The 104,672-nt window shown below is 43.7% G+C and overlaps 1 protein-coding gene across 2 annotated transcripts; it reads left to right on the top strand.

Moving 5' to 3' along the window:
• Positions 1–7,804: 7,804 nt before the first annotated feature.
• NET1 (neuroepithelial cell transforming 1) lies at positions 7,805–62,682 on the top strand. 2 transcript variants are annotated; one of them, XM_073619405.1, is made up of 11 exons: positions 7,805–7,977; positions 31,465–31,531; positions 36,019–36,078; positions 55,907–56,014; positions 56,296–56,463; positions 56,963–57,122; positions 57,214–57,290; positions 57,450–57,707; positions 58,089–58,259; positions 58,861–59,047; positions 60,771–62,682. In XM_073619405.1, exons 1-11 carry the CDS (start codon positions 7,829–7,831, stop codon positions 61,166–61,168), a joined length of 1,803 nt encoding a protein of 600 aa, XP_073475506.1. In that variant the 5' UTR covers positions 7,805–7,828; the 3' UTR covers positions 61,169–62,682. The 2 variants fall into 2 exon arrangements, with proteins under 2 accessions (XP_073475506.1, XP_073475507.1); XM_073619406.1 differs by lacking the exons at positions 7,805–7,977; positions 31,465–31,531; positions 36,019–36,078 and adding an exon at positions 53,286–53,567.
• Positions 62,683–104,672: the final 41,990 nt, after the last annotated feature.

Raw genomic sequence — 104,672 nt, 5'->3', positions numbered from 1 at the left:
AGCACGCCCCATGAGAATGAGTGGGTGTACATGGACACCATCCTGGCATTTGAGGTCTGTGCTGTAGCTGTCTTTCGACAACAAATCAGGGCAAAGGGCCACTCACAGCGGTCCTTAACCATTTGACCAGCTGTGTCCGTACAGTGTGAACAGGCTTTGCTTTGCAATTGACTCCACATGCTGACGGTGTGTGAGGAGAGTCGGTAAGTGGAAATCCACGTGGGCCATAGGCACCGATCATCAGTGTAGATCAGTGCCTCCTTGGCTGTGAGGAAGAAAAAGTTCTTATTTATAAATTTTATTTATTTTTTTTTATTTTTTTAGTTTTTGGTCCTTTTTTCGTTTAGCAAAAAATGCAAACCTCAGTTTTGATTACATACAACCAAAATGAGCATTATCTGTCTTAAAAAAGCGAAAAAATTTGTCGGGGTACAGCATTCCATGAGTGAGCAGTTGTCGTTCAAAGTGAAAGCAAAAAATTGGCCTGGGCAGGAAGGGGGTATAAGTGCTTGGTAAAGTGGAATACAACATTTATTTATGTAACTTAAAGTGGAGCTTGACCCAAAAGGGAAGTGCTGCTTGTTTGCCTCTTCTGCTGCCACATTTGGTACCTTTTTGTGGGGAGCAGGTACCCGTTTCCACTTCCGGGTGAATTTTGCTGAGGCTAAGTCAGTTGGAAGTTCAATCCCTCCTTCCCCCGCTGCTGGGCCATTCACAAAGTGATTCGCGCATGCGCATTAGGTAATTGGCTGTGAAGCTGCAAGGCTTCACTGCTGGTTTCCCTTACAAGAAAAGGCAAAATATTGGCTGGGGTGAAGATACCACTGGATTTGTGGACAGGTAAGTGTCCTAATATTAAAAGTCAGCAGTTATAGTATTTGTAGCTGCTGACTTTTAATTTTTTTCTGAAGGAGCCTGGAGCTCCTCTTTAAAGTGGTTTTTAAGCCACTACACTATAAACATACAATCCTCTCTGTAAAATAACATTATGTGCTCCAATGTCTGTTATATAAAAAGCTGATATGTACTTTATAATCAGAGCTTTCCCGGTGCTCACGTGATTCCTTGGCTCTCTCCTCTCCCCGGCTGCCAGCTATAGCAGGAGGGGCCGAGAACTCCCGCTGATGTCAGCCGGGGAGAAGAGAGCTGAGGAGTCACATGAGCGCTGGGAGAAGCTCTGATATAAGGTACACACACACACACACACACACACACACACACACACACACACACACACACACACACACACACACACACACACACACACCCCCACACACCCCCACACACCCAGGTAGGTGTTAGAATGTTTGTGGTACAGGCAAATTTAGGTAGGCGAAGTTAGAAAGGGGGTGGGTGACTTTGGGCCTGGGACTCAGAGGCAGGAGGGAGGCCTTCAAGAAAGCATAAAGGATTCAGCTAGGAGTCAGAGAGGACCGCAGGAGCTAGTGCTGCTGGGCAAGTCTTCATGAGGGAACCAGCGTTTGCAGCCAGCAGGGCTGGTGAGTGACATGTGAAGTCGGGGACTGGAGAGGCATGGCAGCGAGGGCTGTGAGGAAACTGTCAGATCTGGGTGTGAAGCCAGTAGTGAGGATTGCAATGTCATGGGCAGTGAAGTCGAGCAGCTGCAGCCAGGAGGGCTGGCAGGATCTGAAGAGGACTGACTGGGAGCAGTAGTCCACGAGGAGGACAGCTAGCACTAACAGGACCTTACATATTTTCTGCTACACTAAAGGAACCCACGGTCCCTGCCTGCAAAGGGCAATTCCTAAGGCCTGGCTGAGCCAATGTCAGGCCTAACCAGGTGTTAGAAAGAGAGAGAGAGACAGACACACTGCAATCATATGTTGTGCAGGAGGAGTTTGAAGCAGTGTACATACCCTTATTTTCGGGGAAACAGGGTAGTTGTCCCTAGCAAGTTTGCTATAATTCTACTGGGCATCCCATGTTTCCCATACCCCATCCAAGTTCAATTCCCTCAAACTAAAAAAAAACAAAAAACAAAAGAAAAAAAAACCCAACAAAGTTCATTGTCTTGGAGTGTCTGTTACAGAGGGGATTGTATGTTGATAGTGTCGTTATGATAGCAGCTGGGGAGTGGACGGAGCTGACAGGCAGGCAGGGAGGGGAGGGGAGGAGAGAGCAGAGAGGAGAGCTGCTTATGATGGAGGCACGTGAATTGTCCACGATGTCAGGGCTCAGCAGCCATGATAAACTGTGGTCAGTTTACAGAGGACAGGGCAGAACCAGGCAGGATCAGCCGAGTTTTTTTTAGGTGATAGAAGGGGTCAAATTACATAGCACAAGCACTGTGCTGTTGTTCGTGCTTTAAGGGAACAACATTTGTTTTTTTTTAGGGTAACAAAAGCTTTAAGGGCGAATAAGCATTGTCACCCTAGGACTGACAGAATCACTAAGTGAAAAAAAAATACCTTTGTGAAAAGAAAACTAATGCAGCCACCACATCTAAGGACTGGTAAACTGCAATATGTTACAATTTTGTGATTGAGTTTAGATACAATTTGGAAAAGGAGTCAACATCAGCACCTAGAGTAGCCATATGGCCAGTAGAAATGTAGTTTCTTGCCAACTCATAAAGCAGGTAATTTTTTTTTCAAGAAAAGGTGTCAGCCTGAGAACGTTCTAGGCTGTACTGCTGGCCTCCTTCAGTAAATGCCAGGTGTCTGGCTTCAAACTTTTTAGTCACTGCCCAGGAACAAAGAGCAATTTAGAGAAAACTGCCCTTGTATGCCTAAGGCCTTGTTTGCACGGGTGCCCAAGGTGGCTGTAAAAACAGGCAGTTGTGCTTTTACTGCTTCCTGACTGTCCACCTACGGAAGAACATGCAGCCGCTCGGGCTGTACACATGTCACAACCATGACGCTTTGTGGCCGCCACAAGAATGAAACTCTGTCACATTCCACAGGCAGTACTGACACTGAATGGGACCCATTCAAATGATTGGCTCTGCACGGCAATTGACTTGCAGATGCATGCGGTTGCAGCTTCTTGGTTTGGCATGCCCCATCTCTACAGCTGCCACTGTCAATGCTGCAGGGAACGCTGTAAGTGGTGCCCTTTCCTGCTGTAGGATTCCTCATAGGTTGGAATCCCTTTATGAGTGTCACAAGATGTCATAGAGCTGGGGATTCATGATGAGGAAGGGGGTGTGTAGTGCTTTGAGGGCTCCCTGCCCAAGCAGCTACCATAATGCCACAGATCCCTGCCCCTCCACTCATGCAGCCTGCTTGTATAGGAAAGAAAGGTGATCTACAGCCCGTGGAGGGAGGGGTGCTGTAGCACTGCAGTGGTTGTACAGTAAGGGAGAAGGTACGGCTACATTTCTCTGATAATGGCATCAGAAGGGAGGAGGGTCTGTGCTACAGTGGTGGCTGAGGAGAGGAGGGGGATTATAGCACAATAGCTGGGGAAGCGGGATCTACTGCACCCATGTATGTGAGGTAACACCCCTACAGAGCTTGCTCATCAATGCCCAGGACCAGGCGGAGATTGTGGTCATGTGCAGAATCAAACATTAAGGCAGTTCCCCGACTTAGAGGTGAGCTTTCACTGTGTGCAGTAATAATGCAGAATTCCTCTGAAAAGCGCCTTATTCCATGTCACTACACACTGTACTTGTATGTTTGCATTAGGAGGGATGTGCTGAGCCTGCACCCACTCCACCAGTCCAGGGTACCTCTATTACCTCACTCACAGTAACAGAATGGGGTCCCGCTGAGCACCTAGGGTGGACCTCGTGTGTGCTCACTTAACTCCTTCTTTCCCGAACCATGTGACCAGGCCATAGACCTCCAAACCAATTATCTGCTCCTAGCTGATGTGGGAGACAGACTGCTGGGGAGGGAGTCAGAACATCGACCCCCTCACTACCGGAGGACCTGTCACCTTACCAGGTACCACACCTAACAACTGGTTGCTTGTAGTTGTTCATTCTCTTGGTTACCCATAGCAACTGCTTTTCTTTTCCTTGTCTTGCTGAGGTAACCTTTTGTAATAGTGTTACCCATATCCCACAGTGCAATTACAGACCCAGGTTCTTTGGGATACACCAGAACCAGCATGCACCCCTTCAGACCAGGCTCATAATGGTTAAGATAACTTTTACTGTAGAAAAGCTTTATGGCAATACAACATGAACAACGTTCTGCTCCTAACTCTGAGGCTGGGTTCACATATGTCTGGCTGCAGTTGCCAGCATGGGGTCCGATGTGTCCCTGTTCAGGTGCGAAAAAATCGCACCTGAACCGGCCCCAAAGACGCACAGGACTCTTCTGCAAAGCGGACCGCGGCCGTCCGAGACCTGTGTGAACTGGCTACTTTGAGAGCCGGTCACACTTACCCGTCATCGGATGCGGGAAAACCTGCATTCCAATTCACATATATGTGAACCCAGCCATAATTTATGTAGTGACCCAGGCATATCTCCATAAGGTGAGAGTCCATGTAGGCATTGTCCATGACTTGGATACTGTCTGTGACTCTTGATATCTTCAGCGCTGTCCTTGCGCTCACAGGTGGGCCAATGCACTACGTTCTCCACTCTGCCTCCTTCTCACCTGGTCCCCCTACTTTATATCACCGAAGGGCCCACCACAACCAAAAGTCCTGGAAAACAGAACCAATAATGTTTCACCCCGTCCCCAGCTTGGGCTGGCTGCAGGAACTAACTACATGTTTCAACCTGCCTACATGTAGCACAGCAGTGGGGTTGTGTCTGTAGCACAGCAACTACCAAAGGGGGAGGGGTCTGTGCCATAGCAGTAGCTGAACGGGTAGGGGGCACGGTGGTGGCTTAGAGTGGGTGGGGTCTGTGGCACTAGCAGTGGCTTCTGTTTAGGGTCTAAAGTACAACAATAGCTGAGGGGAGTGGGGTTTGTGGTACAGTGGTGGGTGGAGTCTGTGCACAGTGGTGGATGAGGGGGTGGGGTCTGTAGCGCAACAGTGGCTGCAAGAATGGGGTCTGTGCACAGTGGTGGATGAGGGGGTGGGGTCTGTGCACAGTGGTGGATGAGGGGGTGGGGTCTGTGCACAGTGGTGGATGAGGGGGTGGGGTCTGTGCACAGTGGTGGATGAGGGGGTGGGGTCTGTGCACAGTGGTGGATGAGGGGGTGGGGTCTGTGCACAGTGGTGGATGAGGGGGTGAGGTCTGTGCACAGTGGTGGATGAGGGGGTGGGGTCTGTGCACAGTGGTGGATGAGGGGGTGGGGTCTGTGCACAGTGGTGGATGAGGGGGTGAGGTCTGTGCACAGTGGTGGATAAGGGGGTGGGGTCTGTGCACAGTGGTGGATGAGGGGGTGAGGTCTGTGCACAGTGGTGGATGAGGGGGTGGGGTCTGTGCACAGTGGTGGATGAGGGGGTGGGGTCTGTGCACAGTGGTGGATGAGGGGGTGGGGTCTGTGCACAGTGGTGGATGATGGGGTGAGGTCTGTGCACAGTGGTGGATGAGGGGGTGAGGTCTGTGCACAGTGGTGGATGAGGGGGTGGGGTCTGTGCACAGTGGTGGATGAGGGGGTGGGGTCTGTGCACAGTGGTGGATGAGGGGGTGGGGTCTGTACACAGTGGTGGATGAGGTCTGTGCACAGTGGTGGATGAGGGGGTGGAGTCTGTGCACAGTGGTGGATGAGGGGGTGAGGTCTGTGCACAGTGGTGGATGAGGGGGTGAGGTCTGTGCACAGTGGTGGATGAGGGGGTGAGGTCTGTGCACAGTGGTGGATGAGGGGGTGGAGTCTGTGCACAGTGGTGGATGAGGGGGTGAGGTCTGTGCACAGTGGTGGATGAGGGGGTGGAGTCTGTGCACAGTGGTGGATGAGGGGGTGAGGTCTGTGCACAGTGGTGGATGAGGGGGTGAGGTCTGTGCACAGTGGTGGATGAGGGGGTGGGGTCTGTGCACAGTGGTGGATGAGGGGGTGAGGTCTGTGCACAGTGGTGGATGAGGGGGTGGGGTCTGTGCACAGTGGTGGATGAGGGGGTGGGGTCTGTGCACAGTGGTGGATGAGGGGGTGGGGTCTGTGCACAGTGGTGGATGAGGGGGTGGGGTCTGTGCACAGTGGTGGATGTGGGGGTGGGTCTGCACAGTGGTGGATGAGGGGGTGAGGTCTGTGCACAGTGGTGGATGAGGGGGTGGGGTCTGTGCACAGTGGTGGATGAGGGGGTGGGGTCTGTGCACAGTGGTGGATGAGGGGGTGGGGTCTGTGCACAGTGGTGGATGAGGGGGTGGGGTCTGTGCACAGTGGTGGATGAGGGGGTGGGGTCTGTGCACAGTGGTGGATGAGGGGGTGGGGTCTGTGCACAGTGGTGGATGAGGGGGTGGGGTCTGTGCACAGTGGTGGATGAGGGGGTGGGGTCTGTGCACAGTGGTGGATGAGGGGGTGGGGTCTGTGCACAGTGGTGGATGAGGGGGTGAGGTCTGTGCACAGTGGTGGATGAGGGGGTGGGGTCTGTGCACAGTGGTGGATGAGGGGGTGGGGTCTGTGCACAGTGGTGGATGAGGGGGTGAGGTCTGTGCACAGTGGTGGATGAGGGGGTGGGGTCTGTGCACAGTGGTGGATGAGGGGGTGGGGTCTGTGCACAGTGGTGGATGAGGGGGTGGGGTCTGTGCACAGTGGTGGATGAGGGGGTGGGGTCTGTGCACAATGGTGGATGAGGGGGTGGGGTCTGTGCACAGTGGTGGATGAGGGGGTGAGGTCTGTGCACAGTGGTGGATGAGGGGGTGGGTCTGCACAGTGGTGGATGAGGGGGTGGGGTCTGTGCACAGTGGTGGATGAGGGGGTGGGGTCTGTGCACAGTGGTGGATGAGGGGGTGGGGTCTGTGCACAGTGGTGGATGAGGGGGTGAGGTCTGTGCACAGTGGTGGATGAGGGGGTGAGGTCTGTGCACAGTGGTGGATGAGGGGGTGAGGTCTGTGCACAGTGGTGGATGAGGGGGTGAGGTCTGTGCACAGTGGTGGATGAGGGGGTGGGGTCTGTGCACAGTGGTGGATGAGGGGGTGAGGTCTGTGCACAGTGGTGGATGAGGGGGTGGGGTCTGTGCACAGTGGTGGATGAGGGGGTGGGGTCTGTGCACAGTGGTGGATGAGGGGGTGAGGTCTGTGCACAGTGGTGGATGAGGGGGTGGGGTCTGTGCACAGTGGTGGATGAGGGGGTGGGGTCTGTGCACAGTGGTGGATGAGGGGGTGGGGTCTGTGCACAGTGGTGGATGAGGGGGTGAGGTCTGTGCACAGTGGTGGATGAGGGGGTGGGGTCTGTGCACAGTGGTGGATGAGGGGGTGAGGTCTGTGCACAGTGGTGGATGAGGGGGTGGGGTCTGTGCACAGTGGTGGATGAGGGGGTGGGGTCTGTGCACAGTGGTGGATGAGGGGGTGAGGTCTGTGCACAGACAGTGGTGGATGAGGGGGTGGGTCTGCACAGTGGTGGATGAGGGGGTGGGGTATTTGGCACAGCAGTTGTACAAACTATACTTTTCTTCTCAGTTGAATAAAGAAATGTCCTATACAGCGAGCTACATGTGTACCTCATGACTTGTCTTTGAAGTCTATCCATTTGATTTCCACAAATACGTAGAAAAAAAACTTCGTCACAGGTCAGTACAGAAGTGCCCTCAAGTAAAATGTCCGCCTAGCCAGCAGACGAGAAAGCGCATGCGTCGAGTTCACTTTCTCAGGGCTGCGCCTTACCCTTTTTTCATCTCCTAGCAACCCTTGTCCTTGCCACCCAATTGGCTGTTGCCCAGTTTCCGCTCTTTTCAAACTAGCGGCAGGGCGGGTGGCTGTAAGAAGAACGTTCCTGTCCGCCGTTTGATTACTGAGCTCACCATGGAGGGGGAGGAGGTCATGGCGCCCCCGGCGGACCCTTCTCCGCCCTCCGACAAAGTGAAGTCTAAAAAAAGAAATGTCCCGAAACGGAAATCCTCCGTCACCAGTCTGGCTGGGCAGACCTCCCCGGACAGAGGCAGCGGCAGGAGGTAGGCGCGATGGAGGCCTTCATAGGGGATTATTATGGGGGGGAGGAGGAGGAGGAGGAGGGCTCCCGTACACCGGGTGTGATTGTGTCATTCCACACTACTACCCTCATCATCTACACACCGATCAGACACAACATTATCACCACTGACAGTGAACACCATTGATTATCCCATTACAATGACATGTGACAGTGGGTGGGATATATCAGGCAGTAAGTGAACATGTTGTCCCTGAAGTTGATGTGTTGAAAGCAGAAAAAAATGGGCAAGTTTTAGGATTTGAGGGACTTTGACAAGAAACAGATTATAATGTTTGGAAGATTGGGTCAGAACAACTCTAAAACGGCATGTCTTGTGGGATGTTCCCGGTGTGCAGGGATCAGGACTGACCAAAAGTGGTCCAAGGGAGGAGGAGCGGAGGTAGGACCAGGGCTCACTGATGCTTGTGGGGAATGAAGGTTGGTCCATGTAGACCGATCCAATAGAAGAGCTACCATGAGGCCCCTTCCACAAGGTGCGGGGAATCTGTCTGCTAAGGATGAGCTCCGGCGTGTTCGCATGCTGCATGTGTCGAGCCCGCCAGGAAGTCGGCAATGCGCTGCGCTAATCACAGGCAGTGAGGCATTTCCCGATCTCTGCAGCCGCACATCAGGAAATGTCTCACTGCTTGTGATTGTGACTTCCTGACGGACTCTGGACGTGTAGTATGCAAACACGCCGGAGCTCATCCTTACTGTCTGCTAATCCCCGCTGAGCAGACAGATGGACGGTCCAAGTCTGCTCTGCTTATGCAGAACTGTACCTCAAAGCAATGGAAGAAGGTGGCCTGGGCTGATGAATTCAGAAATGGTTTGCAGAACACAATGAGTTTGAGGTGTTGATTTGGCCTCCAAATTTTCCAGGTCTCAATCCAATCAAGTATCTGCGGGAAGTGTTGGACAAACAATTCTGATCCATGGAGGCCCCAGCTCACAACTTACAGGACTTAAAGTGGTTGTAAACCCACTTTGAAAAAAAAAAAAAATCAAACACCTGCAAGACAAAGGCATAATGAGCTAGTATGCATTCTAGCTCATTATGTAATACTCACTTGAGATCGAAGCCCTCGCTGCAGTGCCTGTGAACAGCACCGGCCAGCGACATTGCTCCCCAGGGGGTTACTTTCGGGTTTTGCTTGTCTGGCGCTGTGATTGGCTGGACATCACGCGTGGGAGCTGACGGTAACGACACACTCACATACGTGCCGTTTGCGTCAGTTTGTGTCAGTGCGCATGTGCTGTTGACGTTGGCACATACAAATACAGGGTATATCTCCTAAACCCTTCATGTTTAGGAGATATCTGGGGTAGCTACAGGTAAGCCTTATTATAAGCTTACCTGTAGCAAAAAGCGGTCTGTAAGGGTTTACAACTACTTTAAAAGAGAAGTATCATTTTTTTTTTTTTTTTTTGTTTAACTTAATAATCATACTTAAGCTTCATCTGTCCCCCGGCGGCTCTAACACCCCACACGATCCAACACATCGATTGGTTCCCACAGCTCCCCGAGCAGAGAGCTGGTGACTGCCAGTCATTGGCTCTCAGCTCTGGACCCCCCCCCCCCCCCCGGCACGCGCTGGGCTGTGGAGGGGTGGGAGTGGCCGACTCAGGCTCTCAGCGGCTTGCTGAGAGGCTGAACTGGGTGCTGTACAGGCAGATCCCGACTCCTTTGGCGCAATCTTACCTGAGCCTGGACCGGCTCTGTGACCAGAACGGACTTCAGTCCGCTGTCTGCTGAAAAGGGGTCACAGAAGTGCAGAACAAACTGCACCCCCGTGATTTACAGAAGTACAGCCAAACGAGCTTTGGCTGTACTTCTCCTTTGAATAATCTGCTACTGGCCGATACCACAGCATACCTTCAGAGGTGTAGTGGAGTTATTGCCCTGATGGGTTATGGTGGGTGGTCATAATGTTATGGCTGATCAGTGTAGATACACCTCAGTGTGATATGGACTGGTGAGGGGTGAGGGTGGACGGGTGCACATAGAAGACATCTGTAATGCTCTCTACTCATACTGGGAGCAATGGACTATCCGCTAAATGATGCCACCATGATAAGCTTCTCCCCACTAAGATCTGCTAACCAGGGGGCCCTGTTATGTGTGCTGGAGGAATGTGTTTTGGGCACTAAATGAATAGTATAAGAAAGCCCCCTGGGGGTGGGTCCAAGTTCACGTGACTTGTCATAGACCTGTCTCCCAATCAATGCAAGTAGCACTCCATTTAACACTGTTGGCATACCATGGTTACATCTTAAGCTGGGTATGCACAGATTGGCTAATTTCCAATCTATGGGTGGTCCTCCCTGTTCAACAGAAGCTGATTGAGAGAGGTTTTCCAGCACCAATCAGTGGGCTGCAGCTGCTGATCAGTGTGTTCTGACAGCAAGGATACAGATACGTTGTCAGAATACAATGACACAGCGGAGAGAATTCCTCTATCCACTTCACTTGTGTGGATGCAGGAAACCTTCCCTTTTTTTTTGTTTTGTTCAGCCTGCTGGTTTAACAAAAAAAAACCGGAGTGGAACACAAATTGCAGGCACAGCATAGAGTAAACACTTTGACCAGTGAATAATTATATATGTAGGGCTGTAACTAACAGTTATTTTCATAATCGATTAGTTGGCCGATTATTGTTTCAATTAATCAAATAACATCAACAAAAAATTTGGTGTATAATTTAGTTAATGTGTAAAGTTTAAAAAAAGGCAATTTTTTTTCTTGAATATCTTATGCAGTGGTAAAAATAAATAACCAGCTATATGGTTAGGAACAAAATATTCTAATAACAGACAGAAGAGATGGGGGGGGGGGGTACCTTGTTTTGACACGTCACAGGTCCCAGAAGATTGCCTGGCCACTAAGAGTGCAGCGCGACTCGCGCATGTGCAGTGCGTGCCCGGCTGTGAAGCCACAACCTGTCACAGCCAGGCGGCCACACTTGCAATGACAGCACCGCAGAGAGGAGGGGGAGAGGAGCGAGTCTTCGGACGCCTGCATCGCTGGACTGGGAAATTTAGCCCTAAAACACTGTTTGGTGGATTTTCAAATAGGACTGCACTATAATGTTATGCATGACAGACTCCCTTGTCATAGGCAGGTCACTTGACACAGGCTACCTGGGCCTGCTGTTGGCCATACACAAACAAATTTTTCTCCAAGTGTCTTCCAGGACAGCCCATGAGACCTAGGGCTCCTCCTACCAGGACAGGAAATGCGTTACCCCCACCAGATAAAAGGGCGGTCCTCCAGGCCCCATGTCAGTTATTTGTGTTTCCTCCGGACGGGGGGGGGGGGGTGGGGGACATGTTCCTGGAACCTGGTCCCCTAGGTCTCATGAACAGGGGCTCTATAGGGCTGTTTTTGGGGCATATCACTAACCTTTTCCTCTGCCAGAAGCAGCATCTCCGCTGGGGAAGTTGGCTGTGCTGCTGTCCCCTGTCCTCAGTGCCTGGAGAGGGCCAGGACCGGTGTGGTGTCGGGCCCCAAGCGCGGTGTATTGCACTAGAGCGGCGGTGTCCTTTCCCTGCCGACAGCGCGGCTGATCTGTGCAGGGGAAAGAGGAAGCCGCGGTGCTCGAGGGGGCAGAGCTACTGCGCTCCAAGCTGGCTCACAGGAAGTGCCTGGAGAGGGTCACTTCCAGGGCATATGACGTCATCATCGGACGCCGGTTCCAGTCTCCATAAACGGCGCCAACAGGGGACGCTGGTTGCTGGTGTTGGTGTATAGCAGCCAGGCTGTGGACAACCAAGAGGGGCAGGATGGATCCTTCAGCAGTACCTGCACAGGCAACGGATGCGGTTCCCAACACCAGCACCTCACAGGTAAGCCTGGGGTGTTTTGTCACCATCTTGCTATCCCTGTGAGTGTTCCCTCCCCCCTCTAGTAGTGGGTGTAAGGGGACACATTTCCTCCCTCCTGCACGTGGTGTTATGGAGTGATTGGGTGGCTTATAATTGCATGGTGGGTCTTTTTATTTTTGTCTTGCAGACCAGGACTCAGGACAAGACCCAAGCGCAGCCACCAAAGAGGAAATGTGCGGTTTGCGCAAACAAATTGAGCTTCTCATGGAACAAAGCAGTTTGTCGCACCTGTATAGAAGGCCTAGTAAAAGATGACCCGGTAGCCTCCTGTCAGAAAATGTTAACTTCTGTCAGAGATGAGCTTGCGTCCACCTTTAGCTCTTTTAAAACGCTAATTGACAAGCTTCAAACGCCAGCTGAGGGTCCGTCCTCAATTAGAGCTTCAGTCAGTAGCACTCCACAGCAGGCGGAGAGTGAAGACTCTGAAGCTGAAGTTAGATCTACCCGTTCTTCTCTGGAAGAATCAGGGTCAGATAGGGAGCCCAGGGATAGAGAATCCACAAGGGGTTTAAGTTACCTTTAGAGGATGTTAAAAAACAAAGAATGTCCAGCGCTCTGGATATCACAAAGTCAGACTGCAACAGCCCAAAATGAAAAACTGGATGGTTTAATAAAAACAGTTTGTGAAAACAGTTTATAAAAATAGTCCCATAGTAACACAGCACTGCAATGCACTTACAATAGGAGCATAATAAAAGACAGATGGTCCATTGAGCAACAAGAAACTAAAACGGGAGATCCATCCAACTGCATGGTCCCAAACTGTGAACAATAAAGAAGGGGGAAGGGAGAGAGGGAGCCCCGGTCGGGGATACACTGGAGACTCGCAGGCTTCCCGCTGGATGTGGGGTCTGGTCTCTGAGGAGATGACTCACCGGCTCTGGATGGCTGTGTGGTTAGTGTGGCGTGAAGGGAAACCACTGCGGCCGGAGTGTCAGCTGGTAGACGCTGAGCCGCTGACTCGCCGGTCTGTGTCCCCTCAGGGATGAAGTGCCTCATTGTTAGATGGTGTCACTCAGGGGATCCAATGGTGTAAGGTGGAGAAAAAACCAGCAGGGAAATAATGTAGCCAGCAATAATGATGAAAGTCACCGCTGATGGGCAATGTAAAGCTCCCAAGGTGTTTTTTTTCTCCACCTTACACCATTGGAGGCACTTCATCCCTGAGGGGACACAGACCGGCGAGTCAGCGGCTCAGCGTCTACCAGCTGACACTCCGGCGGCTTTTCCTGTGAGAAGCTGCGCCCTCTCCTCTCCGGAACTGCCTCCCAGCTGGGCTGATAACATCGCCCATCGTCACGGAGCCTCAGCGAGGCTTCTCTTCTCACGGCGGAGCAGTGGTTTCCCTTCACGCCACACTAACCACATAGCCATCAGGAGCCAGTGAGTCATCTCCTCAGAGACCAGACCCCACATCCAGCGGGAAGCCTGCGAGTCTCCAGTGTATCCCGACCGGGGCTCCCTCTCTCCCTTCCCCCTTCTTTATTGATCACAGTTTGGGACCATGCAGTTGGATGGATCTCCCGTTTTGGTTTCTTGTTGCTCAATGGACTATCTGTCTTTTATTATGCTCCCATTGTAGGTGCATTGCAGTGCTGCGTTACTATGGGACTATTTTTATAAACTGTTTTCACAAACTGTTTTTATTAAACCATCCAGTTTTTCATTTTGGGCTGTTGCAGTTTGACTTTGTGATATCCAGAGCGCTGGACATTCTTTGTTTTTTGCTTCTGATCTGTATCTATCAGTTACGGTTGTTCTAGCTGCACTGGTCCCCCCCCCCCCCCCCCCCCCGAGGTCTAATATATGCTATCTGTACATTACATGTTATACATCACATGTGCTAACTATACATCATATGTTACACACCACATGTTTTGGTTTAGCTCCCTAGGTGTCCATTCACTGGCGCTGGGTTATTGTTGTTGTTTTTTAGAGGATGTTGATGACTTATTAAAGGCTATCTATACTACTCTTGAATTAAAAGAGGAAGAGGTTCAATTATCTAAACATGATCTTATGTATAAGGGTTTGCGTAAGAAGAAGTCTGGAGTTTTTCCAGTACATAGTTCCCTGATTGTTGCTATCAAACTGGAGTGGGAAAATCATGAGAGAAAACCTTTATTCATTGGTAACCTAAAAAGGTTTCTTTTTGATGAGGACTCAGCGCAGCCATGGAACAAAAATCCTAAGTTGGAAGCACCTCTTTCAAAGAACTCGGACCTAGCGTTTGATGATATGTGCGCGCTTAGGGATCCGATGGACAAAAGAGACGATATCCTTCTCCACAGAGCCTAGGATTCTGCTATTGGGAATCTCAAACCCGCTCTGGCCTCCACATGTGTAGCTAGAAATCTGGAGGTATGGTTGACTTGATTCAAACACATTTGTCGGCTGGTGCTTCTAGAGAGCAGATTTTGAAGTCCTTCCCTCTCCTTTTTAAGGCAGTAGGATTTTTGGCTGGTTCTTCCACTGAGTCGGTAAGAATGACAGCCAGGAGTTCAGCCTTAGTGAATTCGGCCAGAAGAAGCCACTGGCTTAAAACCTGGGCAGGTGATTCAGCCTCCAACTTACGCCTTTGTGGTCTTTCCCTTACGGGTGATCATCTTTTTGGCCCAGGACTGCAGGAGGCACTGGAACGCACAGCTGACAGGAAAAAGGCGTTTCCAGAGAAAAAGAAAACCCAACAGCCAGAAAGTTTTTTCGTGGCCAAGGTAGGCAGCAAGGTCCCAGAGAAAAGGACAACAAGCCCAAAAAGCATTGGACGGGGCACAAAGGCAGAGGTAAAGGGGGGGTCTTGTTTAATCCTCCTCAACCCGCCAAGCCACAGTGACTCGTGTCCCCCAGTGGGAGGAAGATTGAGGGCATTTCTCCCACAATGGGTGGCAGTCACCTCAATTCCCTTCATCCTGGACCTAGTGACCAATGGGTACAGGCTGGGATTTTCTTGCCAACTACCGGAGCGGTTTTTGGTCACCTTTCCTCCCCGAGATCGAGAGAAAGTGAAGGCTCTGGTTCTCCAAATTGGAGACTTATTGGCTCAAAAGGTCCTGATCCCCGTTCCCCGGCCAGACCAGGGCAAGGGATTTTATACCCATCAAAAAGCCATCAGGGAAGTATCGGCTTATCCTGAACCTCCGGTCTTTAAACCATTCAATCAGATACAAGCATTTCCGGATGGAGACGGTATTCACAATCAAAAACCTGCTTTACCCAAACTGCTTCATGGCCACTTTGGACTTGAGGAATGATTACCTTCACATCACTTTCCATCCATCCTTTCAGAGATTCTTGAGACTAGCAGTCAGGATGGGAACAGAGACTCGGCACTTTCAGTTTCAAGCCCTCCCCTTCGGTCTGTCCTCAGCCCCACTCATTTTTCCATAGGTGTTGGGGGAGGCACTGGCCCTGCTAAGGTTGAAGGCGATAACTATTATCCCCTACCTGGACAACCTCCTTGTAGTGGCAGAATTATACCAGAGGTTGTTAGCGGATCTTCAGACGGTGCAAGACTTCCTACAGTCCCTAGGCTGGTTAATAAACGTACAGAAGCCGTCCTTAATGCCGGCCCAGAAAGTGACATATCTGGGATACGACTTTTGCTCGGTAGACCAGAAAGTTTTTCTTCCACAGGAGAAGATTACAAAAATGATCCAAACTATATCAGCATTACAGACCAACCAGTCAGTCTCGCTGAGACAGGTTTCGAGAGCAGTGGGTCTGATGACCTCATGCTTTCCCGCAGTACCATGGGCAAGATTTCATCAACGTCCATTACAACTGTTTCTATTAAGGGACTGGGATGGAGAAGCAGGGTCCCTGGAGTCAAGGGTCTGGCTACCCGCCAGGGTAAAGAGAAGCTTGTGGTGGTGGACAAACCTGCACCTAACAAAGGGTCTCCCATGGTCCATTCCTATATCCCAGAGGATCACTATGGATGCGAGTTCCTGGGGATGGGGAGCTCACCTCAGCAACACAGTGGCACAAGGAGAGTGGTCCTCGAGGGAAGCAAGTGTTTCATCCAATCAGAGAGAGATGCTAGCAGTTCTGAGAGCCTTGCAGTCATTTCACACGGAAATCAAGGGGCACAATCTCCAAATTCTTTCTGACAATATCACGACAGTCGTGTACCTCAACAAACAGAGAGGCACGAGGAGCTGAATACTTCAATCTATTGCCCAGGAGATTTTATCTTGGGCAGAAGGGAATCTAGCTTCAATTTCAGCCGTGCACCTGAAGGGGACACAAAATTGTCTGAAAGATTATCTCAGCCGCTTCCGGGTAGATCGGGAAAACTGGTCCCTTCATCCCGAAGTTTTTGCGGCTCTCGCCAACAGATGGGGATGTCCCAAAGTGGACCTGTTTGCAAATCAGAAAAAACGCAAGACGGAGAGGTTCTTTTCCTTGAACCCAGCATATCAATCATTGGGGATTGATTCTCTGGCGAATACGTGGCCATTCGGCCTCTGTTACGCCTTCCCGCCGATCAGACTTATTCCGGAAGTCCTCCGGAAGTTTCTTCTAGAAGAAACGGATCTCATCCTAATCACCCCTTTCTGGCCCAAGAGGCCATGGTTTTCCCTGCTACAGACTCTGGTCTCGGAGCCTCTTCCAAAGAGAGTAGACTTACTATCACAGGGTCCAGTGTCACACTCACAGGTGGTTTCCTTAAACTTGACAGATTGGTATCTGAAGAAAAGATACTGAGCGCCCAGGGGTTCTCTGACAAGGTAGTCAAGACTCCCTGCAATTTATCAAAGTCCAGTCACTAGAGCCATATATTCCAAGGTTTGGAAAAGATTTAACTCATGGTTATCTGAAAATCAAAGACTAACTTAGGATATCCCTTCAATTTTGGAATTTTTTCAAGAGGGTGTCGACAAAGGTCTTTCTGTTAGTACCTTAAAGGTACAGGCGGCAGCTATCAGTGTATTCCTCCAGTTTTCTTTCCTGGAAAAACCCACTATAGCCAGATTTTTCAAATCCATCTCTAGGGCCAGACCAGTAGTGGTAAGAAGTTGTCCAACTTGGGACCTGTCCCTAGTACTTCAAACTCTGGTTGAATTTCCATTTGAGTCTCTAAATAATATTTCAGTTAAGTTACTTACATTAAAAACTGATTTTCTTGTAGCTTATACCTCAGATCGTAGGGTAAGTGAGTTGCAGGCCCTATCAGTGCGGGAGCCTTTCCTCACGATTTTTGAGGATCGAGTTGTTTTAAGAACCGATCCAGGTTGCCCAAGGTGGCCAGTACATTCCACAGATCCCAGGACATTGTACTGCCAACCTTTTGCAGTTCGCCACAGGGCGACCAGGAAAGAAAGTTTCGTTTTTTAGACGTGAGAAGGATTCTCCTTGTCTATCTTGAGGTCACCAAGACCTTTAGAAAAACTGATGCCTTGTTTGTTCTTTTTTTCAGGAGTTCATAGGGGAAATAGTGCATCTAAAGCCACATTGGCTAGATGGATAAAGTAAGCTATCTCTGAAGCTTACAAAATTAGGGAAGTTCTTCCACCTTTTGTTACTGCGCACTCAGCTAGAGCCTGAGAGGGCTGGTGCCTCACCAGAAAAAATTTGCAGGGCTTCCACATGGTCCAGTTACTCGACCTTCATTAAACATTATCGCCTGAATCTCCTATCAGCTCAGGAGCAGGCGTTTGGTAGTAAGGTCCTTCAGGCAGTTGTCCCTCCCTTTACTGGTAAGTTCTGGCTCATCGTCTCATGGGCTGTCCTGGAAGACGCTTGGAGAAAAGCTGAGTTAGACTTACCGGTAACTCCTTTTCTGAGAGTCTTCCAGGACAGCCGGATTCCCACCCGGTTTTGTCTGAAGTTATGTGTATTATGTATATGTTTTGCAGGGACGTCCTACGGTTCTTGAGAAGACGAACATGGGGCCTGGAGGACCGCCCTTTTATCTGGTGGGGGTAATGTGTTTCCTGTCCTGGTAGGAGGAGCCCAAGGTCTCATGGGCTGTCCTGGAAGACTCTCACAAAAGGAGTTACCGGTAAGTCTAGCTCAGCTTTTCCTTCTAAAATCTTAGTTTGAAGAACGTTTATTCAATTTACTAATTGTTTAAGGTCAAATCGATGTTCGTTTTCAACCACAGTGACGGGAAATTTTTTATTTTTTTTTTGTAATTCCTTTATTTTATTTTCAAAGGAAGTGCGTTTTAACAGTTAAAACAAATAGCAGAGATATATAATAAAAATCAGACAGAAGGAACAAAAAGGGTCATACGATGTAAATAACATATCAATTGCCCCAGCAATACACAGTATGGAAGGATGTAGAAATGTATGAATGTATGTAGAAATGGCACAGTATAGAAATATTGTCTGTGTGCTGAGCCGGGGAGTCTTCCAGAAGACATATATTATTGTAAATGGAGCTATACGATAAGATGAACACTCACAACTGTTTGGGAGGCAGAGCTTCCCGATGGCTAGCTGAAACCAGATATGGGACACAATGATATGTATAATGCAAACCAAGATATTCACAGTATCCGACTAAAACAGCCCATGATTGGGTAGGGAATTAGGTGGACGTGGGAGGATAGGGGGTAAGATATCTCTTTAGGCGAGATAAGAGCAAAATCAAGGAAAGCGAGAAGTAGAGTAGGAGGAAAAGTAGAAAAAATAGAAAGGAAGTAAGGTAGAAAAGTAAAGTAGTGCCCCCCCCACTAGGGAGAAGAGCGAGTTCAATTGGTCAACCAGGCTGCGCAACCTCCCGGAGGTATGCATCCGTATACACAATGTGTTGCCATGGTCCCCAGGTCTCACGAAAGGTCTCCTCCATATCTTAGTTCATTTACTTTAGAAAACCACAGGGATTTCGCCGGTGGATTCTCCGATCTCCAACAGAGGGGGATTCATGCCTTGGTAGTATTCAGTAGCTGGATGGTGAGGGAGGCTTTGTATTTCTTTAATAGGCCACTTTGAGAGATGAAGCAGGCAGGCCCCGGGGTTCCCCTCCAGGGAAACGTTGGTCAAGTGTTTGATCGTGTGAGTCACCTCTAGCCAAAGGGGTCTAAGTTTGGGACAGTCCCTAAAGATGTGTAGTAGAGCTGCACAATTCTGGCCAAATTGAGAATCACAATTTTTTTTGCTTAAAGATAAAAAGATCACAATTCTCGCGACATAAAATCTTTCACATTATACAAAAAAAAGGGCTAACTTTACTGGTTAGTTTTTTTTTTTTTTTTTTTTTTTCTTTTTAAATTATTTAAAGTAATTTTTTCAAAGAAAATTGCATTTGAAAGACCGTGCGCAAATACAGTGTGACATAAAATATTGCAACAACCACCATTTTATTCTCTAGGGTGTCTACTAAAACAATATATATAATTTGGGGGTTCTAAGTAATTTTCTAGCAAAAAAATTATTTTAACTTGAAACCAACAAATGTCAGAAAAAGGTTTAGTGTTTAAGTGGTTGGACTTTTTTCACTTACACACGGTCTTTTCCATTGACAAATTGTTACAATGTTTATAGTTAAGTTCAACTGATAAAGAATGTTTTGATTCTTGGCAGACTGCCCGATTTTTTTTTTTCTCCCCTTCCTTTCTTTTGAAGGCTGTGGCTTCAGAAGAGCAGAGAGAATTCTTTGCATAGAAAGGATCGGGAAACACTTTAGTCAAGATCGCGATAACGATTCTTGACGTAATCGTGCAGCTCTATTGTGGAGCATCGTTCCCTCTGCAGTGCCACATCGCCAACACAGACTAGAGACTTGCGGGAAGAAACGGTGCAGAGTAGTGGGTACCCTATACCATCGGGTCATAATCTTGTAACAAGTCTCTTGGACTCTGGTAGCTATGGAGGACTTCTGGGCAAAATGGAAAATCTTCTCCCTCTGAGAGTCAGTGAATTGGAAGCACTCTGTCAGTGTCCTGTCATTGCATTGCATTACATTCAGTAGAGCACAGGGGAGTCATCCAGGGTCTTTTAGACCCCTTAAAGAGAACCGGTCGCCAAAAAAATCATCATAGGGAACTTTGTCCCCTATGTAATGGGAAAAAAAAAAAGTTGAAGGATAAGTTCACCTTTCATAACATGTTACATGAATAGTCAGGGTGTAATTTATTATGAAAGGACCTACCTCAGCCAAATGAGCTTTGGCTGTACTTCTTACATATATTAGAGCTGCACAATTCTGGCTGGAATGAGAATCACAATTTTTTTGCTTAGAAGATAGATCACGATTCTCGCTGCGTTTTTGTTTTATTCATTGAAGTGTATTTTTTCCCAGTAAATTGCGTTTGAAAGACAGCTGGGCAAATACAGTGTGGAATAAAATATTGCAGCAATTGCCATTTTATTCCCTAGGGCCTTTGCTAAAATATATATATATAATGTTCAGGGGTTCCAAGTAATTTTCTAGCAAAAAATATTGATATCCCTTTGATCTAAGAAGGAAGGTTAGTTACAATGTTTCATATTCTAAACTTGGCAGACTGCCCATATGTTTTTCTTTTGACAGCTGAGTGAGCAGATAGTCTCTCCACTTGTTATATGACAGAATCGGCAAACTCAGCAATATAGATTTTTTTTTTTTTTTTTTAACGATTAATTGTGCAGCTCTAATAAATATATATATTCTTTTTTCATTTTTTTTTTTTTTGGTCTACTGTGACAAGATGAACACAGTGTTACCATAGTAACAGTGTACTATGAGAAGGTGATCAGGATTTGTGGTTTTGTTTTTTTACACTCTATGCTCATACCTCCCAAATTTTTGAGATGGGAATGAGGGACACCTATTGGCAAAGGTATGTAGCATAGGACACACCCCTGTCACTCCCCCTAAAGGAGAATTAAACAAAAAAGAATTAGTTCAACCCACAAGTGTGCTTTTTTTTTTTTTTTTTTTTTTTTTTTTTTTCCACAACTTTTCCTTTTATATTGGCTTTTGAAATGTACAAATGCAGCAATTTAGAAATTCCTTGAAAGGTTTAGCAGTGGGAAACGGTTTTTAAAAGAGAAGTAGTGCATTTTAGATACAACAATAAAGATCAGACCAAAATGAGGAGGAAAGAGGGACTTTGTTCTGAATCAGGGACAGTTGGGAGCTATGACTATGCTTGCTTCCAATCGTAAATTTCACTTTTATAAGCAACCATTTTTTCTGAATGAAATCTATTCAGTGTTTATTATTGTGATAGGCCACAGCTAATCACATGGTACAGATGGGCTGTGATTGGCCCTGTCTGTACCATGTTATCACTGTGAACAATCAGATCAACACAATAGTAAACAATGAATGGAAGCCATCCATTGTGTACAATTCCCAAACAAATAAAAGTAAAAAGTTTGCATCCACTTTCCCTCAGCGCTTATGAACCTATTAAAAAGGGGCACAAACCCCTCAGCTGCTTCTATTAAATAAACAGATAATAATAAACATTAGCAGCACTAAAACATTAATTTCAGTCAGGAAATAAAAAGAACTAATGTCTTGGATATAGATAGAATTAACAAGTCTGTTTAAAATGTTCAGCTGTGTCAAAATGACCCACAGTGCCTGGGGGATGTTGAAAAAACTTTTAATCACTGAATCTCTTCATCCCTTTCACACACCACGTGGAACACTGCTCCCTTAGGATGTTAAACGCACCAGATGACAGGTGAAAATCAGCCTTAAACTTCGCAGATTAGCAGACCTCCTCCTCTAGTTGTCAGATCATTGTACAGACTACCTCTTTGGTTCCTGTTTCAAGTACACCAATGGATCTATGTGGACCTCCAACATAAACTCTCTTGGTTTCCAAGAAATTCCTACTTCCGGCAGAACTCTCACTGCGTTTTGGAGTTTGGTACGTGAGCTGTGGATCTGTTATTACTTGTTCGGGCAATAGCCGTCTTTGTTTGCTGTCAGTAAAGTCAGGGACAGTTGGGAGCATGTCTGATCTTTGGCAAGGATACAATGACTGAATCTTATGGGTTTTTTTTTTTTTTGAGTTCTCCACCAAAGAAAACAGGTTTGGAGGAAAAGTGACAGAAGTCCTGTTCAAGTATTCACAGGTGTGGATCGATTACTAATTGATAATCAATTGGAAGACCGTTTATTGTGAGATTTAATGTCCCTGAATTGGAGCTTGGAACCCAAGAGAGTTTATGTTGGAGTTCCACATAGATCCATTGGTGTACTTGAAACAGGAACCAAAGAGGTAGTCTGTACCATGATCTGACAACCAGAGGAAGAGGTCTGCTAATAGATCTCCCTCCCCTGAACCTGGGCCAAGTGGTGAGTCACTAGAGCACCAGGACTCTTATAGCCAGATGGGTCCAGGTGATCTAGAACCAGAATGGGCAGAGGATTTGGAAGAGGTGGTCATGAAGGACCGAGAGGAAAGAGAGGCTGAAGGATCCTCGGCTGAGGACTCTGGCTCTGAAGAGCCAATTTCGGCCTCCCATTCCCAAAAATTGTTTATCCAATCTCTAATTGAGATGGTACGAATTGGGTTTAAGTTACCCCCAGTTCAGGAGTCTGCACTCTCCTGTTCTACTTTGGGATCTTTGCGACCTCAGCAAATTTCCCAAGCTTTCCCTTTGCATCTGTTACTAGAGCAGGTGGTTTACGCGGACTGGGAGCACCCTGACAGGTTATACCTACCTCCAAAAAGGTTTTCTATCCTATATCCTATGGAGGAGAAGTTCAGGAAGAAATGGAGCACACCGTTGGTGGACGCTGCCATATCTTCTGTAAACAAAAGTTTAACCTGTCCAGTGGATAATGCCCAGGTATTCAAGGATCCGGCTGATAAAAAACTAGAGTCCTTATTAAAAGCCTCCTTTTTTGGTGGCTTGTGCAGCAGTTCAGCCAGCAGTTGTAGCTATTGGAATTTGCCAATCCCTAAAGGATCGCTTTAAAAGATTGGTAAAGAACATACCTTGCCAGGAGGAATCTGCCGAGGAGTTATCGGAGATTCCTCATGCCTTATGTTTTGCAGTAGATGTGTTGAAAGACTCAATCCAACAGATGTCTCGTTTTGCGTTACTGTCAATTCATATGCGCAGGGTCTTGTGGCTAAAGAACTGGTCTGCTGAGACGCCATGTAAAAGGCTACTCGCAGCTTTTCCATTCCATGGAGAGCGCTTGTTTGGCGAGGATCTGGATAAATATATCCAAAAGATCTCTGGAGGAAAGAGTGCCCTGCTCCCTATTAAAAAAAAAAAAAAAAAAAAAAGGGAAGCAACCCTCTTATAAAATTCCTAATGCTCCAGGACCTGGTGCTTCTTCCCCTAAGCGGTATCGACGGCCTCAGCCGTCTGGGTTTAAAAGACCCCAGGGTCAGAAAAAACCTTGGACCCAAAAGGCACCCAAGCCCAACTCCAAGTCTACCTTGTGAAGGGGCGCCCCCGCTCTCACAGGTGGGGGGCAGGCTTCAGCTGTTTGGGAAGGCCTGGGAAGAACTGGTTCAGGACAGATGGGTCATTTCCACTGTAAAATACGGTTACAGAATAGAGTTCCGGGAGATCCCCCCCCCCCCGAATCAGTTTCTGTATTCAAGGGTTCTGTCGGATCCAGAGAAAAGAAGATGCCTATTCCTAGCTTTACACCATCTGCTGATGCAGAGGGTAATTGTAAAGGTTCCGCACAAGGAAAGATTCAAGGGGTTTTACTCAAACCTATTTACCATGCCGAAACCAAATGGGGAAGTAAGGCCCATTTTGGACCTCAAGGCTCTCAACTTCTTTGTAAACGTCCGATCCTTCCGCATGGAGTCGGTTCGTTCAATAATAAAATCCCTGAGAAAGGGAGACTATTTAGCGTCCATAGATATCAAGGACGCATACCTTCATGTGCCTATCTTCGGTCCACAGTCATTTCCAATTTGTGGCACTACCTTTCGGTCTGGCCACAGCCCCCAGGGTCTTCACAAAGATTCTGGCCCCAGTGTTAGCTTCCTTAAGGTCTCAGAAAGTCTCCATAGTAGGATATCTGGACGATCTTCTTCTAAAGGAATGCTCTCGCACCATACTAGTTCAAAACGTGTCAAGAACAGTACGGGTTTTACAACGCCTAGGTTGGATGCTAAATATGGACAAGTCAGCTCTTTGTCCGACCCACGCCTTGGTGTATCTGGGTCTGGTCTTGGACACCGCCCAAGAAAAGGTGTTTCTTCCTCCCTTAAAGGTCGCCTCCATAGTGGAACTTGTACAGAAGGTGAAAAAAGAACTAATGCCTTCTATTCGGCTGTGCATGAGGTTACTAGGCAAGATGGTGTCATCTTTGAGCGCAGTGCCATATGCACAGTTCCACTCCAGAGTGTTCCAGAACAGTATTCTAAAGGCCTGGGACAAGTCAGCTTGAACCTTGGATCAGCCTATGGTTCTATCTCCACAGGTTCTATGGGACCTCTCTTGGCGGTTAAGAACCAGCAACTTGAAAAGAGGGAAATTTTTCCCACCGGTAGCCTAGAAAGTCGTAACCATGGACGCCAGTCTTCTCGGCTGGGGAGCAGTCCTAGAGGAAGTGTCTGTCCAGGGAATATGGTCCCAGACAGAAAGGACCCTGCCCATCAATCTATTGGAGATTCAGGCAGCTCGTCTAGCTCTGGACATCCAGATTGCGGGGTCTTCCTGTCAGAGTCCAGTCAACCACGAGGGAGGTACCAGGAGTCGGGCAGCCCAAAGAGAGGTAGATCATATTTTGACTTGGGCAGAAAAACGTGCCGTTTCTGTCGGCAGTGTATATTGGGGGGTGGACACTTGGCAGGCGTAAGTCGCCAGAAATTGTTGCCAGAGGAATGGTCCCTGCACCCCGAGGTTTTTCTACAGATCTGCCAATACTGGGGGACCCCAGATGTGGATCTGCTGGCATCCAGATTCAATGCCAAGCTGGACAGGTTTGTATCTAGGACCAAGGATCCGCTTGCTGTCGGGATAGACGCATTAGTAGTTCCTTGGGATCAGTATTCTCTGATATATGCCTTCCCTCCCATCCAAATTCTGCCGCACTTACTATGCAGAATACAGGAGGAATGAAAGCCGCTGATCTTAGTGGCCCAGGAGATCATGGTACTCGGAGATTGTGAAGTTGGCAGTAGGGGACCCATTGGTCCTTCCTGGCCGTCCAGACCTGTTGTCTCAAGGGCCCATATTCCATCCTTCTTTACAGTTGCTGAATTTGATAGCCTGGCTATTGAGACCAGAATATTGAAAGACCGTGGTATTATGGGTTCAGTCTTGTCTACTTTGATAAATGCTAGAAAGTCAGTTTCTAGAGCTATCTACAGTATTATAGAGTCTGGAAGTCGTACATTTCTTGGTGTGAGGAAAGAAAATGGAACGCTTGTAGGTATACGATTGGAAGGGTTCTCGCCTTTCTGCAAACAGGAGTAGACTTGCAGCTCTCTTTAGGGACAATTAAAGGACAGATTTCAGCCTTATCAGTTTTCTTCCAAAGACCAATTGCATCCCATTCTTTGGTGCGAACCTTTGTCAAGGGTGTAACACACTTGAGGCCGCCGGTTAAACCACCTTTATGTCCCTGGAACCTAAATTTGGTACTGTCAGCCTTACAGGGTCAACCATTTGAACCTATTAGGCATATTCCTTTTGTCCTATTGACCAGAAAATTTGTTTTTTTTGGTGGCTATAACATCGGCTAGAAGGGTGCCAGAATTGGCTGCCCTTTCTTGCAAAGAACCTTTTATGATTCATCATCAGGATAGAGTGGTCATGCGCCCTCGTCCGGAATTTCTACCGAAGGTGGTTTCCAAATTTTCATTTGAATCAGGATATCATTTTACCTTCCTTTTTTCCAAACCCTAAGACGAGGGAGGAAAGGTCGCTTCACTCACTGGATGTGATGAGGGCGATAAAAGTTTGCTTGGAAATATTAGCTCCTTTTCGGAAGACTGACTGTTTTTTTGTCTTGCCTGAAGGTCCTAGAAAAGGACAGCCAGCAACAAGTTCAACTATATCCAGGTGGATTTGTCAGACTATTATCCAGGCGTATGGATTAACCACTTAAGGACCAGCCTCGTTTTGGATTTTAGGTGTTTACATGTTTAAAACAGGTTTTTCTGCTAGAAAATTACTTAGAACCCCCAAACATTATATATGGTTTTTCTTCTAACACCCTAGAGAATACAATGGCGGTCATTGCAATACTTTTTTTTGCACCGTATTTGCGCAGCGGTCTTATAAGCGCACTTTTTTTGGAAAAAATTCACTTTTTTGAATAAAAAAAAAAAAAATAAAACAACAGTAAAGTTATCCCAATTTTTTTTTATATTGTGAAATATAATGCTACGCCAAGTAAATTGATACCCAACATGTCATGCTTGAAAATTGCGCCCGCTCGTGGAATGGCGTCAAACTTTTACCCTCAAAAATCTCCATAGGCGACGTTTAAAAAATTCTACAGGTTGCATATTTTGCGCTACAGAGGAGGTCTAGGGCTAGAATTATTGCTCTCGCTCTACCGGTCGCTGTGATACCTCACATGTGTGGTTTGACCACCGTTTTCATATGCGGGCGCTACTCGCGTATGCGTTCGCTTCTGCGCGCGAGCTCGTCGGGACAGGGGGGTTTTAAAAATTTTTTTTTATTATTTTTATTATTTATTTTAAAATATTTTATTTATTTTTACACTGTTTAAAAAAAAAAAAATTGTGTCACTTTTATTCCTATTACAAGGAATGTAAACATCCCTTGTAATAGAAAAAAGCATGGCAGGACCTCTTAAATATGAGATCTGGGGTCAAAAAGACCTCAGATCTCATATTTACACTAAAATGCAATAAAAAAAAAAAGTCATTTAGAAAAATGACATTTGAAAAAATATGCCTTTAAGAGGCGTGGACGGAAGTGACGTTTTGACGTCACTTCCGCCCAGCAGTATCATGGAGACGAGTGAGCGCCATCTTGGCCTCACTCGTCTCCAGACACACCACGCAGAAGGACGCGATCGCCTCCGCCGCTACAGACGGCTCCGGTAAGCGGCGGAGGGCACCGGATCGCGGCGGGAGGGGGGGGGGGGCCCTCTCCCGCCACCGATAAAAGTGATCTCGCGGCGAATCCGCCGCAGGGACCACTTTTATCTGAAAGCCGGCCGTCGCACGAAAACGGGGATACCGGGGTTATGGCAGCTAGCTGCTGCCATAACAACGATATCCCCGTTCAAACTTAGGACGTATATAGTCGTGCGGCGGTCGGGAAGTGGTTATAGCGCAGGGTTCCACCCCGGGATTTAAAAGCACATTCCACTAGAGGGATTAGTGCATCATGGGCAGTACGCCAACAGGTGTCTATGGCTCAGGCTTGCAAAGCGGCCGCTTGGTCTTCAGTTCATATGTTTACCAGGTGGATGTGAGATCTCAAAAAGAGGCTGTTTTTGGCCACAGCGTGTTACAGGCAGCTTTATAGTCTCAGGCCCGTTGGGCTTAGGGATATTGTCCCCCCCCCTCAGGTGCATTTCTTTAAGACATCCCACATAGTCATTATTATGGTGCTCTGTCCCGTGAGGTACGATAAGGAAAAACAGATTTTTAAAACAGCTTACCTGTAAAATCCTTTTCTTGGAGTACATCACGGGACACAGAGGTCCCTCCCCTCTTTCTGGGATCGTTTTTGCTTGCTACAAAACTGAGGTACTTCCGGTATAGGAGGGGTTATATGGGAGGAACCGTCTTACTATTGGTTGCCAGTGTCCAATCACCTAAAGGTAAGCGTATAACCCACATAGTCATTATTATGGTGCTCTGTGTCCCATGATGTACTCCAAGAAAAGGATTTTACAGGTAAGCTGTTTTAAAAATCCGTTTTTTCCATTGGAATTTCCGACACACAAAACCGTTGTAAATTCCGATCGTGTGTACACAATTCTGATGCACAAAGTTCCACGCATGCTCAGAATCAAGCAGAAGAGCCGCACTGGCTATTGAACTTCATTTTTCTCGGCTCGTCGTATGTGTTGTACATCACCGTGTTCTTGACATTCGGAATTTCAAGCCAACATCCGTCGGGGGGGAAAAAAAACATGGATTTTGATGTTGAAAAATCCTATCGTGTGTACAGGGCATTAGTGTTACGAGGTCTCAGGTGTGTTAAATTTCTCTCTCTAAATTTTTGCCTGAATTCGGACCTGAAACAGAGCCAAAGTCACACAGGACCCTTTTCCTGTGCAGACCACCGCCGCCCTGGAGCTGTGTAAACCGGCTCCATTGAGAGCCGGCTCCTGTTGTACGAATTGGATGCACGGAAACCCGCATCCAATTCCCATAAGTGTGAACCCAGCCTGAAAGCTTAACTGAACTAGCTGAAGATATAAGCTGACTGGTTACTATGCACTAGTGATGGGCTCAGGCGTGTTCAGATTGAACCCGCCAGGAAGCTGTCACTGCACACTGCCAGTCATAGGCAGTGAGGTATTTCCCGACCGGCAGCTGCACATACACACGTTGCCTATGATTGGCGGTGTGCAGTCACGGCTTCCTGGCGGGTTCAATCCGAACATGCACGCGCCCATTCTTACTATGCACATCTACTTCAGTTTTAGTAAATTTCCCCCCCCCATGTGTTTTTTTTTTTTTTTTTTTTTTTTTTTTGTAGTACGATGTCTGTAACAGTATTTTGCCACTAGATGGTGTAAGAGGACAACATTTCCTTTTTGAGACACGTAAATGGGATACAGTCAAAAGCGTGATATGAAGTTCCCCATGAGATTTGAAAGGTAGCAGAAAGCATGCGCAACCAAGGTCTATTTATATATGTATATATATTAGCGCTTTGTATTTTTGTACTTTTCATCCCCCCACCCCCTCCCTACATTTTTGCAATTGCGCCCTGCAGCGCTTTAATTGTCCCTTTCTGTTGTAAAGTGCACTTAAATTCTAGGTTCTGTGATGCCGCTGTGTTAACCTTTTTTTTTTGTGTATTGTATTTGTAATTGTATGGCAAGAAGTGTACTTGTGTTGGTTGCGCTCCACCATGTGTTGGCAGTACGATGCTAAGAACTGTACAGTTTTGTATATTTTATATGGTTTGTATTGAAAACTAATAAAAATAAATGATTAAAAAGTATAACTAAAGACTTTTTTTTTGAGATTTGGGCAGGGTGGTGAGGGATTAGAACACTTGTCACGTCTTTTATTGCTGAGATTTGTGCTCCCTAATGTAGCAGTATGAGGAGGAAGTTGATAGGAGAAATATGACAACAATAAGAGTATGTACATTAAGTCCTGATGTTGGCAGCTCATTTAGCACTTCCATGTCTAATGCTGAGCTACTGCCTTCAGTACTTGAGCTGCTGACCTGTGCTAAATACGTACATGTATATTTCTGACTGTATTCCAGTTTTTTACATGTGCACACTTGTTCCAGAACACTGACTTGTTTTTGAAGCCAGGAGATAAGTTAGTATATAAAAGAAAATCTGTAAAAGCAACCTCTACATTTCCTCATATCTCAAAGATTGAGGTTGAATTCACACCTGTTCAAACTAGTGCATTGCGTTAACGTGTTAACTACTTCAGCCCCAGAATATTTGGCTGCTCAATGACCAGCCATTTTTTGCGATACAGCAGTCCGTCGTTTTACAACTTACAATTGCGCAGTTGTGCAAGGTTGTACCCAAACAAAATTGACTTTTTTTTTTTCCCCCGCAAATAGAGCTTTCTTTTGGTGGTATTTGATCACTTCTGCAGTTTTTATTTTTTGCGCTATAAACAAAAGAGCGACAATTTTGAAAAAAAAACACAATCTCTTTTACTGTTTGCTATAGCAAATATCCCAGTTTTTTTTAAACTAATTTGTTTCTCAGTTTAGGCCGATATGTATTCTACATATGTTTGGTAAAAAAAAAAAAAAAATCGCAATAAGCGTATATTGATTGGTTTTCACAAATGTTATAGCGTCTACAAACTATGGGAAAGATTATGCCATTTATATGGCGTTTTTATTATTATTATTTTTTTTTTACTAGTAATGGCAGTGATCTGCGATTTTTAGCGGTATTGTGACATTGCGGCGGACAGGTCGGACACTTTTTACACATTTTTGGGACCATTGACATTTACAGAGCGATCAGTGCTATAAATATGCACTGATTACTATGTAAATGTCACTGGCAGGGAAGGGGTTAACACTAGGGAGCGATCAAGGGGTTAACTGTGTTCCCTATGTGCTTCGTTCAAACTGGGGGGGTCGGGACTAACTAGGAGATATGACAGATTGCAGTTTCTACTTTGTAGAAACACACAATCTGTCTTCTCTCCTCTGACAGCACAGGGATTTGTGTGTTTACACACACAAACCCCCATGCTGCCGCTCGCTCACGTGATCACGCCTGCCGGCCACGCGCATCAGGTCCCCTGCTGTGCAGCGGGCGTGCCTCCAGTGGTTCTCACGCGCCGTCTGGTGGCTCACCTGGGCAAAGATGTATATGTATGGGATTTCACCCAGGAGAGCCATTCTGCCGCAGTATATCTGCGTGAGCCAGTCCGGAACTGGTTAATGTGCATTGTGTAACTGACATGCATAATTATTTTCAGCACATCACAAGGCATGGAAGCATTACTGTGCTTTGTGTGCCGTCTTTATTAGGGCTGTAGGGGTGCAATTCAAAATGCACATTGGCTCACGTTAATGCAAAGCCCTTTGAAAAAAATGCAGAGTGTGCATTGCTTTCACTCAGACAAGACCGCCTGGCTTAAATTTGAGAGTTCACAGTAGAGCACAATCATTGTGTAGAACTACAAAAATGGAAGCATCGTTTTTTCTTTTTAAAGAGGCAATAGGTTTGGTCCTAAAAAAGAACCCATATCATTACACACTATTCATATAAATATCCGAAAACATCAAAGCAAAGCTGTAATTGGGTGTACTCTTTGAAAACCAATGCTAACGCTGCAATGCACTGCGGTGGACCTCAAGAACATTATGAATTATCAGGTGTAAAGAGGAATGAGCCATCGTCCTTACTCCATCCCACTGTGCAGCTTTTGCTGCCTGAGAGACCTATTGGCAACCCTAAAAGCAGCTAAATGGGTGGAGGAAAGTAGGGTTACCCTTATGCAAATGCCTTCTTTCACAAGTTTAGTATTTGCATAGGATAGTCTTGGGAATACTGTACTGTGTTGGCTTGGAGTAGTGTAAGTCTCAAGGTACACCTATCCAAAGGTTATGATGTTATAAGGTTATATGTAACACTTGTTTGCTGAAAAGGGATTTCTTTAACACATAGGTGTACTTTAACCTAACGCATATTGATAAGATTGTTTACAGTAAATTGGTCACGTTCATACTGTAAGTCAAACACGAAATATACTATAGAGTACTTTACAAGGAAGAGAATATGCTATGTAATGGGCTGTGTGCAGCTCTGCAGTCATAGTGCAGTACGGGATAAGAGACAGAAGAAGGGTTCCACTGGTGTGCATGGGGTATAAGGTATGGACATTTTTGTGAGCAGGGCTTTACTGGCATAATAGATATAAGAAATAAAAAAAAAAACAAACTGTAAAATATCGTCCCAATTGTTAAATTACATCACTCACTTTTAACCTGAACTTGCCTGCTTTAATTTGTTTTATTTTGTCTGATCTAATTTTAAGCTGATGCTTTTTTTTCAGACATTCCCTAAGAAGAGGAAGCTCTTTTACATTCCTGACTCCTGGGCCACAATGGGATTTTACTTTGGTTAGTACTGTCTAAATGTATTTACTTGTGTGTGTAACAGGCACCCTCCAATTACGTTTCTGTTCAGTCTCTGTTAAGCCTTTCAATTTTACATGTAAAAAGATTGAAGCAAATCTGTTTAAATTTTAAAGCAGAACTTCACCCTAAAAGTTCAGTGTTTTCTAACCCCCCCACCTCCTTTAATATTTTTGGCACATCTTTTTTTGGGGGGGAGGGGGGCGCATGCATTACCCATTTCTGGCAGGTACCTGCTACCACTTCCTTTGTGACTTCTGCAGAATATATGTAGCTTTTTTTCCAAAGAACCTCTTTAACCACTTCAGCCCCGGAAGAATTTACCCCCTTCCCGACCAGAGTACTTTTTTGCGATTCGGCACTGCGTTGCTTTAACTGACAGTTGCGCATTCGTGCGATGTTGTACCCAAACAAAATTGACGTCCTTTTTTTCCCACAAATAGAGCTTTATTTTGGTGGTATTTGATGGCCTCTGCGGTTTTTATTTTTTGCCCTATAAACAAAAAAGCGACAATTTTGAAAAAAACACATTATTTTTAACTTTTTGCTATAATAAATATCCCCCAAAAATATATATATAAAAAAATTTTTTTTCCTTAGTTTAGGCCGATATATATTTTACATATTTTTGGTAAAAAAAATCGCAATAAACGTATATTGATTGGTTTGTGCAAAAGTTATAGCGTCTACAAAATAGGGGATAGATTTATAGCATTATTATTTTATTTTATTTTTTTTTTACTAGTAATGGCGGTGATCTGTGATTTTTATCGTGACTGCGACATTATGGTGGACAAATCAGACAATTTTGACACATTTTTGGAACCATTGGCATTAATACAGCGATCAGTGTGATTAAAAATGCATTGATTACTGTAAAAATGTCACTGGCAGTGAAAGGGTTAACTGTGTTCCCTAGGAGGTGATTCTAACTGTAGGGGGAGGGGACTAACTAGAGGAAGTGGCGGATCGTGGTTCCTAGGTAATAGGAACACACGATCTGTTACTCCTGTCAGAACAGACCAGGGAAGTGTGTGTTTACACACACACACACGTCCCTGTTCTGTCTCTCCTGGTCACGATCGCTCGTGGCTGGCGGTCATCGCGACCGTCGGCCACGAGCATTGGCACCCCTGCTGTGCAGTGGGCGTGCGCCTGCTTTCCGGACCCCGCGAGCCAACGTATAGTTACGTGGTTTCGCACAGGGGAGCCAACCTGCCGTAGTAAAACTGCGGCGGCTGGTCCGGAAGCGGTTAAGTTCCTATCCATAGATAACTTTGCAAAGAAGATAGAAATACTTACCTCTCATGCTGATGCCATTGCTGTAACGCAGAGAAATCGTACTTTAAAATCTGTTAGATCTGTTGGATTTCTAGTTTCTGCTTAATGGTTCCTTCCGCTGATTTCTATCCCACTATTGGACACGATGGTGATGTAGGGTCGGGGGAAGCCGAGTGAGGGACCAGGAATCTCACACTTCTGAAAGTATCAGTTTTGGAAGAGTCTTCAGGGGATAATTTCTAAGCATTAGAGAGGCTTGGGCAGCATTCAGAGGTATTTACTGTCTTATTTTGCGGGGATATCTTTTTTTAGCCACATTGATTTTTGTTCATGCCTGCTTTTTTTAACACTAAGCTACATTGACAGTTTCAGAGGTTGTTGTATTTGTTTTGCATTTAAAGTGGTTGTACAGGCTTAAGATTTTTACCTTCATGCACCTTCTGTGCGCTGCTCCCCCCATAGCCCCCCCTAATATGCACCTGAGCCCCCTCTCAGTCCAGCAATATGCACAAGAGCCTCAGCTGTTTCAGGACTCTCCTCATTGGCTGCAACTGCTGTCAATCACAGCCAGAGAGGAGGGAGCGAGGTGTGGGCCAAGCTGTGTGACTCATGGATGCATAGAGCAGGGCTCGGGATGTAGCACCAGTGCCCCCATAGCAAGCAGTCAAGTTGAAGGAGCCAGGAGCGCCAGCGGGGGACCCAAGAAGAAATTGATCGGGGCTCCTCTGTGCAAAATGATTTCACAGAGCAGGTAAGTAATAACAACATGTTCTTTTTTTTTTTTTTTTTTTTTTTTTTTTTAACCACTTGACATCCCGCCCGTACTAATATGATGTCCGCAAGAGGGATCTCCCATCCAGGATGGGACATCATATGATGTCCTAGGCTTCCCGGCCGTCTAGGAGGCACGTGCGCCCGCCTCGTCGCTCTGGAGCTGGTGTGTGTGCCCGGCGGCCGCGATGTCCGCTGATCACCAACGATTTCCCGATAACAGAGCAGGACCGTGGATCTGTGTGTGTAAACACACAGATCCACAACCTGTCAGGTGAGAGGAGAGCGATCGTGTGTTCCCAGTACAGAGGAACACCGATCGGTCTCCTCCCCTTGTGAGGCCCCTCCCCCTACAGTTAGAATTACTCCCTAGGTAACACATTTAACACCTTGATTGCCCCCATACTGTTAACCCCTTTCCTGCCAGTGACATTTATACAGTAATTGGTGCATTTTTATAGCACTGATCGCTGTATAAATGCGAATGGTCCCAAAATAGTGTCAAATGTGTCCACCGCAATGTCGCAGTCACGATAAAAATTGCAGATCGGCGGCATTACTAGTAAAACAAAGAAAACGAAAATGCTATAAAACTATCCCTTATTTTGTAGACGCTATAACTTTTGCGCAAACCAATCAATATACGCTTATTGCGTTTTTTTTTTTTTTTTTTCTTTAAATTGGGATATTTATTATAGAAAAAAGTAATAGTGTGTTTTTTTTTTCAAACTTGTCGCTCTTCTTTTGTTTATAGCGCAAAAAATAAAAACCGCCGAGGTGATCAAATGCCACCAAAAGAAAGCTCTATTTGTGGGGGGAAAAAAAAGATTAAAATTTCATTTGGGTGCAGTGTTGAATGACCGCGCAATTGTCATTTAAAATGCGACAGCGCTGAAAATTGGCCTGAACAGAAAGGGGGTGAAAATGCCCTGTAGTGAAGTGGTTAAACCAGTATGAAACCCAAAAGCAAAATGTATTACCAATTCTTAGATGTGATGGCTGCATTAGCTTCCTTTTTAGGTTTTCTTTCTTCTATTTTCATCTGTTGATCCAGTCAGTAAGTCTGTTTTTCACAGCACAAACTCTCCAGCAGAATGTATCTGTTTACATGGGTGAGACAAACCGATAAACACTAATGAGGGTGATTAAATTGATCAGCTTTTATTTATTCATATAAAAAAACCTTTGTCCCAAATAGAACGTAGTGTGAACTGGGATTTGTCTTTAGTGGTTCTCAATCTTCTAATACATTTAACACTCTTCTCCCCCCCCGACTAAAAATACTGCTGTGCCCCCTGATCTCATTCCTCCAGAGTTGTGTCTCCCTAATACAGGAAGCATGTTACTGGCCAGATCACAAGGTAAAAATAGGGGAAAAGCCTAAAAAAAAAAACAGTAATTCACCAACCACCATCTAATGATTGGTAAGCTGCAACATAACACAAATTTGTTTTTGGGTTTATTACCACTGTAAACGGCAAACATTTAACTCTAAATAGTGGTCCTTTCACATGGGTGGTGTGCAATCCAATCACAGGGGATCCTCTCGCAGATCCCCTGCTGATCAGAGCAGAATGGGCAGATGACCATTCTGTGTCTAAGGATGAGCTCTGGCGTGTTCGCATGCTGCACGTGCCGAGCCCGTCAGAGCTCATCCTTATCTGTGTCTGCTCAGTTTATGCAGGGCAGACATGGACAGACCCTGCACTGCTCTATGGACAGCTGGGAGTAAACTGTCTCTGCTGTCTGTTTACACCGAGCTGCCTCCGATCCGTTCCGCCCTAATGGGCCATATTCATTTCAGCTGTCCTGATGGCAAAAATGATCCATTTGGTTGCTTTCCTGTTTTGTCAATTGTGAGGGATGTGTTGTTTGTTTTTTGTTTGTTTGTTTTTTTTTTTTTTTTTTTTCCCTGTAAGAAACATTTGTATGACCTTTTTATTAGACCGATTGTTATGCAAAACCATTATAGTAACATGGTTTTATCATTTATTATGTTGCATTCTATGTACAGTCTATTTAACTGGGTTATTTCAAACAAATGGCGAGCAGCATTAGGCCATTGTAAAAATAAACTGTAGTGATGTGTAGAAAAGAACACTTGCTTCTTTAAAAGTCCTAAACAAAGCCAGATGTGATCTTGCAAGTGATTTAACAGACATGTTTAGTCTTGCATATTGTGTTTTGCTATGTGGAGAAGTCTGCTACAGCATTCATCCTTCTTCTTCTTTTTTTTTTTTTTTTTTTTTTCCGGAAAACCCCAATTCCTATGGGATTGTAGAACTTCTGTGTACCTGTATGATAAATCAAACTAATTTTCTAATAGGGTATATTTTCTTTAAGGTGCCCTGCTTACCTAAGCTGCTTTTTGCTCTTCATGGGTGACATGTAATATGTACTTTTTGTTCATTTGTTTTCAGAAAAGGAAGCGCAGAGAAAAGGATGATGACTCTATCAGCCTGTGCAGCTTTGATCTTAAGGTAACAAGATCTTCTGTACATTATAGTGAAGATCTGACGTATGTTGGCTCAGATTGCCAAAACACACAATTACATTAGCTGACATACAGCTTTCTCTCTGCTCAAAGTTGCGTCTGAGATTTTTTTTTTTTTCCAGAGTATTTTGTTTGATGCTACAATGCTCTTGGCATACATATGTTTGTGGATTCTTTAAGAACTTTGTTCACACCAAAAGTACATATTAAGATGTGGATTTCTGTCTGCGTGGTGTTAATAACACAGAGGGGTCCTCTCTTGTAAAGAGCAGTGGAGCCCCTGTCTGCTTCTTGAAGAACTGAAGGTTTCTTGATTTTGAGTGGAGTGAAGCGGGTTTAGTTTTTCCCTACCTCCCTTCACTTTTGAGCAAATTGCAGACATCTCTTGCTTAAACAGAAAAGTCAGTGCTACTACCCATACACCACATAGATAGCAGAGCTCCCAGGTGCTCGATCCACAGTCGCTGGCTGAGTAGAATAATGTAGAAAAAATCATCCGCACTCCGGTTGTTGCTCTTAAAATTTCTTTTTTTTTTTTTTTTGAATAGCCACAGTGAACAAACAAACTCAGATTAAGTCAGTTGACGCGTTTCAGCCTATAAGGCCTTAGTCATAACCACATAACCTGTACTTTTTGTACCCTTTTATTATGATAAAGCACTGGGTGCCTGAGCGACTTAATGCCAGACTAAAACACTGTAACATGGTGTAGAGGATCTTTAGACTGTTATAAGCTCTGTCCCTGGGAGTGCAAAGGGCTTTTCTTGGGGCTCCAGTGGATGATTGGATAGGGGAACGCTGGTAATGTAACTAACTAGTAGCCATGGAGTGGGAGGGCAACAGATTGCAAGATTGAAGGGCTATAAAAGGTTGGCTCTAGGATCCTGTATATACATCAGCTATCATGCTTATTTACCATGGTTTTATATGAGAGAAAAGGAAAGGTGCCTCTACAGCTTTGTAATTAGAGTCTATAGAAATCTGGGACATAAGTTCACATCCCCTTAAAGTAGAAATTAACTGAATCTGAGCACCACAAACTGAAATGCTATTTAATTAATTCTTAATATTTAAAGCAAACTCACTTATAACTCTCTTTGGAAAACACCAGCATAGCATTTCTAGCAGAAGCCATCTTGAGTAAGGTCAGATGAATAAAGTGGTTCTAAAGGCTGAAGTTTTTTACTTTCCTGCATTCTATGTATGAAGGTAAAAGACCTTCTGTGTGCAGCAGCCCCCCAATACTCACTTGAGCTCCATCACGATCCAGAGATGTGCACAAGTGTCTTGGCTCTCCGGGGACACTCCCTCATTGGCTGAAGTGGGAGCCTTTCGGCTCCCTCTGCTGTCAGTCCTTACCAGTAAAAAGGGGCGGGCCACGCCATGGCTTCGTGTCTGAATGGACATGCAGAGCAGCAGCTCAGGAGTGTGCCCATCGCATTTATTTCCTGGAATCTATCTACCCTTAGTTTAGGCGGGCAAGAGGAGGGTGTGCTTAGCTGAGAGAGACCCTTCTCCCCTCCTTCACATGAAAAAAAAATTGCCCATGGAGACTCATGTGATGTATAACATCATTTTAGCCTAGGCCAGAAACAAAGAAGCAACTGAAGAAATGTAAAAAAAACATTGAAAACAGGTAAATATAATCAATATTCTATTTACTAATGCTGGCATCATAAGGATTAAAATAGGTCAAGTTGATTGAGAGAGTTTAAATCCACTTTAAGGAGATATTTAAGGATTTTTATTTATGAATGAATGAATGATTTTTTCTAAAGCGCTGCAAATGTGAACTGAATCGCTTCAAGGCGCTAAATGCGTTTTGTGTTGAACAGCTTCTTAGAAGAGGAAGGTTTTGAGTTTTTTCCTGAAGGCCAGATGGTTTTCTTCCATGCGGATGTGAGTCGGAAGAGTGTTCCATAGCCGAGGTCCCTGGACTGCGAATCTGCGTTCTCCCCTTGCTTTGTAGTGGTATTTGGGAACGAGGAGGAGGTTTTGGTGTGTGTGTTAAAACAAAAAAGGTGGTTATACTTCCCTGCTCTGTGAACAATGCACAATATAGTTCCTTATCTCCTCTTTGGCAGTCCCCCACTGGTGCTTCCTACTCCTCCCTCCTTCGGGTGCCTCCTGAGCAAGCCAGGTGATAAAGGAGCATCTTTGTGCACGCACTCTTGAGCTGGCCTGTGTGCTTCCATAGACACACATGGTGCTGGCAAGCTGTGCCCATTCTCCCTCCCTCCTCACAGGAGTTTGACTGACAGCCTATGGATCCCACTGCTCCTGGTGTCTCCTGTGAGACCAGGAAGTGGGAAAAGTGGTGCTGGAGCGGTGGGAGGAGTCAGGTATGTGGTTGCAGCTTACCAATATTTAGATGTGGTGCATTATTTTTCTTTATCTCTTATTTTCACCTGAATACCTGGCTAGTAAGTTTGTTGTTTTTCAAAACCACAAGGTCTCCTGACAATGTAGCAGTTACCCATTTACCACTGACAGGGGTGCTTACAATAATCAGATTTTATTTATGTAAAAACCTTTATACCAAGATAAAAACTGTTGCTTTAACTGCTTAACGGTTAGCTGAAGTTTGTCTGCAATTTGTTAATGCGTCTAAATCTCCTAGTGCATCCAACACTCCCCTCCCCCCAAACTGACTGCTGTCCTATGCTCCTTCATCCAGAGTGGGGGCACTCTAATACAGAAGGTGTATTACTGACCAGAACACCAGGTGAAAACAGAGGACAAAAAGCTAAAAAAAAAAAATGAATGCAGCAACCACATCTGATTGGTAAACTGCAATCTGTTACATTTTTGTTTTTGGGTGTTAGCGCTTTAATGCAGGGAATGCATTAGGGTAAAAGTTTTGACTTAAGGACCATTATAAATATAGTAATTCCAGGAACTGAATGGGAATAAGGGTAACCCTGGGATATATAACTAGAAACCACAAAAACACGTAATTTCTGCAGAAACTGGAAAAAAAGTGTTCACAGTGCGTGTTTTCAAAAATAGAGAGGGTAACCTTTCATGATACTCGGGAAGTCTAAATAAAGAACTGAATTTGAGTTATTTAGGCTGTTGAACTTGAATTGTACATTCTGGGTGTTGTATCTCTGTAGCCCAATCTCTTAGGAATTAGATCTTTGGGATTTTGACTGCAATATTCTATACAAAGAGCAGTTTAGGTTTATTATTTGTAGCAGCTCTCGTACATTAGGTGTCTCCCTTGACTTATTTCTGGGTGATAATCACTCTAGCTGCTATAAATGACATAAAACGTTGGTAGTCTTAGCTGTCTATGTTTTATTTTTTTGTTGTTTTTTGTTTTATTTTTCTAGTTCTTGCAATAATCCACTACATATTTTCAGGATCTAGTGTTCTTACAGGTTACCTCTGGTTATACATGGGCATATGATAACAATTATCCAAGTGGTGATGTGTAATATGTGGAGGGAATTATGGAATCTAGACCGTCCCACGTTTTATTGCTGAGGATTTCTTTCTCCTGAGTAAAGTATTATCAGTTAAAGTACTATGCCTCTTTAAAAATGACTAAGTTCTATGTGTACCTTTTTGTAAGGTACTACCCTTGTTTCTTGGCAACAATATCCAACACATAATACAGATAAATCACAGTCAAATACTCCCACTCCCTTTTTTTTCGTATGCAGAAAATAAAAGTGTAGATAATATTTAATTGCCCTATTTTAATACAACCATCTACAGTAGCCTTTGTCAACCTTCACAACACAGAGGAACCTTTGAAAAAAATGTCTAGTCTTAGGGAACCTCTGCTAAAAAGTACTATATTTACAGCTCACAGTACATTAGCCTGGTGGTCACTGGGAACAAGGCTGCTTACATTTGTGGTCAGTGGGAAGAATCCCCCCTCACACATAGCTAGAAATCTCAGTGGTTTATTTGAGAAGTAGGAATTGCTCACTGCTTTAGGAACCCCTAGCAACCTTTTGAAGGAATCCTGGGGATCCACAGAAGCCTGGTTGGAAAAAGCTGCCGGACTACAGAGTTAAAGTGGTTGTAAACCTCCGACATAAAATATGAACAAAACATATCCCTCTATAGTGTCTCAATTAAGAGCGCCAAGTGTCATTTCTATCTGTAGCTTCTTTCCTCTGCTATCTACATGAGTCACTTCTGGCAAGCTTTCCTGACACCAAGAGAAAAATGGTGACAGGGGAGGGACCTCCAGCTGATTGACAGCCTCAGCTCTTTTCCTCTGTGCTGTGTGAAGGTGATGTGTCCCTTCCCTCCAATCAGCTGTCAGAGCTCTCCTCACTGAGCACTGCATAGTGTAACTTCAGCTCTCCGCCCCGTTTTTTTCTGAACTCTCAGACAAGCTTTAAAAATTTAGCATTGAATGGATGTAGCGAGGAGAAGACTGCAGATACAGGTACAACCTGTGTATGAAAGATGTGTTTCATCCCTGTATCACCTGAGGCTTGTCACTTCACTGGGTATATAGAAGGGTTTACAGCCACTTTAAGCTGGCCATAGACTAATTGAAGTTCAGCCAGTTTAGCAGAGACCAGACAGATTTTGATAAGTGTCTGGCCTTTCCTGCTTGACAGAAGTCGGTCAAACGATCGACTTCTGTCAAAGGGATGTGTTGGAAACTATTGTCTATGACCAGCTTCAGAAAGTGACATATAAAGGTGCATCTCAAAAAATAAGACTATCATCAAAAAGTTAATTTTATTTTGGTAATTTAATTCAAAAAGTGAAACTCATATATTCTACAGAGTCATTTCACACAGAGTGATATATGTCAAGCATTTCTTTCTTTTAATTTTGATGATTATGGCTTACAGCTAGTGAAAACACATCATTCAGTATCTCAGAAAATTTGAATATTGTGAAAAAGTTCAATATGGTAGACTTTTGGTGTCACACTGTAATCAACTAATTAACTCAAAACATCTGTAAAGGTTTCCTGAGCCTATAAATGGTCTCTCAGTCTGGTTCAGTAGGTTACACAATCATGGGGAAAACTGCTGACTTGGCAGTTGTCCATAAGACAGTCAATGACACCCTCTACAAGGAGGGCAAGTCGCAAAAGGTCATTGCTAAAGAAGCTGGCTGTTCACAGGGTTCTGTATCCAAGCAAATTTAATGGGAGGTTGAGTGGAAGGAAAAAGTGTTATAGAAAGAGGTGCACATGCAACAGGGATAACTGCAGCCTTGAGAGGATTGTGACGCAAAGGCCATTCAAGAATTTTGGGGAGATTCACAAGCAGCAGCAATCTTTTCAGTAGGCACACCTTGTTCAACCAAGCAGCTTTGAATGGATCATCTTTGGAGCCCTGAGGTACATGAGGTCCAATGGTTCCTTTACTTTTTCATTCAGTGTAATCACTGATTTGTTCACAGGCCCTGATTATCTCTGCTTAAAAGAGAAGTATGGGTTTGCATCTGGGAGGGTACGCACTGACGTCACCATGCCATCAGAGTAGGAGAACGGGCTCCGTTTATCTTGTATATACCGGCCGACTTTCGTATGCGCAATATCGCTGTTTTAACTGTAAGTGACTACTTGTTTTATAATAAAATGTTTGGAAGATATCACACTATGGCCAGTCTTCTTCTCTTCTGGGCTACCTGGGCTTTCTATTGAGTACGTGGAAACCGGAAGTGGGCCTTAGTGAGTGATCCCCTGCCATCCGAACACTGTGATCATCAGCAAGCTTGGAGGCCTTGGCTGGGCTATAGCCATCTGCCTTTTTAAGCTTGCCGTCTGGTAAGCTCAATCAACAGCTACGGTGGTTGGGCACACTGTTTGTATATGCACACTGTAGTGTTATTATTATTTTTCATGTTCCCAACGGACATTTCTTTTCCCTGATGTTAACCGTCATGGACTTCATTTTTTAGCGCAGCCTCCCCCATTCCTTAGACTTTCTGGTGTTATCACACTGTATGCTGCTGCTTTTTGCCACTGTTCTGTTAGCGCGGTATTTTTACATTCCTATACTGTACATGGACATACTTTTCAGTAAGCCAACATTTCTGTATTAAAAATCTTTTTTTTTTTTTTTTTTTTTTTTTTTTTTTGTATTGGTCGTATGTAATATTTTAAATTTTTACTAGCTGTAAGCCATAATGATCAAAAATGTAAAGAAAGAAATGCTTGAAATATATCACTGTGTGTAATGAATCTATATAATATGAGTTTCACTTTTTTGAATTAAATGATTGAACTTGACTTTTTGGTTATATTCTAGTTTTTTGAGATGCACCAATGCACTGCATGTTGCATAAAATGTTCCCCAAGACCAGATCATATTGTATGGAATAGTGCCCAGAGTAATTAATTGGTCTTACAGCTTAACCCTTGTATTTCCAGTGTAATTAATTGGTCTTAATTACGGTATATGACCCCTGTATTTCAATTGGATGAACACCTAGGGTGCACTTTCTCTAGTAGTTTATGGGTGCTTTAGTGGAAGCTGGGAACAGAAAAACATAATGTGGCACACTAGTAAATGTTACAATCTTTTCAGTAGGCACACCTTGTTCAACCAAGCAGCTTTGAATGGATCATCTTTGGAGCCATGAGGTCCAATGGTTCCTTTACTTTTTCATTCAGTGTAATTACTGATTTGTTCACAGGTCCTGATTATCTCTGCTTAAAAGAGAAGTATGGGTTTGCATGTGTCCCCTGTCGGCTCTAAGACTGAGAACTGAGCGATCAAACACCTCTGATTGCTCTGTGGCTCTGGCTCTTCTCCTATAAAGCGAACTTCAACTTTTTACACTTTTCTTGTTCTAAATCAGCGCTGCAAAATCATATTTGCAGATGGCATTCATTTCCTGCTATGGTTCATGCTTGTACTGGACCTTAAAATTAATCTGTCATAGTTTTAAAATTGTTTTACGGTTATAATGCAGATAATGTGCTCAGCGATGTTGGGACTAGGGCTGGGGAAAAAATCGATTTAAATCTTGAATCGAGTTGAGAGGTCAAATCGATTCAAAATTTAAGCAAATCGATTTTTTTTTTTTTTTTCTCACCACGCCGGTCCTAAGGCGCTGCGGGCATGAGTTTTTAGGCGAGGCCACGGCTTTGGCCTAGTCCGCGGCTTCGGGCGGACGCCGCGGCCTCCCCTAAAAACTCCTGCCTGAAGCTCCCCAGGACCGGCGCGGTGTACAAAAAAAAAAACTCGATTCGAATCGTGAATCGAGTTTTTTTTTCAAGAAAATCTCCCAGCCCTAGTTGGGACTTACTCGGACAGATATCAAGGCACAATGCATGTCCTGGTGTCCAAGGCTTCCTGTATATATTTTTTTTAACCGCTTGCCGACCGCCTCACACTGGGGCAGAAGGGCACGTACAGGCAGAATCGCGTACCTGTATGTTCCCCTTTAAGATGCATCTCCCCGTTCTGCCTAGTGACAGTGTCACTGTTCTCTGCTCCCTGTCATCGGAGCAGAGATCAATGACGTGTCTCACACAGGCCATCCCCCCTACAGTTAGAAACACGCCCCTAGGACACACTTAACCCCTACACTGCCACCTAGTGGTTAACCCCTTCACTGCCAGTGTCATTTACACAGGAATCGGTGCATTTGTATAGCACTGATTGCTGTATAAATGACAATGGTCCCAAAAATGTGTCAAAAATGTCTGATGTGTCCGCCATAATGTCGCAGTCACAATAAAAATCGCTGATCGCCGCCATTTAAAAAAAAAATTATTAATAAAAATGCCAAAAACTATCTCCTATTTTGTAAACTCTATAACTTTTGCGCAAACTGATCAATAATCGCTTATTGCGATTTTTTTTTTTTTTTTTTTACCAAAAATATGTAGAAGAATAGGTATCGGCCTAAACTGAGGTAAAAAATTGTTATTTTATATATTTTTGGGGGATATTTATTATAGCAAAAAGTAAAAAATAATGTGTTTTTTTTTTTTTTTTTCAAAATTGTTGCTCTTTTTTTGTTTATTGCGCAAAAAATAAAAAGCGCAGGGGTGATCAAATACCACCAAAAGAAAGCTCTATTTGTGGGAAAAAAAAGGACGTCAATTTTGTTTGGGAGCCACGTCGCACAACCGCGCAATTGTCAGTTAAAGCGACGCAGTGCTGAATCGCAAAAAGTGCTCTGGTCAGGAAGGGGGTAAATTCTTCTGGGGCTGAAAAAATTTTTTTTTTTTCGTTCAGCCAATTCGCCCCCATTCAAAGATTGTTACATTGGAGTAAACAGTTAAAGTGGTTGTAAACCCCATTTGTGAAATTTTAACTAAGCAAATATATCTGTAGTAGTTTACTTGTCTCTCTCCAAAGCTTGGTTCCTCTGTTATCAGCATGAGTCACTTCTGACAAGTTCTCCAACACATGAGATAACATGAGCTCAAAATTTGTGTTGGGGAGGGAGATGAGCAGGGAGCTTGTCTATTCAGAATACAGGTTTGCATGTTCTTTCGTTCCTCTGCCTATGTGGAGGGGGTGGGGTGTCCCGTCCCTTTCCTTCAATCAGCTCTTACACAGTGTAAGTGCAGATTCCCCACCCTCCCCAATGTCCCTATTGCAGTATAGCCCAAGGAAGAGGACCAGACACCCTGCAGTGAAGATCTCTACAGGATCCAGCAGCCTACACGACGTGGGACACACTTCATTACAGGTAAGAAAAGTCACTAAAGATGTAGAGAAAAAAAAGCTAATCTTTTAGCTTAAAGTTTATCAGAAGGCAAAATCTTTTCTGTGGGAAGTGCAAAAAATATCTAAACGTCCTTCGCTTTCACCCAGTGTTACAACAGGAAGTAAAGGGAGATCCCTTTTGTTAGGAAGCTGTCACCAGAGCAGATGTCTTTATTGGGAGATTTTCTCTTGCCTCCTACTTTGGGGCAAACCTGACATTTTGGGTTTTCTGTTTATTCCTACTCCAGTGACGGTGTTACAGTAGATTTAACCCTTCCAGACACCAAAACGTAAAAAAATATATATTTAAAGATGCACTTTAAAGCCATAGTTGTCATCTTAGGAGATATAAGGGGGGCTCAATTGTAGCTCCTGACTGTACAAAAAGGGCACAAAATAACATTCAGTATATGTGATACTGCTGACAGTCTGTCAGACTGCAGACATACTAGATGAAAGGATAGTCAAATATTGTGGACATGTTACAAGTGTGTTCAGAGACTGCAGAAGAATGTGAGAAACTGAGGACATCTTGCAGGAGGCTGTTAGTGACCACAATTATTATCCCCTTTTCAAATCAATGTCCTCACTACTGACTGCTGAGGGCCAAACAACAGGTACCAAAGTGCTGCAGGTCACCCTTAGGCCACAGGTTGGGCACCAGGGCTTTAAAGTGTAACTGCACCCTGGGCTTCCTCCAGAGGATACTAGGGGGTTCCCTGTGAAGAGAGCAGTGTCAAATTATTCTCCTGCTTACACTGACCATGTGAGAGGTCACTTCTGCACTGACCACCAGGGGGAAGGTTTCATATCTGTTTGCAAACTCTGCAAAATACATTCACATGGGCAATAAGTTTAAAAGGCTAAAAATAAAACCTTTGGGGCTTGCACCTAGAGAAGCTACAAATGAGAAAAGGGCATGTAAAAACCTATAAAAATTAAGGAAACCTGTAATTTAAATGTTACAAAGAGTATATAAAAAGGAAATCGAGGCCACAAAAAATGTAAAGTGAACAACAGGTTGCAAAAGGGAGCAGGGCAAACCTCCCAATATTCTTCATATGGAGTATCTACTGAGATACTAATGTTGTGCTGCACCATTCTCCTCCAGGGGGCAGGGAGAGAGCTAAAGCCAAGCAAGCCCATAGACTTCTATGCAGCGCGCTGAAAATCCTGGGAGTTATAGTTTGAGTCGGCAGGTAGAGGGTTAGAGAGAGAGAGCACCTCTGTCTGGATATTCGCCTGACAGCGGGAGACCATACTAGTGAAGATCCCAGCCTGAGGCTAGGAATGAGAATACCTGGGGGCAGGGCAGCACCACCCACATCACAGCACCTGCACTGTTGCTGCAGGGAGACTGGAGCGTCCACTCACTCTCTGCTTCCCTCCGCTGATCACTGGAAGCTTTCAGAAGTAGACCGAGGCCCCCCTACCTTCTGCAGTGAGGGGTGACCGCATCACCCCAGGAAGTGGTGAGAGGGCTATTTGCCCACTGCTAGCAGGGACTGTGCCACATAGGTCAGGACACCAAGTGTACTCAATCTATAAAGCACCCATTCTGCACTCTACGCCAAGACTCTATATCTAAACTGCACCTATACCGCATTATACCAAACCTTTACCACATTTGCCTTGCACTGTGTCGAGACTATACTGTACCTATGCTGCATGCAGGTTAAATTGGATTGTCGTTGACTGAACCAGCGTTAGCAGGCAGGACATCTCAAAGGACTGGTCATCCTGTAATAATTATTCTGCAAGCCCCCTTTGTTCCCCTGCCTCCTTCACTACCATCCTCCTTTTCTTTTGGACAGTGAATACCCAGTCGGTCTAGGACTAGCATCGCCGCCATAAATGCACTCTGGCAGTATAGTTCCAGCACTCGGTAGATTACTCTTATGCCTAGTCCTTACTGTTAATCCCTTTTGTATGCTAAATTGTGTTTATTACCATTTTTAATCCATTTTTTGCTTGCCTAGTTATTGACCATATTGACTGACCTACGGGGTTTACGCTACATGTATTAAATACCTTCTTCATCTCTGTGTATACAAAGTAACATAGGGAAGCTCAAGCAATAATATGGGGACATTATTGACACAGCACAATGGCAAAAAATTGATGTGGTCTAGAAATATGTAGACAAATTACACGCATGTCCTCAAGAGTTGAGCTCTGTTATTTTGAATCCATTGTTTCTAATTTTAAGAGACCCTTTTTTTACTGTAGTGACTTCACTGGATTAGCACAAGACCATTATGGTGCCTATATTTAAATAGGGATCAAAGTCTTTACCTAGTAACTGGAGATGAACTTCTCTAGTCGGGAAGATATCTGAATATATCAGAGTAGTTATTAAAGTGGAACTTCAGTCATTTTTTTTCAACTTTCCATCTGTTAAATCTTCTGCCCTTTTTTTTAACTTTGGATAGTAAACCATTTTTTTTCTGCAAGTGAATGCCTTATACAACCCACTTTCTGTTTCTTGTCTGGTAAAAAGCCTAGGCTTATGATATCATGCACAGTTCTCTCTCTCATGAGTTTGCCAGGAAGGGGGGGGGGGGATGAGTCATAAGAGAGCCAATGATAGCTGCACAGCTGGAGGTGTGTCTGTGTAAAACCAGGAAGTGAACAGGCAGCAGCTTCAGCTGCCCTCAGTTAAAATGTATTCAGCCAGACTCAGTAGAGAGCGATTTCTGCAGCATATTTGGCAAGTACAGAATCACAGTATATATGAAATAATATGCAAAGTGGTTGGAGGGAAGCTTCAGAATGGCAAAGATGTTTTTATTACAAATTATGTGAGCAGACTGCAGTTCCTTTTTAGGGATTCATACTATCAATGTGGCAAATGAGGTTTAATGTTAATGTAAAGTAATGCGCTTGGGGGCTAAAAACACGCATGTATCATACATACAAGGAGGACAACAGCTGGGGGAGTCAATGGTTGAGAAAGATCTGGCTGTTCTGATAGATCAGGGGTAGGCAACCCCCGGCACTGGTGCCATAAGCAGCACAAAGCCTCTTTTGCCGGCACTCAACTCCCTCCCCATCAGCAGAGCAGTGCAGGGAAGTGACAGTGAGACACTAATGCATTCCAATTTCAGAGTCCCCCACGCCGCACTGAGGGGACGGCACTGTGCCCCCACACCTTGTAAAAGATGGGAAACATTGTTTGGTTCACTAACTTTGCTGTAGCTGCGATCGTCAGCTTTTGTGATTGGAAATTGGGATTGGGTGCAGTTCTGCTAGGGGGGAGGGGGGTCGGTCCCTGTTTCCAGGAGGAGGAGTACTGTGATTGGCTACTGCTGAAGCCAGTCGTAGTCCTACTAGCCCTGCCCAGATGGCTCACTTGGTTGCCACTACCGATCTCGGAAAGAAGGGATTTCACTGTGATTGAGAAAACCACAACCAGGTGACAGTTTGTGGAATTACTGTTGAGCTTCTGTGAACTTTGTTGAAATTGTTCCTCAACCTTTGTGTAACTTACTACTGAACCCCTGCACTCTGTGTCCTGTTAAGCCATAGCCAGTATTCATTGCAATGAAAATCACACCCAACTTTTCTTGTGGCGCAGAGTGCCCCACTTTTTCTCAGCTGCAAGGGCCCAACTTATGATCCTGCACACAGGCCCACTGCTTTCAGAAAATGCCCCTGACCTGAGCTCATCATTGGGCATCCATTCCAGATGCTTGTATGTGACCTCACATACAAGCACGTGGACTGGATGCAAGAGTTGAATCAGCAGGATAAGTGTGCCAGGACAGGTAGATGTGTCTCATCTCTGCTTCCTTTCACCACTCTGCATATCCTAGATGAGAAGAGGGTACAGCGCTGGGGCAGGAGGGTAAAGCGGTGGGGAAAATGAGCAGGAGGGGTTCAGAGATGGGGGCAGGGAGGTACAGAGTTAGGGCAGATGTTCAGAGGAGAAAGGCGGTACATTGGTGGAACACAAGAGCAGGGGGTTACAGTGATGGGGCAGATGAGAAAGGGGGTTACAGTGGTGGGGCAGATGAGCAGGGGGTTACAGTGATGGGGCAGATGAGCAGGGGGTTACAGTGATGGGGCAAATGAACAGGGGGTTACAGTGATGGGGCAGATGAGCAGGGGGTTACAGTGGTTGGACAGAAGAGCAAGGTGGTACAGTGGTGATACAGATGAGCAGGGTGGTACAGTGTTGGGACAGATGAGCAAGGGGTTACAATGGTGGGGCAGATGAGAAAGGGGGTTACAATGGTGGGGCAGATGAGCAGGGGGTTACAGTGGTGGGGCAGATGCGCAGGGGGTACAGTGATCTGAGGTGTGACGGTGCATGAATTGGGGCTGATCTGAGGCTTGAGAGTGCAGGATGCTAATTTCTAACTACTAAAGTAGTTACACTAGCATTTACTTTATAAAAAATTATTTTCGTGATTGAGAGTGTGAAGTTCGGCACACTGTGCTCAAAAGGTTGCCTACCCCTGTTGTAGATCATAGACATAACATGCAATATCAAGCTACAGTTCCTATAGCAAAACATCTTTTGTATTAAAAATCATTAGTCAGACCTCATCTAGAATATGCAGTCTATTGTTTGGCATCAGTTCACAAAAAATATATCCGAGAACTGGAGAGAGTGCAGAGAAGGGCAACTAAACTGATAAGAGGCATTGAGGAGCTCAGCTATGAGGAAAGATTCGCTGAACTGAATTTATTCTCTTGAGAAGAGGCAATTAAAAGCTAAGTTCACCTTTTAGAACATGCTACACCAATATTTAGGGATTAAGGCAGTCTGGTTCCCCCTTGTCACCCTCAGCCCCCCTCAGTGTGACTATTGGCGGGGGTTCTTCTCCCCGCACCCACTGTCATATTTTGAAAATGGCGCTCCTGTCGGGGGCTCTGCTCGTACAGCCACATCATTCACTGAAATCTGTAAATAAAGAAACTGCAAGTCCTGTCTGCTTGTAGCTTAAATTAACTGCTGGCATGCTGATCGGCGCACTCGTAGTTCATTCACACTGTCCACAGCTCTGAAACTGGCAGCCTGTACAGAGGTACTGGCATAGAGCTGTAAGACGGTGTGTGCAGGCTCCCATTTAAAAAATAAATAAATGCACAATTTTTACCTGCAAAAATATGTGCCTTTATTATTATTTTTAATCAAAGGTGTACTTTGCTTTTAAGGGGGCATATGATCACCATATATAAATATGGTGAGTGTTGCATATTTTTAGATGATTTTATGTGCACATGTAGATTTTTTGGAAGAAAATACACTTTAACCACTTGCCGACCACCCGCCGTCGTTATTCGTCGGCTGTCTGAAGTGGAATATCGTTATTATGGCAGCAGCCAGCTGCCATAACCCCAGTATCCACTTCTTCAGCGGGTGGTTGGCTTTCAGATAAAAGTGGTCTCTGTGGTGGATTTGCCGCGAGATCACTTTTATCTGTGGCGGGAGAGGGGACCTCTGCCGCTTACCAGAGCCACCAGCAGCGGCAGAAGATCATTCTCTCTGTGTGGTATGGAGTTGAGTGAGGGGAAGATGGCCCCCACCCGGCTCCATACCATAGCAAAACGTCGCTTCCGCCCAAAGCTCTTAAAGGGACTCCCCCCCCCCCAAACGACCTTTTTTAAAAAATTTTATTGCATTTTAGTGTAAATATGAGATCTGAGGTCTTGTAAGATCTCATATTTAAGAGGTCCTGTGATGCTTTGTTTACATTCCTTGTAATAGGAATAAAAGTGACGCCATTTTTTTATTTTAAAAGATCAGTGTAAGAAAAAAAGTAAAATTAAAAGTTTTTTAAATTTTTTTTTAGAATGCCCTGTCCCACTGAGCTCGCGTGCAGAAGTGAACGCATACGTGAGTAGCGCCCGCATATGAAAACAGTGTTCAGACCACACAAGAGGTATCACTGCGATCGTTAGAGCGAGAGCAATAATTTTAACCCTAGAACTCCTCTGTAACTCAAAACAAGAAATTATTTATTTTTTTTACATATTTTTTATTGGATATGTTTTATAGCAGAAAGTAAAAAATTATTATTTTTTTTTTTATAGCGCAAAAAATAAAAACCGCAGAGGTGATCAAATACCACCACAAAAAACCTCTATTTGTGGGGAAAAAGGGACATCAATTTTGTTTCGGTACAGCGTCGCACAACCACACAATTGTCAGTTAAAGTAACGCAGTGCTGTATCGCAAAAAATGGCTTGGCCATTAAGGGGGTAGATCCTTCCGGGGCTGAAGTACAGCCCTCCAGGCTGCTAGAAAAGAGGCAGAATACACTTGGTATCACTCAGCCTGGGCCAGGAGTCAATGCTACAGGGGAAGTATAAGCTTATGCGGCTCTCTCCGTGGCATCCTGTTTTCTTCTCTGCCAGCTTACTGCACTCCGATGCTCTGGGATGGTGGGTCAGCAAGCCCACATTACGATCAATAGGTTACCAACCCCAGGCATGCGCTTCCCTGATTTGAGGTCACGGGCCATATCTGAAGGCTCTGGGTAACGGATTGAGCACCCATGTTCTAAAGCCTTAATGCTTTTTTTCTTAATCCATTCTCTGCATTAAGGCAACAAAAAAAAACTTTTCTAATGAGGATCCCCCTCTAGCCCCCCATTATACTTGCCTGTGCAGATCTCGATCTAGCGCTGTGCACAAGAGCAGTGGTTCTCTCCGCTCTCTCCCCTCCTCACAAAGGGGTAGAGCGCCCACATAACATCCATGTAGTATATTTATAAAATTTGGATGCAGCAGTTTAAATAGTGTTTATTAGGAAAGAATATTTTTATAAGTTTGTGCATTAGGATAGGTTAGGCTCACATTTGTGCGATGCAGCAGCACACGTGCGTTACCCTAAGCTGTGGTAGGGCAACTCCTACTTATATGCATTTCTTTATTGCACTGCACCAAAACGCATGGTACTTTGCCATGTATAATATTCCGCAAGGTGCATTGGGGTGCCATTACCCGTTAAAGGCACCGCCGCATCTGCAAAAGGGATGCACATTTTTTGTGTGGTGCAGGAAAGCATGTGATTTTGTGTGTTTCTGCATCACACAAATGTGAACCTAGCCTTGTTCTTTAGGCCGCTTTCAGTCAGCAGCGGAACAGCTCACAGCTCACCTGCTGATCAGAGCAAAGCGGGTGGATGACACATCCGCTCAGATTCTGCAGGGTGGACATGGAGAGAGCCTGCTCTGTTGTCTGGCCGGCCAGGAGTAAACCAGCTCTGCTGTCTGTCTACACCCAACTATCTCCGATCCGCTCCATCTAAACGGAAGAGGACAGAATCCTCTTCTTTTTTTTTTTTTTTTTAACCACTTGCTGCCCACAAAGTACTGTGGGCGATCAGCCGGTGTAGGCAAAGCGACATACCTGTCTGTCGCTGCCTACTTCCAAGTTTAGGGTGTGCACCCCCGCCCAGCACCTGCTGTGATTGTACACAGTGGGGGCCTGTCAGCAAGTCACAGTTGGGACCTGCTAATCAGCTGTGTACAATTGCAGCCCAGAGCTCTGTGTTGATAAACAACACAGAGCTCTGTACAGAGGGAGTTATCTGTCAGTTTATCATCCCTGCAAATCTGGGAAGAGAAATTGAGAGGTCTAGTAGTAAAAGCAGCTGATCACTGTATTAATGTCACTAGTGATGTCAGTGGCAGTCAGTTCCCTCCAGTGTCAGATTGTTCACCGCACTATCACAGTCCCATTTTAAGTCGCTGATCGCCGCCATTAGCAGTGTATATAAAAAAGAAAAAAAATTACAGTATATATACAATAGTTTGTGTTTTTTTTTTTTTTTTTTTTTACCAAAGACTTAGCAGAAAACATTTTGGCCAAAATGTAATAAGAAACTTTATTTTTTGGATGTTTTATAGCAGAAAGTAAAAAATATTATTTGTGTTTTCTCAAACTTTTCAGTTTTTTTTTTTTTTTTTGTTTATATTGCAAAAAAATAAAAACCCAGTGGTAATCAAATACCACCAAAAGAAAGCTCTATTCGTGTGAAAAAAATTCTATAAATTTTGTTTGGGTACAGCATTGCATGACCGCGCAATTACCATTTAAAGTAGCGCTGTGCAGTATGGCAAAAAAATGGTCTGGTCATGAAGGGGTAAAATCTTCCAGCGCTAAAGTGGTTAGGCTGACACGGAGATAGGCAGGTATTAACGGACACAAATCTGTTTACACCTGCCTGTCCATAAGAGGGAATGGACCTTCTGATCAAGGCCACCTGAAAGACAGACAGACCTGATCAGAATGCCTTTGTGAAAGGGGCCTTAGATGTGTGGACACCTGTACTCTATTACATGCCATGTACATATTAAACCGGATGTATCTTTTTCTGTAACTGCTCAAATAAAGTTTTGTTCCTCTTTTATGTGGTTGCTTGTAGAGAAGAGAAACTAGCTGCTTTGTGAGATCCCCAGCCTTAGCTGAACACTGTGTGTAACTTGATCCATAGAGTGTAGGTGTAGCAGCTGTCAGGCAAATGACATGCTAGTCCATGGGAACATGCCCAGAAGGCAGCTGGATCTGCTCCGCCCCCCTTTAAGTACAAAACTGTCATCCGACTTTTCAGTGCTCACTTTAGTAGCAGCCAGGGAAGTATGCAGTATGGGAAGGAGCTGTGAGTGTTTCTTAGCACATCGGAGACTAGTTTATGAGCAAGTAGCTGCTCCGCGCAGAGCAGAACCTCTAAAGTGGATTAGCTGTGACTACTGTGCGGGAAATATTATAAAGTATGGTGGCTCATGATGAAATCGGTGGTCTGTTACCTATCAAAAGGACTATTCAGGTCCTAGCAGTTCAGAATCCAGCTTCAAAGGAGTTAGAGGTATGCATATATTTTCAATAACATTTTCTGCATTAAGCTATTTTTATATAGGCTTCTTTACAGTATCTGTGATCTATTGTGTATACGTTTCTGAAGACCTCTCTCGTATCGCTGCCATTTGGTACACTTAAAGTTTTTTTATAAGCCAAACTCTAACATTTAGATTTGAGCTGCAGCCTTAAACCTGAATGTTTCCGTCTTGTAGACTGCTTGTCAAGTGATTGAATGTGTTGTCAGTGGTATCGTGTATTGAAATAGAAGGGATTAAATTCTGATCTCAAGGAACTGACTGCCTTCTTTATGTAGAGTTTAAGGAAACATGCTTTCAGCTGTTACGTTGTTTAACTTGTGTGTAAAATTGGGAATCCATTTTTTTTTTTTTTTTTTTTTTCTTTTTCTTTTTTTTTTCCATACCAATAAAGCTTTTCTTTTTTATCCTGTTAAAACAGAGTGTCTTATCTAAAGGGTCAGTTTGTGTTTTCTGGTCATTTCTTGTCTATATAATCGTTTGAAGTGGTGTTTTCCCTCAATGCCTCCTTTCAAGAAAGGAACAGTTGTGAGCTTGTGTTTGAAGAATGTGTAGGACTACAAACTCTTTGAGGGTTTTCTTGGATTTGTACATTTTTTGTCGTTTTCTTCATCGTCTCAGGGTGTGGGTTATAGTTCGATTTGCTCTGGTTTTTAGTAAGTTCATGCTGGGCCCTGGATACCGAAGGGCCGTGTGATTTTGTACTTGAAGTTCATATAATACAATGATCATGTAATACAATAATTGTACATGATTCAAGATGGTTATGTCTGTCCCTTTTTTTTTTTTTTTTTTGGACCACCTATAGAAAATGGGTTGTTCCCTGTCCCTTTTGCATAGTCTGAAAAATGTAACTGCAGTTTGGTAGATCTTTTACTAAGCTTTTAGTTTTTCTTTCTTTTTTTTTTTTTTTTATGGCTGCAATATTTCAAAACTGCAGAATGAAATGCTTTTTTGACCTGAACCCCTAAAAGAACAGATAAGAGGTGGTTGTGAAAGGAGTTCTGTATATGGGTGATTGTGGCAATACATTAGGTCCTAGTGTATTTTCCTGCTGTTTTTGCTTAATTCTGGTGCCTGCGAAGATCCTTGAAGTACGTTGAGATTCCAGCAAAACCAGTTTTCTAGGTTGCTGCTGTTTTATTACCCTCCCAACATATAGAGCAAGTGGTTTAGGTCTTGACTGCATACTTTTCTGTATTTAAAACAAGAGAGCCCTTGTCTTCTGTGAGCCAAATGTTAAAAATGTGCCCTTACGACTTGTGTTGCTTCTCATGTAATGTGACGCCGACATATGTCATAAAGACATTAACACCTGTCTTTCACTGGACATAGAAAACCATTGTTCATTGTTTGACTTCTTTTTAGGAGTTAGGTCAAGAGGGAAGTCCTCCATTACCTTTGCTCTACATACAATTAATATGAACAAGTCAACTAAAATCTAAACCTTTGCCACATGCCTTTTGTACAGTGATGGATGATCAAATAATGAGATTAGTACTTTTCTTCATTGGTGGCATTTAAAAAAAAATGTTGACTTGTGGCTTTGCATTTTTATTGCTGCATATACCTAAAATTTGGCCATTTGATAGAGGAGCTTGTGATAAATGTTACTTGATTTGTTGTGTTGATTCGTAGACTGGAGCTCAAGGGATTGTTTTTGGTATAAATAAATACATTGGAGTAGATCTCTTGGTAACTCAACAATAGAACACCTTGTATGAGACGGGGCTATATCAGGAAGTTTTCATGTCTATCCCATTATGTTGAAGAGTTTTAACTAGAGTTAACAGTGTTAAGATTGTGCTATCACAATAATGATCCATATTGCAGAACCTGCTCTTGTCTGTAACTTGAGCAGAGCTTGCGGACTAATTTTAGCACTACTTCAGAGGGCTTAGAAGAACAGCAACTCTTGTGGTTGATCAGTGATTTTAAAAGGTAGTTTTTCTATAATCTAATCTTTTAGCTTTTTATGTTTTCATAAAATGTTAGCATTAGTTCAGTTCCAGCTAATTATTTCTGCAAATGCTTCACTTAGGAATTTTAGAGATGTTTCTGCATGAAGAGACTGCCCTTTGAACAGTTACTTGGATTACGTTTGTTGTTCTGGTTAATACAGCTTGCGTGCAGACAGACTAAACTACATTAGTCTGTATTGTCTACGTTCCAGTGTGTGCTGGTTAGCATTGCATATTCATTTTATGTTTGGAGAATGTGTGATTTGAGAGCATTCTTCTAGCTTCAGGGCCTAAAATAAAATGTTTCTGCTTCACCTTGATTAAAGTATTGTTTTATTTTGCATTTGTAGGAGCCCAGCAATAAGAGAGTACGGCCTCTTGCACGTGTAACATCGTTAGCCAATTTAATATCTCCTGTGAGAAATGGCGCAGTTCGGCGCTTTGGCCAAACCATCCAGGTAAATAGAAAACCAATGACATGGATATCTTAACTGTGGTGCTCTTGATCATATTGTACATGGTTTTGTGTATGTATATGTATATATTATATATTATTTTTTTACTACCTCACTGCATATAAGTCTTAGCAGTAGATAGGTCCATATTTGTACAGACATTTTGTTCAAGAGCTTACTTCAGTGGTTGCAACATGATTTCCTATATGTGAAATGTTACTATGTTTTAATGTTTTGAACAATGGCTTGCCTCACAATCACGTATTTCTATTTCTCCTGATCAGTCATTCACCATGCGTGCTGACAACAAGTCTCCGAACAGTACAAGCAAGGCCTGTAGCAAGATGGCTGCTCCTACACCTCCAAAAAGAAGGAATAGCATCCTGTGGTCTGAGATGTTAGATGTCAATATGAAAGAAACTCTGAGCACCAAAGAAATTAAACGACAAGAGGTGTGTTTTAAGCTAAGCCTTACATTTAATGTTAATGAGACGGTTAATCACAAAATGTAACACCATATTATCATAAAGGAAGCAGGTGGAATTAGCTTGGCTTGTATTGCTAAGTTAATAATGGATAAACGCCTACTGGTGTGAAATGTGACAAAAGGGCAGAGAAGCACATGGGAAGCAGGATTTAAATAGGTTGTTGACTTAGTGGGGTTGATTTACTAAAATTGGAGAGTGCAAAATTTGGTGCAGCTGTGCATGGTAGCCAATCGGCATCTAACTTCAGCTTGTTCAATTGAGCTTTGGGGAAAAAAAAAAAGCTGATTTTACACTCTCCAGTTTTAGTAAATCCAACCCCACTGCTTTGCTTTGAGAAACTATCTGCTCAGGGTGGACTATTAAATAAAAACTAGTCTTTATGGCAGCAATCCATTTTTGACTTGGTTCTTACTTCCCGAAATCATAAATTATATTCTCACTCGTGCTTTTAATTGGTTTAAAGGCCATATATGAAATGACCAGAGGAGAGCAAGACCTGATTGAAGACCTCAAGTTGGCAAGAAAGGCCTACCATGATCCAATGTTGAAACTATCTATAATGTCAGAGGATGAGCTTGCACAGATATTTGGAGACCTTGATGCTTACATACCTCTACATGAAGGTATGTGAAATCTATATCCGATCTTTTTTTATCCATTTATCTCTTCTTGCATGTGTCAAATGTCTTCATTTTTTTTCTTCCTCTATTTCAGAATTTCTTGCAAAGCTTAGAGAAGCAACAAGGGCAGATGGGACTGTTGGGCAAATTGGCCAAATTCTTGTTAATTGGGTAAGTTTTACAGGCATTTCAGTTGCTAATCTGTACTTTATCTTGCATACGTGTATGTGTGTGTGTGTATATATGTGTATATATATATATATATATATATATATATATATATATATATATATAAATCTCTAACAAGGACAATGTATTTTCTATCACCAGCTACCTCGTTTAAATGCATACAAGAGGTATTGCAGTAACCAGCTTGCTGCCAAAGCTCTTCTAGACCAAAAGAAGCTGGACAGGCGGGTCCAGGACTTTCTGCAACGGTGTCTGGAATCGCCATTCAGTCGCAAGCTAGACCTTTGGAGCTTTCTTGATATTCCCAGAAGCCGTTTGGTGAAATATCCCCTGCTGCTGAAAGAGATTCTTCGACACACGCCTAACGAGCATCCTGACGGCAAGAGTTTGGAGGAAGCTGTAAGTTCACACAGAGCATGCTTCATTTAAACAAATAGATTTAGATATTACTGATTCTTGTTAATTCTAAGGCCCATGTCACACTAGTGAATCTGATGCCAGCGACACCTTATGGGTGGTAAAATAAGATGTGCAGCTGCTACTCTATGTATTGGAAATTGCATTCTCACCCCACTGTAATACTGCAGAACTTTGATCTCTAGCAAGGACGAGAGGCCATAGGAGAAGGTTTGTGAACAAAATCACTAGTGTGACATGGGATATAGGTTTGTAGCCTTATGCGTTAACAGCACATCTACATTGGCACTAGAATTTTTTTAATGATGTAACCTATTTGTATTCTGATTATATGTCACTGAAACAGTCTGTATTATTTTTCAGCTATGCTTAATCCAAGGAGTACTTGCAGACATTAACTTGAAAAAGGGAGAGTCTGACTGCCAGTATTACATTGACAAGCTGGAGTATCTTGATGACAAACAAAGAGACCCTCTGATAGAATCAAGCAAATCGCTTCTGTGTCATGGCGAGCTGAAGAATAAAAATGGCCATGTAAGTGATCTTGGTATAATATGAAATGAGATAGTACAGATGGTATATCTTCTATATATTGTATGGTGACTGGATAAGCAACTGATCACTTTAGCAGTGTGCATTTCCTCCTTTTGTGAAACTTTACATCTACTATAGTGATAGGGGATGTCTTCTTATCTAATAAATCTATAGATATAGTTCAAAAGAAAGCAGGATATCACTCAATGAGGCTTTTAGAATACAATACTTAATTGCAAAACAGCACAATTCCCAATTATCTTTGTCACAGCAAAGCACATCTTTTAAAGCATTTTCAATGTGTATGAAAGCAATTTATATGTGATGAAATGGTGTATCAAAGTGCACTTATTGCATTCAAGACTTTCTTTTGCAAAATAAATGTTGTATTTAGATATATTCAGTTTTGCCTCCAAAGTCTAGAAGTTGCGTTCTAAATTGTTTAAGTCTTAGGAAAAAGTTAGAAAACTTCTAGTTTCTAGTTCTTGGAGGAATCTTTTATATTATACCTATAGACTGAAAGTAGAGCGATTTTGTATTTTTGTTTCTAGTAGGTTTACTTTGTTGGGTTTTACAAAGGCTTTTTTTTTCTTCTCCACAGAAGCTGTATCTCTTCATGTTTCAAGATATTCTGGTTCTAACACGTCCAATTACACGTAATGAGCGTCAGTGCTATCAGGTGTATAGACAACCAATTCCTGTCCGTGAGCTGGTGCTGGAGGATCTTCAAGATGGTGACGTGAGGATGGGTGGTTCCTTCAGAGGGGCATTTAGCAACTCAGACAAAGGTATGCTTAACATTTGGATGTTACCTGTTTCTAAAATATATTGCAAATAATGTATTCTTGCACACAACTAACTCTATATTGATATCAGCTTCCTATAACCCTCTGCAGAGCAGCACTCTGACAGGGAGAGGGAGGGGCAGCACTAAGAGCCAATCAGGTTCTTTTACATAAACATGCTGACAGGATGAAAAAGCAAAGTTGATGACTTGTCAGTGTTATTACTCCATTGTAAAATAGGATTTGAGTAGGGAGATGACACCACTGTATTCTTTAACTCTTAACAGAAAGAAATATCACCCTACTGGGTGCTTCCCCTGGCAAGATTGTTGCGATCACAAAAATGACTGGATAGAATTCTAAATAATTTGGCAGACAACACAGTTCATATTTTTATAACTATGAATTTAGCCATTTGCTAGGAGTTTAACTTTAAAAAATAATTCCTGCCCCAGGATATTGTGAAAGTATTAACAATGACTACAGCTTCTGCCATATACTGAGAGCCTTGGATCAGGTTCGAACTGATGATAGACATCAGATTGGGTGTATTAAAATGGTCTGATGGCTATAGAGAGCTTCACACATGTGGCCTTTTGTGGCACAAGTATTCAAAAATGGCACAAGCATGAGCCCCTGGTGTCAATGTCCTCTTGAGAAAAAGGTTATCTTATGGAAAAATCAAGCCTGGCTTGTAGATCTATCCCAAGTTCTCTTTTGGCTAGGGGTATATTTAGAAATCTGAAGGTGATCATAGATACAATTTTTCAGGATTTTGTTGATTTTCAGAGATGCCTGTGGGGTATCTTTTTGACCCCTTTCACACTGAAGCGCAGCTAAAACCGCCACTAACGCGCCGGTCATTTTTTGCGACGCTTTTCGGGCGCTAGCGGGTCGCTTTTTTTAAGGTCACGTGACAATGTGACCTTAAAAAACCCCCCCAAAAAAGATCCCTTTTGCGGCGCTTTCAAAATGCTTTTAATGCGCTGGCCATTCGTTTCAATGGGCAGGGGTGTTTTTGGAGATTTTTTTTTTTTTTTTTTCTACAGCGCTGCAAACACGCCCCAAAGATGCTGCTTGCAGGACTTTTTTACTGCCCTACAAGCGCACCACCCCAGTGTGAAAGCACCCATTCAAAAGAATGAGAGGCAGTTTTCAGGCACTATTTTAAGTGCTAAAACGCCTGAAAACTGCGTCAGTGTGAAAGGGGTCTTAATGTTCAGGCACAATAGTGTTGTGTTTTTTTTAATTTTTTTTATTGTGTGCAAGGTTCTGTTATGCCAAAAGTTATTATTTAATTTGTAGAATATGACTGAAATGTTTACAGCATAAAAAATTGAAAGTGATTTATTTTTTTTTTTTACCAATTAGTGGGGATAAGTATGCTTAATGCACTCTGACAAGCATGCAACTCCAGAACCATTCATACACGAAACACTGTGGGGTTTACTAAAACTGGAGCATGCAAAATCTGGTGCAGCTCTACATAGAAACCAATCGGCTTCCATTTTTTTTTTGTCAGTTTAATTGAACAAGCTGAAGTTAGAAGCTGATTGGCTACCATGCACAGCTGCACTGGATTTTGCACACTTTCGTTTTAGTAAATCAACCCATGTGCATTAAACCTCTGCCTCTAGTTGAAATAGTTGTTGAAGTAAAACAGGTTTTAAAGGCAAAATATTTGTATTATCTTTTGTCTAAGTCATGCATTTCTTTTACATTTTAGCTAAAAACATCTTTCGAGTTCGGTTTCAAGAAGCCTGCATAGGCCAGAGTCACACTCTCCAAGCCAATGACATCTTTCACAAGCAGCAATGGTTGAACTGTATCAGAACGGCCATTGCCCCATATCAGAACGCTTCACCAACTGAACTAAAAGAACTTCCTGACCTCAGTGAGGAATGTGAAGAAAATCATCCCCCAGCTCAGAACACAAATGCCCAGCGAAGGTCATCTACAATATCTGGCATTGTAGAAATGGACCTTGAAGAAAATGCAGACAGCTCCGTTGTGGGCTCACCAGAGGATCCAAAGCCAGGGAAACTCCAAAGAGCTCTGACAGGAAGCCGGAAATCTCGAGACAAAACACAACAGAGCATGAAAAGAAAAGAAACTTTAGTATAATTGGAAAAGTGCCTTTCGGCTGGACTTGTTATTTATACATATGTATATTTTTATCTTTTAATGTGAGCATACTGGGATTTTTTTCACTGATCCTACTGTATTTGTTACTTTCCCAGTTCTCTTTTCAGTGGCAGCTACTGGTATGCAGTTAACACTGTTAAAATCGGAGTCTGTTTTTTTTTTTTTTTGGGGAGGGGGGGATACTTAAATAATGAAGAATTCTACATCGGTATCCATTTTTTTTTTTTTTTCCTGTTTCTATTTGAAAAAATGTCTTCTGTTTGAAGTACAAATATATAAATATATATATATATATATATATATATATATATATATATATATATATAACCTCACATTTGTTGGAGACTGCAAGCAATGTGGGAGATTCCAAGAGGAAAGTGATATCGAGTAACTATGGCTATATTTGGTGTTTTTGTTTAGACTTCCCTGGCAGCAAACCCTTGAAAAGTGCTGCCTGTAACCTGAGCCAGTTCATTTTGTGGCGGTGCCCATTCTACAGCAATCTTACATGTTCGTGGAAAAAAACAGACTCTGAGGTTAACAGGTTATTCATGTTACCTACTGGAATTTTTTTTCTTGTTTACTGTACATTCCTTTTGTGTTTTGCCAAGTATTTAATTTTTTAATGTAGTTTAGAGGGGTTTTTAATCAGTTTTATTGTATTTTTGAAGATTTTAAAGACTGCATTTTGATTTCCCTAAATGCATTTTATTTTTATTTTTTCAGCAAAACATTTTCAGGGCAGCTGAACACAGAAGCATTGTCAGGCTTTTTCCATTCTTCCTTCAGTTTTAGAAGGTTTAAACTTTAATTTTTTGTATGTTATAAGGTTTTAGAGCGAGAGAGATGTAGCTAATAATGAAGGAGTTATGTGCTGTAGACTCAGGGCTATGAGTAATGAATTATTGTTTTTTGGCAAGCAGACTTTTAGGCCAGAGGTCCCCAACAGGTAGCTTATAAGAGCCAAATCACTCCTGGCTACCAGCGTTTTTTAATTATGCTTAGGCGCTTTTTTTTTTTTTTTTTTTTTTTATTGTAGCTCAGACTACCACAGGTTGGGACCACTGTTTAGGAATTATGGGCCATGTATATGGCACACGTGAGATGTAGATGGTTCTTGTATGTCGTAGAAGGTCAGACGGTATGTTTTGAACAGACTAACAAAAGGTGTTTAATATAGTTCAATGTGAAAGGTACATGTTACCTGATGTTAACATGATGGTTGCAAGAAACTAATTATGCTGTAATAAAGTTTTTCTTTTTTTTTTTTTAAGTTACAATTGGTCAGTCGATGTTTCTCTGAATTTCTCTGCCCATCTTATTTACTGTGCTGTTATCTGCATATACTGTAAATACTTTGAGTATCTTGAATATAATAATGCATTGTTGGGAACTTGGTGACTGTACATAAATTAAATGCATGTTTTTTTTTTTTTTATCTGCCTGTACAGGTATAAGTCTTCAAATACAATAAAAAGATATCCCTCATCTGATTTTTAGGTGTGGAATATGTGCTTTAGGTTAAATTTATGCTCATAAACTTCACTCTAGTTACAGAAAAGATGCTTGAAGTGCAATTCCAGTTGAGAGCTAGGAGGGGTTAGAATGGCTGTGTTCTTGCAGAGGAGATTTTTACCCAATTCTAACCCTGGTGGCAGCAGGGCAGAAAATCAGAGCAGGTCTTCTCACTGTTCCCACACCATTATACGGCTAATGGACTTAACCCTTCCCCACTCTTATCAAAATAGGATTAAAGGTTTTGGCTGAGGTTCTAGGTTTAAGTAACAAGGAGCATTTATCAAAACTGGAGCAGCCAGAATCTGGAGCAGCTGTGCTTGGCAACCAACCAGCTTCTAGCTTTCATTTTCAAAGCCTAAATGTATAAGCTAAAGATGGAAGCTGATTGGTTGCTATGCACAGCTGCTGCAAATTGTCTGCTCCCATTTTTATAAAAATTCCCACAATGTTTTTTTAAACAGATATACCAACACAAGTTGTTATACAAATATGATGCATTCTTTCACTAGAATTCACACAGTAAGTCTATTGTTTTTCCACTTCCTGTAACAGGCCATGCTGTTCAGCAATAGTTTTGTTTTCCCTTTTTGTGATGAAGGTTTTACATAAATGAATAAAAGCTGACAATCCTGACTTATCAGTGTTAAAGCGGAAGTGAACCCATAGATTTAAAGTGGTGTTCAGGCAGAAATTCTACTTTTTAAGTAAAAATACCCCTATAATACACAAGCCTAATGTATTCTAGTAAAGTTAGTCTGTAAACTAAGGTCTGTTTTGTTAGTTTATAGCAGTAGTTTGTTATTTTATAAACTTACAGCAGGCCGTGGGCATCTGAAGCCAGACTGTATTTCTTCCTGGATCTCAACCTTGCAGATCTCGCACATGCTCAGTGCAGCACAAGCAGTGTAATAGGTTTCAGGTCAGGTTTCCATATCAACGGCAGTATCAGAGGAAGTTGCCGCCCCTTCCCAGAAGGCATTGCAAACAGGAAATGATGCGATGGGCCGTGGCCAGGGAGGAGGAAGTGAAAAATGAATACAGCAAATATACAGTAGGTGCTGAGAAAAAATGTTTTTTAAATATCCAATTCGTTTACAGTGCACAGTTTAGTGAGGGATGCTGAAGAGTTGTAAAAGTGGGTGGAACTCCACTTTAAGTTTCAAAAAAGTTACATTTCCAGCACATGCCGGAAATGTAACTGTCACATTGGTTGTGATCTCAACCAAATTGTCAAACCATCCAATGGCTGGTGTCATAACTGATCACATGTGCAGCATCATGGCAGTTGAAGATTAAACAGAGGCCAAGATGGCAGCTTCCTTGACTGAAAACGATAGGAGGGTTTACTTCCACTTTAAATGATTTGTCTCAACCCTTTTACTGACACTTTTTGCTGCACAGCTTGGTCTGTTAAAGCTGAAAAAGACTTACTGGCTGGATCACCTGGAAATAAACTGTTACAGTAGGACTCAAAGAGACCGCTATGGTAATGCTAGTTAGACTATCCTATGTCATTTTTGATTTTAGCTTTAATTACACTTTAACTTTCTTCACATTGTTCTGGTGCTTTTTATGAATTTCCATCACATTGCACCATAACTTGAGTTTAAGCAGCCCATTCAAATTACCAGGATGAACCAAAAACAAGTGTATTGTGGTGCCCTGCAACGTAGGGCTGCAACTAATGATTATTTTCTTACATAGTTGGCCAATTTGTTTCATTGGTTAACATGTAAAGTTTAAAAAAAAATCTATATAATTACAGTTGTGCTCATAAGTTTACATACCCTGGCAGAATTTATGATTTCTTGGCCATTTTTCTAAGAATATGAACTATAACACAAAAACGTTTCTTTCACTCATGGTTAGTGTTTGGGTGAAGCCATTTATTATCAATCAACTGTGCTTACTCTTTTTGAAACATAATCACAACATAAACTACCCAAGTGACCCTGATCAAAAGTTTACATACCTTGGTGATTTTGGCCTGATAACATGCACACAAGTTGACACAAAGGGGTTTGAATGGCTATTAAAGGTAACCATCCTCACTTGTGATCTGTTTGCTTGTAATTAGTGGGTTTCTGGACTCCTGACAGACCTTTTGCATCTTTCATCCAGTACTGCACTGATGTTTCTGGATTCTGAGTCATGGGGAAAGCAAAATAATTGTCAAAGGATCTGTGGGAAAAGGTAGTTTAACTGTCAAAAACTGCAAAGGGATATAGAAAGATATCCAAAGAATTGAGAATGCCAAACAGCAGTGTTCAAACTCCAATCAAGAAGTGGAAAATGAGGGGTTCTGTTGAAACCAAACAATGGTCATGTAGACCAACTAAAACTTTAGCCACAACTGCCAGGAAATTTGTTCGGGATGCAAAGAAAAACCCACAAATAACCAGATGAAATACAGGACTCTCTGAAAACATGTGGTGTGGCTGTTTCAAGATGCACAATAAGGAGGCACTTGAAGAAAGATGGGCTGCATGGTCGAGTCGCCAGAAGAAAGCCATTACTACGCAAATGCCTCAAAGTATCCCGCCTACAATACGCCAAACAGCACAGAGACAAGCCTCAAACCTTCTGGCACAAAGTCATTTGGAGTGATGAGACCAAAATCGAGCTAAATGGCCACAACCATAAACACTTCATTTGGAGAGGCGTCAACAAGGTCTATGATGAAAGGTACACCATTCCCACTGTGAAACACGGAGGTGGATCGCTGATGTTTTGGGGATATGTGAGTTACAAAGGCACAGCAAATTTGGTCAAAATTGATGACAAGATGCAGTATGTTATCAAAAAATGCTGGAGGAACATTTCCATTCATCAGCCAGGAAGCTGCGCATGGGACGTGCTTGGACATTCCAACATGACAATGATCCAAAATGCAAGGCCAAGTCGACCTGTCATTGGCTACAGCAGAATAAAGTGAAGGTTCTGGAGTGGCCATCTGTCTCCTGACCTCAATATCATTGAGCCACTCTGGGGAGATCTCAAATGTGCAGATCATGCAAGACAGCCCAAGAATTTACAGGAACTGGAGGCTTTTTGCCAAGAGGAATTGACAGCTTTACCATCTGAGAAGATAAAGATCCTCATCCATAAATACCACAAAAGACTTGAAGCTGTCATTGATGTTAAAGGGGGCAATACACAGTATTAAGAGCTGGGGTATATAAACTTGTGGTCAGGGTCATTTGGGTACTTTCTGTTGTGATTATGATCTAAAAAGAGTAAACACAGTTGTTTCTTAATAAATGGCTTCAGCCAAACACTAACCATGAGTGAAAGAAAAGTTTTTGTGTTATCATTCATATTCTCTGAAAAATGGCCAATCATAAATTCTGCCAGGGTATGTAAACTTATGAGCACAACTGTGTGTATGAGAGAGATAGACATAACAGCAGCATGCCTTTTGTATCACCTGCCATGATGAGGTTAAAAAACAAAAATTAGCCCTTTGTAGTACAAAAACAGCAGATAATTACTATTATAAGAGTTTAATGTATACTGTGAAACAGTGAAAGGAATTACAGTGACTATAGAAAATAATCACCCCCCTTTAAAATAATCACATTTTGTTGCTTTGCAGCCTGAAATGAAGTAAACTCCATCAGGAGTATCTAATCACCTTGCCAATGGCACACAAAGCCACAGGACTTTCAACTGTGATCAGCTGTGGTTATTTTGATAAGCTCAGCATGAAAAGAGCTTTCCTGGAGCATTTCAGTCCCTGTAGTGCAACTGAAGCAAACAATCAACTATGGGTGGCAAGGCACTGTCAAACGATCTCTGGGATAAATTTGTGGACAGGCACAAATTGGGAGACGGATACAAAACAATTTCAAAGGCTTTATCAATACCTAGAAGCACAGTGAAGTCTAATATTAACAAGTGGAAGGTATTTGGTACAACACAGAACCTCCCTGGATCAGGACGTCACTCCAAACTGGATGAAAGAGCCATGAGGAAACTGGTCAGAGAGGCTACCAAGAGGCCTACAGCAACTCTGAAGCATTTGCAGGAATTTATGACAAAGAGTGGTCATTGTGTGCATGTGACAACAATATCTCAAATTCTCCACAAATGTGGCTTGTATGGGAGAGTTGCAAGAAAAAAGGCCACTCCTCAAGAAAGGCCACATGCAGTCACGACTAAGCCAAAACCTTGAAAATTTTGAGGCCACGTGGAAAAAGGTGGTATGGTCAGATGAGACCAAAATTGAATTATTTGGCCTCCTCACCAAACGATATGTCTGGCAAAAATCCAATACAGCTCACCATCCAAATAACACAATTCCTACAGTAAAGCTTGGAGGTGGTAATATCCTGTTATGGGGGGTTTCTCTGTAGCAGGGACTGGAGCACTTGTCAGGATAGAAGAGAAAATGGATGGGGAAAAATACCGTCAAATTCTTGAGGAAAATCTGCTGCCCTCTGCCAGACAGTTGTTAATGGGAAGAAGGTTTACCTTCCAACATGACAATAACCCAAAGCACATAACAAAAATAACCACACAGTGGTTGAAGGAGAAAAGGGTAATTGTCCTTGCATGGCCTAGTCAGAGCCAAGACTTAAACTCCATTGAAAATCTATGGCATTACTTGAAGACTGCAGTCCACAAATGGTCACCATCAAATTTAACTGAACTTGAGCAGTTCTTCAAAGAAGAGTATGCAAATATTGCAAAGTCTAGACGTGCAAAGTTGGTAGAGACATATCCCAACAGACTAAAGGCTGTAATTAAAGCAAAAGGTGGTTCAACAAAATACTGACACAAGGGGGTGATTCTTTTTTCCAACTCAGTGATTCTGTTTTTGATTTTTCTCTGACATGTTGGTGTTCTATCTTTCACTTGGATGTTATAAGTTGCACTCAGTAAATACAGCTGGATAAAACAAAAACTCAACTCTTCATTTCAGGCTGCAAAGCAACAAAATGTGATTATTTTAAAGGGGGGGGGGGGGGTGATTCTTTTCTATACCCTCTGTATGTGTATGTATGTGTGTGTGTGTATATATATATATATATATATATATATACACAGTATATATCTCCAGAACTATGATATAAAAGGTATTTTAACCGTGAGTCAGACATTAAGCTATGTAGCGGGGGGGGGGAGGGATATACATCTTTTATATTAAAGTAGAAGTGGCTGAGACTTAACCACTTCAATACAGAACACATTCACCTCCTTCCTGCCTTACTGCCCAGGACAATTTTCAGCTTTCAACGCTGTCACACTTTGAATGACAATTACACGGTCATGCAACACTGTACCAATCTGTCATTGGTGGTGTCCGGTGAAAACAGCTGATCAACAACAGATCGCGGCTTTATGCCAGGACCTATGAAAGTGGTTAATTTTAATTTAAAATTTAATTTTAATCTTATGTAATGCATTATATGACCTCCAGTCTATCAGTTTTTTTTTTTTTTAGCTTTTGTGGGTTCGGATTCTGATCTTCCCTGCACAGAACCCTTAAAGCAGTAGTAAACCACTGAGTGACTTCTTTTTCCTGACCTGAACAGTAATTTCATAATGTGCTAGTATGCATTGCACACTAGCACATTATGTAAAACTTACCTGAAAACGAAGCCTTCCAGCGATGCGCTGTCACCACGGGAGGCCGCTTCCATCTTCACCCGGTCTTCCTTCCGGGTTCACGGACTCTGGCTGTGTGACTGGCCGGAGCAGAGATGATCTCACTACCGCGCATGCAAGAGGGAGCCACCGTTTACGGCACAGGACTCTGAAGGAACGGCTCGGGTGGCCGTTCTTTCAAAGCGCATGCGCAGGTGATGTCATCGACTGCATATACAGTAAATATCTCCTAAATGGTGCATGTTTAGGAGATATTTACAGGACCTATAAGTAAGCCTTATTATTAAGTCAGAGATGGGAGTTTACTCCCACTTTAAAGTGATTGTTACCCTTTTTCTTGTTTTTTAAAATAACAAATATGTCATTCTTACCTGCTCTGTGCATTGGTTTGGAAACTCCCATCCTCATCTGAGGTCCCCGACCAGCGCTTCTGGTTCCTCCTGCCTTCAAGGTGCCCCTATAGCAAGCTGCTAGGTAAAAAAAAACTTCTGCCTTTAGATCCACTTTAAATCACTTCCTTATCCTGCCCAGGACTACATGTCCCACGAGGCATTGCTCCTCACACATTCACAAATTCTCAGGCACTTCCTGACATGTATGAATGGTGTAATGTATGTTTGCTGCAATGTATTTCTCGATATGTAAACAACTAATGCATTCTGTATGTAGGTCAACTAATCGATTTTGAAAATAGTTCACAACTATTTTTTGAAAAAATGATGTCGATTAGTTGTTTCAGCCTAATGCAGTGTATTTGCATTGGAGGTATATTTTGGTGACCCCCCTGTGACGAAACACGTTGGGGCGTGGCTACAGGGCCACTGTATGCTGAGGCTGGGAAGGCGATCTGATGCTCAGCGAGTGAAGGAGTGGTCTTTGGCCTACCTCATCGGATAGTTGTGAATACAAACTTTAGATCCTACCAGGATTGGAAAAATTGTATAGCCAGACTTTACATTCTGCTTTAGGATGCCGAGCAAATTCAATTCCTGGCTATAGAGACACTTTCAAAATGGCCTGTTATATGTTAGGGTAGGTCAATGCACAGCATTTTTTAATTTTTTTTATTTTTGCTAGTGTCCGAGGAGTTTGGGAACCTTTTCCCTTGCTCTGGTAAGAGAATTACCTTTTTTCCTTGTCAAAAGAAGTTTATTGAGTATACAATGTTATAAAGATACATAAAGTAAGTTTACAAGGATCTATAAAGTAAGCTCATTGTTTTACAGTAGGGTTTATATAGGTAAATATCATGAAATTTCAAATATTAAACATTGGGTTCACGTAAACCTAAATTAAAGATATATATCATTTCCTTAGTTACTTTTGTAGGTATTTAAATGATTTATACCTACTATACATATTGTTTACAAGTAGAGTGTATATAGGTCAAATAAATTCTGATAATGAGCTTTAATCGTAAGGTGGAGAAAAGGAAAGAGAAAGAAGAAAAAGGGTTGAAGAGAATTACCTCTTTTCATTTTGCTAGCTTTTTTATTCTTTTTTTTTTTTTCCTTCAGTTAGGATACTCCATACACTGTAGGTATTTTTTCTTCAATCAAGACTTCCATTATGATGCTTGAACTATTCTCTACACAGCTGCTATCTAGAATCGTGTATCCTCAGCAAAAGTTTTGGATGCTAGACCGAAAATTCCAAGCTAAACTGGAATGTGATGTTCAGGCACTGGGCTCTGCATTGGGGTTCTTTCCAGACCTCTGGGTACTGTTAGCTACAAAACTCTCTCCAGGTCCCAGAGCTGTTGCACAGTCTCTTTTGTGACCCAGTCTCTTGTAGTAAAACTCATGCCAACCCATCTATGCATGGTAACAGTTGAGGGAACCAAGCACTGAGATCATGCGCCTGGTGGAGGGTTGTGTGTGTGCTTCGCACTTCTGTTCCCTCCATTCATTCTAAAGTAAACACTATTCTGTTTCTGAAAAAGATCATGGATCATCTAATCTCCAGTCTAGTTCCACTATCCGGACAGTTTTGTGCTTCATGGTACAACATGTCTTTTTTTGAAAGACAGACAGTTCTGCTGCAATGGGTGACCTCAGCCCATACTTCACTACTGCTTCTAGGGGAAAATTCTCAGTATCTCCAGAAGATACAGGCACCTTGAAACTAGATCCTAGGACCCAAGGGGTCCTCATTGTAGTCTTCTTTAGCTCTTAACCTCCCTTGTGCCCATAAGACCCAATACGTCCACTTTGGATTTTTTCACATTTTTAACTGGTCAATCTGCTCGCAGAGGCCCTAAGAATCCTGTGTTGCCATCCATGGCAGAGTCTAAGTCTAACCCTACTGGTCCTCCATCTCTAAGTGCCTTAGGCCCCTATTATCATCTATGAATCAGAGTCCACACAGTCTATACCCAAAGAGACTGTATATCAGCAATTTCTATATGTCGCAGATTTGCAAGGTGTTGTTTCTCACCTGTTTGATGCAGTTAGAGGATTACCCTGCTATTTCAGGCATAAGGTATTTTGGAACTCTTGCTGCTGCAAAGACCTTCCCTATACTCAGTATTTAAACCATTCCTCCATGCATTATGGAGTTAACCCATGAAATTATGAAACCCCTCCTGACAATGAAGAAGTTTTTCCCCATTGAAAGGGAACTTTCTGATAAAGTGGTCTCTGTCCACTATTGACACTCCAGTCATCCACCTTAATAAGCATGTCACCAAACAGGTTGGTATCCTTACCCCTAGATTTCACTCACAGACAGTTTGACTTCCTTTTTATATTATTGATGACTGATTTGTGGAACCATGTCACAATGGATCATATCCCTTAAAGAGGACCCCTGCAGCACAAGGTCAAATCCTTTATCCCTGGAACTTTCTGTCTCTCACAGCCCATACTCAAAAACTGAGGTAAAAGAGACATCCCACAATGAGATTCTCCATGACAGTTTTAGGCCTCACGGTTGCCTCCTTTGAGGCTGGATCATTTGCCCTATTTCATTCAAGACCTTTCCAATGGAACATATTGTTGACCTGGAACAAGCATACTCTTTCTCTTAATCTAACCATGTTCCTGTCCAGCCGAAAACAGAATTCACTAATTTGGTAGATCTCCAGCCCAGCCTTAACAATAGGAAAACCTTTCCTTACTTATCACTGGATAAGTAAGGAAATTATGTCAGATGCTAGTCTTTCAGACTGGGAATGAGTGTTCCCTTACGGTCCTGGGAACAGGATCACCTGTGGAAGCCAAGCTTTACATCAACATCCTGCAGCTTAGAACAGTACAGATGGCTTTGCAACACTGGACTGCCATTCTGGGAGGACACCCATTCAGGGTACAGTCAGACAATGTCACAGCTGTGGCTTACATCAACCTCCAAGGGGGCACCAGTAATCTTGCAGCCTTGAAGCAAACTACATAATCTCATGGATGGAAACTCATTGTTCAGCAATCTCCACGGTCCACATACTAGAAGTGGACAGCTGGAAAGCGGACTACCTCATACCACCGCCTGGATCCAGGGGAATGGGCCCTATCTGGACATCTTCAATCGGATATGCCAGAAATGGGGGACTCAGGGGAGACATCCTTGCCTCCAGATACAACTACAAACTACCTCTGTTTGTAGCCAGGACTAAGGCCTTGTACACACGATTGGATTTTCGGCAGGGAATTGTGTGATGACAGACTGTTTGCCTAAAATCCGATCATTAGTACGCTCCTTCAGACAATTGTTGTCCAACTTTCAGCCAACAAATGTTGGTTAGCAGGCTAGTAAATTTTTGGTGGACAGCTGTCTGTTGTCAGATTTTTGTATCGTGTGTACACAAGTCGGTAACACAAAAGTCCAAACACGCATGCTCAGAATCAATGCTCACCAAACACGACATTAGCAGAAGGTACCCAAAGGGTGGCGCTCAAGAGCTGAAATTCCACGTATTACTTCACTATGTTTGTGTTTGTTGGCTGACAATTGTGTGCCGTTCGTATGCAAGACAAAATCCAGGCACACGTCCTTCAGACAAAAGTCTGACGCCTTGTCTGCCGAAAATCCGATTGTCTGTACGAGGCTTAAGGGATCCTCTGGCGTTGACCTCTGATGCTCTGATAACTCTCTGCTCTCAGTTCAGGCTAATCTACATCTTCCCTCCAGTGTGCGGATTATGCCTCATCTGAACAAAAAGAGCAAGAGAGGAATTTGCATTACACTGAACTGGCTCAGAAGAACCCGGTGCACAGACATACTCAGACTAGCAGATGACCCCTGGCCTCTTCCCAACAGGCCAGATCTGCTGTCTCAAGTTCTTTTATCCTATCATACTTCTCTGTCCCTGGCTTTAATGACATGGCTGTTGAAGCCAAAGTCTTAAAAGATAAAGGGGTCTCTGAGTTTGTTATTTCTACCTTGCTGAATGCAAGAAAACCCACTTCCAGGAAGATCTACCATCATACCTGGAAATTATTTTTGCCTGGTGTGAAGACAGGCACTTCAGCCCCAGAGATTACTCTGTGCCTCCAATTCTAGTCTTCCGACAATCAGAACTTGGCCTTAAAGGGGTTGTAAAGGTTCAGTTTTTAAAAAAAACAAACAAACATGTCATACTTGCCTCCACTGTGCGGTTGGTTTTGCACAGAGTGGACCCGATCCTCCTCTTCTGGGGCCCCTCAGCGATGCCCTGGCTTCTCTTCTCAAGTGCCCCGTCAGAGAAGCGCTCTCCTTCGTGGACACCCAAGTGGGCACGCTCCCGTGTCCTGCTTCTCCATCTGTTCACACAGAAAGCAGGACTCGCCCCCTCCCACCCGGCGCCCGCGTCATTGGATTTAATTGACAGCAGCGGGAGCCAAGGGCTGCGCTGCTATCAATCCATCCAATCAGGATCTGAGACAACGGCTTTTGCTGGTGTGCTCGTCCCCGGTGCGAGATAGAGGGGGTACAGGTAAGTAAAACAGGGGCTCCAGGGGGGGGATGGCTGCAGCATTACAGGAGGTTTTTCACCTCAATGCAATAGAATGCATTGAGGTGAAAAACCTTGATGGTTTACAACCCCTATAAGCACTCTGAAAGGACATGCATTTTGGAGGTGGACAAGTGCGAATTTACCACGATTTTACCGCAAATTTCAGGAGGCAGACAGTAAACAATTTGCAGAGATGTGAACTGTGTGCTGCAAGTTTACAGAAAGTTTACTTGAAGCCTATGAAGATAAAATTCGCACTGCACCATAGGAATTTGCATCGCACTCACAGTCAACACGCACAGGACCCTTTTTTTCCTCGCAGTAAATTCCCAACACATAGATGTGAACCAAAGCCATGGAATACTATGATTTTTAACATGACCTGCGAATCTGTGTGTTCCTAAACCCATCAAACCCGCTGTAAATTCGCATCAGTGTGAACCCAGGCTGAAGGACCTCTGGCTTTGCTTTCCGTTGAAAACGTTTTCCTCAGGGTATATCTCACATTAAGCTCCCATTGTAGCATTCTGCACTTCCTTGGGATTTCAATTTGGTTCATTCGGCCCTGCAGAAACCACCTTTAGATCCCATCAGGGATATTCCCTTAGAAAACCTCTCCTACAAAGTAGCCTTTTGCTATCACATCTGTCAGATGTGCCTCTGAGTTGGTGGCGGTTCTTTGTAAGGAGCCATACTCATACTTTTCAAAGACAAGATAAGAAATCTGATCACTAGAGCTTACACTCCCAAGGGCTATTTTCCTCCTGGGCTTTTACATGTTCATTCCACAAAGTTAGTGGGTGTTTCCTAAACATTTCGACACTTCTGTAGCCCAGCTTTGTAAGGCTACTTGATCCTCTGTTCATACTTTGTCAACATTCTGGATGTGCAATCTTCTGCGAATGCAGCTTTCAGACACAAGGTTCTTACGGTGGCTCCCTGACGTGAGATCCTTTTTGAACTTTGCTGTTGGGTCTGCTGGCATACTTCTGTTAGTCCTAGTTGTTGCCCACCCTTCTCATTAATTGCTTGGGGATGTCCCAGAGTCTATGCATAGACATGTCCTGTACTGCACAATTAACAATTTTGACTTACCTTTGAATTCCATATCTTGGAGTATAGTACAGGACACCCTCCTTTCTATTCCTCGGTTACTCTGCATTGCTTAATACAAAACTGAGGATTCATGGAGTGGGATAGGGTTATATGGAATGTGCCCAGGGGGTGTGTCCTTGAAAGCTTTGCCAAAGTCCATTCACTTGAAGGTACAAGCCAAAAACGCAGAATCTATGAATACTTGCTTGTGCCTTGTAATGGAATTTACAGGTAAGTCAAAACTCCTCTTTGTTGTACTTACTGTAAAATCTTTTTCTTAAAGTCTATTGGGGAACACAGGTCCCACCTGTAACTCGACTGTGTTAGAATTTCTCCAACTTCTGTGTCCCTTAAGCGACTTCAAGAAAAAGTTTTTACGGTAAGTACAAAAATCACATTTTCCTGTTTACTAATCGCCACCACCTCATTTGTTCATCTAGTGTGTAGAACAGTTAGGGGTCTATTTGCAAAAATATTTTCATGCATCGTTCAAAATGAACCAATTGAAACAATGCTGTGAATCTTGGGTAAAAATAGTGTGAATCTTGAGTGAAAACACTAATAAAATAGTCCCCTTACTAATAAATGGCATCTGTCATTTTTCTGTGTGTATAAAAGCAGTCATGAGAAAACTTTTTTTTTTTTTAATGTTATACAGTTATGGGGGCAGTTTTATTTATGATAAACTTTAATACTGTAATGTAATCAGACTTTACTTAAAGCAAAACTATTATAAAGCTGACCCCACATAGAAAGCCTTTTGTTTGAAAGCTATTTGACTGATAATATACATATTGAGAAAAAGCCTTTGTTAACCGGTGTCAACACAGAGCTCTCTCATATTTCACATCCATTTCACTTGAAGCAAGCATGCACAACTTCTTATCTGGGTACCAAAAATGAATGTGTCATTAAAAAAATAGCCTGCACACTTTAAGAACATTTTAGCTGGTTTAGATGGGTAACTCTTCAAACAGATCAGAGGAATATCTATAAGGCCTCCTCTATGTCAGAATAAGAGTGCCTGAATCTGGACTTTGGGGAGCGTCTGTGAAGTGTAGTGCTCACATGGGTACTCACTGACCGGGGTGGGGGGTGTTTGTGGGTGCACTGTTTGCTGCCCCCTCCCCAAAAGTTTTTTACCACCAGCCGCCACTGGTACTCAGTGTCTTAAATGATGTACTCTTGGTAAACAGAAGTGTGCAGGTGCAATTTATCAAAATGTATAGGTCATCTTATTAAAACTGAACTTAAACTGTCTTTGTAAAGAGATTAACCACCTTACGTCTTCCCATGGTAACTAAATGGCTAGATTACTTACCAGGGTAGGTGGATGTTCCTGTACGCCCCTTTAGTTTCACTTTGTGCGTGTGTCCAGCTAAAGACACAGAGCTGATTGGATCACCATGATGGCCAATCACAGGAATCACCAATGGAAAAAAATTGGGGTGGATTTACTTAATGCAAATAGACTGTGCACTCTGCAAGTGCAGTTGCACTAAATTTCATTTGTAAATGTAAATGTGGTAAAGCTTCACTTTGTAAAGAACACCCAATCAGGTGCAAGGAAAATAAAAATTAAAAAAACTGCATTTTCTTTCTCGAACATCATGGGACACAGAGCCTCAGTAATTACTGATGGGTTATATAGGTATCACTGGTGATTGGACACTGGCACACTCTAACCAGGAAGTTCAACCCCCTATATAATCCCTCCCCCTTGCAGGGATACCTCAGTTTTTACGCCAGTGTCTTAGGTGATGCACGTGTAAAGATGTCCTGTGCTGAGCTCCAAAGGGATTATCCTATATCCTATACTGGGGCAGGCCAGGCGAACCGGATCCATTCCAAAGTGTCTTTTCTAGGCCGAATTGGATGGTACCCGGGCCTCGTGTCCGAAGAAATGAGGTTTTACCTGTAACGCTTCTCTTTTTAGAGAGCTGGACCCCGCATATTAGAAAATGGTTTTTCTAGCCTAATTTCTAGCCGGGTGCGTTACAGGGCCAGAACTGTGGATCCTCCTATTCGTAGGGGGCCCCAGTCTCTGACAGTTTTCTTAAACGGAGCCCAACGTGAGAGGTGAAGATTGGGTCTGTACAACAAACCCTGCGGCTGGATAAGGTAAGAGGAGATTACACAGAATTTTTTAATTCTAGTAGGTTTTCTCCTTTAAGGTAAATGCATGCTATGCCTATTGTGACCACCAGGGGCTGCCAAGAGCACATACCTTCTCATGCTGATGTCTGTCTCAAGTGTTCGACGCTGCACAAGCTCCTCCGGCCGGCTCCAGGTAGGATGGGATGGGGGGCTCTCCTCAGGGATATCTCCCCCCAGACTAGGGGGAGGCTGCAGATGGTCTGTAAGGCGGTTAGACACCGCACTTTCACCACCGTCGCGGCGGCCGCCGCTGCCATTGCACGTGCAGGCCCATCACTACCGGCCTCTCTCCTTCCTCCCCCAGCCGTCCTCCATGTTGGTCAGAAGGGTCGGCTAGCGCGGGAAGTGCTCGTTTTTTTGAAAAGCTAAGGGGGGGCATGGTAGAGGGGGGGCGGGGCGTCAGCACAGGTGCTCTGACGCCCACAGGGCCGGCTGCAGGCTATTAAAGGCACTAATTACAGGTGCACTAAGCCTTCTGGAGGGACACAGAGCTGACGGTCGCATGTAAGGTGGGACACAGGCATTCTCCTAGGCAGCATTTACTAAAGTAACACCAGACTGGGCATTGTGTAGCAAGGCTTTTAGCCAGACTACATCGCTCAGCAGTCAGTGTTCATTTTGTGATACCTCCACCTTGTTGCTTTGTACTATGGGTAGAAGAGGTTCAAGAACCAGAGACTCTAGGGGATCTCGTTTGGGTTCTGAGGGCCCTCTGTCTGCAGCATCCTCCCCCCCTGAGGGGCCAGGGTGAAGGCTAGCTAGGGAGAGCCGTCGGGGTTAGGGGCTACACCTACTTCTGGCACTTCAGCCCCTGTATGCATTACACAGGAGGTTTTTTCCTCAACCATTAATGGTTTAGAGGAAAGATTAATGGCCGTGATTACATCTTCACTCGGTGGAAGAAAACGCACTAGGCCTTCCTCTGTTCCCCAAGACCCTCAGGAAGAGGAGCTCTGGGATAAAGGAGAGGAATCCCTTTCAGAGGATCGGGATGGGACGGATGATTCCTCTTCGGAGGAATCAGGTGGAGAGGGACCCTTTGCGACTTCCCAAGAGGAGAAAGTCTTAGTGCAGATTCTTACTGGATTGGTCCACTCCACATTTAAGTTGCCCATACCTGAATCAGTTAAAGAACCCTCTTCTTCTTTAGGGTCACTGAAACCTCCTCAAACAGCACAGGCTTTTCCTGTTCATAATTTACTTGAAAAGCTCCTTTATGCTGAGTGGGATCACCCAGATAAACGTTTTTTTCCGCCGAAAAAGTTTTCAACACTTTATCCTATGGAAGAAAAGTTTAGTAAAATGTGGGGAATACCGGCCATTGATCCTGCCATTTCCTTTGTAAATAATAGTCTGACTTGTCCTGTAGACAATGCTCAGATGTTCAGGGATCCTGTAGATAAAAAGATGGAATCCCTATTGAAGGATGTTTTCTCCTTAGCAGCGATTGGAGTCCAGCGGCCTTATGTTATGTTGTTGACGCCATCAGAGATTCTATCATGCAAACCTCTCGTCTGTCGCTGGGGTTAGTGCATATACGTAGAATCCTATGGTTGAAAAATTGGTCAGCCGAAGCACCATATAAGAAGCTCCTGGCTGGGTTTCCATTTCATGGTGAAAGGTTGTTTGGAGAAGACTTGGATGACTATATCAAGAGAATCTCTTGTGGGAAAAGCACTCTCTTACCTGTTAAGAAGAAGAGTAAGCGTCCCTCTTTCAAACGGACTTTTTCCCCAGCGCCGGGGGCTTCAGCCTCCAGGCAGTCTCGACGGCCTCCTCCGTCTGGGTCCAGAGACAAGAGTCAACCCCAGGGACAGAAGAAGTCCTGGGGAAAGAAGCCTACTAGGCAAAACACTAATGCCCCGTACACACGGTTGGATTTTCCGACAGAAAATGTGTGATAGGACCTTGTTGTCGGAAATTCCGACCGTGTGTAGGCTCCATCACACATTTTCCATCGGATTTTCCGACACACAAAGTTTGAGAGCAGGATATAAAATTTTCCGACAACAAAATCCGTTGTCGGAAATTCTGATCGTGTGTACACAAATCCGACGGACAAAGTGCCACGCATGCTCAGAATAAATAAAGAGATGAAAGCTATTGGCTACTGCCCCATTCATAGTCCCGACGTACGTGTTTTACGCCACCGTGTTCAGAATGATCGGATTTTCCGACAACTTTGTGTAACTGTGTGTATGCAAGACAAGCTTGAGCCAACATCCGTCGGAAAAAATCCTAGGATTTTGTTGTTGGAATGTCCGAACAAAGTCCGACCATGTGTACGGGGCATAAGACCTTTGCATGAGGGGGCGCCCCCACTCACTCGAGTGGGGGGAAGACTACAACAGTTCTCAGGGCTCTGGCGGGAGGATTTCCAGGACAGGTGGGTAGTCTCCACGGTAACCTTAGGGTACAAACTGGAGTTTCAGGAATTTCCCTCTCCTCGCTTCATCAGGTCAAGTGTCCCCAGAGATCCAGAGAAAAAGCAGTCGCTCCTTCTAGCGTTACAGCGACTTTTGTCGCAGGAGATCATTATGGTGGTTCCCGCGAAGGATCAGGGATTGGGTTTTTATTACAACCTTTTTACAGTCAAAAAACCAAATGGGGATGTCAGACCCATTCTGGATTTAAGGGATCTGAACTGATTCCTAAGGATTCAGTCCTTTCGCATGGAATCAATTCGGACAGTAGTCTCCACCCTGCAGGGAGGAGAATTTCTGGCATCAATAGACATCAGAGATGCATATCTGCATGTGCCCATTTTTCCTGCTCATCAGAAGTTTCTGCACTTCGAGATAGGAGGGCGCCATTTCCAGTTTGTGGCTCTGCCTTTTGGGATAGCCACTGCACCTCGAGTGTTCACAAAGGTCTTAGCTCCTCCTCTGGCCAGATTAAGGGCTCAGGGTATAGCTGTCATAGCATACCTAGACGACCTGCTCTTGATAGACCGGTTGGTAGACTCCTTGAACGGAACTTGAGGACCACAGTCAGGTATCTGGAGCACCTGGGTTGGATCCTCAAACTAGAAAAATCTTTCCTAAAACCAGTAAGGAGACTGGAGTATTTAGGTCTGGTCATAGATACAAGCCAGGAAAAAATATTTCTACCTCAGTTAAAGATCACTACTTTAAGGGAGCTGATTCTGGCAGTCAGGACCAAGAAGGGTCCTTCTGTCCGCCTTTGTATGAGGCTACTAGGGAAGATGGTGTCTTTATTCGAAGCAGTCCCCTATGCTCAGTTTCATTCAAGAATGCTGCAACACAGTATTCTGTCGGCCTGAAACAAGAAGGTTCAGGCATTAGACTTTCCGATGCACCTGTCGCATGCGGTGCGTCAGAGCCTCAATTGGCGGCTCATACCCGAAAACCTGCAGAAGGGGAAATCCTTTCTACCGGTTACCTGGACGGTGGTAACAACAGATGCCAGTCTGTCGGGTTGGGGAGCAGTTCTGGAACAGTCTGCGGTCCAAGGGGTATGGTCCAAGACCGAGAGGACCTACCCATCAACATTCTGGAGATCCGTGCGATGTATCTAGCCCTAAAGGCTTGGACTATCAGGCTACAGGGTTGCCCGGTCAGGATCCAGTCCGACAATGCCACAGCAGTGGCTTATGTCAATCATCAGGGAGGCACCAGGAGCCGAGCTGCTCAAAAGGAGGTGAACCAGATCTTAGTCTGGGCAGAGAAGCATGTGCCATGTATATCGGCAGTCTTCATCCCGGGGATAGAGAACTGGCAGGGGAACTATTTAAGTCGCCAGCAGTTACTTCCAGGGGAATGGTCTCTGCATCCTGACGTCTTTTGGGCCATATGCCAAAGATGGGGGGTTCCAGATGTAGATCTCTTTGCATCCCGATTCAACAAAAAGATAGACAGATTTGTGGCAAGGACAAAAGATCCTCTTGCATGCGGGGCGGATGCGTTGGTGATTCCATGGCATCGGTTCTCACTGATATATGCATTCCTGCCTATTCTGCTACTGCCACGACTCCTTTGCAGGATCAGGCAGGAAAGGAAGCCGGTACTTCTGGTGGCCCCCGCTTGGCCCAGAAGGACTTGGTATGCGGAAATAGTAAGGATGACTGTGGGTTCCCCATGGGCCCTACCGGTACACCCAGACCTGTTATCTCAAGGTCCAGTGTTCCATCCTGCCTTACAAACGCTAAATTTGACGGTTTGGCTATTGAAACCCACGTTCTGAAGAGTCGTGGGCTTTCAGGTCCTGTGATATCTACCTTGATCAATGCAAGGAAGCCAGCTTCCAGAATGATTTATCATAGAGTCTGGAAAGCTTATATATCCTGGTGTGAATCCAGGGGTTGGCATCCCAGAAAATATGTGATTGGTAGAATTCTTAATTTTCTACAATTGGGATTAGAGATGAAGCTGGCCTTGAGTACCATCAAGGGCCAGGTCTCGGCCTTATCAGTATTATTTCAACGGCCACTTGCTTCGCATTCTTTGGTCCGAAACTTTATGCAGGGGGTGACGCGTCTTAAGGTGCCCCTAAACCCCTGGGACTTGAACTTGGTTCTGTCTGTGTTACAGAAACAGCCTTTTAAACCAATACGTCAAATTCCTTTGGTCTTGCTGACAAGGAAGTTAATTTTTCTGGTAGCCATCTCTTCTGCTAGAAGAGTATCAGAATTAGCAGCTCTTTCCTGTAAAGAGCCTTATTTGATTGTACACAAGGATAGAGTGGTACTACGCCCTCATCCTAGTTTTTTAGCGAAGGTGGTTTCAGATTTTCATCTAAACCAAGACATTGTTCTACCTTTATTTTTTCCAGATCCCTGTTCTCCGGAAGAAAGATCACTACATTCTTTGGATGTAGTAAGAGCAGTTAAGGCCTATCTGGAAGCGACTGCTCAGGTTCGCAAAACGGATGTTTTGTTTGTGCTGCCAGAGGGTCCCAGTAGAGGACAGGCAGCATCAAAAGCTATCATTTCTTAATGGATTCGACAATTGATCATTCAAGCTTACGGTTTGAAACAGAAGATTCCTCCGTTTCAGATCAGGGCACATTCCACAAGGGCTATTGGTGCTTCTTGGGCAGTGCATCACCGGGCCTCTATGGCTCAAATCTGCAAGGCCGCAATCTGGTCTTTAGTCCATACATTCACCAGATTCTATCAGGCTGAGGATAGAAGGCATGAGGATATCGCCTTTGGGCGTAGTGTGCTGCAGGCAGCGGTACAGGGTCCTCAGGTCTGATTGCACCCTACTTGGTTGTGGTCCCCCCCCTCAGATAGCATTGCTCTGGGACATCCCATCAGTAATTACTGAGGCTCTGAGTCCCGTGTTGTTCGAGAAAGAAAATAGGATTTTTTAAAACAGCTTACCTGTAAAATCCTTTTCTTTCGATGGAAATCACGGGACACAGAGGTCCCGCCCCTCTTCTAATACACTATATTGCTTGGCTACAAAACTGAGGTATCCCTGCAAGGGGGAGGGATTATATAGGGGGTTGAACTTTCTGGTTAGGGTGTGCCAGTGTCCAATCACCAGTGATACCTATATAACCCATCAGTAATTACTGAGGCTCTGTGTCCCGTGATGTCCATCGAAAGAAAAGGATTTTACAGGCAAGCTGTTTTTAAAAATCCTATTTTTGCTTACATGTGATTGGATGATGGAAATCAGCAGAGCTTTACCACATTTATTAAGCGCTGGGGAAAAGAAGTGCAACTGCACTTGCAAAGTGCACAGTTTATTTGCCTTTAGTAAATCCACCCCAGTGTATTGCTATTTACATTGGCAAGCTCTCTATTTCCTCTCACACCAGAAGAAGGGGAGAACAGAATAACGGAAGGCTTGCGCTTGACTTCAGTGGGCAACTTTCAACCACCTCCATACCAGCATGTTTCTTCATTTCCAGAAAATTGTGGCAGGGTGGTTTTTTTTATGTGTTTGTACTGTCCTGACAATTTTATTTGATATGTTTTTTGCTAGAAAGGGAATCAGTTTTTTTTTCAATTTTTTTTTTCCATATATAGTTTTAAAATCAAGATACCCAATGGTTATTTAAGAAAAGAAAGTTCTCTGTCTCAAAAAAATATATAAAATTCATTTGGTACAGTGTTGCTTGAATTATCAGAGTAATTGTCAGCCAAATTATTACAGCACTGAAATTGGCCATGCTAGGAAGGGGGTGTAACATGGTTGTTAGGGGCTTTTATAATAACAGATATGGTAACTATCCTCCAGCATTGGGGGAGATTTACTAAAACTGATGCACACAGAATCTGGTGCAGCTATGCATAGTAACAAATCAGCCAGTCTCTTTTGAAAAGGCTGATTTCGCCTGACATTCAGCCCGTGTGTACTAGGCTTAAGTCTAACTTGGATGCAAGATATAGGTAAGTACTATGTGCCTTTCAAAATGATAAACAGAAGGTGCTAATCCCTAGAACAAGAGTTCAACAATTTGAACAGGGGCATGTGATAATGAGCTATTGATATCATTGGAAGAATCATTGATAGGTGTTGTCTACACATTAGTATAAATTGACTAGCGTCGCATACAACATAGTTGCTGAACAAGAGTTAAACAAATGGAATAGGGGCATGTGACAATCAGCTATTGATATCATTGGAAGAATCTTTGATATGCGTTGTCTACACGTAAGTATAAATTGACTAGAGTCACATACAACATAGTTGCTGAGATAGTTGCTCTTCATTCCCTTGAGCCCTGTTCACACATTTGTGTTTTAACGTGCATGTTTCGTTAAGGGCAATGTTATAGACAAAATTGCAGCTCACTTTTAGAAATTAGCTCTAAGTTTTAAAGAATATAGAAGTCAATGGCAGGACAATAAAATTTGTGTATGATGCATTTTAAAAACATGCATTAATGTATTTGCAAAACACACATCAACACGCATTGAAAAATGCACAAATGAAAACAGAAATGTGTGAACTTAGCTTTATTGTTGCTAAATTCCATATCAAATGAGGGACATCCTAATTAAAATCGCCTTGAAGCCTTCTATTAAAAAGATCGCCCCCAGAGAATGAGCGAAGGGCTCTTTCATATAAAAAAATGGGGGCTCGGTAAAAATAGGTGGTTATACCGCCCACCCAAATTCTAACATTACAGGGCTGTACATATGCTATGGTTGCGATGCTTTGCTTCACAGTCGCAGCATTTTTAACTCGGGCTGCTGAGTTTGGCAGGTTATATAATTTTTATCCTGCTTTTGCCATTTTTTTAAATTACACAGAAAGGTTTATTTGTGACTTCTTTCTAGTACACATTTGTAATTCCTGATATCATTATATCCTCTGACACCCAAATGATGTGGTAATAAATCTTCAGTACATCCTAAAGCAATGCTGTGGAATTAGTATTGTTTCTTTTTGCCTTTTCTATGTAAATGACAGTTTCAATTAGCAACAAAATTAGGAGCAATTCAAGAGGACAATCTCGGCATAAGTCTGCATTATTGCATCAGCACTATCTGAAAGATCTTGGAATTCCACTGGAAGACTGGCTACATATAAACAATAGAATCAAGTTCCCCCAGGCATCCTCTAATTATAGTAATCACAATATTCCTGAAGGGATGCGGCATTTCAGAGCAGAGAAGTCCTATCACCAGAGCAAGACTTAGGGTGGTGGGGGCCCCTGGGCTTGAGCCACTTTAGGGCCCTACTTTCTGTACATTACCGTATTTATCGGCATATAACACGCGCCGGCGTATAACATGCACCCCAAGTTTAGGAGGGAAGTTTAAGGAAAAAACTTACATTTAAATGCCCATCAATGCAGCCTTGCACAGCGTCCATCTGCAGCCTTGTCCATCCATCTGTAGCCTTGTCATTTGCAGCCTTGTCAGTGTAGCCTTGTCATTTGCAGCCTTGCCCCAGTGTCATTTGCAGCCTTGTCATTTGCAGGCTTGTCACTGAAGTCTAGAAGTTTAAAAATGGCGCCGCCGAGATACAGAGTCCTCTGTATCTCGGCGGCTCTTGGGTCCTCTCGGCGTCTCTCGGGTCCTCTCGAGGTCCCGAGTGGAGCCGAGAGTAGCCGAGTGTTTGGGTACAGCATCACACAACTGCGCAATTGTCAGTTAAATCGACGTAGTGCCATATCGCAAAAAAAATGATTGAAGTGCAATATTTCTATTATTACATTGTTATATAAAATAAAATGGTTGAACTCACCATAAGCAGAATCAGTCGGAGCCGAGCGTGTCACTTGCCAACGTCACCTGCCTTCAGATGCGGATTGTCACTTGCCACACATTGCGGATTGTCACTTGCCCCAAAACATTATCCCTTTGCTCATCCTTTACTAAAATCAATTTACACTTGAAAACGCCAAATGCACCTAAACTCCACATTTATGTGCATCAAGCATTTTTTTCTGCCCGAAAGCTCCTCTCAGAAAAACGCTTGTGATGGTTTTTTTTTTTCAGCCTGTAAACCAGTGATCTCCAAACTGCGGCACCGGGGCCGGATGTGGCCCTTTGCTTGCCTCTATCCGGCCCTTGGGGCACGATTTCATCTACACCTGACACCAATGATGGGGCACCATTTCTCACGCTTACAGCAGTGGTGGGGCACTATTCCTTCCACTGACACCAATGATGGGGTGCTATTCCTCCCACTGATATCAACAACGGAGCACTATTATTTCCAATGATACCAACAATGAGGCACTATTACTCCCAGTAAAACCAATGTAAGCAGCATTTTTTTTGCCTGGTATGCATGAGGCCTCATTTAAATAAATACACATGATGATGTCATTTATGATGAAACGATCATCGGGATAGCTACGTACATCTGCTGCTGCACTTGTGCGATTGCTGCTTGAAACTCACAAGGATTTTATCTGTTTGATCTGTTGATTGTGACATGATCATAGCTTGGACTTTTATGTTAGTGTACTGCATAAAAAAACGGATGTTGAGACAGTATCACACTATGTGGGTTAACCCCGCCTCCTCTCCAATGCTATAGGACCCCATTCCCATAAATGAGTACTCACCACTAGCTGCTGCATTCCTTTTTTGTCCTCCTCCAATGGACCTACATATGATGTTCGCGTCTGATCGGATGGATCCGAGATGATGGCATACCTCATGCAGTGCAGCTCAGGGCCCAGCCACGGGCGAGCAAGTAGCGTTATGAGGCTGAAGTAATACCCCTGTGGTGGAGGGATGGTCGCCTCTGTATGCCGGTATGGATGGATGCATCAACTGCTGGCAAGGTCTACAACGATGTCCGTTTTTCTCCATGGCAGTTGTTATCTGTGTATTCTGTCTTTCCCCCAAAGAGCTTTCCAAATTGCTCAAGAAGCTTATTTTGGCCGTTTTACGGCCGTTTTACCCCTCATGGCGGCTGGAGCGCTTGTGCGTTCCAGCTCGCCTCGGCACTTCCGGGTGTGGCCGCCCTCGCTGCTCGCGCATGCGCAGTAGCCTCCTCGGGACCAAGGCTTGGCTCGCGCGTGCGCAGATCGGCGGTTTCCTCGGCGGCCACACATGTGCAGTACGGTCACCGCCCCACGGCGCAGGCGTGAGGTGGGGGCGATGACGTCACGGGCGGGGGATTTAAATTCCGCTCCTAGCTCCTGCATAATGGGAATTCCCTGGCAGTGAGTGGGAGCAGAGCGGTTTTCCCCAGCCCAGCCTAGCCCTGGTCTAGCTCAGGTGAGTGCCTTGCTATGCTAGGCAATATGTATTCATTTTTTTTTTTAAATATGTAAAAAAAAGAAATATATAAATAACTATATAAATAATATATAATAAAACATAAATTGATTTATAAATAATATTAATATATGTATATTATTTGGCATGTGTATATATATATATATGTATATATATATATATATATTTATATTTATTTTGGGGGCAAGATTATTTTATAATTCCCCTCACTGGTGCCATGGCTTTTTCAGGGCATTCACCGCCTTTAAGTGGCCAGCCCTCATGCACAAGGTATGTGCTTGTGAGGGGACGGGTTGAGATTCAGTTGCAAATTCTTGCATTTTTCTGATGTTATGTCGCCTGATGTTATGTCGTGGACCTTCTAGATCGGACTCTCAGATCATGGTCCAGAATGACAGAGACCTTGCCAGGCTACAATACTACTCATCTTCAAGATCCAGACGAGACTCTCCATCTGGAAGCCACCACCAGAGGAGACGTTCCCATTCCTCCTCCAGACACCGCTCCCACCACCATGACAGCTGCTCTGATTGGAGAGCCTGCTGGGTATGTGGAACACGCGTGCCGGAGGGCAAGTCACTGTGTGATCGTTGCTATGCCCGTGCGGTTAGGGAAAAAGAGACGGAGAACCAGCGTTTGGAGTCTCTCGTAAAACGTGTGGTGCAACAATCCCTGAAAGAGATGGAGACACCCCACACGTTGAGCCAGTCTACTACCTTATCTGGCCCTCCGGCTGATGAGGCCCGTGATGGTCCGGGCACTTCCCAGCCTTACGTTGCCTCTCTTGACTCTTCGGATGAGGAACCTCAGGAAGAAGAGGACATCGGAGGCTTTGACTTCAGTATGGTTTTGCCATTAATAAAGGCAATCAAAGAGGCCCTTAAGTAGGAAGAATCCTCCACCCCCCCAGCCAAACAGAAAAAGTTCTTTAAACATCTAGGGAAGGAACGCTCAAATTTTCCGCTCTTTTCTGAAATAAAAGACATCATAGATGAGGAATGGAGTAAGACGGACAAGAAGTCCTCCATGTCAAATAAAACCTCCAGATTATATCCCTTCAAGTCTGAAGAGGTGAAGTATCTGGAAAATTCTCCCCTTGTGGACGCAGCCTTAATGCGTCTGGCCAAACATGTTACTCTCCCTTTGGAAGATGCGGTGTCCTTCAAGGATGGTCTTGAAAGAAGGATAGACCAGGATTTAAAGAAAATTTACGGGCTGGCCGGCACGGCCTGTAAACCGACCCTGGCACTAGCAGCCATGTCGAAGGCCATGGAGGCCTGGACGGAGAATGTGGATTCCTTCCTTAAGGGTGTTTCGGAGGAGCTGGCTGGAAGTTCAGCAGCTGCAGAACTGAAATTAGCGGCAGTCTTCCTGGGGGAGGCGTCCATCGATTTGATCTTCCTATTGGCGTGAATTATGTTGTCATCGGTCATGACCAAACGGGCTTTATGGTTGCATCCTTGGCTCGCTGACCCGGTCTCCAAGCAAGCCTGGTGTAAAATCCCCCTTGAGGGATCTTCACTGTTCGGCAACAAGTTAGATGATGCCATAATGCGGGCCACGGGTGGTAAGTCAGGCTTCCTCCCCCAGGACAGGCGTCTACTTGGACGGAAGAAACCCCAGTATAGAAAACGCACTCCGGAGCGCTCCAGGGAAGCACGCTTATATAAGCCTGGCCGAGACTTCAGGAAAAATTGGAGCAGAGGGCAGGCATCCTTTCGTAAGCCCGCTAAAGGCCAGACATCCGGTGGTCGTGAGCAGGCAAAGTCTTTTTGAGATTGCGCCCGCCCAGGCGGGTCGGGTGGGGGTTCGTCTGCTCCTCTTCCGGCACGTCTGGGTGGCCTCAGTCTCGGACTTTTGGGTTATAAGGACAGTCTCGTTAGGTCACAGATGGACCTTCTTCAGTACTCCTCTCCTCAGATTCTTCTCCACTCTTCTTCCTCGTTCGGAGGGACAGAGACAAGTGTTGATGTCCTATGTGGACCTTCTGAAGACTCAGGGAGCAGTGGTACACGTCCCAAAGGACGAATGGTTCCAGGGGATATACTCCCCTCTCTTCCTAGTCCAGAAAAGAGTGGCTCTTGACACCCAGTCATAGACCTGACCTACCTCAACAAATTCATAGAGCACGGAAAATTCAAAATGGAAACCCTGTCAACCATCCAGCGAGCCATACAGCCAGGCGATTGGATGATTTCAATCGACTTGAAGGACGCTTATTTCCACATTCCAGTGGAAAAGGAGTTTCACAAATATCTCAGATTCCAAGTCGGGCAAGACCATCTACAATTTATCTGCCTCCCCTTCGGGCTGACAACGTCCCCCCGGGTCTTTTCAAAGGTTCTCCTAGCCACAGTGGCTCTCATAAGATTAAAAGGGGTACGTCTTTACCATTACCTCGACGACCTCCTAGCATTGTCTCAAAACAGAGAGCAGTTGCTGGCCCACCGGAAACAAGTGATCTCCACCCTGTCCAGCTTCGGGTGGCTCCTGAACTTAGGAAAAAGTCATCTAGACCCAGCTCAACGTCTAATATACCTAGGAGCTCAGTTCGACACAGTGGAAAACACTATCTCCCTTCCACTACAGAAAATCCCGACTTGAAATAAACAGGTTGGTGACCACCGCTCCAGGTAACTGGGTTTGAATTTCCCATCCTCCGCTGGGTGAATTGTGAGAGCTCCAGGTGCTGGCGATTGCTATTCCAATGGTATAGGTGCAATGAAAAATCTGGACTGCCGCACTCCGGATTGGAATAATAAAGGTAAAATCTTCTTTATTGAAAAAATGACATGGTATAAAATGCGTACATTGCTCTGTTGAAGTGATACAGCATAACCGCTGACGCGTTTCACGCTCCCATAGAGCGCTTACTCATATGAGTAAGCGCTCTATGGGAGCATGAAACGCGTCAGCGTTATGCTGTATCACTTCAACAGAGCAATGTACGCATTTTATACCATGTTTTTTTTTGAATAAAGAAGATTTTACCTTTATTATTCCAATCCGGAGTGCGGCAGTCCAGATTTTTCATTGCACCTATACCACAGAAAATCCCGACTGTTCGAGACAGAATTTCCCGGGCCCTACATGCCCCGCGCCTGAAAGCCTCCCAGTGCCTGGAAATTGTCGGCACGATGGTCTCCACGACTCCCATGGTCAAATAAGCCTTGTGGAGGTTATGCCCCTTCCAATCAGGTTTCCTACAACAATGGAAGACAGAGAATCAAGACAAGAATCAAGTTATCCACATAACATCGTCCATGAGGAACAGCCTCTTCTGGTGGCTTCAGCGCAAAAACCTCCTGACTTGCCACTCCATCGCTCCCATCTCTTGGGTCACGGTCACGACCGATGCCAGTGGTACCAGTTGGGGAGCCCTCTGCGGATCGAACCTTGCTCAGGGCAAGTGGGACACCTGCCTCCCCGACCCAGGTTCAGATGTCCTGGAACTTCGAGCGGCCTGGTGTGCCCTACAGTCCTTCTCTCACCTTCTGATAGGGGAGTCAGTGTTGTTAGGAATGGACAACACCACGGCGGTCTCGTATGTGAAGAGGCAAGGGGGTACTCGGAGTTCCACTCTCCTTCGGGAAGTCGAGCCCATTCTATCATGGGCACAGAAGAACCTTTCCAACATCTCAGCAGTCTTCGTCCCAGGAGTCCAAAACACTCAAGCAGACTTCCTATCACGTACCGAGTTGGACAACGAGTGGTCCCTTCATGTACAGAAGTTCAACTGGATCTTGTCACTGGAAATCGATCCCGAAGTAGATCTGTTCGCTTCTCTCTGCAATTTCAAGCTGAAGAAGTTTTATACCAGGGGCCGCTGCAGCCAGGCCTTCGGAACAGATGCCCTGACGGATCAGTGGAGGTTCAGGAGGGCACATGCCTTTCCGCCACTTCCAGTTATCCTGAGATTCCTACAGAGGCTCCGAGGGGAAGCAGTCAAAGTGGTGACAATAGCTCTCTATTGGCCGAACAGGCCTTGGTTCCCTCTCCTTGTCCAACTCAGTTTTCGGGACCCAGTGCCTCTCTCTCTCAGGCCGGACCTTCTTTCTCAGGGGTCAGTCCTGCACCCTTGTCCGGCAGTGCTGAGACTGATAGTCTGGTTCTTAAGAGGGAGAGGCTAGAATCCCTGAGCTGTGCCTCAAAAGTGATCTCCACTCTCATGAGTTCAAGAAGATCTAGCACAAATAAAGTCTATGGAAGAATTTGGTCCAAATTCATGGAATTTTGCTCTTCTCAGTGCAGGTCATTTAGACATCCAAAAATCCAAGATGTTCTCAGCTTCCTTCAAACAGGCCTAGATCTACCCTTATCTATCAGCTCTCTTAGAGTCCAAGTATCTGCGTTATCGGCCTTCTCCGGTGCTTCGTGGGCAGTTCATCCTTTGATTCGGCAATTTTTTCGTGGGGCATCAAGGCTCAAGCCCCAAAGGAAATCCAGGTTTCCCAAGTGGGACCTTCCGCTTGTCCTTGACTCAATCTCTGGACTCAGTACTACGGGTCCCTCCCCGCTCTCCATGAAGGACTTTTCAGCAAAAGTTGACTTCTTAGTAGCCGTCACCTCGGCTAAAAGGGTCTCTGAGATCGGATCACTGGGTCATGAAGAACCCTTCTTGACGTTTTTCCTGGACCTTGTAGTTCTCATCCCTATGCTGGGTTCAAACCCGAAAGTGTCTTCGGTGTTCCACGAGAATCAGGAGATCGTCTTACCTACGTTCAGGTCCCCGGGGTCCACTGAAACTCACCCTCTGGATGTAGAAGCTATAAAGGAATATCTGAAAATTACTTCTCCCTTCCCTCCCGGTGTATACCATCCATGGCCATAGGAGAGGAATGTCCGGACTTCTTTCTCAGTGGATCAGAGATCCAACCAAGTGCTGTGTGACCTCTCTGAGTAAGAGGGGTCGCTGGCTTTCCGGTAAGCCTCCATTTTTGTTATGGTGATGGGTGTCACGCCTTTAAGTGTATGATCATCTTTTCCAAACTCTCTCTTCTTCCATGAGACTTTCTTTGATGGAATCCAGCTTTATATGAACTTTTTGTTTGCACAATTCCACTTTATTCACATGTGATGTAATTTAGCATATGTGTCTTCAAACTTTATTCACAGTTATTATTGTTTATATACTGTTGCTTATCTGCACATTCGTATATTTTGATATTTGTCTGTATTCGCATGAATGCACTTTATTGTTTAGCGCTGCACTTTTTTTTTACAAATAAGTGCACATGCTTAGAAAATCTGAGTATGCATGCTTTATGAAAAGACCTTTTAACCACTTTCCTACTGCTCTATAGCCAAAAGACGGCAACAGTGTGGCTCCCCAGTTCTGGGAGGACGTCCATGGAACCACGCCTCTAGCTCGCATTGTACACAGCTGATTACAGATCATAGTAAAGGGCCAATCACAACGGCCCTTTACCATGTGATCAGCTGTGTCCAATCAAAGCTGGGCACATGTAAACAGATTAGCCAGTTATCGGCAGTCCTTTCCTTACATGCTGTCTCTGTGTGAGGAAAAGAGAGCCGATAACTGGTAAGTCACAGTAAGTAAGGCATAGTAAGTACATTCTTTACATTGATAATCAGGGTATTGATCATCAGTGCCCCGATTATCAGTGCAGCCTCATCAGCACACATCAGTGAAGATGAAAAATTACTTATTTGCAAAATTTTACAAAAAAACTAAGAAAAACATTTTTTTTTTCAACATTTTTGGTCTATTTCGTTCATGTAGCAAATACATAAAATTCCCCTGGGCTGGGCGGGGTTGATAGTGTCTGGTATTGAAGTGGTTAAAAGAAATATATTTTTAGTAGGTGAACTGTCCTCTCATGCACACAGTAATTGTTTTTTTTGTTTTTTTTATGCTTTTTATGTTCAGCCTGCAGATTTCATTCAGTCCAACAGATTTCTTTATATAACGCAGATGGGCAAATCTCCTGCTTGTATTTTGAAAGCCGCAGACAATAAAAATACCCCGGCAGTGGCTGCATCTGTTTGAATGCTGATGCTTTTTGGCTGACAATTTTCTGCCTGGTTCCTTCAAGTTTTTAATCAAGGAATGTCACAAGGGTAGTGGCTAACAGGGCAACCCCACTGAGTCATATTTGTCTGGTTCCTCAGGACTGACCAAAATTTGTACAGTGTATGGTCATAAGGCTGGTCATACACACATAGATACACCCTGTTTGGTGCACTCCAGCAGGAAATATGGTGCATGATCATGTTTAGCTCTGTTGTAGTGGGCTGGCGGCCCTTTTAAAGTGTTTGTAAAGGCAGAAGGCATTGAGATAAAAAGCCTTCTGTGTGCAGCAGCCCTCCTAATACTTACCTAAGGTCCATCTACATCCAGCGATGTTGCACAAGAGACTCAGCTGTCTGGGGCTCCTCTCCTCATTGGCTGAGACAGCAGCGTGGCGCCATTGGCTCCCGCTGCTGTCAAAGTCAGTGAGCCAATGAGGAGAGAAAGGGGGTGTGACTGAGCCACGGCTCCATGTTTAAATGGACACAGGGAGCTGCGGCTCGGCTTGGGTGCCCCCACAGCAAGCTGCTTGCTGTGGGGGCACTCAACATGAGGGAGGGGCCAGGAGCACCGAAGAGGTGCCCGAGAAGAGGAGGATCCAGGCTGCTCCGTACAAATCCACTACACAGAGCAGGTAAGTATAACATGTTTGTTATTTTTAACGAAAAAAAAACAAGACTTTAGTATCACTTTAAATGAATTGGCTGGCCTAACGCTACGCATGTTAACATGCAAATGATGCATCCCAAAGGACTGGATAGATAGGGCTGTAATTATTCTTTTACAAAGTGCCATTTTTAATCGACTTTTCCATTTTTGGGGAGAGAATGACTTTGAATACACAACATGAAAATCTGTTTACATACCTTCCAACTTTCCTGAAATTATAAAGAGGGACACCTTTTAGCACACAGTATGTAGGCAAAGGACACATCTCTGCCATGGTTACACATACCACAAAGATCTGATATGCAGAAAATGATTGGCTAAACTACACAATTGCTTTTTTTTATCTCTATTTTTCCTTTATATTGGCTTTTTAAAATAACAAATGCAGTAATACAGAGGTTGTATAAATAGTGTAGTGCACTCTTGATAGCAAAATAGTACATTCTGTATTGAGATGCACACATCAAACAAAACATAGGGACAATGGAGGCTGCACAAGGGACAAAGGATTTGGTCTCAAAAGAGAGACAGTCCCTCCAAATGAGGGACAGTGGGGAGCTATGTATTTACCTGTATTAGCTTTTTGTTTTGAGTAGTCACTGTATCAAAATAAAAAAAAAAAATACAAAAAACACTACATTACAAACAATGTAATTCCATCCAAGGCCCTATCCCTTCAGTGATGGAGGTTAACTTGTGTACAATCAGCACTCATTTTATTTTCATTTTAGGCCCTTTCACACTACTCCACTGAAAAAAAACACGTGTTTTTTATGCATTTTCAATGTGTTTTTGGTGCATTTTCTGGCTTCCTGACTCCCAGTATGCACCTATGAAACTTGGACATGTGATTAAAAAATGCACCTAAAAAAAATTTAAAAAAAAACACCACGGGTGCTTTCATTTCAATGGAGAGTGTTTTTGGTGCACTTTTTAAACATGCACCAAAAGTGCAGCATGCAGAACTTTAAGGGCCCTTTCACATCGATCCATTTTTGTTGTTTAAAAGGCAGAACAAAAATGCATGAAAAATGTATCCCTTTAAATTCTATGGAACTCTTCAAACCAATTCGCTGTGGGTACGATGCGTTTTTAAAAGTCCTACGTACTGCATTTTTGGTGCATGTTTAAAAGTGCATCAAAAATGCACTTTCCACATTGAAATGGAATAAAAAAAAGCACTACGGTTGATTTTTTGGTGGGATTTTTGAGTCACGTGTCCATGTTTCACAGGTGCATGATTGGAGTCAGGCAACCAGAAAACGCACCAAAAATGCATCAAAGTAAGAATGCACCATACCCGTAGTGCAATTATTAAGAAAAGTTTATTAGGATTTAAAAGGATACATTTTTTCATGCATATTTATTCTGCTTTTTAAACAACAAAAGCGCATCAAAAACTAATGAGTTTAAAAAGTTGAAAAATGTATGGTAATGTTTTTTCAGCGCATTCTGTCATTTAACTAAGGAGGCTTACATTTGTAAACTTTCCTGATTAGTTGCTCTGCTGTCGTGTGAACTTTGGCCATAGCAGTGTATTTAGCCTCTGCTTGTAAAGTACCTTACTTACCATTGACACAGGTATAAATCATTCTGAATATTTTGGAATTTCTGATGGTGACCTAGGTTTTTCTGTCTTTCATATTCATGAAGGAAAATACAATTTTTGCTGTAAATATTTGTCATCCCAAATATATTCGGTATACAGGCTTTTGAAAAGTCACACCTTCTAAAAGGAAGGCAATTACCAATAAAGCTGTAGGCATGCATAGCAATGTGACATAGATGTATACACATACACATTCTTGGTTGCTGAATGGCAGAATTTATAATTCTTTATGTACCTTATTTCTTTTTTTTTTTTTTAAAACAAAAACCACTTAAAGTGGATGTAAACCCTCTCATATACCCAGTGATGTGAATAGCCTCAGATGATACACAAAGATCAAACAAATCTTCCTACATAAATTTTACTTGTCTTCTGCAATCTTCTCTTTTCTACATCAGTTCAAAGTGCTGAATGTAGATACAATTCTTCTGCATCTATCAGTAGCACAGGGGAGGGGGCGGGGACAGAGTCGGATTTACATCTCAAGAGCCTATAACCCCCCCCCCCCTCCAGAATTGGTGCCAGCTTTTGCAATAATAACCCCTAGCATTGGTGCAGGTTTACACAATAATAACCCCTATCATGAACTGCCACATCCATCCAGCCTCCATCCATCTCCACCACACGCCACTGACCACCCCCCCCTCACAGAGCATTGTGGTGGGTGGCTCGGCTGTGCCCAGCCAAGCCACCATGGGCCTAGCTGGGCCAGCCTCTCCTCATCTGCAGTGCTCCATCCATCCATCCACCACATGTCGCCGACCAACCCCCCCACACAGAGCATTGTGGTGGGCTGTGGGCCAGCCAGCCTCCCCTTGTCTACAGTGCTCCATCCATCCAGGCAGCCTCCATCTATGATCCATTCTACCATATGACCCCCCTGCCCACAGAGCATACACCTGGCGGCTGTGGGCCCACACACAACTTGGAGTCAGTGAGTGCACACTCGGGACACTTTTTTTTTTTTTTAGCAGCGGAGAAGATATTCACACAGGTCACCCTGGCTGATGACACTGGTTCACCTGAGGTGTGGGGTCTAAGAACTAACCGGTATTCACCAGAGCTCCTGATTGTGGAGATGGGCTTTGCTGCGTGTTAGTACCAGGTCGCGGTCCTCAGGATAGCCCCACCAGGAGGTGAGCAAGTCAGGGTCCAGTAGCAGATATAGCAGGTAGGGATCAAGCAGAAGTGTATTCGAGAAACAAGCCAAAAGTCGGTAACAAATAGTTGTAGGTTGGGATTCAGCAGAAGCGTAGTCGAGGAACAAGCCAAATGTCGGTAATGGTAGCGAAGATACGGTCGGCAGCAGGTTGGACAGGAGCAAGATATTGGCTGGTGAAGGCACAATATTCTGGTGACCAGGAAGTGCAGAGACATGGCTTAAATTGGGAAGTTCATGGGAGGAGCAAAGAGTTCAAGGTTCAATGCAAAGAAGATTCAAGACAAGATCATTCAAAGAATTGTCTAAGGAACTGTCCAGCATTCTAGGTGGCTTAGCAAGCAGAGTCACTGCCAGACACAGCAGAGGTCTCAGCTTCATGCCCTGGTCCTAACAGTACTCCCCTCCTCCCAGGCCATCCCCTGGATTTCTTAGGGCCAGGTTTCTGAGGAAACCTCTGGTTGATTTCCCTTGTTAATTTAGGGACATGAACATTCTCTTCAGGCTCCCAATAATTTTCTTCTGGCCCATCTTCCCATTGAACCAGATATTGCAATTTGTTCCTAGAGATCCTGGAGTCAAGAATTTTCCCACCGCAAATTCTTCTTCACCCTGTACCTCAACAGGTGGAGGAGGAGAATGAATTCTTCCAGAAAGAGAATTTTCATGAAACAGTTTGAGTAGCGATATATGAATCTTCATATTGTCAGGAAGTTTTAGGCGAAAAGTGACTGGGTTGATTTGAGCAGAAATCTCAAAAGGTCCCACAAACTTTTGATCCAACATAGCACATGGAGCCTGAACCTTCAAATGTTTGTTAGATAACCAAACTTTGTGACCTACATTAAAGGTGGGAATTGACCTACAGTGTCTGTCAGCGGCCTTCTTGTAATCAGTCAACTTCTCCTGGATCTCCTGTAATGAAGTTAGTCTGTTGGTAACAGCAGGAATTGGAGTTGAGATAGGGGGATCAGGAATAAAAACTGGATGATACCCGGTGTTTAAGAAAAATGGGCTTTGGGAAGTGGAGCTATATTTAGAGTTATTATAAGCAAACTCTGCCGTAGGAAGGTAGTTCACCCAGTCATCCTTTAGATAAATCACAAAACATCTAAGGTATTGCTCCAGAGTTTGATTGGTCCTCTCGGTCTGACCATTAGACTGCGGATGAAAAGCCGAGGACAGATTAATTCTTGCACCCAAAGCTAAGCAAAAACTTTTTAGGTAAACTGTACCTCTCTGTCAGAAACAACATCATCAGGAATTCCATGAAGTTTAAAAACTTCTCGAACCATTACCTCAGCAGTATGTTAGGCGGAAGGTACCCCCTTAACTGGAATAAAATGAGCTATCTTAGTGAGATGGTCAACGACTACCAGGATGGTGGTCATCCCTTTTGAAAGAGGAAGGTCAACCACAAAGTCCATAGAAATTGACCCCCATGGTTTTGATGGAACAGGCAGTGGTAGAAGTAACCCCAGAGGAGAAGATCGGGGTATCTTATTGCGAGCACAGGTTAGACACGAAGCCTCATAACTCTTTACATCTTTCTTGTACCCAGGCCACCAAAAGGAACATGATAATAGTTCTTCTGTCTTAGAAACCCCAAAATGTGCAAGTTCAGAGTTGTGAACCAACCTGAGGGCTTCTACCCGAACTGATTCAGGTACATAGAGGCAATGCTATATTGAGGGAATTGGCGCTGTTCTGTATATGCACTGGATATTAATCATGTGGATAAAAATTATATAAAATATATACAACAAATATATGTGTGAAAAATGGTGGTGAAATAAGGAGCTGAATATGAGTGACATGCCCCTACACAAATACACTATACAATAAAGTGCAAAGTGCTAAAACAAAAATAATCAAATATATCAATAATAATGAAAATATGCAGACATTCCAAATTTGTGATAAAATGTGCAAAATATTAAAACATTCTGAACCACTACGGTTAAAGTCCCCAACAGGGATATGTACAAAACCTAATTCATAAAACAAGTGATAAGGAGGTATTGACAAAGTGTTGAAAATTGGTGGAAAAAAAAAAAAACTGTTGAAAAAGTGAAAAAATATATAATAAAATAATGTCCCAAAAAATGTATTCAGAAAAAACTGTAGTGTGTCCTGTTGATACAGTGGCAATATTCTTAAAGTGGCAAGTGCTCCCCGTCTTCCACTGCACCCCCACTCGTGCCCTCACTCACCAGAGTGCCCAACCCCTGCAGGGGTAAAAGGCATGTAGACCAAATCCAGCAGTGATGATCTTTAGTGACAATCCTCAATCCAGTGGCCGTCCTTCCCTTCTCTGGTGTCGCAGTTCCCCCAGCATTAAACATCCATTTATGACAGAGAAAAAATAGATCTCATAGCGTGAATCCAAAAAAAATTTATAGTTTATTGTTAAAAACGTATTCAAATATATAAAACAGGGAGCTAACAGTGCTCCACTCGCAGGCTCAGAGCCTATGGCTGAGTAGGCAGCGTGGTGTGGCGTGCGTTCCACCGCCCACCTGCTCGAAACCGGAAGAATCGTAGCACAAGAGGTTGACGTATGCGTATCACGTGGCCATGTCTTACGCGTTTCTTCATCAAGCCGTCATCTGAGGCGCAGCAATCTTGGTACTCCATACGTCTATTTGTAGTCAATGGAGGCAAATAGACGTATGGAGTACCAAGATGGCCGCGCCTCAGATGACGTCTTGATGACGAAACGCGTAAGGCGTGGCCACGTGATACGCATACGTCAACCTCTTGTGCTACGATTCTTCCGGTTTTGAGCAGGCGGGCGGTGGAACGCACGCCACACCACGCTGCCTACTCAGCCATAGGCTCTGAGCCTGCGAGTGGAGCGCTGTTAGCTCCCTGTTTTATATATTTTAATACATTTTTTAACAATAAACTATAAATTTTTTCGGATCCACGCTATGAGATCTATTTTTTCTCTGTCATAAATGGATGTTTAATGCTGGGGGAACCGCGACACCAGAGAAGGGAAGGACGGCCACTGGCCTGAGGATTGTCACTAAAGATCATCACTGCTGGATTTGGTCTACATGCCTTTTACCCCTGCAGGGGGTGGGCACTCTGGTGAGTGAGGGCACGAGTGGGGGTGCAGTGGAAGACGGGGAGCACTTGCCACATTAAGAATATTGCCACTGTATCGACAGGACACACTACAGTTTTTTCTGAATACATTTTTTGGGACACTATTTTATTATATATTTTTTCACTTTTTTTTTTTTCACCAATTTTCAACACTTTGTCAATACCTCCTTATCACTTGTTTTATGAATTAGGTTTTGTACATATCCCTGTTGGGGACTTTAACCGTAGTGGTTCAGAATGTTTTAATATTTTGCACATTTTATCACAAATTTGGAATGTCTGCATATTTTCATTATTATTGATATATTTGATTATGTTTGTTTTAGCACTTTTCACTTTATTGTATAGTGTATTGGTGTAGGGGCATTTCACTCATATTCAGCTCCTTATTTCACCACCATTTTTCACACATATATTTGTTGTATATATTTTATATAATTTTTATCCACATGATTAATATCCAGTGCATATACAGTAGAACAGCGCCAATTCCCTCAATATAGAATTTTTTGCTGATTTGAATCTCACCTAGGTGAGATTTTGTGTTAGGAGGGCTGCAGTTCTTTCTTTTTCCTTGTTTCCTAAGCGCGGAACCATCGTCTCTGACATAGAGGCAATGCGCTTGAGTCCAAAAAACTTTGTACTTGAGGTTAATGTCCTTAGGAGGATTGTTAAGAAGTGGGTCATTCTCATACCCCCCTTGAGAAGATTAAGGAATGTCTTCGAACTTGTGGCCCCTAGAAAGTTCTTTTAAAGCAGGATTGTACATTTAGAGTTGCTTTCCTGGAGAGGCCCAGACAACATCCACGATAGGGCATCAGCCTTACCATTCCTTGACCCAGGGCAGTACAAAATAACAAAATTGAACCTGGAGAAGACTAGGGTCCAATGTGCTTGTCTAGATGACAACCTTTTAGCAGAACAAATAAATTCTAAATTACTATGATCGGTGAGAACGGTTACAGGGTGCTTAGCCCCTTCCAGCAGATGCCTCCACTCAGAAAATGCTTCCTTAATTGCCAGCAGCTCCTTATTTCCAATGTCCTAATTCTTCTCAGCAGAAGACATCAGTCGAGAGAAATAAGCACAGGGATGAAGCTGCATTTTTTCTCCAATTCGCTGAGAAAGGATAGCTCCCACAGCAGAATTAGAAGCATCAACTTCTACGATGAAAGGTAGTTCTGGATCTGGATGTACCAGTATTGGTGCAGAAGTGAACAGAGTTTTTAGTTTACTAAAGTCAGCCTGTGCCTCAAGTGACCACAAAAAGGGCATCCCTTTCTTTGTCAGCTGTGTAATTGGAGCAATTACCTTGGAGAAATTCCTTATAAATCTTCTGTAAAAGTTAGCAAATCCATCAAATCACTGTATCTCCTTAACATTCCTAGGGACAGGCCAATCCACCACTGCTTTGATCTTATCAGGATCCATGCCAACCTCTTCAGAAGAAATTATGTGTCCCAAGAACTGGATCTGAGTTTGAAAAAAGCATCATTAATGAAATGTTGAAAAGTTGCGGGAGCATTGCAAAGTCCAAAGGGCATGACCAAAGACTCAAAATGTCCATATCTGCTTCTGAGAGCAGTTTTCCATTCATCTCTGGGACGAATGCGGACAAGGTTGTATGCCCCCCGTAAATCTAATTTGGTAAAGAGCTTGGAAGAGTGGAGTCTCTCAAGCATTTCTGGAACCAGTGGGAGTGGATAGCGATTCTTAATTGTGATCCTGTTTAAAGCTCTGTAGTCAACACACGGACGCAGGGTGGAGTCCTTTTTCGCCACGAAGAATAAGGCTGCCCCAGCAGGAGAGGTTGAGTGTCTGATAAAACCCTTCTCTAGATTCTCATTAATCAACTCCCTGAGCACCTTCAGTTCAGGTTCTGATAAAGAATAAAGGCGACCAAATGGTATTTCTGCCCCTGGAAGCAATTCAATGGGACAATCATAAGAGCGATGAGGAGGCAGCTGATCTGCATTCTTCTTATCACAAACGTCCCAAAACTCAAGATGTTGTGAAGGTAGCTTGTCGTATGACTGGGTAGTTTCCAAAACTGCTTGTAAATCTTGGATTGGTGGAGGGCTTATTTGATAAGATTCTTTGCAATGTTTTTTGCAATGGTCAGATGTAAAGTTTTAAGAATGTGTCTCTCCGAGTAGATGGAGGGATTATGGATAGAGAACTAAGGAATGCCCAGGATGATTGGGAACTTGGGTGATGTGATTAGCTGAAAGCTGATAGTCTCCTGATGGTCAGTCTCAATTAGGAGTTTAAGCGGGCCGGTCTCGTGGGTAACAGGTCCTGAAGACAAAGGTGAGCCATCCAGTTTCCATATCAATAGGGGTGAGTTTATTTCTTATTTGAATGTGAATTTGCCCAAAATAATAAATGTCCATGAAGTTTCCCCTGGCCCCTGAGTCCAGCATAGCAGAGCAAGGTATTTCATCGCTTTCAACGATAAGTCTTATATTGATGACAAAATGAGTTGATAAAGAATTAACTTTATTTGCTTCCTGAATCAAAAGAGAGGCAGACTGAGAAATTGAGTTTATTTGTTTAGATAGTGTAACATCCGTTGCTGCAATTGTTCTTTTAAATTTATTGAGACAATTAACTGTGTAATGTCTAGAATCTCCAAAATAAAAACATAAGTTCTCTGAACGTTGTCTTTCTTTCTCCTGAGTAGTAATAGATCTTTTAATAGCATCCACCTGCATAGGTTCAGGTGTGTCAGAATCGGGAAGAACTCTTGGAACCTTAGGAGGATGCCGAGTAGTATTAAAACGCATGCCACCATTACTACCTGGGATTCCCAGTCTCTCCTTTCTCCTTTCAACAAGTCTCTAAACAATTTGAATACATAATTCAATAAAAGCCTTGAGGTTGTCAGGACTTTCTACTCTGGCAAGCTCATCTTTTACTTGTTCCAAGAGTCCTTGACGGAACTGACTCTTTTGCGCTGCTGGATTCCAATTGGTATCTGAGATCCAACGTTGGAATTCAGTTGTGTACTCTGCAACAGAGCGTCTACCCTGCTGTAAATTGTGCAATTTTGCCTCAGCAGTAGCGCAGCGGTTAGGATCATCGAAAACTTGGTTCATAGCAGACACAAAAGAATTGAAATTATCCAGGATGACATCATCTTTCTCCACATAAGGGGAGGCCCAGGCTAAGGCTTCATCAGTCAGGAGGTTAATAGTAAACAGCACCTTTTTCCTGTCAGAAGTAAATGCAGCAGGTTGCATCTGAAAGCATATACGACATTGATTAAGGAACCCTCTATAATGGCGGCGGTCTCCGTTAAACTTGAGTGGCAGGGGCATTCGTGCATTAGTATCTACGGCAGCAGTATCTCGGGCACGAAAGTCCCGCAATAGTTTATGCAGATCAAGGATGTCCTCTTGTAGACCTTTAACTTCAATTTGTAACTCAGAAAATTTTTCCTCGTAGTTAACACCAAACATCTGCAACTCAGTGATTTGCACCCTGAGAGGAGCCACAGCAGCTGATACAATGGCCTTCATGTTTGAGGGCCAGAATATTCTGTCACGTTCTGGAGTCAGGCTCAGAGGCCAAGTAGCTATAGCAGGGGAGCAGATATTCACATAGGTCACCCTGACTGATGACACGCGTTCACCTGAGGTGTGGGGTCTAAGCACTAACCAGTATTCACCAGAGCTCCTAATGGTGGAGATGGGCTTTGCTACGTGTACCAGGTCGCGATCCTCAGGATAGCCCCACCAGGAAGTGAGCAAGTCAGGGTCCAGTAGCAGATATAGCAGGTAGGGATCAAGCAGAAGCGTAGTCGATAAACAAGCCAAAAGTCGGTAACAAATAGTTGCAGGTTGGGATTCAGCAGAAGTGTAGTCGAGGAACAAGCCAAATGTCGGTAACGAATGGTAGCGAAGATACGGTCGGCAACAGGAGAGACAGGAGCAAGATATTGGCTGGTGAAGGCACAATATTCTGGTGACCAGGAAGTGCAGAGACATGGCTTAAATCAGGAAGTTCATGGGACGAGCAAAGAGTTCAAGGTTCAAGGCAAACAAGATTCAAGACAAGATCATTCAAGGAATTGTCTAAGCACATGTCTAGCATTCTAGGTGGCTCAGAAAGCAGAGTCACTGCCAGACACAGCAGAGGTCCCAGGTTCGAGCCCTGGTCCTAACAGCCTATTGGGAAAGCCGGCTGATTGGAGAAAAGAGACACATCCCCTTTACAAACAGCACAGGAATGACGCAGAGCTGTGTGCTGAACTCTCCTCCCCATCACCATTTTATCTCTGGTGTTGGAACAACTTGTCAGAAGTCACAATGCAGATATTTGCCAGCACACCATGGATCAACAAGGTAGCATCCAAACTGATTTTACTGCATGATCACAACACAGAGTGCAACGTTTCGGAGCCATGTAGGACCCCTTCGTCAGGCATTGTTGATCCATGGTGTGCTGGCAAATATCTGCATTGTGACTTTCTGAACCAGTTCCCAGCTGGTTCTTGCTGCAGCACCCAAACCTTCAGACCATTATCCAGGAACATGTGCGATGGGAATATGGAGTACAACTTGTCAGAAGTGACACATGCTGATAACAGAAGAATGCAGCACCAGAGAGAAATGGCACTAAGAGCTTTAGAGAGAGACAAGTAAACACCGCAGATATATGTGTTTAGTTCAGATTTCATGACTGAGGTTTACAACCACTTTAAGGCCTTCTGTTCTGTAATATGCATTATTTCAGCCTGCAAGAGGATTCACTGCTGCATGCTTGAATAGTAAATGAAACGTCATGTATGCACCTCGCTATGGTGAAGATTATAAATATCTTTAAACATTATCATTATCTCTTTACATACAGTAGTACATTACATTTATTGGTTTGTAAAGTTCACCTGCCATGATGTTTTCGGTGCTGCTTTTCTTCTGAAAACGTTAATTGCCTTGCTGTGTCTTGTACCAGTCACTGGCTCTGACCAAGAATGCTATAACGGATTATCAGAAAAGCTTAATGCCCGGTACACAGGATGAGATTATCGGACGAATGATCGTCCGTTTTTTTTTTTTTTTTGCATGCTAATCTCAGATCGAATCTGATGAGTTTACTACAGTCACGAAAATTTGAATAAAAATTCAGAAATTATGTCATGTGTTGTAATGCATTTGTATTGCATTTTCAAACGACAGCTGTACTGTTTAAACCAAAATCGTACGATGCCAAAAACAATTTGTGCATGTCCGATCAAATAATATTGGATGAACTGTCCTGATCGGCTCATGAAAGCTCCGTACTATTGTTTAGATTATCGTACGATTGCTTCCAAAATCTATATTTTTCGTACTATTTTCTGATCGTGTGTACCAGGCATTGGAATATGTTAGTTCTTGTTCTTGTAACTTGTTCAAGGTCAGTACTGAGGACAACACAGCAAGGAAATAACATTCTTAAAAGGAGAAGTCAGCAATATCAGCATTCCTAATTCTCTTGTCATAGGTGTGTTTAAGCTATTTTTATAGTACTCAGGAAAAGAGCAGCAGGATTATTAATTACTATACTAGAGTAGAGTGTTACGTTACTGATCTCTGTTAGATGAATCTACATGAAAGTACATGTGACCAGTTTTATGCTACCTCCAAGATGCCAGAGTCAGAAGGAATGGGCATAAGTAAATCTAGTATGAAAGTAATCACTTCTTATATCCATTCTGATGATCAATCACTCTGGATCTTCAAACAATTCTGAGATTTGACCTGAGCTTTAAAGCTGAACCCCAGACAGATATAAACAACACCAAATAATGAAAATATTTTTTTATAAAATAAATAAATGTATGTTTTAATGCAGCTACTATGAGTACCTGATTTTGACTTGGTATTTGCCTCTTGTAATCTTTTATACAGCAAGATTTAGACTGAGAG

Source organism: Aquarana catesbeiana, linkage group LG03 (genome assembly GCF_042186555.1).
Source record: "Aquarana catesbeiana isolate 2022-GZ linkage group LG03, ASM4218655v1, whole genome shotgun sequence".
NCBI classification, from domain to species: domain Eukaryota; kingdom Metazoa; phylum Chordata; class Amphibia; order Anura; family Ranidae; genus Aquarana; species Aquarana catesbeiana.
This window is presented reverse-complemented; position numbering and strand designations above follow the sequence as displayed.

Coding starts and splice junctions, on each gene's coding strand:
- NET1 (XM_073619405.1), top strand. CDS start 7,829: ATGGAGGGGGAGGAGGTCATGGCGCCCCCGGCGGACCCTTCTCCGCCC. Junction 58,260..58,860: donor TGAAGAATAAAAATGGCCAT/GTAAGTGATCTT, acceptor TCTTCTCCACAG/AAGCTGTATCTCTTCATGTT. Junction 59,048..60,770: donor ATTTAGCAACTCAGACAAAG/GTATGCTTAACA, acceptor TTTACATTTTAG/CTAAAAACATCTTTCGAGTT.